This window comes from Sturnira hondurensis, unplaced genomic scaffold (assembly GCF_014824575.4).
Source record: "Sturnira hondurensis isolate 20B ecotype Veracruz unplaced genomic scaffold, ASM1482457v3 Scaffold0010428, whole genome shotgun sequence".
Taxonomy (NCBI): Eukaryota; Metazoa; Chordata; class Mammalia; order Chiroptera; family Phyllostomidae; genus Sturnira; species Sturnira hondurensis.
The window spans coordinates 24,767,661-24,911,839 of record NW_028083059.1 but is presented as its reverse complement, the minus strand read 5'-3'; the positions used below and the strand labels follow the sequence as shown (position 1 = coordinate 24,911,839).

At 36.2% G+C, this 144,179-nt stretch overlaps 1 long non-coding RNA gene and 1 pseudogene across 2 annotated transcripts; one reads left to right on the top strand and one right to left on the bottom strand.

Moving 5' to 3' along the window:
• Positions 1-64,800: 64,800 nt before the first annotated feature.
• LOC118995878 (uncharacterized) lies at positions 64,801-142,276 on the top strand. 2 transcript variants are annotated; one of them, XR_005068369.1, is made up of 7 exons: positions 64,801-64,959; positions 72,171-72,271; positions 73,472-73,603; positions 84,412-84,601; positions 100,707-100,744; positions 103,071-103,157; positions 142,089-142,276. It is a non-coding gene; the product is annotated as an uncharacterized LOC118995878 (long non-coding RNA). The 2 variants fall into 2 exon arrangements; XR_005068370.1 differs by lacking the exons at positions 72,171-72,271; positions 142,089-142,276 and adding an exon at positions 133,091-133,231.
• Positions 131,186-131,266, bottom strand: LOC118995887 (uncharacterized; annotated as a pseudogene).
• Positions 142,277-144,179: the final 1,903 nt, after the last annotated feature.

Below are 144,179 nucleotides of genomic sequence, written 5' to 3'. Positions count from 1 at the left end.
TCCCAAAGACAGGCTCCTCGGGGATGCCAAGGGGCAAGGACCACTTGCCACTCCGCAGTGCTGTAGATAGGCGTGTGTTTGACTCTCCTGGCATGGCTTGTTTTCACCTACTGGGCAATCTGCCCAATTGCCTTGGTCCGTTTGAGTCTCTTAACATTGAGTGCAAACAATGTAGAAAATATAAAACTGCCAAGAAAAAAATACCTTTATTAATGACTGGTTTTCCCCTTCCCCTATGTTTCTAAGTTGTGCTGCAAATCAAGTAGACAAATGTAGACATTTGAATGCCTGTGTGATTTTTTGCTGTTGTTTGGCATTTATCTCAGCAAATGAGGAGATGATGTCATATCACAAGAGAGGTGTGATGATAAGTGTGAGAACAAGTCACCCCTTAAAAAGGGAAGATTGATGTGCCATTCTAAAAAGGAACTATTAGATGTACTGTTTACTCACAAGAAGTATGAAAAGTGAACAAATGGAGCTGTCAGGCAAAATGCCGATGACACAAAATATCGAAATAAATAGCTGATAATGTGTGAAGCACCGAAAGACAGGTCGATACTCCTGTTGGCTTCATTGCTCATTTGTTTCTTTGTGGTTGTCCTCTTCTGAATGTGATCCTGTGGGTTTTGCTTTAATATTCTTCCAAATTGGGTCTTCGGAGTGACAAGGAGTCAGGGAGTTGGATAATTTTCCATTGGCTGGAAAGTAAAAGAGATAGGAAATTAACAAGAGTTAAAAGATAAATAAAATCACTTGTTATGGTTTATAATTATTTTAACTGGAAACTAATCAAGTCAGCTGTAATGATTATGGAAGTAACTGGTTAGCTACTCAGAAATTTGTTCTTTTTTCTATGCAAAAAAGATGAACACATTTCTTAGCCTTCTTTGCAGTTGATTTAGAGCCACGTGCTTAGTTCAGTCAAAGACAAGGTAGATAAAGTCTTTGAAAGTCAGCTCCAGGTTTAGTGCTGAAAATCTCCTCTGAGATCCTTCATTTACTTGCTGTGGATGTCTGGAAGACACCACAATGGCAGAACCATGGAATGGAAGGATCTTAGATTCCTGAGTCATCACTTAAAGAAGAGAGAGCCGTGAAAGCTACCAAAAGCATAAGGGCTTTCTATGAACAAGAACTGAAATTTCATTTTGTTAGCACCAAGATATGGGTGCTTGTTACTGCAGATAGCATTTCTAGCATAACATCCGTACTATTTAGTGTAGTAATCAAATAAGCTATTTATTTATTTATTTATTTATAAAGATATTTTATTTATTTATTTTCAGAGAGAGGGGAAGGGAAGGAGAGAGAGAAATATCAATGTGTGGTTGCCTCTCACATATCCCCCACTGGGAACTGGCCTGCAACCCAGGCATGTGCCCTGACTAGGAATCAAACCACGATCCTTGGCTTCACAGGCCCACGCTCAATCCACTGAGCTACACCAGCCAGGGCTCAAATAAGTTATTTAAAGCCATATTTTTTGATATATATATATATATATATATATATATATATAGTCTATTAGCTTTTAGATTCTTTTAGTGACTATGACTTTCATTAGGTCTTTCTATAACCAAATTGAAACAAATCATAAGTACACTACATTTTAAGAGGAAAGAAGATGGAGTTCATTTACAGAAAAGGGACTTTAACAGTCACTTAAGAGTTCTGATTTCTCTTTCTCCAAAATCATAGTTTCTTATCATTCAAATCATTTCTTTGTAAATATTTTTTATAGTTTCTATATTATTTTGGCTACTAAAATATAACAAAATTATACATGAATGATAGTTAAATTTTTTATCATGAAATCATGAAAGACTTCAATGGGCCCAAAATTATATCTAAGCACATCTTTCTGGGTTATCCTATTCAATGATTCCACAGATTCTCTGTGCCTTTTGTTGTATTAGAGCTATTTTACAATTCTTTCAGTTATAGACAGCTAATAGCAATGTACATGACTTTTGTCCATGATCTACAAATGAATTTTGCCCAGTGCAAACACAATTGATCTCCCTGTCTACATTCACCCTTCCCACAGGATTATCCAGTTTCCCATCTAATTATAAATTTATTTCCACATTACTACTTTTACATGTGTAGTTCTTTGATTAATTCTTTGAACAAGTTACAATGTCCTCCTGGTTCCCTCATTAACTGATAGATTAAATAAAATCTTCAGTGTGTTCATTTTATATTTGCATGGGAGTCGTGGCTATGCCATCTTTTAGAAACTACCCCGTAACAGTTTTGGAGGCCCCTCCAAGAAGCTCAGTGGATTCACCTGCGTAGTCTGGTAATTCCCATCACTGGAGACATGCACCTCACTAGCAGCTGAAGCCCAGACAGCCCTCGCTCCTTCCCAGAGGGGAATCCTAAGGGGCAATGGAACTATGACTTACTCTCTTTTCTCTGTAGTGTTTTTTTAGCTTTATAGTGATTTTGTATTATGCTTTTGCTTCTGGTTTGCACATGGCTAATGTGAGTGATACACTCCTGGTGGCAGCAGTCATTGGGAACTTGCTTTGCAGTCGGGATATTTGTGACCTCTGGAGGTGGCAGGTAGACATCTGTTCTCTAATGAGTAAGAGGCAGGAGAGAGTCTGGTTTGTTAGCCTTTTCGCTTGGTGACTTGTTTACTTTTTCAGCTCAAATTACTTATGAATTTTATGCCTACTGAGAAGCTGAGCTTTTTGATATTGGGACTGTTGAGATTTCTGTGTTTCTCTGTCTGTAGTTGACTTGTGGCTAAAATATTAAAGTTGATTGTTAATAAGCACTTTAGGAGTCAATGCCTCATGTGTTACTACAAAGTATCTCCCCAGAGGATATGTAATGCATTAGATTGTAATGTTCCATAAAGAAATTTTGTTTTGATTGAATCATTAACATATAAATTGAATTTTGCTAAAATTCTTAGAAGAATAATAAGTATCAAACTTGTAATATTTTGAATGTATGTGACTTAAAAATTCTTCATAAAAATTAACTTGAATATATTTTAAGGATTCAAGTTTATATAAAAAGATATATCTTTTGTAAATGAGACCAGATTAGTAATTTTGGTCTAATATATCAGCAATGTCTCTGATTTATCATTGTTAATTAATATAACTTTAATTTACATTTAGGTTTAATTCCATATAGTTTTCCTTTTCCTAAACTTACACAGGATTACTGATCAAATAAGCTAAAATTACTGTCACATAATGCTTAGGATTATAGAAAAACTGAATATGAATTCACCTAAATTATTTTTCCTGACAAATTTATTTTGACAGTCATTGTGTCTTATAAAATGTCAGCTTAAAAAAAATTTCCAAAATCTATAGGTAACTGTAACCTTGGATTGATATAAAATGGTGTGAATAATCATAGAAGGCTTAAAAAACTTCTGAATGATATAGGTACTGAATAATAAGCATATTTTAAGTTTCTGTACTTTATTCTCATTTGTATATGTTATCTAGAGGTTATGTCTTTGGTGCCTGTTAATAAATATGTTCATTTATGCCACTTAAAGAAAGTGCAAAAGATATTTATGTGGCAGCATAAAGCATATGCCAAAATGCTTATCCCTGAGAGTCTTCAATTCTCTGGTTGTTTATGAAACATTGCAATGCACAGGAGTGACTGCAGCAATACTGGGAGCATGGTACCAGAGAAATGCAACCTGCATCTGGCGTACTTCAGTTTTGTGGTAAAGTAGCCGTTCTCAGGCTTTTTATTTAAAATCTTCAGAATGCATCACACTCATACTCTTGCAACTCGCTGAGGATACCAAGGAGCTTTTGCTTGAGTTATAAATATCAATATTTACTATATTAGAGACAAGAATTAAAACAGAAATTTAAAAATATTCCTTGATTCTTTTAAGATGGCTGTGATGAATGCATTGAATGCAAATGTAAATAACATCTATTATTATGATGACATGTTATTACCTTACAAACTTCCTGTGAACTGTCCTAATGTAAAACGTTAGTTTGTTCCATCATATAAAAACATATAGAAAGAGGGTTGGCATTTGGAAAGTAATTTTTTGCCTTGGTTTATAAAACTTTTGTCTACAAAAAGCTATGAAATGTTAAAATTTTAGCAAAGCTCACTCAATCTTAATGAATGTTTCTTTAGTTTACTGATTGTCTTCACTTATAACATGTAAGCTTACTCATTACCTTCTGTATAATCTGTATGGATAGCAGAGATTCTGTATTTTGCTAGAATAATTTTTTGTGCTTTTGGCTGACTTAGTTTCTTTATTATGCAAAATGAAGAAAGACAGAATAACGGTTCCTTGTTTATGGGGTAGCTAAGTTTTCTATCATAATGCCACTTCCCATGTTTATTTTTAAATATTTTATTGCCACTTTACTGAAATAGATAACTACTTCTCAGGCACCCATGAGCTTGTCTTGATGATGTTCCAAATCTCCTCTTAAAATGTTTCAATTTTGGCCTTTCCAAATTCAAGTCCTAAATATAGAAATATAAAATAAAAATTGTAGCATATATTTTATTTCTAAACTATCCTTAAGATTTCCAAGAAGGCCCCTAAATAATCACAATTTTTTTTGCTTTTAAAAAGACATGCTAGAACTAATGAATTTTCTTTGATATGCGACTATTATAAGATTTGAATGGGAAAAGTTGTCAAATTAGACATGACAGTTTTCCGTAGGTTAAGTTTGTGAAGGAAAAATGTTATTAACGTAAAATGTTTCAGAAATTATATAATTTATCTGAAGTCCTTGGAGATTTGTCAGTGCTTTGCTTTCCATCATATTTTAACCTCTGGTGAAATATGGATTGAAATTCTTATGAAATAGTCTGTCAGGTTTTGTGTCTTTGTATCAGAGTCCTGGAGTGCTTAATGTGATGATGTTAATCAACAGCAGTATAGCATTCTCTGTCACAATTTTAGGTATTACTTAAAATGTTTTCTTTGCCACAACCTTACTGTCTGAGAAATTAGGTATTACTTAAAATGCTTTCTTTGCCACAACCGTATTGTCTAGAATCTGTTGAAAAAGACAGCCCTCCATGGATTTCTCATGCTCATGCAAGGCATACTGGGAATGTAAAAATTTCAAGGTCCTGACTGCTTTTTCTTTTTTTTCCATTTGTTTGTAATTCATTGAATAAGTAAAGTAAAGCTCAAATGAAAAAATAGTGTACAAACAGGTATAGCACATAATAATCTCGTTGTTACCACTGTCCACTCTGCTCTGTTCCAAAACAGTAATCTCTTACCTTCTTGTCTCCTGTGTGACCCACCTCCAGATTAGTAACTGTGGTTAATAGTTTTCTGAGGATTATTTCAGAATTTTTTATGCATATAGGGACAGATATGAATTTATGTTTATTTTCCCTTTTACCTGGGCCAGTTCTCAGGGCTCCTAAGAAATTCTGAGGAATGAGGTAGTGGTTCCCTCTGCGATGAAGATTAGCCTTGCTTTCTGATAGCTATCAAAGCAATGGATTTCCCCGAACTCAGGGTTCCTTAGGCTGCAACATTCACACCCACCTGGTCTCTGTCACCCCTGTGGGACTTTGCATCAAGAGAAAGTAATGCAACTTTGTATGTCCATGCTATTTGTTATGATGTAATCAAGTCCTTTGTCTCTGACCAAGGAGTCTCTTGTCTTCTGCCAGCATCCCTAAAACAGTAATAGGATTTCTCGGTAACTTGTAGGTAGGGTAAATCGCACCCACAGCAAAAGTCAGCAACTTCTAGGCCAGTGGTTCTCAATTAGAGATGCACATCAGACTTAGCCAAGAAGTTTTACACACACGTAGGCCTTACTCAAGACTTGATGAATTTCCTTACTTGATATTCTTGGTGTGTTCTTGGTATATTGCACATATTATCTCTCACAATTGTTTTATACTTTTCCTCAAAATTTATGCTCTTAAAACTTTTGTTTCATTTTAATAGATCAGATATAACATTCAGTGACATCTTTGAAAATAGACTTAATTAATACTTTTGTGACTTTTTTCTGAAATAGCTTTACTATTTTTCTTTTTCAAGTCACAGAAACAATTATATACTGCTGTCAATTGTGTTATTCATATCAAAACTTCATCAATATTTTTTCCATTCTAAGTATTTATTTATTTATTTATTTATTTATTATTATAACAAAGGACAAACCTGCATTGACCCTTAATAATCATCCAAAGTCAATAGGTTACCTTAGGGTTCACTCTTCATGTTGTATATTCTATAGGTTTGGTCAAATTTATAATGATATATATCCATCATTATAATAACTGCCCTAAAAATCCTCCACTCTCCTTCTATTCATCTCTCTCCTGGCAACCATAATTTTCTTACTATTTCAATTTTTGTCTTTTCAAGAATGTCATATACTTACTATCATACATTATGCAGCCTTTTCATATGGGCTTCTTCCACTTGGCAATATATATTGAAGTTTCCTCCATGTCTTTTCATGTCATGATAGCTCATTTCTTTTTAAGCACTGAATAATATCACACTGTCTGGATGTGCCACAATTTAATTATCTATTCACTTACTGAAAGACATCTTGGTTGATTCTAAGTTTTGGCGATTATGAATAAAGATGCTACAAGCATCAGTGTGCAGGTTGCTGTGTGGACATACATTTTCAACTCTTTTGAATAAATACTAAAGATGGTGATTGCTGGGTTATATGGCATATTTAGTTTTGTAAGAAACTGCCACACTATCTTCCAAAGAGGCTGTTTCATTTTGCATTCCCACCAGCAAGGCACTCCTGTGGTCCCACATCCCCTCCAGCACTCGGTGCTGTCAGTGTTCTGGATGTGGGCAGTTGCAGTACGTGTGTAGTTGCATCTCATTGTTTCAACTTGCATTTCCCTGATGACACAGGATGTGAAACAACTTCCTATGCTGATTTGTCATCTACATATTTTCCTTGGTAAAATGTTTGTTAAGGTCTTTGGCCCCTTTTTAAAATTGGGCTATCTGTTTTTTCTGTTGTTCAGTTTTAAGAATTCTTTGTTTATTTTGGGTAATAGTTCTTTATCAGGTATGTTTTTTGCAAATATTTTTCTCCCAGTATGTGACTTGTCTTTTAAATTCTCTTGATATTGGTCTTTCTCAAAGCGGCAAAAAAATTTTAAAAGTCTGATTAATTTTAATTTGAAAGAAGTCCAGCTAGTCAATTATTTCTTTTATGGATTGTGTCCTAATTGTTTTATTTAAAAGTCATCGATATGACTAAGGTCATTAAAATTTTCTCCTATGTTATAATCCAGGAGTTTTATGTTTTGTACTGTACATTTAATGTGTTATTCATTTTGAGTTAATTTTTGTGAAGGGTATAAGTTTTGTTTCTAGGTATATTTATTTATTTATTTTTTGCCTGGGGATGTCCAATTATTTTTATACATGTGCTGAAAAGAATATCTTTGCTTATTATATTCCCTTTGCTTATTTGTCAGAGATCAATTGATTATATTTATGAGGGTTTATTTCTGGGCTCTCTCTTCTGTTCCACTGATCTACTTGTGTGTTCTTTCACTGATACTACATTGCCTTTTTACTTTTTTCCATTTCAGTTTTATTATTTTTTCAGTTATAGTTGATGTGCAATGTTGTGTTAGTTTATGTACAACCCAGTGATTAGTCATTTAAATAATTTATGAAGTGGTCACCCTGATAAATCTAGTACCTACATGACACCATACATAAAGAGGTGGGCAAAAAATAAGTTTATAGCTGTGAGTATACAGAACAAAGTTTATTCTTGCAGTATTATTTATTAATTATTATATTATTTATTTGCATGATAACCATAAACTTACTTTGCCCCCCTGTAGTCATTAAAATATTATTGACTATATTCCCTATGCTGTACTTCACATCTGCATGACTATTCGGTAATACCAGTGTGTACTTCTTAGTCCCTTCAACTTTTTCACCCATTCCCTGACTCCTCCTCTCATCTGGCAGATGTCAAAATGTCCTCTGCATATTTTGTTTCTTAGATTTCACTTATAAGTGAAATATATAGTATTCACCTCTTTTGTCCAAGTTATTTCAGCACAGTATCCTGTGTGTTTGTTAATATTGTTGCAGAAGGCAAGATTTCACTGTCTTTATGGGTGAGTCAGGTTTCATTGTATATATGCACCAGTTATTCTTTATCCAATCATCTAGTGATGGACACTAAGGCTGCTTTTGTATATTAGCTATTGTAATAATGCTGCAGTAAACATATGGATGCATATGTCTTTTTGATTTGGAATTTTGAGTTTCTTTGGGTAAATGTCCAGAAGTAGAATTGCTGGTTCCACTTCTTTGTCTTTTGTTGTAGCTTTTGTTTTGAGGTCTAGTTTGTCTAATATGAGTATAGCCACCCCAGCTTTTTGTTTGTTTCCATTTTTATGAAACATCTTTTTACATCCCTTTATTTTTAGTGTGTTTATGTCTTTTGATCTGAAGTAAGCCTCTTACAGAGAGCGTATCTAAGGGTCTTGTTTTTCTATCTAGCTACCGCATGTCTTTTGATTGGAGCATATAGTCCATTTGCATTTAAAGTAATTGTTCATAAGTATGTATTTATTGCCATTTTATTCATATTTTTTATTATTCTTCTTCTTAAAGAAGACACATTAATGTTTCTTATAGTACTGGTTTGGTGGTAATAAACTCCATTAGCTTTTTCTTGTCTGGGAAACTGTTTTTCTGGGCTACAATTCTAAATAACAGCTTTGCTGTGCAGAGTACTTTTGGTTATAGGTCCTTGCTTTTCATCACTTTGAATATTTCATGTCAGTCTCTTCTGGCCTGCAATGTTTTTGTTGAGAAAATAGTTGACGGTCTTATGGGAGCTCACTTATAGGTAGCTACCTATTTTTCTCTTGCTGCTTTTAAGATTTTCTATTTGTCTTCAACCTTTTACATTTTAATTTTGATGTGTCTTCATGTTGGCCTCTTTGGTTTGACCTTGTTTGAGACTCTGTTCACTTTCTGGCTTGTATGTCTGTTTTCTTTGCCAGGTTAGAAAAGTATTTCATTATTCTTTTTCAAATAGGTTTTCAATTCCTTGTTCTTACTCTTCTCCTTATTGCACTTCTATGGTGCAAAAGTTGGTACACTTGGAGTTTTCTCATAGGCTCCTTAAACTATCTTCACTTTTTCAATTTTTTTCTTTTTGCTCTTCTGATTGGGTGTTTTCAACTTTCTTATATTTCAAATCACTGATTTGATCCTTTGCTTCATCTATTCTATTGTTGATTCCCTATAATGCATTCTTTATTTCAGTTATTGCATCCTTTATGTCTATTTTTTTATGTTTTCTATCTCCATTGTTATGTTTTTGTCTCTTTGTTGACATTCTCAGAAGTTTTCTTCCCCTAAATTCATTGAGCATTCTTCTAACCAGTTTTTTTTTTAACTCTGCAACTAGTAGGTTTCTTGTCTCCATTTTTAGCTTTTTTAAATGGGGTTTTGCTCTCTTTTTTTATTTGAAACCTGTTTCCCTGTCTTCTTATTTTGACTGACTCCCACTGTTTGTTTCTACATTTTAGGTAGAGCTGCTACATTCGCAGTCTTGGTGAAGCAGCCTTATGTAGTAGGTGACCTGTAAAGCCCAGTGGCAGAGCCTCACCAGTCACCAGAGTGAGACACTCCAGATGCACCCCCAGTGGGGTCTATGTGCACCCTACTATTATAGTTGAGCCTTGATTGCTGTTGGCACATCAGTGGGAGGAATTCACCCCAATTCCAACTGGCTGTGAGGATTGGGAGAGACCACAGTGAGGGAGCTGCTGTACCGGGCCTCACCTCACTGAGCAGGACTCACTTCAGTGGGGCTTGGGTGTCCTGTGATTCTGTCTCTCGAGTATTTCACTTGTGGAAGTGGTTGAGTGGTTGAGCTGGCATGGTCTGAAGCTGAAAACTGGGTGTGTTGGCTTTGGGACCTTCTGGGATGTGCAGGCCAACATCATCCACAGCCTGGGCCTGCTTGGGCCCACCCAGCATTAGCTAGAGAGCTATCTGCAGATGTTTACTTCTTGTGCTGGCCTTGGAGGTTCCCAGAAAAAGCCAAGATACAATCTGAGGCTGACAGCCACTAGTGCTGGGCCTGGAGTCACTTAGCAAGAGGTGTGGGGCACACTGAGACCAAAATGTGCTTGTTTGGGATTTGTGAACCTTGGGGAGATTTTAGGAAAGTTTGTAGCAGGAGCTGAGACAGGGCGTTTATATGGAAAGCCACTGGAAATGGTGTAGGTGGGCACTAAAGCTGGGAAGGTCAGGGTGTCAGGGAATCACTGGGGGTGGGGTAGTATTTGCCAGCTTGCTTGAGACTTAGATATAGTGCCTGCCTACTATCTCTGTTCAGGGAGGGCTCAGCCAAAGACCAATGGTCTCTGCCAGCATTTCTGTCTGGGAGAGAGCGGCCCCTCCAACTCTTGCCCCAAAGCCAGACATTTCAGTGCCTTTTGGAATGTCCTGGGCTCCTGCCCCACACTGGAGCTCACACTGGGAAGTGAGTGTGAGTAATTCCGTGCATGTGACCTTTGAGAGGAATGCCTGGAACTCCAAGAGCCTGTCATCTCTCCAGCCATATCCCCACTGGGTTTTACAGTCAGAGTTTACTGGGGCCTCTCTTCCCGACACAGCAACCCTGGCTGGGACTCCTCTTTCCCCCAGGCAGGGGGGACTCCACAGCTGAGTTATCCCGTCTGATTTTTAACTGCCATATGCCACATGCATGAAACCCACTCATTCTAAATCGCCACCTATCCTACCAGTCGCAGTGTGACTTCTTTATATCCTTAATTGTAAGACTTCTGTTCAGCTAGATTTCTGGTGGTTCTGAATGATGGTTGCTCTATAGTGCAGTTGTAATTTTGATGTGGTTATGGGAAGATATAAGTACCACATTTACCATCTTGACCAGAAGCCAGAAACCTCATCAATTTTTCACATTTGAAAATTATCAGTTATAAATTAACCACAGCCATTCATCCTCTGTCATCTTCAGATAGTATCTGTTTTACTCTGATGCTTGCCTGGGGGCTTTGCTATAAGGTACAGGGAAGGCTTTGTGTGTTCAACAAAGAAGGCAAGTTTCAAAGCAGCAAGGTGAAGGACTGTAGCCTCAAACTGTTGACATATAAAGGCTGACCTTACATGGCTTAGAGCAAGAGTCAGCAAATTATGGCTTGCTGACCCAAAATATATACTGCCTATTTTGGTAAATTTTTATTGAAACACAGTCATGCCCAGTTATTCATGTGTTGTCTTTGGATGTTTTTTTTTTTTTTTTTTTTTTTTTGCTGTGATGGTACAGTTTTTGCTATGATAGATCTGTCTTAAAGATCTTAAAACACTTACTGTCTAAGATTTTACAAAAAAAATTTTTCTCTCAGACTATACCAGTAGATGGGTCTGGATTTTCATGACTGCTTTTGTAGATGGCTTTATAAAACCAATATCCAGCAGATTAATAATGAAGTAAGTCTAAGTAAACTAACGAGAATACTTATTATTGTTAATATTTTTGGAATATTACTGTTTTTCTGTTTTCTGGTTATGTGAGGATGGCCTGTCATTTTTAAAGCATTTCATAACCAACAATTTAGTAAATGCTGCTTTTAGGTTTTTTGTAAACTAAGTGATGTATTTTAAAATGATAACTGATTCCCACTGACCTCCTAGGATTCCACAGCTCTTAGTGTCTTCACTTGTGATGGTAATATGATCATGTGTAGGTTCAATAGAAATCTGCCCTCTGTTTTATAAGATTATAATTGGATTAAGTCGGTTATGTAACTGACTTAATGGATTAAGTCAGTGGTTACACTGCCTTGCCTAAAATGTCATTTTTGAAAATAATATACATTTAATTAAGTATAACAAGTTACTTTTAAAGAACTAAAGTTGATTTTGTATGTGGACACAATTGCTACAAACCCACGTAGAAAAACTGATATACGAGGTTCGGGTCTTACAGGTGGTAAGATGTTCACTTTCTTGTAGGGTAGAAACCTTAGAAATTGTTGAACCCTTAGAATAGAGGAATTCGCTCAGATTTATAAGGCAATGAAGATGAAATATGAGTACATATATTCTAGGGCTTGGTTTCCTAGCCTCAGAGAAACAAATGAGATGTTTATAAAGTCCCAATCAGAAATTCCTCATCAAAACTCTGAGAAAGAAGTTAAGTTTAAGGCCTCAGTGGTTGTCCGAAACTGCACAGCTCTAGATTTGCAAACCAGCTCACAGAGGTTATTAACATTCTTGCTGCACCTGTGTAAATACATTGGGCCCAAAATAGTGGGATCAGCCTTATTTTGTGATAAAAAATAATTCTTTGAGATAATTGTGACCTTGACCTGTGGGATGGTTAGAGACCAAGTTAATTTTTTATTGCTGCTGTAAAAACTCACAAACTTAGTGGCTTAAAACAACATAAATTTATTACCCTAAAGTTCAAAGGTCGGAAGCCAGGAATGGGTCTCACCAGACTATGATGAAGATGTCATCAGGCCTGCATTTTCACGGGAGGCCCCACGGAGAATCTGTTTCCTTGGTTTTACGGATCTTCGAGGCTGTCGGCACTCCTCGGCCCACAGCAAGCCGTTGCATTGGTCCAACCTCTGCTACCATCATCACACGTCCTTCTCTGATTTTGATTCTTTTGCCTCTTTCTTTCCTTATAAGGACCTTTGTGATCATGTTAGGCCTACCTGGATTACCCAGGCTAATCTCCCAACTTCGAAATCCTCAATGCAATCACATAAACACAGTTTCTCTCAAGTAAGGTAACACATTGATTGGCTCTGGGGGTTAGCTTTGCACATTTGGGGGCTACTATTCTCTATACCACAGAGACTATAGGAGAAAGTGTGAATAACTTTGAAATGGTCCAAAAAGATTGCTGGCTATCTTCTTTGAAAACTACATATCTCCCAAACATTCCTTTGGGTCATCTGATTCTATGGGATTTCTTCAGTTTCCATTGTCTTTCAACTTTGAAACAACTCTGTAAAATGCAGATAACTGATGCCAGGCAGGAGAATCTTGAATATAGACATTTAAGTACATTTAAGTACATTGTCCTGTGAAAAACACAATTGATTCCCCCTCTCACTACCACATTACCCATGAAATAAGCTGGTTTTATAAATTTATTTTAGCATTGCTTACTGCTTATAAAGGTTTAGTTCTTGGAAATCTCCTTCAAAGTAATAGTATAACACATTGGTTTTCTCATTTATTAATGTTACAAACAATCTTTGATATATGTTTATTTTATAGTCTATGAAAGTCACCATTGCACCTGCCCTTTTTAACATTTATCCTTTAAAGACTTGTAATCATATGTAAAAATGGATAGCACAGTAAAGTTCCATCACTCAGCCCCAGGAAGCAGCAAGCTCAGGCCAGTTCTGCCCCTTTTATACCTTTTTTTTTCATCTCCCCCTCTCCTGTTATTCAGAAGTGAATTCCAGGGACCATATTTTACCCACAAATATATATTATGTCTCTTAACACTAAGAACTCATTTAACACTACCACAGTATTAACATCTTCCCCCAAATTAATAATTTCTTAATTTAATCAAATATTTAGTTGTCAAATTTCCAAATGACATTAATTGATCTTTTTCATTATATGTTTTAAAAACCAGAATACAAATGAGATCCACATATTAGATATTCTGATTTTTTAAGTCTCTCTATTTTGTAACAATTTTATTCATGTATAATTTTTTGCAATAAATTGTACCCACTTAAAGTGTACAATTTGAAGAGCTGTGCTTGAAGTTCTTTTAAATCTATATGTTTGCATACAGTTTAATTCTTATCATTTATTTGTTTAAAATAACCAGGTTGCTTGTGCCTAGAGTTTGCCAAACTGTGTATTTAGCTAAGGGTTCCTCTGTGATATATTTAAATGTTTTTGGTCATCTTGTAAACTGATATTTAGTGGTGAATTTCTTATTTCATTAGTTCTTTTGGGTTTACAAAATTATAAAATTCTAATTTATCATTCATTTTTTATTTTGTTTGGCTAAAATATTATATAGAGAGAAATGCCTCTTGATCTGTTATTTGATTGTTCAGTTGTATAGTTCATATAAGAGAGGAAGATAAGTGATAAAACAATTCATTTTCAAAATGATGAATTGTTTCCCTAGGTACGCATTCCCTCTGTCTTTCTCTGTGTGTGCACATTTTGGTATCATTAAAAACTCTTGAATAAAGACATTTCCTGTATTTTTATCCATTGTACTTATTAGTCTTAATTATGGTTAACTAACCATCTTTGGCCTGTGGGAGTCTTTTTAAGTCAGTTCCTAATCCTTTTGATAATCCCCTAGTAATATAAGTTTCCTTGCTTTAAGGCATAATAAGGTGTCCAGGCTCTTCTTGTACTATTTATGCCATGGTCTGTAATAACCAGTGGGGAATATTACCTGGAGACTATAATAGGGGTATTTATTGCTACCAGGTTGGTCATTGTTCCTAGGTCATTTCAGTGGACAGAGCTATTAAATATATATATTTGAAAGAGAAAATGCTTTAAGAATTCATGCTATTAATTCTAATTCAAACTTAGGACTATAGGATTATACTTAATCTATCATACCCTACCTACCTATTTCCTTTCTTCCACACAGAAAATCTTAATTCTTAGTAATAATGGAAATGCTACAAATGAAATATCGCTTATTTACCTTCTTTGATTTACCCCACATTACACAGAAAGCAATTTAAGAAGAGCAATGTTATACTATTAGCAGTATTACATTTAAAGAAAGTGGCTTTACATTTTTTTAAAGTAAGATCTTTTCAGCCTTAGAGTATATGTTACCAGATACATAAAAGTTGCTATAATTTAAAAGCTCTAGAAAACTTACTTGTGTAGTTACAGTATCAACAAGGTAATCATAGATAGGAACTTCAGTGGATTACAAAGAGAAGGTTGAAAGAGCTGTTAGATGGAAGGAATTGGGTGCTCTGGTAATTTGGGGGATCCTCTCTCTAAGCAACCAATAGCTGCCTAAATATGGATTTTCTTTTTCACTTCTCCGAGAAATAAACTTCTGTTTTGTTTAAGGCATCTCATTTTTTTTGGTGACATTTTATATACAGGAAACACTAACCCTATTTGATACATTAAACCCTATTTGATAATTAAAGAAAATGGGAATAGCTAAAGATAAAAATAGGAAGAATTGAATAAGATAGAAACAGAAGAACTATTACATGAATAACAATAAAAAACAAATTCCTGGTAAAGTTTAAGAAGGAAAAAGAGAGCCATCCAAACAGAAAATAACCAATGCCTAAATATGTCAGTTCATTAGCAGTTGCAAAGTGGTCAAATTTTAAATCCATTATTTATTCTGCAGACTGAAATTTAGAAAAACAATCATGTAAAACATTAGTCATAATTGTATGCTAATTAAATTAGAAACTGTGCTTATATCATTTAGTTTTATAAAATTTTGCATGACTGAAACTTATTCTACAGATACTAATCAGAAAAAAGAAACAGACATGCAATCACAGAAGTACTCCTGTGATTTATATTTCATCAGTACTTCTGATGAAATATAAAGCTCTTCATCTAGTTTTTATAGATGCATTCTTGTGAATTTCATAGGAAAAGAGCTTTGCTGTGTTATCTATATTGTATAGTGGTTTAGAACCAGAAAATTCTAAAACCACCCAATGTACTTTTAAAAAATTGTTATTCTATTACAGTTGTCCCAATTTTCCCCTTTGCTCTCCTCCACCCACCCCACCACCCACCCCAGTCAATCCTCACACCATTACCCATGTCCATGGGTCATTCATGTTGATTGGTCCATGTCCATGGGTCATTCATGTTGATTGGTCCCTTCCCCCTTTTTCCACTATTATCCCCTCCCCTCCAGCTGCTGTCAGTCTGTTCAATGTTTCTGGAGCTCCTACCTTTTGTGACAACATGGATGAAACTGGACAGTATTATGCTAAGTGAAATAAACTAGTCATTGTAAGACAAATACCAAATGATCTCACTTATAAGAGAAATTTAATGAATAAAATAAACTAATGAACAGGATAGAACCAATGTGTTTTTGAAATGTTATATTTTTACACTAAAATCTGAATAAAATTTCTAGCACAGAATGGCCAAATGAACATACATATATATTTAAAATTTCTAAATAAATACTAGCAAATCAAATTCAGTAGTATCAAAGAGTCAGTTCTTCACATCCAAGAAAACTCTATCTATACCAGTAATTTAAGGAGAGCTAAATAGAAAAACCTCTGCTTAGCAAAAAATTAATTGGTCAGAAAAAGCCCCATATGAATTGTATCAACAAAATCTATCTAGTAAAATAAAATAGTCATAATGAGTCAAAAGCAAATAATTAAAACATATAACAACAAAATGTTTTTATGCATTAGAAATTGAAATATGCTTCTTATTTCAAAGGAAAATATGTAAAGGTGCACACATAGACAAATTTCCCTATTACATATAATAGACAACTTTTTTAAATCAAAAAGAAAATAAAGAAAACAAGGATGCTCATCATTATCATTATTATTGATTTTAAAACCCTGGCCAACACAGTAAAATGTAAAACTAAAACCAAACATATTATCATTTATATATAATATGACTTTCCAAGATTAAAAATTATTGTGAATAAGTTTGTAATAAATATATGAAACCAATGACTTTTGTGTCTTGCAGTAACACTTGTTACAAAATATGCAGATTGTCACATCTGCATGAAAATAGATTGAAAACATTCTGTTTATAATAGCAAAGCATTACATGTCTACTGATAACTTCAATAAGATATATTAAAAAACCCACAGGATTTACCAGAAAATACAAACAAAAGATAAACAGCTTCATACTATAAAGAAATAAATAATATATATGTTTAATACTGTAGACATAAAAAGCCTATTGGGCTTTTTAAAAACATGCTAAAAGCCTTCAAACATTTATCTGGAAGAATAAATATCTAAAAATGTTTTTAAAAAACCTTAGAGGAATAAAGGAGTTAGTAGGGAGTGAACTTGTTAGATACAGAAATTGACTGGCATAGGGTATACACTATCATAAGAAGGTACTTACATGAGAGTTAACAGATCATTAAATGAGAATATATGGTAAAAAAACAATGCCTACATATATTAAAACATAGCATTAGTTGAAGATAACACTATAAAATAGATTGGAAAGAGAGAAACTTAAGGAAAAAGAGATAGAGAGAAGTTGGCTAAAGTTAGGGGAGAAGAAAATCACAGATCCTTTCCTCATACTATATTCAAAGTAAGTTAAGGTGGTTCAAATAATTAAATGTAAAATGAGCCAGGAAAGTTGGAGAAGACATGGAAAAAAGATCCACAGGTTTACTTATTAAAGATGCAATATTTGGGGACATTAAACTGTACAACCATATATCTGCAAAAGACTAACAAAGGGTTATAGACTTAATTATTAATTAGAAAAAACATTAAGAATACCTGGAGTGGTGGGAAGGAGATATAAGGGGAATAAATGGTAATGAGAAAAACTACAATAAAAATAAATTTAAAAAAAGAATGCATGGACAAACAAAAAAGCTAATGAATAGACATTTTTCAAAGAAAAATATGTCATTAACTAGTATACTTACATGTTTACCCAGTTAAGAAATATAAAATCAAATAATAGGTTGGGAAATTAAGAAAGCTGTTTTCTTTTACGAATTTATTTTTAGAGAGAGGGGAAGGGAAGGAGAAAGAAGGAAAAAACCATCAATGTGTGGTTGCCTCTTGTGTGCCCCTATTGGAGACCTGGCCTGCAACCCAGACATGTGTCCTGGCTGGAAATAGAAGTGGAGACCTTTTGGCTCACAGGCCAGGACTCAATTCACTGAGCCATATTAGCCAGGGCTGTTTCTTTTTAAATAATGCCCTTTATTGGCAATTTTTTGGTGAAACATTTATTCCTGTTGGTAGGTACATAAATTAGGTAGGTACATAAATTAGTATTTTTTCTGAACATAATTTAGCAGTACTTATTGAAACTGCAGGAATGTTTACATTTACTTTGACTCAGAAATTTTAATTCTATGCATCTAAATATTGATAAAGAAGAGCAAAAAAAAAAAAACCCAGAGCAAATACTAACATTGGGGAATAGTTACATAAAATAACATTATGTTACCATGGAATATTATCTCCAACCAGCTTTGTGTGCATCTCTCCCCAACTCTGCATTCAGTGACATCATCTTGACAGCTTGAAATTGGCTACATTGGGATTATTTACTCCATATGAATTAAAAAATGCTACATAGAAGGGCTTCCCTTGCCCGCTTAGAGGTCCCATTGTTAACTACCAGAACATTATGGATTACACCTGGACTAGGCCTTGGAAATTATAGCCTGATTTTCTTACTTTATTAATCAGCACATAAATGTGTCTAAGTTTGTACAGTGTATTAGTGCCATAGTTTTGCTCTCCAAATTCCTAATTAGAGATATGTCTTATTTTCTAATTTGTAATCTGTTTAAATTAGAAATCAAGGAAGAATGACTTGAAAGTCTCTCAAATATTCAAAATAATGTCGTAGATGTTTCTAGTTGCCTTTCATGTTGATTTTATATATTGAATACATATTATTTTTATTTAAATTATGCTCCATAATTTTAACTATTCTTTAGATTTCAAATTAAAATTGAGTGAAGATAAATTCCCACTTTCAAATAATACCTCTAAAAGGGTATTGAGTTTTAATGCATATTTTTAGTTACAATTTAAAGAAAACATACTTTTTAAAATCCTCAGCAATTTAGTATACTTCCAGTACATTTAACTTAGTGATATCAGAATTCTTTTTTACCCTTACTCTAATAAGTAGTGAAGTCTTTAAGCCCTAAGATGACATTAGTGATAACAGTAATACCAATAAATATTTAATTTTACTTAATAATATCTGGCCTATTTGGTAAATATGTATACAAAATGAAATGATAAGAATAAACTATGGATACAAATTAGCTATTTGAAAAGTATCCAATACTTGGTAAACTGAAAGATTTTTTCTAATTATTTATTTGAAAAAAGAAAATATATGTTAATTTGGAACTTATAGATTCAAATATTGGGTCCACTAAATGGAAAGATTTAGTGGACATACTAATACCAAGATTAAAATCCTGGTAAGTGCAGCTTCCCTCTTATTTCCAAGGCCCCTTTGCCTCTTTAACCTCTATATCCATCCTTCAAGCTTCAGTTTAGATTATATTTCCTCTGTTCCATTTCCATCTTACCCCTCTCAGAACACTTTTCCTATTTGATTGTAATTGACTCTTTTTTCATCAGCGATCCATTAGACTGGAACTATACCTTGTTTACTACTATACCTGTGTGTCTCCCACAGCCCTGGTAATAACTGTTGCTCTGTAGATAATCATTGGACAATTAGTCAGGACCTTTCAGCATTTCTGACAGAGAGTAGGCTTCTTAAGGATAAGTATTTCATCCCCAGTACCTAATACCTCATCTGAGGCACTCCATAAATATTCTGGAAGAATTAAGAAATGTAAGGGGAGATAACTGTGGCATCCCCCAGGGGGTGCTAAAGCCCCAAGTCTTGTTATGACTTCAGCCAGACTAAAATCACAAGTGCTGTTTTGGTTTAATTCAATGAATATTTATTAAGTGCTGTGGGTTTCCTTAGAATTGTGAAGGGAACCAAGATTCAGTTCTTGCATTGGGGCACTTGAAAGCTGTTGTGGCAACTACTTCAGCCAACAAATCACATCAAGATAGTCCACTGAAGGCAAAACACTGGACATCAAGATTTTAACAGTAATTTAAATGGTGCTGCAGTGCAGAAGGCTGTGCCAACCCCCACCACAGACCACTGTACATCACTTTCAACTGTGCTCTGAGAGTCCCACCTCCTTAGGAACTCCACTGAAGCTTGGGACAATTTTCCCCACCTCACCCTCCAAAATATCTAGGGTTGATGAAAAATTCAAAAGCTCGCTAAGAAGCAACTTTTTGTTCCTCGCTAGAAGCAGGTTTAGGATTGACTAGACCTAATTAGCATAGAAACTTCATACCTCTTGGTCCCTGAAGTCAAGTTATATTCCATTTGACGATCAGTAGATGTATTTGAATTAATGGTCACATGCATTTGGCCATACACCCAGAAATTTGCACACAACCAGAGTTGCCTACGGGGATAATGACCACTTCCTGGCCATGGCTTCTAATTGCAAATGGCTATAATACCATAATCTGAACAGAGGTTAGAAGACAGCTGGGTGAAATTTTCCATAGTGTAATTGAATTTTTGTTTTTTCTGGCAATAATTAAACAGTCCCAATTATGCCTAATTAGGGAGTATAGTTTTTGAGTTACCAAGGCTTGTTTATTATCAAAACAAAACAAAAACAAAGAAAACCTATTTATCATTGTGCTCACAATTAAGCTGGAATTTCTAATTCTTCTAGAAAAACTAGTTTGGAAATTTATTTTAACTGCTAAGAACTTTTCAACAGAGTTTTTGTATTTTTACCCCTAAATTGTGAATTAAATGGGCAGAGTAGTAATTCTGAACAGAAATTGCTTGGCTAACTCCCTGTGTCTCACTGAACATTTATATCTTAATATTAGCTTTTGGCAAAGGCATTTTCTGTGAGCAAGGTATAAGTTCTGTTTTCATAAGAACCCATACTAGAGAGTAGAAATGGCCATGGGAGGGTCCCAAATTTTATCTACTTCTTAGGTACTATTAGAGACTAAAACGTAACCTAGAGCATTGAGGTGATAAAGGATTAGGAAAAAGGGAAAAGTTAATGCAAAAACATTACCTTGTTTGAGGAACCAGATATTTGCCTTTCTTATCATGCAAAGAACTGACACAGTGTTTCTAAATAAATGCTGGTTCAACAAAGAATTTGTGCCTTGAATAGCGAGCGAGAGCTGTATTTTTGTGTTATGGTGGCTCACCACACATTTAAAATTGACATACATTCTAGCACTTTAAATTTATACCTTCATTTTGGACATTCATTTAGTAGGTCAAATCATCATTGTATTTCATCAGTATGGTGGATTTTAATTCATTTAACATTTTAATCTTTCATCAGTTTTTCATTTAAGAGGATTTCATGGCATGTACGGGATTTGTATAAATTTGTGTGCAGTAAATTTATTCTTTTAACAGTTTTATTCTTTCATCAGAAATTCATTTAAATGGATTCCACTATATATCACTTCCACTTCCAGTGCAGCTTTAGGTCAGGCTGTAATTGATGCAAAAGCAATGAGGTATTAAAAGAGATAGGAAATATCTGAAATTGGAAAGAGTTCAAGAAGTGGGCCATTGTAAGGGCATTACCCTCCTCAGATAAGGTGGGGAGGAGATAATAATATAGCGTTTTGATCTGAAGCCTTGCATGCTTTATAATTTCAATTCACAACAAAGTCAGAAAGATCTATTTTATCTATGCTCATGTCTTTAAAACAAAATTAACTGCTTCAGTGCCTAAAACAGCCCCCATATGGCCGTGTGAATGTGCACACTTGTCTCTACCATCCATTTCGAATTAACGGCACAGCTTCTTTCAGTGCGCATTCTATCTTCTCCCTCCCTTCCACTGACATTCATTAAATGACATCCAAGAGATAAACATTAATGTAATAAATACAGTAGCTATGGAAATAACCCGGGGAAGAGGTGCATTCTATCATGTTTCCATATAGAAGTAGATGAAAATCACCCGTAGTGCATTATAGTTGGCGACAGAAACTGCAGCATGAGAGATGCCCCTTGAAAAGAGCAGAGACGCTGGTGCTTGCTTTGTGCACACCAGAAAAGTAAAGGGTGACCTTGAGAAAGTCCTCTTTGCTCTCTCGGTCACTGCAAAGAAAGCGACTGCTTTTATGATCTATACTGTAAGAGGACATTAATGTCATTGACTGGTGAATGAAAGGTTTTAGAGAAATGATAGGTGAAAAATCATTATTTGTCTTTGGGAAGACAATGCCTCAGGAAGAGATATTCTCACCACACACATAAAATGGTAATTTTGTGAGATAATGGGTGTGTTACTAACCCTATTGAAATAATTTCACATTATATATATGTATCAAATCATCACATCATACAACTTAAATTACATGTTATATGTCAATTAAAGCTCCATAAAGTTAGGAGAAAAAAAGAGAAAGAAGGAAAGTAGAAAGAAAACAAAAGGAAAAAGGAGGGAGGGATTTTACTTGCGATGTTGTCATTGTATTTAACACACTCCTTTATGATATTGACAACCACTTCTATTCTTCCCCTGGTTTATGGGCACCATGGAGTGCCTGCCACGCCAAGGGTCTAATAATTTGTGATCAAACTGAATTGAATAGAATTGTACTGAATTGAAAGAAGAAATTTAAAAGTCCTGGAAAAGATGACCCCAGCCCATCATCCTTATCTTTACACCCTGTGTAAGGCCACAATATAATCTGGTGTTAGGAAAATGAAATCAACTTACTTATCATCCTGTTCCTAGAGCACCCCTCTTTACTGCATCTGGCTAGGGAGAGAATGTGGTTGGGAGATAAAAGACTGCACTCACACTAAATATTTAAATTAGCATTTATAACGCGATGATGCTTGGCCATGAAAGATTGCAGGAGGGTTGTAGGAGGATCATATCTTATTTCCACCCTAATGTCCTGGTCAGCTCTCTTGTGGCTCCTTTTATCAGAGTATTGAGGGCCTTGTTCAGTGCCATCTATAGATCTATGGCAGTTTTTATGAGTTAATAAGTGAGTTGGGATCAATCACTAGATTTCTCTGTAGGTTCAGTATAGAGCTTCATGGTTCCAGATCCCACAGGGCATCCTAAAATTGATTGAGCTATAGAAAGTCCAGTGTATTTCCATTCACATTTAAAATTGCTTTACTTTCTTACAGTGGCCTATGAGAGAAGGGGAGAGGGAAAGGAATATGAATTTTTTCCCCAGGGCTTCCAGCGCTTCAGAGGACTGCAGCTGTCAAATCGATCAACAGTTTTTCAGGTCCATTTGTGAGGATCCGGGCTTTCCAAAGGGATATATGTACCAGGCACTTTATAACATAATGTGAAAGTATCTTAAGTGGAATTTTACTTAGATCTGACTTACCAATCTAGCTGTCAAATGACAAGTGAGAAGGTGAATTACACCGTGTGGACAATTTTGTAACCTTTCCAATAATAATTTCCAAAATGCGTTTGCAGGCATGTATTGATGGAGACTGACATGTTGAAAGAAGAGCAACACTCCACACCATAGAATTGAGGATAAAAACCATCGTTCCACTTGTTCTTCTTCTATTGCTATTTTTGTAAGGTGCGAAAATGTGTTTTCAAACACAAAATATGAACCTGGACACACATTTACCTAACTGACCCTGCATATGTGTTTTCTTTAGCTTTGCCTGCTCTTCCTACCAGCAACCTGGCACCAGCAACCTCGCACCAGCAATTTCAGATCAGTGAGCTTGTCTAGATGATTTTCTAGTTACGACTCTTCTTTTCTATTGGTAAGATCTTGACTCCATACTTGAGTAATCTGGTTCAGGGAGAGATCAGAAAGCCTGCAAATCTGTAGTCATCAATCAATTTCACACGGACTGAGCCCCACCATATATTAGAGTATCGGAGCACTATGTGTGTCTTAATAATGGTACAAAAAGTTCCCTCTGCTATTTTTAATATTTATATTGTCATAGTATATTATTTTTTATTCTTTTACTTTAGTTTTATTAAATGTATTGAGGGGACATTGGTTAATAAGATTATATAGGTGTTAAGTGTACATTTCTATGATACATGATCTATAAGTTGAATTGTGTGTCCACCATCTAAAGTCAAATCATTTTCTGTCACCTTATATCTGTCCTCCTTATTACTATCTCCCACACCTTTTTCCTCTGGTGACCACCACACTGTTGTCTGTGTCTCTGAGTTTGTTTTATATTCCACATATGAAGTTCTGATCGCACAGAATCAAATGGCTCTTAGCTTTTTCTGACTCACTTATCTTGCTCTCAACTTACCTGTGTTGTTTTTCAAGTGAATTTCTTGTAGACAGCATATAGTTGGGTCTTTTTTATATTCACGTCACCGACTTTGTCTTCTAATTGGTATATTTAGATAATTTATATTGAAGGTTAGTTATTTACATGATAGATCTTAAATCTGACAGATTGTTTTCTGTTTATTCCTTCTGTTTCTCATACCCTGTTTCCCTTTTCTTGCCTTCCTGTGAGTTACTTGACTATTTTTAGGATACCATTTTTATTTACTTTTAATGTTTTTAGTACATTTCTTTATACGGTTTGCTTAGTGTAGTTCTTAGCTCTAGGTATTGTGCATATATAACTTATCACAGGATACTAGTCTTGATATTTCACTACTTGCAGTGAAGTGCATATCTTTTTTCCATGCTTTTATTTTGAACCTATTTGTGTCTTTGAACCCAGAGCGTGCCTGTTTTTTTATCAGAGTTCTTAATCCATCTATGTTTAATGTTAATTATTAATAAGGCAGAATTTACTTCTTACATTTTGATATCAGTTTTCTATGTCTTACATCATTTTTTGTTTTCCTATTCCTCCATTACTGCTTTTTGTTTTAAAGATACAGGGTCGGTGGAAGTAATGCCTGAGTGTGGTTGATAGGGTAATAATATGGGTGTAATAATTTATAGTTTTAATTTGAACATTTCACCTAAAAGTCATACGGTGTGCTTGAGTGTGACATTGTTATGTTACAGAATTACATGCTTATGATTTTGTAATAAAAGATTTTGTAATAAAATGGGCATTATCTATGCCAGACACTGTATTTTATAGTATAATTATTTAATTCTCTTGTTCTTTCTTTTACTATGTTATATTGAATTATTTTCTTTGTTGTTGCCCCTGAGATTACAATGAACTCTTCATTTATAACAACTTATTTTCTATTAACATCATATTAATTTCAATAGTATAAAAAACTTTTATATAGCTTTGTTTCCTCACCTTCATTTGGGCTATCATTGCAAATCAACTTACCTCTTTATACATTATAAACTCATTGACACAGTTTTATATTATTACTTTATGCAGTTGTCTTTTAAATCAGATAGAAGAAAATAAAAGTAGACATACTTTTATATTTACCTACATAGTTACCTTAACCAGTTCTCTTTTTTTTGCTATGTGGATTCAACACTGTCTAGTGTTCATTTCAGCCTGAGGGACTCCCTTTAGTATTTTTTCTAGGAGTAATGACAAATTATCTGAGTTTTTATGTATCTAGGAATGTTGTGACATTTTTCTCATTGTTTGACATAGAACAATGTCCCTTGATTGACAGTCTTTGTGTGCGTATGTGTGCAGTTTGAATTTGTCATCCCACTGCCTTCTGGCCTCAGTGGTTTCTGATAAGTCAGCTACCTGTTAATCTTAATGAGAATCTCTTGTACATGATGAGTTATTTCTCTCTTGTTAACTTTCAGGAATTTTTTTCTTCAACAATTTGTTTGTGATATACCTAGATGTGAAAGACTAACAATGCCAATACTTAACATTGACTTTATTAATCTTACTGTGTCAGTAAAGTCTGTTAACAAAATATCTCAGCTTTTCTCATAAGTTACCCAAAGGGTAACCTTACATCCCTTCAGCCTAAGTACATAATAGATCTGAATTGTCCCTCAGCAACTTCTGAATGGCATTTGAGCTGCCTACACTTGCTGCCCTGTGATGAAGGCCAATCTCTTTGATTATTCATCTACTGCCTGGGTTACTCTGCCCATAAGCTAAGGACTGCTTTTATCTCCCTTCTTTTATGGGTTTTAATGAAATATTCTCCAGCATGTTCTCTGCCATTCTTCTAAGGAGGATCAATTATCTTCATGTGAACAACACTGATGGTGCCATACACAACATTATGGAGGTAGGGCCAATGACTTTCTCCCCTTTGACCATCTTTTTTCAAGTTCTTCTTTACTTGGATGAAGACGACAACTTTAGGAGCTAAAGGAGCTATTGAGATGGCTGCGCTTCAGTAGGATATAATTACTTTGTGAAGACAGAAAAACGTATCGCAACAGTAAAAAGGTATGAATTGAGAAGAAGGGAAGGGCCATATCATTTTTGTCTTTTTGGACTGGATTCCTTTTTTCCCTTCTTACCAAAGGCAAAATTCAGTAAAGTCATAATTTGGTGACTTATCTTTCAAAGTAATTTCCAGATGAACTATGTGGTTTGGAAAGAGGCTGTGTAAGATAATAGCATAGGACTTTGAGTACAAGTAATTCTCACAAGTGGAAAAATAAGCTGATTTTGATGGTTTTCACAAAAGAAACTCTGTGTCCTGATCCCCAACTTTGGTTTACAGGAAATATACTTCCTTATCACTTTACTTAGGGAGACTGGATATGTTCAGATGACCAGTATCCCCTATATTTCAAGAAATAGCTGCTTCAAAAGAGAGCAAACAACTACCAGGCAACTGAATCAGAAATGCATCATGGTATCTCACTCCTAATTTTGACTTTTTTGGTGTTTTGTATAGTTTTGTTTTAAGTATAATAGCAGCTAATTTCAAATTTTTGAAAAAATACGTCATTATAAGGTGATAGAAAACAGTATCAAGCAGAGGCTACCACACTAACACAGAAGTGTAAACCCCAGTGGTTGTGTGTTTCTTTGTTAGATTCAGGATAGAATTACTGAGGGAGAAGCCTGAGATGGCTGGGCCCCAACAGCTCTTCCCAGTCCTGGAAGACTTTTATGTAGGTTTTTACAGTCTTACTACAGGAGGTCATCTAATATTACTACATGAATCTCCTGACCTTCCCGTGGCTAATGAAATGCTTTGGTGCCAAAACTATTATTTTTCAAACAGGACCTGATTCATAAGCTTCACATATAAACCCGGGGGATTTCAAATACTCTCGTAATGGGCTAGAATAGCTGCTCCTGATTACAACTGGTCATTGCAAAAACTGCAGGTCTGCCACTTATAAAGCTGGTGTTTGTCATGAGATTAAGGCAATATTTTAAAACATAGGCAAGATAGAGCACTTCTTACAATACATTCTAGTCCTTCATCAGGTTAGTATTATGGGTCATCACATTGATGACGATATGGTTAAACTGAAGAAGATATTCAAAAAGCAAAGAAAGGTTGAAAACAAATCTTATGTGTAAAGATCAAAGGAATAGGGCCTGTTTAGTTTAGGGATGAGAAACTGAAGGGAAGTTTTGAACACTACTTTAAATTTATTAAAAATGTCCATAAGGAACATGCCTAACAGTTATTCTTTCTGTCCATGGAGAACAGAAAAAGAAAACAAATTTAACTACTTATTTTTCATTATTATTATTATTATTATTATTTTGTTTGCTGATTAACTACTTAGTTGTATATTAGTGGAATTTATTTCCCATCACTTAAATCACTACCTGGCAGTAATTTCAACCATAAGGGTTGTGCATTAATATTTTCAGAGCCCAGGGGCACCATTTAGTACTCTTGAGCAATAGCTCTATATACAAAATAGTACAGGGTGATCTGAAGCTAGTTCACTGGTCATTTAGTTCTAGATTAAAAAAATGACTTTAAGAGATCATCTGGCCCAGGCTCTTGAAGGGAATAATACATCATACAAAACATAGGTTTTTATTCACTTCTTGCAGCTCTCCAGGGATGGACCTCCACATCCTTTTTCAGCAAGCAACACACACGTACACTAACAAACACATATATGCATTGCATACATTTACTGAACATATGAAAACAGTGTGTTAGATGCTGTTGGTGAGAGAATGAGTGGAGGGAGATGAGAGAAAGAAGACTCCAGTGGGCAAATAAATAAGTAGTGAATGCAGAGGAAATGATTTTTGAAACTTATGTCTAACTTCAGTTCTTTTCACATAACTCAAAATTATGTAAATGCTTTAAGAAACTTTAATTCATAGTTAGTTAAAAATTAAGTAACATGCTATTCTTACATATGTCCTCAAACTGGCCAAAGGGGCAGATTAAAGTTCAAATAACAAAAGTAACTAGTGTTATCAAGATTAGTAGTAGAGCTTTAAGAAAACGGATAGATTTTCTTTCTGAATGGAGTTGAACACCATATTTCATTTTATAAATCATTAGTATTTCTGTTTTTTCCAGTAACATAAATGTAACATTAATTCATGGTATAAGAAGGAAATGAATCCTGGTGAATTTTGATATGTCCAGTCATAAATCAATCTTTTAAATTAAAATACTATTTTGAGTCTTTTGCACCATAACTTGAAAATCACTGCTGTACACCATTATTATTTCTTCTCTTTATGAATGAATGTGGGTGGTACCTGTAATTCCAATTTTCTGGTTTGAGAGTTACACCTCCAGGCTGAGATGCCACCTCAATATATTAAAGGACTGGTTCCCAGCTTACTGTACTCAATTTCTTTCTGACAGCCATGAAATTTGTGTTTTATAATGAGAAGTAAATCATAGAAAAGTGTTGTCTATAAAAGACTTCAATAGGTATAAGAGCAGATATATAAGTGTTTATGTCAGTGGTGCTGTAAATTAAAAAAGGGCATTAGAATTAAGGGCATCATTAGAGATTAAGTTAATATAACCATTGATAATATAATGAGAATGGTTTGTGTGGCATCAATGTGACCTGGCAGCCAAGGAGAGTGGACTGGAATACACACGTGTGAGCAATGATGACTTCACTGTACTAGTCATTGGGGCCAGTAGATGCCATTGAGTGAGCATATGTACTGTGTGGCCGTCATATTTAAAATGACTGAGTAGAACAATGAATCTGCATCAAATTTTGCACTAAGCTTGACTATTTCTCCACAGAAACTATTTGGATTTTTTAGAAGGCTACAGCTATGGGCAACTGGTGATTGGCAGCTTCATCACGACAATGTGCCCACTCATGCATTATGTCTCATGTAGAGTTTTTTGGTAAAACATCAAATCACCCATGTGACTCAGCCCCTCTAAGCCCATATTTAGGGGCCCTGAGACTTCTGGCTTTACTGCAAACTAAAATCACCTTTGAAAGGGAAGAGATTTCAGACCATAGATGAGATTCAGGAAAATAGGATGGGGCAGCAGCTAGAGATTGGGAGAACTGTACGAGGCGCCAAGGTACCTGCTTTGAAAGGGGGTGAGGTGTCCTTGTCCTGTGTACAATGTTTCTTGTATCTTCTTTAATAAATGTCTATTTTTCATATTAAATGCCTGGATGCCTTCTGGACAGACCTCGTATGTCAAGTTCCCATCATGGTAGTCAAGCGGTTTGTCTAATGGGTGCAGGCATGACATATACATGACATAATACATGAGATAATTTTCAATATCCTTGTGTGAATTTCCACAAGGCAGGGAGAAAGAGAGAGGAAATATTTTCATTTCCTACTCACACAAAATTTAGCATAGCCATAGTGTGACATTAGTGTAAGTACCTTAGTCATATAAAATGAAAAGGGAGAATTTAGGCTTGTGGCATAAGAAGAGTCCTTTTTTTATTAAGGTGAAAATTTGCTTGTGTCCTAATGGATGGAGACAAGTTTTATTAAAGAGTTTAATTGTAGTATTGGTAATTTTGATACTCTACTGCTTCTTTTATTATTATCTTTTCATATTTTCTCTATTTAATATCTCAGAGGGTATTTAGGAAAAAAATAGACAAGTAAGATGTATTCCCAGTTAGTGTTCCTGTCTGCCTTCTTCCTTAGCCTCAGTGAACTCTTATTAGTTAATACTGATTTGGTATGTGAATGAGGTCAGTGTGGACCTGAACACTTATTTAATTCACCAGTCAGGCAAGTTGTAGCATTTATTTAAAAAACGTGTCATGACCAGGGATACATACGTCTAATGTTATGCCATATAATCCCAGAAAGCCAGAGAAAATATTGGTTCAAATACATATTCAGGGATTTACTGTGTAAAGAGTATTAAATATGCACACGAGAGTGTTACGTTCTCATTACACAAATGGACATTTTACTTATACAACACTAAGTATCTAGATATTTAAGAAATATCCAGGTGATCAGGTATTTCTGTATTTCATACAGATATTTGATAATATTTATTGATGTATTTGCTCAGGCAACAAGTATGTGGAGATATGTAATCCTTTTGAGTTGGGGTAGCAAGAGGGACATACATATTAGGAAATTGTATGCATTTTCTCTTTTCACTATATGTCTCATATTTCCAGTTATTCTTTCACCATAGTCAAATTTTAAGATTAATATTCTATCAGTCAAGATTAAGGCTAGGTGTATTTGGGGTGAATCATTTTCTATTTCATATCAGGTTTATATCTCCACATGGACAAATTTCAAGTCCATTGGCTTGGATGCTCTGTCTATAGATTTATTTGATTCTTAAATAACAGCTTGAGAAACTCTAATGTGGCTGATGAGGCTTACAATGATGATTCACAAGAAAACCTATTTGTTTCTCTATATTTGCTTATTTGCACATCATTTCTCCTGCTGGATTATTGAGCAGAAGGAATGATAAAACCACAGAGGAACAGTTTAAATGGGATAATGCAAACATTACAGAATAATTAACAATAATTTCACAAAGGTGGAAGGTAAGCTGCTCATTTTTATGAAATGGAACAAATGTGTTTGGAGTGATTAACAAAAAAGATAAATGAAAAAAAAGAAAAATGTTGTCACTAAATTCTACTTGGATAGCAAGTCATATGTGATATAAATGCAGATTCTTCCCCAAATTCACATACTTAACATTATTAAATGTTAAACTTCAGCTAGGTTCTGGCAAACAAGTGGCACAGAATGTGAAAACCATAGTGCTTAAATACCAGCCATCTCATTCTGTTAAAAGGCACTTAATGTGATCTGTACTGTTTTTGAATTATTTTATCCTACATAATCCATTATAACTCATTGCTTAACAATGGCATTTCAGTAAAGCTCAAACCATCTTCCATAACTAGTATATCAGACAAGTTACTTTAAATTTTGAAAGCTTCACATTATATTGTAAAATAAAGAAAATTCATTTGTTCATTCATTCATTCATTCTGCATATATTTATTTTCCATGTAAAGCCATTACCCTTGCTATTGTGAAAAATGCAAAGAAATTTGTATAAAATGCATCCAACAGAAGCTGGGCATGGACATGTCTATTAAAATAAGTTTGTTACTATCAGAGATATTTGTTTCTTTATCATGTAGGCTAAGTTTGGACCTACCTGCCTTAGTATCTGGAGAGCCACTACTGCAGTTCTCTGAAACAACTTCTGATATCACCCAACTACCCTTTCCTCATTGCTTTGTGGGCAAAGGGAAAAATTCCCCTTCCATCCTGTTTTTTCTTTTCCTTTTTGGCTCAATGAATAATCAAATTGACATGAACTATATTGACAAGAAAAAGTCAAATTTAATTTTGTGTGCATGGGAATCCCACATACATGAGAAAGTTGGAGACCATCTATACATGAGCGATTCAGTGACAAAAAGGGAAAATAAGGTATACATGACTGCCATTTTGATGTAAGGATGAGGTAAGGCAGCTTGAAGTTTCAGAAGGTCATCTGCTCTCATAAAAAGAGCAGATGTTCAGCCATATAGATTAAGGCAAAAAAGTGCCTCCATTAATCTCATATGATGAGCAAGGGAGCCAATTCAAATTCCTCCAGGTAGATAAAGGCAGGGGGCCAGTAGTTTCTTTTGAGCCTGCAACATCTTGAACAGGATCTCAGTTGTCTTTATCTGAGTATAATTAAGCATACCACAGAGAAACATGTTGGGATGACTTACTCTGAACCCTACGGTTTTCTCGCCTCTGTTTAGAGGTAGATGGAACCTGAGAACTTCTTTGAAATCACTGTCTCTAGACCTTGCTAACAGAGCACCCTGTATGGTTAGCTTTAATCCATATTTACCACACTCTTACCCATGGATCTGAAGAACACAAAGAGGATGCTCCGGAACTTGATAATGTGAGAGATGTTCATTCCTAGGAGGTTCAAGATTGTTCTGGAATCTTAAACCCTTGGTAAAAAAAAAATGTGGCAAATGGACTAGTAGCATGGGCATCACTTGAGAGCTCCTTAGAACAGCAAAATCTCAGGTGTACATTAGCACTAATAAATCAGAACCTTCATTCACACACACATTGGGGGTTCACAAGCACTATCATGAACTACTTAAAGAAAAGGAATTGGCAGAGTTCTCCTTTTATTTTTTTTGAATTCAGATTAATTAAGGCACAGTTGGTCAGAGTCAGGTTTAATGAAATCTTGTGTTCAATACCATGCAGACAATTTAGGATAGGGATTATGTTGCTCAACAGTGTTTCCCAAATGTCCAGCACAGTGCTGACATGCACTAAACAGACATACATTGAATGAGTTTATATGTCCTGCCTAGCATAGAGTGTAGAGTTCTTTCTATACATAGTATATGCTTGTGGACCAGAGATTTGCAGATAGAAATTTTGTATTTCAACCTTTATTTCCCAATGCCTAAGATTCTATTACAGTCAATCTGATAAATTATTATGTAAACACATCTCATTTTATCAATCTGTAATATGCATTAAGCTCTACAACTATTCCCTTTCCCAGGAAGTTTGAATAAAGAATGAAAACAGATTTTCCGATATGGATCTAAGATGATGGCAGAGTCAGTGGAAGCTACATTAACTTTCTCCTAGGACCGAACTGAAATTACAACTAAATTGTGAAAAAAATCATCCTGAATAGCTGACTGAAGAGTAGCTGGAGAGAAGCCTTATAACCAAGGATTTACAGAAGAAACCACATCACCACATTGAGACTGGCCCAACAGAGGGAGCCATAAGCTGTGGATTGCTGATAGCTACAAATAGGTTGCCCAGGGACAGACACAGGGAGCATTTGACATAGGTCTACACTAGAGTCATTGCAGATCTACCTAATGCCTAGGAACAAACACAAAGAGATTCAAAATGGGAAGACAAAGAAACAGGCCTCTAATGAAAAAAACAAGAAAATTCTCCAGAAGAAGAGCTAAATAAAAGGGAGGCGAATAATTCATCAGATATAAAGTTCAAAGTAATGATTGTAAGGATACTCAACAGCCTGAAACAAGACACAGAAACCATAAAAAATGACCAGTCAGAAATAAAGAATGCAATATTGGAAATAAACAACACTGGGAACAATAAACAGAAGGTTAGATAAAGCAGAGGAGTGAATCAGTGATTTGGAAGACAGGGTAGAAAAAACAAACCCAAACAGAGCAGTAAAAAGAAAAAAGAATTAAGAAAATGAGGATAGTGTAAGGGACCTAGAGGACAACAGGAAGCATAAGAACATCTGTATCATGAAAATACCAGAAGGAGAAGCAAGAGAGCAAGGATTAAAAACTTATTTGGAGAAATAACAACTGAATACTTCCCTAACCTGGAGAAGGAAAAAGACACACAAGTCCAGGAAGTACAGAGTCCCAAACAAGAAAGACATGAAGAAGTCTACACCAAGACACATCATAAAATGACAAAGCTCAAAGGTAAGGAGAAAAATTTAAAAGCCACAAGAGAAAAGCAGTTACTTACCTAAAAGGGAGCTCTCATAAGATTGTTATCTATTTCTCAACAGAAACTTTTCAGGCCAGAAGGAATTCACATAAAATATTTTAAGTGTTGAAAATCAGACACCTATAACCAAGGTTACTTTACCCACCTAGGCTGACATTTAAAATCAAAGGAGAAATAAACTTCCCAGGAAAAAAATGTAAAGGAGTTTGTTACTACCAATCAGTATCGCAAAAAATGTTAAAGGGCTTAGAGGAAGAAGACAGAGAAGGAAAAGAGGAAGAGGAAGAAGAAGAAGAAAGAGGAAAGTAGTTGAAAAATAAAGTGGCAATTAATATGCATCTATCAATAACCACTTAAATGTTCCAATCAAAAGACAGAGAGTAGCTGAATGGATAAGGAAACAAGGTCCACCCTGGCTGGTATGGCTCAATCAATTGAGTGCAGGCCTGTGAATCAAAGCTTTACCAGTTCATTTCCCAGTCAGGGCACATGCCTGGGCTGCAGGCCAGGTCCTCAGTGGACTGTGCAAGTGAGAGGTAACAACACATTAATGTTTCTCACCCTCTCTTTTCCCCTCCTTTTCTTTCTCTAAAAATAAAGAAATAAAAAAATATTTTTAAAGCTTTAAAAAAAGAAAAAATAAAACCAAAGTCCATATATACGCTCTCTTCAAGAGACTCAACTCAGAGCAAAGGTTACACACAGGCTAAAGTAAAGGGATGAAAAAAGATATTTCATGCAAATAGAAGGGAAAAAAAGCTGGGGTAGCAATACTTATATATGACAAAATAGCCTTTAAAGCCAACACTATAGTAAGAGAAATAAGGGACACTATGTAATGATAAAGGAAAAAATCTAACAAGAAGATATAACCTTGGTAAACATTTATGCACCCAATTTAGAAGCACTGAAATATGTAAATCAAATCTTGGTGGACATAAAAGGAGAGACTGACAGAAATACAGTCATAATATGGAGTTTTAACAACCTATTGACATCAATGGATAGATCTTACAGACAGAAAATCAACAAATAGTGGCCCTAAATGACACACTAGATCAAATGAATTTTATGTCTTCTGAGCATTTCACCCCAAAGCACAGAATACACATTTTTTTCCAAATACACATGGAACATTTTCTAGGATAGACCACATGTTAGGACACAAAACAAGTCTTGATAAACCTATCAAGACTGAAATAATGTTGAACATCTTCTCTGAGCACAATTGTATGAAACTACAAATCAATCACAAGAAGAAAATGGAAAAATATAAAAAGACATGGATGCTAGTGTTATTAAACAATAAATAAGTTAATGATGAGATCAAGGAAGAAATCAAACAATACTTTGAAACAAATGAAAATGAGAACAACAACTGAAAATCTGTGAGACACAGGAAAACCATCTCTAAGAGGAAAATACTTAGCATTACAAGCCTATTTCAAGAAAGAAGAAAAAGCTCAAAGGAATAATCTAACTTTACATTTAAAGGAACTTGAAAAAGAAGAATAAACAGAGCCCAAGTGAGTAGAAGGAAGGAAATAGTAAAGTTTAGAGTAGAAATAAATGAAATAGACTTCGAAAAAACAATATAAAATATCAATAAACTCAAGTGCTGCTTCTTTGAGAAGATAAACAAGGTTGACAAACCTTTAACTGGACTCATCAAGAAAAAAAAGAGAGAGGACAAAAACAAATAAAATTCAAAAAGAGAAGAGTCAATAACTGACACAAAAAATACAAAGGATTTTAAGGAAATACCACAAACAACTCCAAGCCAACAAATTGGACAACCTGGACAAAATGGATAATTTCCTAGAAACATACTATCATCCAAACTAAATTAGGATGAATCAGAGAATATACATAGGCAGGTTACAAGTACAGAAATTGAAGCAGTAATTTAAAAACCCCAACAAACAAAGGCCCTAGACCAGATGGCTTCAAAGTGAATTTTACCAAACATTCAAACAAAAACTAACACTTCTCCTTTTCAAACTATTTCAAAAAGTCCTAGAGGAAGAAGGACACCCAAGCTCATTTTATGAGGCCAGCATTATTGGGGCTCCAAAACCAGATAAAGATACTATAAAAATTATAGACCGATAATCTTGATGTACATAAATGGTAAAATCTTCAAGAAAATATTAGCATACTGAATACAGCAATACATCAAAAGATCATATATTATCAATAAATCAACAAATAATAAGTGCTGATGAGGATGTGATGAAAGGGGAATACTTTTTCTCTTTTGATAGGAATGCAGAGCAGTGCAGCCACTGTGGAAAGCAGTATAGAGACACCTCAAAAATTAAAAACTGAGGTGCCTTACCACCCAGATTCCACTTCTGGGAATTTATGTGAAGAGACCTGAAACACTAATTCAAAAGAACATAGGTACACCTATGCTCATTGCAGCATTATTTTCAATAACCAAGATTTGGATGCAGTCCAAGTGTCCATCAGTAGATAAGTGGAAAAAACAACTATGAGACATTTACACAATGGAATACTATTTGGCTGTAAGAAAGAAGAAAACTTTATCCTTTGCAAGCATGGATTGTCCTAGAGAAAACTATGCTAAGTGAAATAAGCCAGTCAGGGAAAGACAGATACCATATGATTTTACTCATATGAGGAATCTAATGAATAAACGAAACTAACAAGCAAAATGGAGACAGATTCATAGATGGAGAGCAGACAGACAGCTCTGGGGGTGGGAGGTATTGGAGGGTGAAGGGATCAAGCAAAAAAGAAAAAAGATTCATGGACTTAGACAAAAGGTAACAATGCAATGAAAATAAACTACTAAAAATACATATAAATGTTAAAAGTAAATCAATTTATAATGCAAAAACAAAGAGAAGAGTTTTTCCTTGTTCTCAGGGCATTTGGGCATTTATAGTCTAGTTCATATATATGCTATAAAAGAGAGATATTTAAAATACAACAGAAGGGTTGAAAGATAATTAAATGTTTCTGGAATACGCCAAGAATGACTTCACGGAAGCAGTGTTTGAATTGAGACTTGATGAATGGATGTAGGAAAGTTAAAGGGCATTTCAGGTGAAGAAACTCAGGTATAGGAAATATTATACATTAATTTATTATTGGTGTTTATGCAGAAAGGGTAAGAAAGGGCATATGGTACTGCACTGAAAGGCAATGGCTTGACCAAGAAAACCCTTGCATGGCTTACGAAGGTGTTTGTTGTATATCACCGAGCAGACAATGGAAGTCATTGAAAAATTTTAAACAGAAGGTGACATGGTCAGATGTACATTTTAGAAGATATGGAGAGTGAGGAGGAATAGTTACAACCAGAGTCCCAGAGACTATTTAGGAGGCTATGGCAATAATCTACTTTAGAAATGATAAATCTCAGACTGTGATAGTGACAATGGGAATGGAGAGGAGGGAGAGAGGAGAAATAGTCACGGGTTTACGACTGAGGAAGATTGTGGTGTTGCCTGTATTCATTCAGCTTAGGCAAAATGAGATTTAATTGCTCTTGGAAGAATTATTTTCACTACTGTAATAAATAATTATCCTTTTTGTACAAAAAGAACCAGTGGCCTTCTGCACATCAAAGCTCTAAAAACTTAGAAAAAATTTGATAGAGAATTTCAGAGTCAACACAAAATGAAGAGGCTCAGCCTGCTTTCAGTGAAAATCTAGATAGAGAAATGATCCTGAAATGTACTGTTAAGACTAGACAATAATATGAGAATTGGCTATGAGTTATGACTAATTTATTTCCTTTACAAGAAATGTAAATATGAATAAGACTTTCCTCACACATAGATGGATTTAATTATTGATTACCTGATCGGATTTAAGAAATGACTTAAAAATCCTTCCCTGCTCCTCTTCTTACTGGTGTCCAAATTCTCTTCATTGTAGAAGAGGTGTGCCTTTATGCTAAAAAAAATGCCCCTGTCAGGGCATTGAAGTAATCCCGGACTTCTGAGACACAATAAAGTGTCAGGAAAGGGGAAGTCAGATAGATCTCATTCAGAACTATAGAAATGTATGTAATTATAAGGAGCCCTTTCTCTGTATTTCCAATTAGAGAGTTTAATTAGAGGATAGCTAGTCAGATTATGGCTTAATGAGGTTTAATTCAGAGCTTCTCAAATGTTAATGTTTTTATAGAAGTTGGATGATCTTATTAAAATGCTGATTCTGATTCAGTACGTTTGAAATGGGTCCATTTTCAACAAGAGATATATCTAATAAGTTCCAGGTGATATAATGCTACAAACACTGGTTTAAGACAAAATACCAAAAAGGGAGGAGTAAAGTGACCGGAAGTGAACAAATGAATTACCCCTCAGGTCTCTGATGGAATAAGACCCTGAGTAGGCAGTTTAGGGTGGGAGCAGCAGTGGCGTGGATAGAGAGCTTCATTGGCCCTTTCTACCTTTCCGTAAAGGATGCTTCTGAATGTCATTCATCCACATGGCAAAGACACACTGCTTTCTTTGGGCGATGCTTTCTTTATTTCTATGAACACTGCTAACGGGGTTATATGGGGCACACTTGCCGTAGTGCCCTTCTAGAAGTCTTCGCTTTCCTGAGAACGAGGTCTAATGGCACGGATAACCCTGCTGTGCATGACTAGTTTGTAAACACAACACCTTAAGGTGATTTAAAGGGATCTGCAGCCAGATGCACAATTTCACAATGTGTGAGAACATAAAACTAAAGAGAAGCTATTTACAAAAGTAAGATAGAGAACTGGGGGTGATTCAATAGAATTTGTACCTCAAAAATACCTCATTCTATATTTTTATAGCACAATGCCACATATATAAGAAGGATAATCACATGTGCAGCCCCACGTTTTTCAAGGATACATTCATATTCCAAGACATATAATCAACACCCCAGAATGAATGCTTATGGGAGGGGATGGTGTGAAGCAGAGAGAAAAGCAATAAAACCAGAGAAGCCTTGCATGGGCTGGAACCTGAGACCTCACACAAAAAAGGCTCTCTGGGCTCAATGATGCCTTCAACAATGTGTGTGCATCAGGAAAGGGGCTTTAACGTGTCCTGGGGTGAGTTAGAAACCCAAGGCTGGGAATCTTCCAGAGCCTTCAAAAGAGTAGCCCACCGTCTAAAGCATAAACCTGAAGTAAATGCATGAAATATGGGTAACAGAACACTCCAAGGTACAATTTTAAAAAGTTACAATTGGCTCTTGCTATGTGTCTAATTGTCCCCGCTTGTATTAAAAAAAAACACAACAGTGGTGTACTTGTAATGAGAGATTAAAATTTTAATAAATGTTGACAATTTGCACAGCTACCATACTAACCATAAAAATTTCATCGGGCCTGAATTCTACCTATAAAAACTCTTATTTGTTGTTTAAGTATAAGTTACTTTATCTGAATCAGTTTATTTAGTTATTTTATATTTTAAGTCGATTAAAAATATGTGACCATTTTCACTTTAAAAATGAAGCCTGTGGCTCTGTTGTCGCTGTATAGCAAGTCTCTGAACTTGTTCCACAGGCCGACAAGCATAGTATAAAACCAAGGATTAAAGCTGTTTTTGTATCCTCAACTTTATCAGGGATGACACAGAGGTCTCCATCATTCATACAGCCTACAGAGTTCTTAATACATTAACAATTTTCTGGCTTATACATTATAAAAGATAGATATACATTTTTAAACCAATCGCCAAATCCAACCATAATGAAAAAGTTGTATTGAAAGTTTGATTGGTACAATTTCTGTTGAATGAATGGAATGGATGTACTCCAGGAAAGCTGGTGTCCAACAAACTTGATAATAAAATTCGCATTCAAAGGAATTAAAATGGGTATTTGGAGAAACATACCGCTTTGCAGGAAAGGTAATATTTTTGATGAGTAAGTCTTTTTAAAAAATTTGTCAGGATGAACAACTTAAGGTATTGGGTTTTGACAGAAAAAGTTGTTAACAGCAGCTTTAGTCATATATAAATATATATTTATATATATTTTGTTTGCAATGTTCCTGAAGTTATTTCACCATCGCTTATCATTTGTCCAGAATAACTGCTCTTAAGAGCTGAGTTCAAAGAGGGCTCACAGCTGGCTTTAGGCAAATTGTCAAGAAGGAAAATTTATTGTTCACTAATCTGCAATCCCTCCTCACCTTTTTCTGTCTCTTCACCCCCATTCTAGCCCTCAGTGTATATCTGGGGTAGGGGAAACACTTTTCTTTATTTCTTATACAGTCAAAGATTTGCTATAGGAAAAGAAAAGCTATTTCTAACAACATTCATATAATAAGCTAGTTAATGGAGAGCATCTCCTGAAACCAAATTAATACTTGACAAATCTACTACATTTTCTTCAGAGATAATTATACTCCTTGCATAACAATGAATTGTAATCCATGTTTTATATATTATTAGTAAATTAATATTGCTAGAAATCTCCTAAAAGCCTGGTTAAGGCAAGTTTTTAATACAAATAGAAAAAGTCTGTATGCAAGATGAAAATAAATCATCATTTGTAAAATAAAGAAAATGTGATAACAGAAAAATAAAATTTGGTAAAATGAATATCTTTCTTCTCTTTTTCTCTCTCTCTGTCTCATTACTTTCCTCCTTCTCTCCATTGTTTTTGAAATGCTTAAAGTATCAAAAATATGAGAAAGCCAGATTAAGACAAAAATAGTTGAAGACAAAGAAGTTGAATTTTTTTAGAAGTATTTTAGACTAGCAGAAGTTACTGTGTATCTTTTAAAAAAATATTTTATTTATTTGTTTTTAAAGAAAGGGGAAGGGAAGGAGAAAGAGTGGGAGAGAAACATCAATGTGTGTTTGCCTCTCATGTGTCCCCCACTGGGGACCTGGCCTGCAACCCAGGCATGTGCCCTGACTAGGAATCGAACCGGTGACCCTTTGCTTCACAGGCCCATGCTCAATCCACTGAGCTACACCAGCCAGGGCAGAAGTTGAATTTTTGATGAAAAGCTGTTGAGGGAATTGACCAGTAGTAGAACTGGTTTTAGGTGACTGGACTTTAGATGCCATCCTGGATTCTAAGAGCAAAGTCAGAGATCCTTTTGCCTTAGAATCACTTGCCACATTATTTGAACTGCAGATGCTTGAGCTCTGCCATAGGCCCATGAATGAGAATATCTGGAAGTCAGGCTTTTATCAGAGTTTCATACATGGCCCTCTGAGGTTGTAAGGTACATCGTAGTTTGAAAACCTTTATGTGAATATGAACGCCATAATCAACTGACCTTGTGTGCTTGGCAGTGTCTAAGGCTCTTGATCTTCTTTTTCTTGTATCATGATATGCAACAATGTCATTATTTTACAAAATACCAGACAATTTGGTCACCTGTTCTTACGTTTTTAAAAACTCTTCAAGAACTAGAAGGGTGCAACCTTTCTCACCAAAGGGTTCTTTATTTCATGAATTTGTCCCCACTTTTTTGTCATGGTCCTTAAATCAACTGTCAAGTATCAACTCCTAAAAAACTGACACAAAATATACTGACACAGAAATGTAAGTTTATTAACATATTGGATACTAGAGTGAAGGAGAACACTACCTTATTGAGTTTTAGTAGTGTCTCAAGGAGGCAAATGTCAGAAAAGGATATTTATAGGGTTTGGTTCAAAGTGCGGAACTGATTGGACCTGTGCAACATCTATTACATACCAGTACCAGTGGACTTAAGAGGGCAGGATCTTGAAGTGAATCTTTATAAATAAACTAAGGTTTGATGAGTGAGTTGTCTGCCCAGATGAGCAATTTATTATCCTGATAGGAGAGCAAAATATTTGCCCAGACAGGTTTGTTTGCAGGAATTTTTATAAAGCAAAGAGTAAAGTTATTTATTGGTTTGTAATCTTATCTGCTTAGTCAAGAATTTTCTGCAACAGACCTGGTTGGTATGGATCAGTGGACTGAGCACCAAAATGAGAACTAAAGGGTTGCTGGTTCCATTCCCAGTCAGGGCACATGCCTGGGTTGTGGGCCAGGACCCCCTCAGGGGGTATGCGAGAGGCAACCACACATTAATGTTTCTCTTCCTCTCTCCCTCCCTTCCCCTCTGTCTAAAAATAATAACTAAAATATTAAAAAAATAATTTCCTGCAAAATAGTTAAGTTATACTAATGTGGATAGCTTCGGTTTGCAATAACAATTGCTAGGCTCTGTAGACAGAGGTGGTCCTACTTCTGAAACCAAGGAAGGTCAAAGAAGCTTTTCCTGGGATCTTTCCATTCCAAATTCTTGAAGAGCTTAATTCAAAAATATTAACTAAATGTGCAGTAAAATATGGAAAGTGTCAGGTATGGATACTCTTACCGCCAGCCACACACTCTACCCATGACAGACGTTAATAATCAATCATAACATTCCTTCCCACTCATCCTGAACATAGCCTCATGATCTTTTTCAAAGTAGCATTTAAGACAATCATTTTCAGTTCTTCAGAATAGTCATTTATATTGCACCCCGAGGGACTGTGATAAGTGTTTGAAGCATATGAAGGTGAATAAGGCATGCATTGTGTTGGAGTTAAGAAATCAAAGGGGGTACCCTAGAAACATTGCTATGTGTTTGGTTTGTTCAAAGTGTGCATGAATGTGGGTGAAATAAGTCTGGACAGAAAGCTGGTGGCTGTCATGGGTAACCTTCAAGGTGAGAACCAAGTTTATGACACATATGATAGACAATGAGGAATGACTGAACCAGGAAGCTAGGAATGAAAGAATTGCAATAGTGGTTTATGAAGATTATTAGTCTGGAAGTACACAAGAGATCCTGTAAATGCAGAAAACATGTAAGAGGCTATTGCAGGGATTTTTCAAGAATATAATTTTAAAAATCATTAGACTAGTTATAAGTAGATGTAAAGGAAAGGATGGGTGGAAAAACTCATAACAGACATGGAACTGAAACAGTTTAACCAAAGTGGTTGATTGTAAGGAAGCAATTAGGGGAGAGGAAAGAAATGACTAAAAAATAAAAATTTTGTATTTTTAACAACAAATTTTTTAATGCTCACCCAAGGATATTTTTTATTGATTTCAGAGAGAGAGAGAGAGAGAGAGAGAGAGAGAGAGAGAAAGCAATGTGAAAGAATGGAACATTGACTGGTTATTTGCCTTATGGGCCCCCACCCAGGATCAAACTCATAACCTAGATATGTGCTCTGACTAGGGATTGAACCCACAACCTTTTGTTGTGTGGGATGACACTTCAACCAACTGAGAAACCTGGCCAGGGCTGAACAACTAAAAATTTTTTAAAGATTATTTATTTATTTATCTTTAGAGGGGAAGGGAAGAAGAGAAGGAGAGAAATATCAGTGTATGGTTGCCTCTCATGAGTCCCCTGCTGGGAACTGGCCTGCAACCCAGGCATGTGTTCTGACTGGGAATTGAACCGCGATCATGTGGTTCATAGGCCCGTGCTCAATTCAGTGAGCTACACTAGCCAGGACTTGAACAACTAAAATTTTAAACAACAAAAATTGTTGTCAAATGTTGAACAACAACAAAAAGAAAATACTTTAATCAAAATTCAGTACTCATGAAGAGAAAGAGGTTTGAGAGATTTAACCTTTATAGTAACTATCTCTCATTCCTATTTGCTTAATTTTTCTTCTTTTGGGAAATCATTTGTTCTGTTCTCCAGGTGACTTTTGTGGAATAGAAAACTCCAGTCCCTGTCCCTTTTGACCATAGGACTGCCACATATCCCCCACCAGACCAATTATTGGCACTCTATTAAGAATTGGATCCTTCAGATGAAACACTCTGGGAGTGAAAGCTGGTAGGAGCTGAGTCTCCAGAACAATGCATGCCTAAAGACACATTTTTAATGTGTTAATGCCATTGAGTTCCCCAAGATACTAGGTCTTATCCTTCTGGAGATCTGTGTTGTTGTTTTTTTTTTGATCTGTGAACTATTTGATGAGAACTAAAGCGAACATAATTTGCTGTCCCTATGCTAGGCAATACTAAGACCCAGCAAATATTGCTTAGCTGCTTGTTTCTGGATATACTTGTTCCTAAAGACAAGATTGTGAACCAGTTAAAATCAAGACAGCTTGCTCATCAAGATTCATTTCAAGGCCGTTGCCTCACTGTGTGCACTTAATCTAAAGTATTATATTATAAATTCTGCCCCAATAGTTCCCTGCCTTGCTGACTCAATTTACCATCACTATATCTGGGCCCTAGACCCTATAAATATTGACTTTCTTTAGCACAGTAGGTCTAACAAACTTAGCTTTGCTTAATCTACATGTTTTTTGGTGGTCTTTGTGGGAACCCTAAAATCAATATTATTAACAAACAAATCCTTTTTTATCTTTTGGATTAATTAGATAAAACTAAAATCTATTGTCTGCAACTAAAAATTGCTAATTACATCCCACATTAGCATACATGTTCAGTTGGTTTACTGCTTGCCACATGAAAGTAGAATGTCAGTGTCTGGAAGGCAAAATTTGTCATGTTGGTGGCTAATGTTAAATAATGTAAAACATAAAGAAATGGACTTACTCTTTGTTTCACCCCTGCTTTCTCAGTTACTCACATATTGCCTTAATAAAATCAAATTGCCAATATTTGTTATTTGATGATAACTGTATCTATTGTGCTGATTTTGTAAGGTTCAGGAACTTTTAGATAAAACACTGCAGTAGACATTGTTGGAGCGCCACCTACTTTCTCTTAGATTCTCTTTTCATGTCAGTAAAAGGCAGTCCAATTCCTAAATCACACCCCTAACATTTTTGTTGCAGGACTGCCTTTGGGAATGCTTTGCAGAAACAGCCTTTCCCTAGCGACTGATGAGCATGGCAGAATAATTGGTCAGGGTAATCCAAGTTTCTCAGGGGGTTAAATTTTGGTTTTTCGATGTAGGAACTGGCTTAATAACACATCCATTATTGGTTGCCTTTCTTCTGTCGCCTCTCCACTCCCCACCTGTATGGGGCAGTTACACATAAAAATGACATTCCTCAAACATGCATGATAACTGCCATGACTGAGTCAAACTTTGTGTCTGCAAGTCATAGAGACTGATTTTGTTTGAAATAGGTAAATGTGAGAGATTTCCCGGTGAGCTGTTGGTGACGCTCCAGATTGCTGGCAGAATTGCCTGCTGATCAGCACAGCTAAGTTTGCACGTAATCATCACCTCAGGGTCTACTTTTAGAGAAAATCCAACTAAAATATAGACTTCTTAGGAAAGCATGTTATCTTCATCCTTTCGTGGTAAAACAGTTCCCAGAATTGTACCAAGAATAACTTTTGGTGAAGATTCAGCTACATTGTGCCCTGCCTGGCAAGAATGACGTCTGATTTGTTTTTGTCTATTGAGAGTGCCTGGTACAGCCATGTCACAAATAAGTATACAATAAACATCTGCTGAAGGAATCACAATGGCCTAGGTATCCTGGTGGTAGGGCCTGATGATTCCAAGGACATGACAGTCACAGCAGCCTAGACTTGAACCACATTCAGGGATAAAAGAGGAATTCGTTTAGTGTTTCTGCCAATCCAAACCCCATATCCAAGACTGATGCTCAGGCAACATGTACCAGCATGGCTGGACCAGTTGTCCATGGCTCTCGTCCATTCCAGTCTGTGCTTTGTCTGTTCTGATTGGTACATGCCTATCTCTTATTTGCTAAAAATTTTCATATTATTCTTGTTCATAACCATTTTTATTGATTAATTACTTTATTTCCAATGTGCCTGAACCTTGCTGTGGGAATCTAAGGAGGATGCTCTCATATTTTTTCATGTTTCTTAATTCCTCAGTTTTTCAGCATTTTAAGGAGACAATCTTGGTAAAAGTCATGGCTTATTTCTACAGCGTATGAACCTGATCATGGATCCATTCAGGTGTTCATTTTTCTCCTCAGAAATTACATTTTTATCATCCCCTGATTGTATTGGCCTAGTGCCAGCCTACTCTGTGCCCTGTTACACCGCAATGAATATTAGTTTTGGTTGATACTGTAGAACATTACTTATGATAACCTGGGCAGTTTTAAGCCAGCACTGAAAACCAATCAATTAGAAGAGAACATTCTATTATTTAATATAGGTAAAGCACCATCACAGTGGCCAAGGGGATATACAAGAATTTCAATAACAACCTCTGCCTTCCAAATTGTAAGATTCCAGTCCGGGTCTGGTGCACAGTATTTCTATAGCCCCAAGCAAGTAGCCCTCGAGCCTCACCTACTCATATGTAAACCAAGGGCAGTGACTACTGTGCAAGTTGGATGTAAGTCTTGAAACACATCGGTGACCCTTAACATATACTAGGCACTCAGAAACGGCAACTGTGAGAATCCAAATCTAATTGCGAAGTTGGGATATAAAAACATGTGTAACAGTATAAAATAGCAGGTGCTGGGTAGCAAAAGGCAGTATAAATGTTTCACATGCACAGAATCTGTAGTCTTGTGAATTCAGGGGAGGCAGCCTTTCTGGGTTGGGAAATCTGAGAAGGCATTTTGGAGTAAGTGGAATTAAAATGGAGTCTCAAGAAAGGAGTAACCTTTGAACAACCTAATCGCTGTCTTAAGCTGAGGCAGTGCACAGTGTGCTAGGGTACCTGGGACAGGTGTCCTAGTCACACTGTATTAGGCTTCAGGGCTCCTGGGTTGGGGTCAAGAGCAAAAAGAACCTATGCCTTCTCTCCTTGACCATAAAGAGATCAGATTGAGGAGGTTTGAATGTGGTTGTAATTATAATACAATGAAGGTAAAAAATAAGATAGTAATGGACTAAATTTAACAGGCAGGACAGGAGCAGAGGCTGAGAACATTGACGATGAGGTCATGGCTTATTCAAAGATGAGATGAATATGTTCAACATCTAATTTTTGAGAATCAACATTTCTCTCTTTCTGCTCTTTCTCTGTGGCATGCGTATATGTAGAGTGGTCAAAAGGAATATTAAAAATCACTTGCTTTCTTATTTTAAAATTTATTTTAAAACAAGGAATGATATCATGCCTGTTATATAAGTGAAGAATTACTCTCCAAGTATTTTGCCCACTTCATGCTGGATTTTTTACTTTCTCCTGCCTTGATTATAGTTATTAGTAAAATAGTATTATAAGTTATTCCTTCATGAAATACAAAAAATTTATATTTTCTTGTTTTAAAATTGATGACATTTTTAAGCAAACATACAGAGCCTACTCAAGAAAAAAAATTTAGAAATGAAAGTAATGTAAAAAAACAAATATGCTCTAGAGTTATTCTTAAAATCATCATGTGCTATGTAGAGATGAAGGTGTTAACTCACGTTCTCAGGTCCATTTTTGTTACAGGCAAAGCCAATGCTTTCACTGAATTATAGGTATGAGAGCCATTATCTCCCAGGAGCACCTTGAAAAGGGGATGTCTAATCTCAATAATGTGACTTTTCACATTAAATAAATCCCCTATGTTCAGTAGTTCTTTGTTATTAAGGAGAAAATGTCTTATACCTCCCCACTTTCACCTCTTCTAATCTCAGAAGAGAAAAGACTCTCAAAGAAATTGGAATTTTTACTAACTAGACGTGGTATTCTTTATCACATAGTGTTTGTGTGTGTGTGTGTGTGTGTTATGCAGTAGATGAATGAACTCAAAAGAATTAGTTTGCTGGCCAGAAGTTTACCATAGAAACTATTTTCCCTCATATTGACTTCACTTTTCATTTCTTATACTGAAGTATATGCTTATTAAGAAAAGCCATTAGCCTTTATTAGGTTTATTGCCTTCTGTGATCAACACAGCTCTGAGGCACTAGTTGGACAACGTCTGAGAAATTTAACCAGGATTTTCACTTCTGCTTTTCAGATGAGCAATGCTATAGGAGCATCCTGCAGAGAATTTATTTTCTCTTTTTAAAATCTATTGTACAAACTTTTAATTGGTTCTACACTAATAATAATGTGTGGCTTGGCATTTGCAGAAAAATTTTTGGGCAAAATCTGTTAATTTTTGGCATCAGTCTTGCATCTTCTCCCTTATAATTGCCTGAGACCTGGTTAATGGGTTATAGGAAATGACCATTTAAGCAACAGGAAAGTAGAGAGATAATTCTTTCTTCCTGTAAATTTCCCTTTAGGTGACTTCTTTCTCTCTCCACCCAAACCAGTGTATCTATCCCTCCCCTCCCCCAAGCACATAACCTCTTCAATGAAACAAATAAATATTGAGTAAGAAAAAAGAAAGAAAAACTACATGTTCACATTAGTGCTTCCAAACAATGTATTGATTTATTGAGTGACCATAAGTTTTATTTCTATTTTACTTATTTATATCTTTACTATTATGGAGAGGCAGATAATTCACACACACATAGAAATAATGTAAAAAGTAAAATATTCTTAAATATCTAATCTGTGGGTTATTTTAGACACAAGTCTTGTATAAATGGCATCTACCTCATTTCACACTTTAATTTATACATGAAATTACTTAGTTTGAGAAATCCAGAGATGAAGTTCCTTAACGTCAGACTTTGAGAGCCAGAAGAGATCATCGGTGTCGCGTAGTCTAACTCCTAGGATCAGAGTGAAGGGCTGTAGCTGGAACTAAAGTTAAGACTGAAATCGATATTTCTGGCAAACTATAAAGTGATCATTCGCTCCCTTTAATCAGTATCAAAATAATGCCCGCATAAACACAGCCTTACAAAATGTAAGTGTCTCACTGAAGGGCCATAATCAATGGGCATGACCACTTTCGCTGGCATGCCAGTCTGGTGCTAACTCTCTTCATATCAGCTCTGCCTGGTAACTCTGAGTGAGGATTACTTCATGTTTCCTAACATGCTGTCCTTCTATTAAAAAGCTAAAAATTGGGCTTCTCTTAGTGACAGTGCCAGGTTCCAAAAGGGGTCAGCTATGACCTCAAATGCCTCTATGGCTTGGACACGTCAGTCTCTTTCTCCCTGGGTATTTTCTTCTTTCTTACCTAATTGATGTGAGCTGCACCTGGCACTATGTTATTACTTCATCCTATTTAAACCCACAGGCTATTTCAGCTTGTAAAGGTCATGTCTTATTTTAGCTGGTTTCAGCTAATTCATAGCCATCAGAAAATGAATTAGAGAGAGGTTTCACTGAAGACCGTATCTACACCATGACCAGACTTCCACTTGATTCAGTCAAATTGATGAAAAGTCAGTCCAGTCAGTTTGGATTTTTTGAATTAAACAACTGATTAATTTCTGTGATACTTTTCAAAAACTTAATATTGTATAAAGGTCTAACATAGAAGGACTGTCACCAGAATTTTGACTGCTAGGATGAGAAATACCCACTGGAAGAACTCCTCCTTGGGAACGACCCCTAGCAGTTTTACAGTCCCCTGCTGATAATTTGATTTAAATCACATTTCCTCAATCTGCTGGTGAATACCATATGCCATTTAGGCTAGGAAAAAGAGATGTGTTCTGGTCAGACATATTGTGTCTATTTCCTCCTCCAACCTCACACGTTTGTCACTGTAGTAGAAAAAGAATATTTTTACAGCTTTTAAACCTTGATGTTTGAAAGCTTTTCTTAATTAGGTTCAATAATTTTTAATAGAAGCCACATGGTCGACAGAAAACTGTAGTGACTAACTTAAGCATGACAGAAAGTAACACTTTTTTCCCAAATAATTAATAGCTGCTAAAATGTCCCATGCATTATGGAGGGGAGAGAGAGAAGACCATATTTAATCAGAGGATTCAGGAAGGAGCGTTGATGAGAGAGATTAATCAAACTAGAGCGTGGTCATATAAGGGACGAGATGGGATGATTCACTCACAAAAATGAGTAAGAGCAAAGGAAGCAGCGGTGGGGGTGGGTGACATGATGGAGAAAGTCACATATGCCGTGGTAGTCAAATGTCAAGCCTCATTAAAAAAGTTGTCCAAAACATCTCTAATGAGCTGGAAACAATGTGCGACTCACCTGGTTAGAGGCTTTTTTGCACAAATTCAAACTCAGGCCAGGTTGCTCAATGGGCCTTCAGAGAAATCACAAACACTGGAGTGAATCCTAGCCAAGGAGAGCTGTGTTAACAGACTTCCCTTAACCACATAACTTTGGCAATCGAGACGAAGATAAAGATACCTTACCTCTTTGAGGTAATATTGAATTTGGCTTCGACTATATATTGCCACTAATAATTGCTATAGAAGGTATTTGAATTAGAGAAACCAAAATAAAAAGAAAACAAATAATGCAACACAGGTTTTTGTTTATTTTTTAAGTGTCAGGATCGAATAAGGCTGGGGGCCAGTTATCAGTGAGCAGGGGAAGGATTTGATGGAAATCTGTGTTCTTCTGCCAAAGAAGTTAACTGCACTGAGCCACCTAAGCCATCTGTATATGTAGAATGACCTTGGCAGAAGTAGAACACATTATTTGTTTCCATAGAAAAAAGTTTGTGTGTGTGTGTGCGCAAATCAGGCGACATGGTCTAATGCAGAGGTGTCCTCACTTTCCCTGCCAAGAACTCTCGGGCATCTGATGAAATGCTGTGCACTTCGTTCAAGTTTTTCATGTAAGTTTCTTCTCCATGTGTGCTTTAAAATTAATGGATTAAAAAGGTCATTAGAACTCAACGCATTTTTTTTCTTTCTACAACTGAAAGTAGTAGAAATGATCTTCTGCAATTATTTTTTGATTATGTCACTTTCTTTAAATAACTTTAAAAGAACTCCCAGTCTTAATTTGCTTCAAAATAAAATGTTCTGACTCTCTTCCTTTGTCCATCCTGTACCTTACTGTTCTTATTTTGTTTTTCATACTGCTCTCCTCCCCTCTGCAGCCAGACATGAACGCTGCCATCCTTCTTCCCTTATTGTTTTCTTCTTCTAAGATTTGTTATTGTCTTCACCCACATCCCTCTCCATTAAACTGGGTCACTTATTTGGGTCCAAATGTTGTTTAATTTTTAGAACTTTATTGCAGTTGTCTTCTCTTACATTTGTGTGCTGTTTCTGATACTATTTTTAATTCATTTACATCTGTGTTTTTTCTTCTCCACCAATAGTTTATAAGTTCCTTAAGGACAGGAGCCCTATCCTATTTATTTATTTATTTATTTAGTCATCATCTCCAAGTCTAACCAGTCTGATCACTGGTTCCATTTATATACCTATAACTACCAGGCTCCTTTGCTTTCCAGTCAAGCTTGGGCAGACTGTACTATTTTATTCTTGGATTGTTCCTTTCCACTTTCCATTTCTTCCAGTTTATATCTCAAGTTGTAGCATGTTTTCCTTGAAATAATAACAAGAGTGATACCTCTGAGTGTATAGGAGGGGGATTCAGGTGTTTTTAGGTCATTCCTGGGAAATACTGCAGAGCATAACGTAAGCAGCAAACCCAAACTCTCTCATCTTCCATGTGCCCAATAATTATCTGACTCTGCTTATGTATGTACTAGATTCTTATCCACAAACTCATCATTAGCCAGTGTGTCTGTTAGATTGTTTATAGGGGTAAGGTTGCAGAAATATCACTTTTCTCATGATTAATTTATATGGTCTATTTCCTAGTGTGGTGCCATGTCCTCAGTCTCTCTTAATTACTTATTGATTTTAAATAAACCACCAAACACATTTTCTTTAACAAATATTTCCAAGGCAAGTGAGCAAACAAACAAAACCACATTGTAGATGATGGCATTTTCCACGTAAAGCCATGCAAAACCTCATTGAATCTCACTAGTCGTCGTTACTTTCAATCATACAAACCTTTCTTTAAATATGAAGAATCTAGGCCCAAACATATATTTGTGGGTGTGTGTAATATCCACTTCTTTTCCGCATGTCTCAAACTGACCCCGTACAACCCTTTGGTGGAAGCCTGCCCTCAAGGACAGGCAATTGCCCTGCTATCCCCTTCGCTCTCAGGGTGTGAGCCTGATTCTGAGATCACTGCACTAATTTAAAATATTTGGAAACAAGCAAAAGACAGACTTGAGGATATATTGACTAACTTTTCTATTCTGAGAGGCCACAAATTTTTCATTGTGTTGAAAAGGTCAAATTTAGCCCTGCAATATTTCTGTAAACAACTCACAATAGCAAAAATGACCAGTAATTGAGAGTTAAGATGGCATGAGGACAATGCTGCTCTGAAATTGTATTATAATTCCAACCAGAAGAAAAATTATAGTGCTGAAGGGCCCCTGTGGCACGTGAGTCAGCACTGGTGACAGAGTTCTGGGAGGTGTGCATTGGTGTGGAGGAAGTATGGGTGAAATAATGAAGATGACAAATTGATCTGGGCTATTATTTATATTTTTAATTTGAATTTTCTGTAAGGCTACCTCCCTCAGATTCAGGAGGAGCTTGTTAAAAATGCCCAAAGGCTGGCCAGGTCAGCCTCCTCTGGGGGCCACAGTTGGGAATCCACCTGCTTAACAAGCTATCCGAAGTGATTCTTATGTTCAGGAAAGTTTGAGGGCCTAGCTACACTGAGTAGTAAACAAAAATACTCACCCAGTGCTGTGTGCTACGCTGGATGCTGAAATATAAGGGTGAGTAAACTGGATCCACTTCAAGAATTCCCAGCAAATTACAACAAAAAAGTCAACACAGTTATGTACTCCTATAGAGTTTCTTCAAACAGGAATACTTGAGAAGGGAGTTTTTATGTAGGCTGCTTATAGCAACTTTAAATATAAATGCATAAAATTAAATTACTTTAAATAATTTATTTATAATGTTCTAGCTGTTGCAATCAGAAAGTTTTGAAAAGTTGCTTGCTTAAGCCAGTTTAGGATGTGCTGGAGATTGGTGCGTAAAGCTGTGTCTAGCATCTCCCTGACGTTTCTTCGAGGGTCCCCTGCCCTCCCAGCCCTTCTTCTGCTCTCCTGTCCAAACTGCTCTAATACAGTGCGTACAATGGAGAGTGCTGAGCTCGTAGTCAAGGGAAATGGGGTTACACTGTGACTCTGATACTAGATAGATTGTTATGGCTTTGATCAAGTTCCTTAAACTCTTTGAGTTTCCTTAACTGAAAAAAAAAAAAAGAAAATACAGGGTAGGGTTTTAGGAGTTCTGATATTCTGTCCAATCCTTTCTCTATGATTCACTTTGTTCTCTGTGAATTGCACATCAAGATGGGAACCGAGACCTTCATTCGGCAGGAAGAGAGATTGCATGACAGGGAGCCTTAAGGAGCTACTCGTGGACGTTGGAGCAGGGATGTGAGCGGGGCCCCTAGGATCTAGTGAGGAGCCAGAGCACTGGTTTGAGTGAGCCCAGCTCACACTCTGACTTGGTGTGTGAGATATTAACACATCCTTTAGCTTCTTTATGATTTATTTTATCATTTTGGAGGTGGAGACAGTAATGGTAAATGTTCCCGCAGTGTCATCGTTGACATTACCAAGGGAGATGAGCGGACATGTTTAAGGCCGATAGTTGGCATTCCAGAAATGTTTTTTTTTTTTTAAAATTCACTATCAAAGTGTGGTTTAATCAATGCCTCACCTTACCTTCCCACAGTTGGGCTATTTACTTTTCAAGCATGATGTTCCAGGATCTGATCTAAGAGCTTCAGTTTAATAGTGACTCTATTAATCAATTCTGTAACAAGCCAGTGAGGAACTGTTATTATCCTGTTAGACAGGTAAGTAATCTAAGGCATGGACAAGATGTTTTCCTGTCCCAAACCTTAAGAACAATATTTTATTAACAAAGTCTCTCCAGTCTCCCTCCCTCCCTTCCTTTTTCCCTTCTTTTATTTCTTTAAATTTTGCAAAAAGATTCTTTTTTCTTCACATGCAGTAGTTGTTACCCTGATATCATAAGTAACAATTATTTCATTTTCAATGCTAAACTGCATTCTGGGTTGGGGGGGTGGGGGAAGGCTGGCTCTCAGGGAAGCCTCTGTTGCCATTGGACATTAGGGCCCAGTTTTTCCACATTCCCCGTCCCCCACAGCCTCCCACAGTTTCTGAGCAAGACCAACCTCCAACCCCCACCTCCACCACCCCAGGACCCCTGGGTTGGATGCAGAAAGATTCTTTGTAAGAGCCAGCCTTTACTATATATGAGCTACTACATATGAGACACTACATCAGAGCTTTACACTGATATCCTAATTTTACCCTCTGTAAAAATAATAAATGAAGCCACTTTAAAATTGAGTCAGAGCTGCTGTCCCAGAGGAACTGCCTGCCTGTTTCACGTGTCAGACTTCTAGAATCTTAAAGCAGGGTAACCTAACCTTTGGCCTGGGCCTAAAGCAGCATTGTATCCCGAAGAAATAAAAGCAAGGATAATAAGAAAGCAAATAGTGGTAGTAGTGGACAGATTACTCCCAAAGTGAAAATTAAAAATATTTTTTAGAATTAGTGTCACTGTTAGTTTACCTGCACTAATAGAAATGCCTTCTTTCCGTTGATGCGACTGTTAGCCTTCTTTTTCTCGTTAATGACCCTGGCCTTTGTAAGGGGGATACTATTTGGGTTTCTATCTGAGTTAGTGCTTCCTTCCCAAATAGCTAATTTTTAAAAAATCTCAAATAAATGCTTGTTGCCTCACCCTTTGACCTTTTATTTTTTAGGTTAACACCTCCCAACCATTTAATGGCATAGGTACTACTTTTGTATTTAAAGTTGAGGAAACTAACACCTGGAGAATTTCAGGTGACAATTGCTCATTGTCAAATCTCTAGTAAGTTAGCAATGCTGGTTTGAAATCTATGTTTGAATTCTAAATCCATGTATTTAAAAATGGCTTTTCCTTTCCTTTTTCAGGAGTGGATCCTATATTGGACTTGAGTAAAAGTATAAATATAGGAGTAATATTTATGTGCCATTGTTTCTGTGGGAAGTGAGAGCCTAGCTTAAGAGAAAATTCTGTACATAAAGAATTAGTAGGAATGAATGGTTGTTAGTTCAGGGGTCCTAAAGGGGGAAGTGTTTTCAGGAACATATACAGAAGACTCTTGGACAAAATGAAAGGGGGTAGGATAAAGGGTGAGAGATGGGGACGGCTGTGGTAGGGGGGATTGCTAGGGGTAAGTGGAGTCAACTGTACTTGAAAAACAATAAAAAAGTTTAAATAAATAAATGTATTTTGTGCTGGCATGAGAGCCATTTGGAAGGTCAGTTGAAACATATTTGGGGGCCCAACCCACAGAATTTCAGTTTGGTGAAGTCGGTGATGGTGTTTGAAGATTTGCATTTTATATGTTTTCAAGTGATGCTGATGCTGCTGGTCAGTGACTTTCAAACCCAGGGCACATTGGTATCACTTGGATGGAATTTTAAACTTCTTGGATCTGGTTTATTTCCAATAGTCTTGGCTGGGTCCAAGCCTCGGCAGACTGGAGAAGTTCTCCAGGTGATCCTAATGCACAGTGAGGACTGCATACCCTGCTTTGCCTTCTCACTATTCAAGTCAACACTCTCCCTATCCAGTATTCACTATTAAGTTTGGTTGGGATGGGGACAGGAGATGGATAAAAGACAACTTAAGATTAAGATTCTTGGCCAGCTGCTAAAACAGCAGATAATATGCTGTTTATTGGCAGGAGATGCCAGGCAAGTAGGTGCCAAGGTCTTCTACTGCAAGTGTGCTATTCTATCTATTACACCTGAAAAGGCCCAAGAGTCCATAAAAATAGCTCAAATGATGCCCCTTCGACATGAAAATGAGGTAATTCAATGGCAAAATTTATTTTTATTTTGTTGCTCAGTACCAGTAATTTTAATTTTGGCTTCCAGAGGCTGTGTTGGTCTATTCGCTCTGACAGGACTAAGTCGACCAGCCTGTCTCTTCCTGGGACACTTCCCCGGGGTGATCCAGGTGCTCCTTGCTGCTGCAGCGGTCACTTCTCCCACAACCTGCCTTTTCACACATTTTAACAGGACAGCCCTAATCAGCCTTTTTTGGACAAATGCAGACTGCTTCCACCATCTGACTAAGGACTATCGCAAGCCCCTGTTATGGGAGGCTGCCCCAGAGTCACGAGTTCTGTTTGGGCTGTTACTACTATGCTGGTCTGTGTAGTGAGTGTGTGTGTGTTGGTGGGTGGGGGTGGGCACTGGGTAGTTTTTTCAACATTTTCTGTTGTTGCCATTTTCTTATTATTTTATAGAAGTAAGTGTTTCCAAAGGGCAGAGTAGAATTAAAAATTATATAAAATATTTTTAATTCTCACCATGGCACTCTTTTTATGATGTCCAACCCTATTGCTTGACTTCCATATATTTCAATTTTACTCCTATATGCTGGAATATTCTTTGTTCAACAAGGTAAATCTGCAGCCAACTTCATTGTAATTGTGGGAATGATTACTCACCTAAAATAAATAATCTTATTTTGTATTTGCAGCTGTGTGACCTGAATTCACTGTTCTGGTTCGAACAGCTTATTTGGTAGCACAGACAAACATACACCCTACAGGGAAGTGTTCAAGTTTGTAGGATTCATAAGTGTACAGTTCACAGTGGGGATTCAAGGGAAGCATTGGTTATTACCTATGGGAGTGTCGGAATAGTTTTAGTGATGGAGGAAACAATTGTGCTTGTTAAACTGCCAGGCATCAGTCACAAGCAAAGAAGAGAAGGGTATATGGGCATAGATCAGAACAGCACAATATATCACATGAGATCAAAGTTTTTCATGATGGTGTGAGTATTGTAGTCAAGAAAAAGGTGAGACAGGATGCCACAAGAGATAGGATAAGATGTGCTATACAGAAAGCAAATGACAGTTGTAAAGCTATTTGTAGCAGATGCTGTCAGAACCTCACCCATATCTCTTGTACCTAAACCAGTTCACTGCGCTGCAGTGCCAACTTCAAGATGTGCCTGGGAAATTTTTGGATTTGCAGAAGGTAATTCCGGCCACTCCTGGCTGGCCTGAAGTGCCAAGGGCTAAGGGAAGTGAGACCCCATATATATATGCACACACACACACACAAACATCTTCCTTCTGTGAGATAACTCAAGATATGAATATTGCATCATTTTCCTGAGTATTCCAGCAGGATTAAGCTCCAGCCACCTTGCCTTCTTGTCTCTGTATCAATTCCCTACTCCCTTACTGGTTGGTATTCCTTATACTCACTAATAAGCTATCAGGGTCTGCTTCTAGGGAAATTCATGCTTAAAGCAACATGATAGGGAGTTCTAGAAGGAGTTCAAAGCTTTTAGATGAAAGTAACTTTGAGAGATAACATTGACAGCAAGTGGATAGATGAAGTGAAGGCGGAAGAGAGCGAGACCAGTGAGAGAATTGATAGAGTCTTGGGAAAGGCTGTGAAGACTGGACTGGGGACTAGGGGCTGGAGAGTGGAGATGCATGCAGAGGCCCCAGAGAGGTGTGATGGCAGTACACAAGGAGCCATAGAATCGAGGCCCTAGGGAAGACTGAGAGGGAGTGGTCAGAGGAACAGCAGAAGACCAGGAGAAGGTGTTATCCATTCCAGGAGGGACACGGCCATCGACTATGACAACAGCTACAGAGAATGACATCGCAATGACTATTGGATTGGGAAACTTTGAATTATTAATATTAATAACCTTGCACACTTTCTGTAGAATGATGGGGACAGAATTCTGATTGTAGCAGGTTGAAGAATATATAAGGTGACCGAATGATTATAAACCAATCTTTGGAAGAACTTGGCTGTGAAAAGAAAAAGAGTGATGATTAATTGAAGTAGACTGAAGGTCAGCATGGGTGTTTTCAAAGGCAGGGATGGGCTGACTTGTTGTGTAGACTGATGTGAAGAAACAAGTAGAGATGAAAAGGCTGGAAATACATCAATTAGTAGTATAAGGTCATGGTTCTAGAAGAGATGCTGGGGAGGGGTTGAAATCATAATCATAGCCAGGAGTTTAACCATACATTGTCCCGATAAAGAGAAATTGTTTATATACCAGACAAAAGAAGGGGTGAAGGAAGTTAGGGAGCTGGGAAGAGGAATGTGGTATTTGAGATTGTTTCTATGTTTTGAAAGGCATTCCTGAAAACTCATATTCATAGAGGAAGTCAGAGCATTTGCTGCAGATGCAACCCTGGGTCTTCAGCTGTGTGCTCGAGAAACAGAAGGTAGTAAATATAACCAGGGACTGGGAGTGAGGAAAAAAGGGAACCAGTTTGGGAAAGGGAGCTGTAAAGTTTATGCTGCTAATGATTTTCAAACATTTTTGGAAGCAATAGAAAAAGGAATGCAAAGAAAGTGAGTTTATTCTAAAATGCATTTTTATTTTGTTTTGCAATTTCCCCTCGCCGCTCTCATCTAAATTGTGTGGGTATCTGTTTTGAAAATATGAAGATTGCATCATGTATGTGGATTACTACTCATCTTTCCAGCAGTAAACAAGTCAATGAATGCTCTAGGTTTCAGTAAAGCAGGTTATCATTTCTTTACACCGACTTACTAACTTCTCCAAACCTTAAAATGTGTACACTGATCATTTAACATCTGCCCCACTATGCAAAAGAAAAAAAAGAAAAGAAAAAGAAAACCAGAGCTCTCAACATTAATCCTAAAATTAGCCCTGCCCGACCTCTGTCTGCAAATTTAGCAGGCTTTAGTTTTTCAGATCTTCTTTTTGGTGTCTGGTTTCCTAAAGTTCAAGAGACAGCTGTCTGAGGTTGAGAACTAAGATGATGAACATGCAGATATCAAGGAAATGGTTTCCTACCAGCAACAGCTCCATTTATATTTAAGTATTTCCCCACTCTTGCCTGACTATACAGCTTCTTAAGTTGCAATTTGTGCCAAATTCAGACAGGTTTTCTTACTGATGGGGGTGGTTAGAATTGCCTTCTTTAGCCTGTTTCAAGCATGGCAAGATCTAATCAAAGTAATTTCCAGATATCAGTAGCTGGTCATTTCAACTGTGTACCCTGTAGGAAAATCAAAACAAAACAAAACAGAATGATGCATACAGAATTTATAAACGAAACCAATAGAAAATATTACCCTCTCTCCTGCTTTAGCATTCAAAGAAGACTCGTTCTTATTTCTGAACAATAACACTTTGTATTTTAGCCAATGTTTCCTTGTCAGTCTGAGGAAAGTAAAACATTCAGTCTTCTCTTGCAGCTGGGGATTCTAATAAGAATATGCTTCTCTGCATATCACAACAGGAAGCACCATTGACTACTTGACTGACTTCTTTCTCTTTGTATCTGCTTGGCTAAAGTTTGGGCTTGCTAAAATTGATTGAATCTTTATGGTCCAAGTGAAATAGAAGATGAAGCAATTAACCACTTAATTTAAACTATGTTAACAGTCAATCCAAGTAATTCTAACATTGGGCACTTTCACACCTTGAATTATTGATGAAGACACATCTATAAAGGAGAATATTGGTGATGAGTCAATACCAAACTGGGTCATTTAGGCCATAAAATGGACAGTTCAATTTCTGATATTTGTATTTTTAATCCCTCTGGATGGCTTGTATTAGTGTTGTCAAATGGTGAAACTAGCCATTTTCAATCTTTTCCAACTTTCAATACTATATCATTTAATTTTATGACATCTTCTTTCACTTCTATATTCTATACAGCATTTTTTTTCAAAATTCTCATCTGAGGACAGGCTCGTTGATTTTACAGAGAGAGGAAAGGAAGGAGAGGGAGAGAAACATCAATGTGGGAGAGAAATATCAATGTTCGAGAGAACATTTGCTGCTTCTCTCATGTGGCGTGACCTGGGACCAAACATCCAACCCAGGCGCGTGCCCTTACTGGAAATGGAACCAATGACCTTTCGGTTTATGGGAAGATGCACCAATCAACTGAGGCACACCAGCCAGGGTGCATTTTTGCATTTTAATAAGTGACTTTATACTTACCTAAGCATCATGTCACTTTGCTTGTAAATTTCTCTTTCTTGAGTTACCTAAAACTCTTCCAATTTGCCTTAAAGGCAGATTTGGAAATCATTGCATTAAAAAAAAAAAGAACTATAAAGAATCCTAGGGAGCATCTGGTCTTAACCCTTATTTGGAGAGGAGGAAACTAAGGCCAAGCGAGCTGAAGTGAACTACCTAAAGCCACACTGGTTACCATTAAAAAAACAGTTACAGCTGGCCCTGGCTGGAGTGGCTCAGTGGATTGAGCACCAGGCTATGATCTGAAGAGGCACTGGTTGGATTCCCAGTCAGGGCACGTGCTTGGGTTGCAGCCCACGTTCCCCAACTAGGGACATGGGAAAGACATCCAACTAAACTTTCTCTTGCACCTCTATGTTTCCCTCCCTCTCTTTCTCCATCCCTTCCACCCTCTGAAAATAAATAAAAATAAAATCTTAAAACAATAGTTACGATTGTACTTGCTACTTGTGTCTGTGTCCATTGCAATGTGCCTTTGAAGCTCCTGTCATTAAAAGTCAGCATCTCCTTCCTCACAGCTCGAGTCTGGGCTTGCGTTGTAACTTCCTCTGGCCGATAGAATGCAGAAGGAATAAGGGTGCCAGTTCTGCAGCAGTAGGTAACTGATACATAATTTATTTCATTTTCCTCTTCAAAAAACTCTCAAGAGTGTTCTAGAAAATCAGCAGTACTCAGATATTTTTTTACCTCTACTGCTTCCAGCTACTTAGTAAATTTTCAAACATTTTCTTTCTTTGCTTGTATATTCTGTGATATCTTTCACATCTTCCACCTCATGAAATTTTCTGTGTTCTTTCCTCTTCTGTTTTTGAGTTTTTAGGAACGTCTTCGGCTGAAGTGGATTTTTTTACTGTACTATTGGACATTACTTTGTGGCACAAAGTTTTAATTCATTTAACAACTTCTAGTACATCTTTTTTTTTTTTTTTGGCCAGCAGGCGATGCTGCCAGCAATGTCCATACCAGCAGGCAAATTGCAAGTAACTCTGGGATGAATACAAAAATATCTAAGAAAAAAGAGGTCTGCTTGCTATTTGATAAATTTCCATTTTTTTGTCACCTGAAGCCATGCATATTAGCATAAAATATTTGTGGCATGAATAGAATTTTATCTGCTATTTTCTATTTATTTTGGATATTTACTCATTCTTATCTGAGGGGAAGTATGATATAATAAAATGAGCACTGAATTTTATAATTGGAAACCAGAGTTCAAACTCTAGATCATCTACCCCTTAGTTATATCACTAAGTTGTATCACTTAGTTTGGGCAAATCACTTCTCTTAAACCCAATTTCTGTATTACTTAATTGTTGTTTTTGCTTTTTTGGGGGGGGCAATAAGATGCAGCATGTAGCACTTTGTAAGCTGCAAACTCCAACCTCTACTTCTCTTCTGAGACCTATATATTTTCAACTGCTTATTGGACATTCTCTGCTGGATGTCCCATGTACAAATCCATCTCAGCATGGACTGCCCAAGTTTTTATTTTCTCCTGACTTCCTTAATTTATTAAATGGTACTAACGTTTTGCCAGTTATCTAGGTTTCAAACATCCAAATAAGTTTTTGATGGCTTTCTCTCATTTGTTCCAAGAAGACATTCATTTATTTATTAATCTATGCATTCAGCCAAGGCCTATCAAATACCTGCTCTCTCTTCTGTTGCTACACATTGTCCGTTTTCAGCTGCAGTCCTGTGTTTCCAATCAGACTTTGCTCCATCTTGTGTCTGTTTCAAACTCTGCTCCTCCGGTGAAGGCATGCATCTTGGACCTCTCGGCCTAGGCCTTGACCAGATCTTATCACTTCTCTGTCAGCGTTCTCCCCCAGAGTCTCTTGTCTCTGGTAAGAACACTTATTCCTACTCAGTGCCTTTTAGAACCTACCCTATCTCCTTCCAATAACCATCTGTGCAGCTAAGCCATTTTGTCCCATCTCCATCTCCCTGGTGGAAGAAGAGCCTCAGACACTCTCAGTGACACTGTGCCAGTCACGTGCCAGTGACTGGCTACCTGGTGAGGTAGCCAGCATCCCTCCCACTTTGTAACTGAGGAAGCTGTGTTTATTACAATGAGGTGACACTCTCAGTGACACTGACAATCAGGTGACACTCTCAGTGTCACTGACAGTGACACTGAGAGTGTCACCTGATTGTAATAAACACAGCTTCCTCAGTTACAAAGTGGGAGGGATGCTGGCTACCTCACCAGGTCATTGTGGAATAAGATAGCACACGTGACTGGCACAGAGGAAGAGCTCACTACCCAAGAGTTCTTCCCAAAGACCTGGACATGATTGTGTAACACTAAACACAATACTCCTCACCTGACAGTTCAAAATAAAAGTGGCTTAGAATCTATTTAGGGAAATGAGAATGAAATGTTTAATACAATTGTGTATATAGATAAAATAGGAAATGCAGTGCAGGTGGATGAGCACAAAGTGAAAAAGCTGAGAAGTATGAAATAGGATTCCTCACAGAGGACAAGCAGGATGTGTCTTTGAAAGAAACAAATAGAATTTGTAAAAAGAGAGCAGGAGAATGTTTTAAGTGTGGAGAATTACATAGGAAATACCCGAGAACAAATGAAGTGTGACATTGTGCTGCTAGTCCGTTAAAATGAGAGGATGTGTTTTGGGTTAAAAATTGTCTTTAGAGAAGTGGTGTCCGTTACTGCAGACTTCTTTTGTATTGAATTTATTAGGGTGATGTTGATTAGTTACTGCAGACTTAAACCTCTTGTTCTAATCACAGAGAAATATATGTGAGACGGTGTTTCTTATATTATCTGAATTTTATTTTCAATAGAGGCTATGAATTTTGTTGTGTCATTCTTAAATAGTCAGGATAGGGACTTCATGAATTTGCAAATCTATGATGCAAATGGTGCCTCAACTTGCTTTCAGATACATTGTTTTAAATCTAAAATAGTATTTGTGGAGGGAAAATTTGGCTGCATTTAAGCAATCATCCTCCAAGGGAGGTTTCCTGTGTTTTATTTATGAACATTAGTTGTATTCCCCTTCAGTGTGAATTGGGCTAAAAAATCACAATGTGAAAGCCTTTGGGTTTGTATAATACAAGCTCTGCATGTTTTACAAACGAGGAGCAGAGATGGAGGTTAAACGTCTTTCATGAAGTCTTAGTCAGGACTGACATGAAACTTACACTTCTCCTTAGGTTTTTAGTCTAATGCTTTAAAAAATACATCCTAAAGGACCTAGAATAGCCACTAAAGACAAAGAGCAGAGCTGAAGTACATCCACTGTCAGACAGCAGGACTTGCTCTAAAGCTACAGTAATTAACAAAGTGTAATACTGGCAAAAAGGTAGGACAGTGAAGTACTACAGAGATCCCAGAAACACATTCACACTGAAATGGTGCCTTGATATGTGAGGATGCCACCACCCTTCAGTAGAGAATCGATGGTCTTCTCAGTAAAAAAAAAAAGAACCTGACTCCTACCTCACACCAAACACAGAAATTTATTTGAGATGAATTACAGATGTTGCATATGACAGCTAAATTAATCAAGTTTTTAGAATAAAACGTGGAGAATATATTCACCTGAAATAGGTAAATACTTCTTAATTTCTCTCTCTCCTTTCTCTGTATCTCTTCCTTTGATACTGGATGCTTAAAAATGGGAGAACAATATTATCTGGGTTGACTAGTTATAAATATAATGGTAATCATTTCTATGAATTAGTTCCAAAATAGTATGTATTTTCATGTTCCACTATTCTAATTAATGCTTCTTCAAAATTTATGACTCTTCATTTGTCCTTTGTTTATGACGTTTTAGGAATGGGCTTGAGACAATAAATGATTCTTTATTAGGCTAAGGCACTTTTTTACAATGAAAAAGACCACAAGGTTTATAATTATTTCAATTTAATGTAAGGTGACACCACCTGGGGCTAGTGTGGGGTCTGTACTAAAATTTCATGAGTCTGTTTCTCTTTCCTTTGTTTACTTTTGTCCGTTAGGCTCCATATATAAGTGAGATCATATGGTATTTGTCTTTCTCTGACTGGCTTATTTCTCTTAGGGTAATACTCGCCAGGTCCATCCATGATGTCACAAGGGTAACATTTCCTTCTTTTTTATACCCAAGTAGTATTCGATTGTGTAAATGTAGCACAGCTTTTTTAAAAATCCACTCATCTACTTGTAGGCACTTGGGCTGCTTTCATATCTTGGCTATTGTAAACAATGCAACAGTGAACATAGGGGTGCATATATTCTTTAGAAGTAGTGGTTCAGGTTTCTTCAGCTATATTTCCAAAAATGGGTATATAACTAAAGAACAACTATAGATGCCCTTTCCAGGGTTAATAGAAATAAATATTATTTAAAGGGGAAAAAAGTCCAGGACAAGCTGAAGAAAAAAATATACTTCCAAGACCTAAGTTTAACTTTCCAGCAATGCCACTCCTAGGCATGTACTCAAAAGAATAAAAAGCAGGGATGCAAATAGATTATGTGTACACCCGTGTTCAGGGCAGCATTAGCCACAATAGCCACAAAGTAGAAGAGACCCAAGTGTCCCTCAACATATGAAGAGATAAACAAAATGTTGTATACACATATAATATACAAATATTATTCAGCCTTAAACAGAGGGAAATCTCAACCCATTCTACAACATAGGTAAAGGACATTATGCTAAGTTAGGTAAGCCAGTCACCAAAGGACAAATACATGATTTCATTTACACAAGGTACATGGAATAGTGAAATTCTAAGAGACAGAAAGCACAATGGTCATTGTCAGGTGGTGGGGGTGGGAGGAATAGGGAGTTAGCAGTCAATGGCTACAGAGTTTCAGTTTGCAAGATGAAAAATTTCTGGGGATGGATGGTGGTGATGGTTGTGCAACAGTGTGAAAATACTTGGTGCCACAAACTGTGTACTTAAAAATGGTTAAATGGTGAACTTTATGTTATACATATTTTACTACCATAAAATGTGCTTAGCTTAGTATCTTGCCATGTAAGAGATCCAACATTCTTCTTAATTAATGGAAAACAGTGATAAGAGAGAGCTTAGACCTACCACCTTTGAAAGGAAGGTTGATAATTTTTTAGAGTGTGCTTCCTACTTTCAATTTAGTTAGCTAGACCTAGAATTGTTTTCTGCATTTTTTTCCTCTAGATTTTAGGAATATTATCACCACCTTTGAAATTTGTTTCCGTAGATCATGGTAAGTCTTATTCTCTCATTTTATTAGTCAGGATCCCTCAGTAATATAATCAACTGTTCAATAAAGACCTGTCTCATTTGATAATGGTCCCTGAATCCCCCAGATTACGGCAGGGATTTTACTTTGTAATCATCTCCCGTGAGAAACTGCCCAAACAGCTGTGAAGGCAAGAGCGAGCTGCAAGGGACAGTGATGTTTTTAACAGCAGCGAGGAGCTGAAGCTGACCAAAATGAATCTTTTCTGCTTTTCACGGGTAAGTCTCTTCACATGCACCATTTATAGTCTCATTTTTATCTTATTGTGTCAACTAAAAGGATGAAAATTAGGATGTTCCCTAAACTTCCTATGAAGTAATATTAATATATTTACAGTCTAATAAGAAAGAAGGGCCACATCAGAAAGAGGAGAAAGGATGTTTTCATTAAAGTACATAAGCCAACACTATTCAAAGGCAAGTGATTTACAAAAATATAGAGAGACATATATATTCATATTTATCTACAACAATTACTTGTTTAACATTTTAATGCTGAATTTGTATAATATGTAAATATTATTTTTAAGCAAGCATTGTTTTCTCTTTAGTATAATAGTATGAGAAATATTTTTGCAAAAAATGTTGCATTTGGGTTGTTTGCTTTGCTTTGAGACATCCTAGAAATCAAAATTTGTTCTGTGTTATTTGAATAATGAATTTCATGCAGTGTTGACCTGGTGAAACTCCTTCGGAGGCAGCTTTCTGAGTCACACAGCACTGCAAACGCAAGGCACAATAGGTTAATCCAATCCTGCAGATGTGCTCATTCAAGGGTATGAGTGAGCACCTCTCAAGTCTTTTGATGTTATTACTTTTTTCACTTGTTATCTGTTTACTCTTTTTTATTTATGAAAGAAGAATTTGTATTGTTATTCTATTGTAGTTGTCCCAATTTTTCCCCCTTTGCTCTCTTCCACCCACCCCACCCCCTGCCCCCACGGTCCATCCCCACACTGATGTCCATGTCCATGGGTCGTCCATACATGTTCTTTGTCTAGGCCCTTCCCCTTCTTTCCACCACTATCCCCCTCTCTCCTCCCCTCTGGTCATTTTCAGACTGTTCTATGCCTCCTGAAGTAGATCAGTGGAAGTTAGCAGGTAGTCATAGATATGGGAATACTTTATAATTCTAACCCGCTTTTGTGAGCATCTGCCAAAGTTAAAAATGAATGTCAAAAATAATTTTATTCATTTCTATCTATGTTTATAGCAGGGCATTATGTCTATTCATTGGTTTTTCAAGATGTCATGGTGATCCCTGTCATTTGGGGAAATAAAATGGTTTAAGTTGACGTTTATTTTCTTTTCAAGTTGCAAATAAGATGAACATAAGTGCTAGAGATGGAGCTGACACAGGTTGTAATACCTAGGCAGGATGCATTTTGAGCCCAGACAAGGGACTTAATCTTCAAGCATCTTGAAAAACAAAATGCGATTGTGGTCATGGCAGGCAGAATCATCGAGTTTGGGTTGCCTATATGGTCCCAGTTTACAAAACAACTGCTGGTCCTCCACTTTGCTTTGGGCCATATAAATCTGACTGGAGAAATCCCATTTTAGGTGATTTAAGTGGTATTGTGCATTTTTTTCCAGTTGATCTAAAAGAGCTATATGTGGTTTTATATGAATATACTTCCCATGGAAATAAGCAGTGTAGCAGCACAGCTGACTGCATTCCAAATCCGCTCTGAGCAGTGCTATAATCAATGTGCTAATGTCTCTGTACCGCAGCATGGCTTGGCCTAGTGGGGCATGTGCTTGTAATCCTGCCACTGAAGACTTACAGCCACATAATGAGCAGGATTGTCTTTCTCTGTGATATAGAGAAAGGAACAAAAAATCAAAAAGAATTGCTGCAAAGCCATGCCTCATAGACTCAAATTGATTGTAACTCTCTTCTTTCTTTTAAAGTTACTCTTAAAAAGTTACTTTAAACATATTGGATTGGACTGAACCATCAAGAGCACTGAATTATTTTATTTGAGCATTCCAAAGTTTACATGTTTAGCTAAGTTAATTGCTTTAATAAGAAAATATCTACAAAGTACTTGGAAAAAATTATGGCCATCTTAAGTGTTATTTATTTCTACTGCGGAGTAAATAAATAAAGTTATTTAGTGTATGGGCTCTAAACCAGGTTGTTATAACACCCCACTGTGCTGTTGTGAACAGTGAAAGGGGTGGGGTTACCTTTTCTTGGCTGGGAATTATTCATATTTCAAAGCATGTTTTATCTTTGCCTGTATAAATATAAAAATATGAAACACTGCATTTTCTAAAAGAAATTAAAAGCCACTGATTTAGTGGAAAGAAAGATTTCAGAATTATAAAGTGAAGGTATATATAAATATATTGAACTTTAAATCTCTAGGATGGTGATTTTATTTATTTATTTATTTATTTATTAATATTTTATTGATTATGCTATTACAGTTGTCCCATTCCCCCTTCACTCCCCTCCACCCTGCTCACCCCTCCCACCCACATCCCCCCACTTTAGTTCATGTCCATGTGTCATAAGTTCCTTAGCTTCCACATCTCCCACACTACTCTTGCCCTCCCCCTGTCTATTTTCTCCCCACCATCTATGCTACTTATTCTCTGTACCTTCTCTCCCCTTCTTCTCCTCCCACTCCCCTGTTGCTAACCCTCCATGTGATCTCCATTTCTGTGGCTCCGTCCCTGATCTAGCTGTCTGCTTAGTTTGCTTTTGTTTTAGGTGTGACTGTTAATAACTGGGAGTTCGCTCTTCTTTCACTGTTCATATTTTTTATCTTCTTTTTCTTTGATAAGTCTCTTTAATATTTCATATAGTAAGGGCTTGGTGATAATGAACTCCTTGAACTTGACCTTATCTGAGAAGCACTTTATCTGCCCTTCCATTCTAAATGAAAGCTTTGCTGGATAGAGCAATCTTGGATGTAGGTCTTTGCCTTTCATGACTTGGAATACTTTTTCCAGCCCTTTCTTGCCTGTAAGGTCCGTTTTAAGAAATCCGCTGACAGTCTGATGGGAACTCCTTTGTAGGTGACCGTCCCCTTATCTCTTGCTGCTTCTAGAATTCTCTCCTTCATTTTCATCTTGGCTAATGTAATTATGATGTACCTTGGTGTGTTCCTCCTTGGGTCCACCTTCTTTGAGACTCTCTGAACTTCCTGGATTTCCTGGAAGTCTATTTTTTTGCCAGACTGGAGAAGTTCTCCTTTATTATTTGTTCAAGTAAGTTTTCCACTTGTTGCTTTTCCTCTTCCCTTTCTGGTACCCCTATAATTTGGAGGTTGGAACCTTTAAAGATGTCCTGGAGGATCTTAAGCCTCTCCTCATTTTTTTGAATTCTTGTTTCTTCATTCTTTTGTGTTTGGTTGTTTCTTTTTTCCTTCTGGTCCACTCCATTGATCTGAGTCCCAGTTTCCTTTCCATCATTATTGGTTCCCTGTGCATTTTCCTTTATTTCATTTAGTGTAGCCTTCAGTTTTTCATCTAATTTGCAACAAAAATCAACCAGTTCTGTAAGCATCCTGATCACCAGTGTTTTGAATTGTGCATCTGATAGGTTGCACATTGGTTGCACATTTTTGATAGGTTGCTTAAAAGCATTTCATAAAGATTACCACTAAGACATATATATTCATATGTCTTAGTGGTTGTAGATAAATATGAATATATATGTGCATCTAATAGGTTGCACATAGGTTGCACATTTTTGATAGGTTGCTTAAAAGCATTTCATAAAGATTACCACTAAGGAAAGCCAGTTGAAAGAGTTAAACATTCCTTATTTAAGTGTAGGGGGAAATTGTAACTCTTTTGTTTTTTAAGAGAAATATAAGACAAACTTAATGAACTACCCATTCTGAACCAAGAGTACTATAAATAATCCATTAAAGGTGACTGCTATTGTTTTGGATCTATAAAGTCAAAATGGAATCTCTCCAAAGGGGACAGGAATATCCTTTTATGTATGCCATTGGACTCCAGAATTTTCCTTAGAGTTTTACATTGTGACAAGGCTCTTACAAAGCTCATCCATTAGAAGCAAGATGATTTTCTTGTTGAGCTCATCATATAGTTATGAGTTTAAGGTTACCAACGAATTACCTCTGCACTATTTCTTCAGTAGTTTGAAATGCTGCCTCTATTTTTATTTGAACTCTCTATCCTATGCCACTGCTTTGTCTCTATCCCTTTCCGTATACCTATTCTTTGCACACTTATTAAAATGCTTATAATGCCAAGTATACATCTTCCTTTGAAGAATATCCATCCTTGTCCTTCAAAATTTGAACTTTTTGATTCTTTGCACTTCTATGTAAATTTAGGATCATCTCGTCAAGTTATATAAAAATCTTTGATGCAATCTTTGATAAGGAGAGAGCTGATTAGGCCCTGGCTGGGTAGTTGAGTTGTTTAGAGTATGGACTCAATACACCAAGGTTGTGAGTTTGATCCCCCTTCAAGGCACATACAAAAATCAACCAATAAATGAATAAATAATTGGAGCAATAAATTGATATTTTCCCCCACTCCTAGTCTCTTCCTTTCTCTCTTTCTAAAATAAATCAATTTAAAAAAGATAGATTTGATTTTTACATCTTCTTTATAGAAAATTGGCTTCATTATGGGGTTGAGATCCACAAATGTGCATAATTTTTATTTATTCTGATTTTTATGGTCTTTAATGATGTTTTATAATGTTCTATATAAAATTCTTCCACATATTTTGATGAATTTATTGGTAGGGGTCTAAGAATTTTAGTTGCTGTTGTGATTATTTTCTTAATTTGTTTGTCTAATTTATGGATACATTATTAATTTGGAATATTGATATTATAAGAACTTTTGCTGGATTTTAAAAATTTTGGTAGTTAATTTTTAAGATTTTATTTGCAGATAATCTGTAAGGTTTTCTTTTCTTTAGCAACCTCTCAACTTCTCTCTCTTTTCTATAAAATTGACGAGAAGGCTACAGTGGCAGGCATCCTAGTCTCGTGTCTAATGTTCATGCAATTACTTCTTGAGTTTTCAGGAGCTTTTGATAACTAAACCTGATAAGGTTAAGGAAGTCCTGTCTTTTTACAATGTATTAAGATCATGAATGAATAATAAATTTTTCAAATGCCTTAGAATATTTATTAAAACAATAAACTTCCTTTTAAATATTTTAATATGTATTTAAATATTGAAGCATTTATATATTCCTATATTAAATACTGACTGGCCACTATATATATATATATATATCTGAGGATATTTTTATTGCTTTTAGAAGAGAGGAAAGAAGAGAGAGGGAGAGAAAAAGAGAGAGAAACGTCATTGTGAGAGAGAAACATGGACTGGTTGCCTCCCTCTTGCATGCACCCCGACCAGGGATCATACCTGAAAGCTCAGTATATGCCCTGATCAGGATTCAAACCCACAACCTTTTGGTATGTGGGAAGACACTCTAATTAAGTGAGCCACATAGCAAGGGCTGGCTATGTTATATTTTTATATACACTATTAAATTTTATTTTGTTATCATTATTTAGGGTTTAAAACAAACTATGTTATAACTAAATTGGTTTATAGTTTTCTTTTTTTAATTTTATTTATTTATCTTTAGAGGGGAAGGGAAGGAGAGAAGAAGAGAAGTATCAATGTATGGTTGCCTCTCGTGAGTCCCCTGCTGGGAACTGGCCTGTAACCCAGGCATGTGCCCTGACTGGGAATCGAACCGTGATCGTGTGGTTCACAGGCCTGTGCTCAATCCACTGAGCTATACCAGCCAGGGCGGTTTATAGTTTTCTTCAATTGAAAAAAGAATTCTGTCATTTTAGTTTTTTAGAATTCCTATTAATCCTGTGTTCTAGAATCTCAATATACCCTCCCCACTTCTACCTGAATGTTTCATGTGTTTTCTATTTATCTTTCTATTCTATACTCTTGATGAGAACTCCCCAGCACTTTCTAATTCTTTTGAGAAGTCTAGAGTTCATCCCAGTTTTTNTGGCCTGCACCCCAGGCATGTGCCCTGACTGGGAATCGAACCGTGATCGTGTGGTTCGCAGGCCCGTGCTCAATCCACTGAGCTATACCAGCCAGGGCGGTTTATAGTTTTCTTCAATTGAAAAAAGAATTCTGTCATTTTAATTTTTTAGAATTCCTATTAATCCTGTGTTCTAGAATCTCAATATACCCTCCCCACTTCTACCTGAATGTTTCATGTGTTTTCTATTTATCTTTCTATTCTATACTCTTGATGAGAACTCCCCAGCACTTTCTAATTCTTTTGAGAAGTCTAGAGTTCATCCCAGTTTTTGATTATCTACCACAAATTTCTATAATTATTCATTTTCAAGAGTTTAAATTTTTGTTGTTATTTAATCATTCTTGTTTTATTTTTGCTTATTTTGTTTTCATCATACATTATATATATATATATTTTTAGTATGACTTCATTTATGGTTTATTATGTATTTTCCCCTCTATAAATTCAACATTCCATGATAATTATAAAGTATAACATTATCATTTTCTTTGGCTTTATTTATTTATTTATTTAACTTTTGTTCAAGTACAGTTTTCTTTCTTGTATTCCCAGCCCTGCACCCCCCCAGTGCTCCCCACCCCCCTCCCATCTCCGCCCCCCGTCTTAGTTATTGTCCATGTGTCTTTCATACTTATTCATGTGAGTCCACCCCCTTTTACTCTGTGCTTCTCTCCCCTCTACCCTCTGGACCCTGTCAGCACGTTCTGTATTTCACTGTCTTTGGTTACATTTTGCTTGCTTGTTTGTTTTGTTGTTTACATTCCTGTTAAAGGTGATATCATATGGTATTTGTCTTTCACTGCCTGGCTTATTTCGCTCAGCATAATGCTTTCCAGCTTCATCCATGACATCATACATTATTTTTAATTGGAATTAGTTTTTCATTTAGGTCTGTGAAGGTAATAAATATGCTTTTTAAAATTACTTCATCCATTTTATGATTTTAATTTTATCTAGAATAAAATGGTTTCATTTTCAGACTGTCCATGCTGATGGCTCTCCTTCTCATCATTTGATCCTTTCCTATATCTTGGCTACTGTTGAGTGCTAACTATTTTTCTCTTTCCTCTCCCATTTCCTGCTTCCTATATCTCTGACTTTCTCCCTTTTTCTCTTTCTCCTCTCTCTTGCCCTCTCTCTTCCTCTCCTTTCTGGTCTCTTCCCTTTCTCCACCCAGTTGTGAGGCAAGATCTCAAGTCTGTCTGTGGCTCCAATGTAGAATCAAGGCTTGCATTTCTGGTCCAGAGACCTCATCCCAAGATTGGTGTATGAATCATCCAATCACTGAACTGGCTGAGTTTGTTTCAGATCCCACTTTGCTGCTGCATTATTGAATTTTGCTTTTCTGGCCCAACAACTGTTGGAAGATGTCTTGTTTTGTTTTGTTTTGTTTTTTCAGCTTCCTTTTTATAGTGAGTGCTGCTGTAGCCCCTGGATGGAATTTGCTTTATGTGGAGGACATATGTCTAATGCATGTTATCTCACAAGGCCCAAAATCTGGTCAGTGCTACCTGTTTGAGAATGGGTGTTTAGTAGGTACAAATCATTACCTCTACTCATCAGTTTATGTTTTGTTGGGTTTTGAATGCCCTATATATTTATGTATTTTAGAACACACATATTTAGGTCTTATTTAGGTCTTTTAATTTTTCTAATAATTTGCCATGTGTTTGGAGCAGGGGTTACTTAAGAATTTCAAATTGTGGAGCATATTGGTCGAGAGTTCCAAAGGCTGATAGTACAAAAGAATTCAACCTTTATTTTGCTTGTATCTTAAAATACATTTTTAAAGATGAGACCATTTCAATGCAACACAGCAGTTTTTTCCTCATTGTTTCAAGCAAGAACACTTTTTTATAATCCAAGAGATGTTTATATTGATGACACCATTATCGGTATCAACAGTTACCATGCCTAGAAATTTTTGATATATTTAGTGCATACCTATCTCCCTTCAAACTGTTCTAGATGATGCATAACTAGAGCAATTCTGTCTCAAAAAGAAAAAAATATATAGCAAGTCAATTCAGTTAATACATCTGCTTCCCAAATACAAAGATTATGATATAGTTCACAATGGTTTTAAATGCAAACTCATACTTTTAAAAAATTCATTACTCCATAACAAAACAAATAAATAATATTATTTTTTAATATGAAAAAACATGAACCTTAATATTAATACCTTTATTGTACTTGTGAAATACCTTTGCTGTCTGAAAGCACATACTGTGCACATTTGGTCCTGACAATTGCTCTGTATGGTAAGAACTGCTGCCTTACAGCTGAGGAAGCTATAAAACAACAGATTGTGCTTCTCATTTAAGGACACAGTGCTAATTAAAGACATGCATATATCTAAGGTCTGACACCCAACGCAGTTTATTGGTACACAAATTAACCTTTATTTAGTATCTTGAACTTGATGTCTTCAACATGCTTCTTGAGAAATTACCTCATTTTGTGCATGGCTCTCCAACACTTACAATGTTGTTTGAATTTCTGGCTCTGTAAGAAGTGGTGAGAATGTCTTTTTTTACTTTCTTGTTTACTCTTCAAAACTGGCACACTGTAAACTCTTAATCTGTATGCCTAGGGTAATTCAAATGGGGTACCATAGAGAGGTGGGTTTGGTTAGATGACTTTTCAAGGAAAATTATTATTTTGTTATTTTTTGACTCACAAATCTCTTTATTGCAGGGTGGCTCTATGACCAGTTTATACGAGCCAGTCCCAGAGCAGCGTGCTAACCAAGAAAGCACCTCTCATAAAACTGGTTCTCTCATTTCATCTTTTGGGGAGAGTAAAAAAGCATACAACAGTCTTTTCATGGTGAGTGAGATGCTGAACTGAGTGGATTACATATTGTTATAAATTTAGAATCACTTAGTTAGTGATAGCTGTTAACACAGCGAAAATAGAGTGTTCCCACCCTGGCTGGTGTGGCTCAGTGGATTAAGTGCAGGCCTACAAACTAAAGGGCTGCTGGTTTTATTGCCAGGCAGGGCACAAGCCTGGGTTACAGTCCAGGTCTTCATTTGGGGGTATGTGAGAGGCAAGCAATCCTTGTTTCTCTCACGCATCAATGTTTCTCTCCCTCTTTTTCTTCCTCCCTTCCCCTCTCTCTAAAAATAAATAAATAAAATCTTTAAAAATTCATTGTTCTCAGGAAGTTCTTCATTTACTTTTAGTTTCTGATTTTCTCTTTGTTGTCTCTTTCATGATTTTGGCTTATTAATATGAACTACCATTTATAGTGTATGTATTTAGTGATTACATAAAGTAACTCAATCCTCAAAGCAACTTTATGACAAAGAAATAATTATAATATTTTCTTGAGAAAATTTCAAGAGAGAAAAGTAAAATGACATTCTAAAGGCTATAAAGAATTAAGTGTTAAAGCTGGCAATTAAATGTATATGTATGAGTAGTTTATCAGTAGTTTAGTGGTAAACCCGGTCTTTAGGGTGGGCCCAACTTGGGATTTGTAGCATTTGCCAATTGCTGTGGTGTAAATGCTCCTACTATGGTCAATTTAAAGTTACCAATGATTTAATAACTGGCTTTACAACACCTGAATGTTTAATTATTCACTACCTCTAGTGCTGACCACAGCACACCACTGGCTATCTTAAATTCTGTGCTAACCACATACTCAGCTGCTTATTCAATTTATGGACACACACCATCAACTTGCAAAACGTGAGTACTGCTAGAATGCAAGTGCAAATAGATTTTGTGAATCATCTTTATGATCCTAGAGGCATACAGTCCTCTGTGCTCTGCAAAATTGGACCTACCCCTGTTTAACAGTGCTGGCTGTTCTCTTAGTTAATTGTGTTATATTTAAATTAACTCCGTGCTAATAACTTATTTTGCTTCTACTGTGAAAAGGACAATACAAAACATCCTGTCATCTGCAAATAATGAACTTCCCTATATTTATAGATTTAGATGTCATTTCCTACCCTTGTAATCACACCTCCTCAATAACAAAAAATTAATATGAACTATCATTTACTCAGTGCTTCTTTATTATAAGGTACTATACTAGGTGATGCTATATATGGAATTATCTGTGTTGATCCTTACAAGAACTTTAAAGAGGTTTTAAAATGTTGAGAAAGGTTAAATAGTTTTCTGGTTTAAAAAAACAAATAAGATGACCCAGGATTAAAACCCACATATTCTTTTCCTCTAGAGAAAGGGTTACAGTAATGTACCTTCGAGTTTTACACATACCTCTGACACTTACCTATTTTATTCTTTGGGGACATTAAACACTTCTTTATACATAGCTTACAGAATGTTTCCATTTCTCAGAAACTTCGATAAACTAAAAAGCAATGTAATGTTAGAAGCCAGTTCAATCGGAAGTCTCAGGAAATAAAACTAGTGAGAAAAGTTTTTAGTACAGTGGAAACTCTTTCCTCAACCCAGTACCCTTTTCAATACCAGTAAGATGTGGATGTAAACAGAAATACTTAAGAGGAAGCAACAGTCCATTGTCCACACTAATGTGAGAGAGGGCACCATTTACACGGCAGCTGTCAATACGCACTGGAAATGTTTGTGAGCGTTGTTAGTCTATAATTAAAAAGAAAAATTGGATAAGCTGAGGAGCCTGAAGATATTTCGTTAAATGTGTGAGTTTAATAATTATACGTGAAACATAAACAAGTTCATGGCCAATCAATTTGCTAGGATTTTAATAAAACTTCATTTACCTGGCAAGAGTAGATAAGAATAATAAAAACATGATTTAAATTGCTACAACTCTCTCTCCATATAGGTAAAAAGATAGTTTTATATACATATATATATTCCCTCTACATATCTCATGTACATAGATGTCTCAGTATTTAATTTAAAAATATATGTATACATACAAACATAAATGCATATTTATATATCTACTTTAACCATAGATTTCACTATTTAAAATTTGAATTATATCAATCCTTTTAAATTATCATTGATACTTATTTTATTCTTAATGAAAATAAAAATGATTCTATAGTTTGATTTTTAAAAAGTCTATCTTTTAATAATAAAATTTAGCAATTTAGGACTTTCCTGACTTCTTCTCTAAGCTTCTGAAGGATGTTTTTCCCCCCCAGGTGTTCTCATTCTTTTTTTCCTAATTAAAAAAAAAACATTTTGGACCAGATTTTGCAGTATCCAAAAAAGTTTATACTTTTTAGATTCCTATTGTAGAAATACTACAAAGACACCCCTAGAGTTAATGAAATTATGCTTTAAGGTCTTATTCCTCCACCCAAAGGTATCTGTTACCTGCCCCTAGAGGGGAGGTGCTCCCGAACTCAAACTCTTTGGAACCAATACGGCAGCCTATCTGATAGTTACATGGGAGATTATAGTGTATACTGAAAATAATGTTATTTGCCACATGAACTGAAAAGAAACATTAAAAGGAGAAAAGAATCCTAGGCTTCTTGGCTTCCCTTACAGATATTTTATTCATGCATATTTATTAGGAATTTTACTGTATGAAAAACACTATTATAAGTAAGGAGGGGAGTTACATAGATGAGCACAAGGTGATCACATATAGACCAACTGCACAATTAAGGGTTGAAGAGATACTGAAAGAAAAGTTTACTGTAGAATTTTATTTTATTTTATTTTTTAAAATATATTTTATTGATTATGCCACTACAGTTGTCCCATTCCCCTCTTCACTCCCCTCCACCTTGCACACCCCTCACCTACCATTCCCCCCTTTTCATTCATGTCCATGTGTCACAAGTTCTTTAGATTCTGTATTTCCCATAGTATTCTTGCCCTACCCCCTGTCTATTTTCTACCTACTGTCTATGCTACTTATTCTCTGTACCTTCTCCCCCCTTCTCCTCCTCTCACTCCCCTGTTGCTAACCCTCCATGTGATCTCCATTCCTATGTTTCCGATACTGAGCTAGCTGTCCTCTTAGTTTGCTTTTGTTTTAGGGGTGGTTGTTAATAACTGTGAGTTTGCTGTCCTTTCACTGTTCATATTTTTTATCTTCTTTATCTTAGATAGGTCCCTTTAACATTTCATATAATAAGGGCTTGGTGATGTTGAACTCCTTGAATTCGACCTTATCTGAAAAGCATTTTATCTGCCATTCCATTCTAAATGAAAGCTTTGCTGGATAGAGTCATCTAAGATGTAGGTCTTTGGATTTCATGCCTTGGAATACTTCTTTCCAGCCCCTTCTTGCCTGTAAGGTCTCTTTTAAGAAATCAGCTGACAGTCTGATGGGAACTCCCCCATAGTTGACTGTCCCCTTATCTCTTGCTGCTTCTAGGATTCTCTCCTTCATTTTAATCTTGGCTAATGTAATTATGATGTGCCTTTGTGTGTTCCTCCTTGGGTCCAACTTCTTTGGGACTCTCTGAGCTTCCTGGATTTCCTGGAAGTCTATTTTCCTTGCCAGACTAGGGAAATTCTCCCTTATTATTTGTCCAAATAAGTTTTCCATTCATGGCTGTTCCTCTTCCCCTTCTGGTATCCCTGTAATTTGGATGTTGGGGCGTTTAAAGATGTCCTGGAGGTTCCTAAGCCTTTCCTCATTTTTTTGAATTCTTGTTTCTTCATTCTTTTGTGTTTGGTTGTTTCTTTCTTCCTTCTGGTCCACTCCCTTGATTTGAGTTCCAGTTTCCTTTCCATCACTATTGGTTTCCTGTGCATTTCCCTTCATTTCAATCAGTTTAGCTTCCATATGTTCCTCTAATTTGTGGCTAAAATGAACCAATTCTGTGAGCATCCTGATCACCAGTATTTTGAACTGTGCATCTGAACGGTTGGCTATTTCTTGATCACTTAGAATTATAGACTCTGGGGTTTTGAGCTGTTCTTGAGTCATAATGTTTGGTCTGTTCTCACCTGTTATGTATGAGGGGCATAGCCTTAGGTGTTCGCCAGGGCCGGGTGACCCAGTCGCTGGGTTGTGACGCTGTACGTAGGGGCGGGGTGAGAGAGGGAAAAAAATGGTGCTTTGCTCCGCTCTCTCTCAGATTTCTGTCCCCTCTGTGGCTTCCCACAAGCAAATTGGGCCCCTCTGGTGCTGGTTCTCAGGTGTGTGGGCCCATGTACTCTCCAGGACCCTGTGGGTCTCTCCAGTGAACTTTCTGTGAGCCTGGGAGCCTCTCCCAGCCCCTCGACCCAGAGAAAGTCTTTCCAGTTGGTGCTTTCAGGCTCTAATTCCTGTTGCTGAGGCCCTAGCCTGAATGGTCTGTCTCACTGTTTGCTCCTTTGCTTGGTTTATCTGCACGTGAATGTGTGACCGAAGTCAGCCAGCTGCCCTGCGCCCTCACTTGGTCCACCCGTCGCCACCCGATGCCTGGGATCTGTCAACTGCCACCGCCTATGTTCCTGGGTTGGTAAGAAATGATTTTTCCTGCCCCATTCCACTGCACCACTGACTCCACCCCTCTTACCTGTCTGGCTGAGTGGTTTGTTGTTGTTGGACTTCTGTACAGTTCAATTTTCACTATTTTGGCTGCATTTTCGTTTCTAAAACTTCGCTGTCTTTAAATTTAGTTGTGGGATGGGGTACAGTGTTTCCACCTATGCCTCCATCTTGGCCAGAAGTCTACTGTAGAATTTTAAATAAGAAACATCAGAAATACCCAGCTTGCATTTTAATTGCGGTTTCAGAAAAGCTTGGTAATAGGGAACTGGCTCAAAGAGAAATCAATTTAAAATATGAAGCCATTACATTTTGTTAAGAGGAGTAATGAGTGATTCACTTTAGTATACAGCAAAGCCAGAGAATTGTGGAGGGCTACTGCCAAACAAGCAAACAAGCAAACAAACAAAAACAGTGGGCAAAAGTTTTATAGAGTGAATAATCACACAAGTAAATAAATACACTGAAAGAAAATGTTCTAATATACTGGCCTAACTGAGGATTGATTACTTTGCCCCTTATTACATTAGTGAAATGTAGCCTGTTACTCCTTGATTCTGTCTCTATTTCAGGACCTCTTTATAATGTCCAAAGCTAATAAAAGGTCTTGATTTTGAACTAGAGTGAGAACATAAAATGTTTGTACTTCTGCCAGTTTTGAGTTAACTGGATCATTCCTGAATTATCTGGTTTGCCATTTATGTTGATTGAAGCAAGAAAATAATTGTCAATCTTGCACTTCATTTTGTATATCATAAATTAAATTGGTAAGAACTCTGAACCTTTTCAAAGATAAGCTTAAATGTGAGTAAGAGCAATGTCCCTATTACTTATGTGTTGTACATATTATTCATAATGTTGCGCAGATATTCATTTGATAAACATTTGTAGACTAAATCAGTGGATCAGTGAACGTTCATTAATCAAGGTAAAGAAAGTCTCAGCAATGGAGAATGTCTGATGCAGCGTCTAAAAGCATGAGCTGTGGAGTTGAACTTTAGGTGTGAATTTTCACTCTAGCCTGCCATTTTCTAGCTGTGGGACCTGGGAAAATTCCCTAGAACTCAGTGCCCTCCTCTGCAGAAAGGGGAGTACAGTCCTCTGTGCAGGTTCAGCCATTCCATTGCAGAGAAGAGAATCTGCTCTTGCTACCTTAGGCAGGAAAGAGTCAGTACAGGAGTCAGAGGACCAAGAGAAGGGCTGATGCATCACACTCAAGCTGGGGTTTCAACCTGCAGCCTGAGTTGGCCCGTATTTTTATGGCCACGAGGTAAGAACAACCTTTATACTTAAAAATGTTTTTTAAAACAAACACACAAAAAAAGATATTATAGCACAGAAACTGTATGTGGCCGGCCCACAGAGCCTAAAATATTCCCATCTGGCTTTCCACAGAAAATGTTTGCTGAGCCCTGCCTTAATCAAAATGCAGATGGCAATAAGGGTAAAATGTATGCCATATTTCAGAAGACTTAGTATTAAAAAAGAATATAGAACGGATTATTAAAATTTTTATATTGATTACTTGTTTAAATGGGAATATTTGGGAACAGTAAGTTAAATGGAATTTCGGTCCTCTCTTCAACACGGCTGCTAGATTGTGGCCTTCAAATGTCACGTGAATGCCTCTGTTCAGCCAGACCTAAATTATGTCTGCTACCCAGGCCTCAGGGGACCGGAGCATGTGTTTTTAGCCTTTTGGCCTGATAGGGGAAGGCAGATATTAAGTGTTAATCTGCTATGTCTGCCGCCCTTCCCTCCCAGAGCCTGTTCATCCTTATTATAGTGACATCACTACTCTAAATGAATAAATAGGTAAATAAATAGGTAAATAAATAAGAGTGGCCCTTCTCATCTCTGGATCTTCTCTATAGCAATTAGAGAGGATGGTTGGCTTTCTGAAGGTGGTTTCTCTTTGTGTCTATAAAAATAATTTGTATTAAACCTACCTACCTCAAGCATACAAAGTGCTGGCATTTAAAGTGAATTAGCTGTAACAACTCTTCTGCAATATTTAGGTCTTATAAAGTGGTGATAAATTAAAACTTGATTACTTTTTCAGTTACGATGGAGAAGAATGACCAAAAAAGGCACAAGAATAATATTATGTAAGAAAATAAATCACACAAAAAAGGGTGCTATAGAGACACTTTGCTGTAACCTCTGACAGTCATTCTCAATGGTGATTGGACTTCAGAATCCACTGAAGATACAGATTTTAAGACCCCAGTGTGGACCTACTACTACATTAGTAAGAAGGAACAAAGGTATCCCTGTTCAGTAGAAATATGATGCAATTCATCAATGTAATTTATTTATTTTAAAGATTTTAAAAATTTATTTTATAGGTTTTACTATTTATTCATTCTTACAAGAAGGGGAATGGAGGGAGATAGAGAAGGAGAGAAACATTGATTGTTTTCCTTCTCTTTTGCACACGCTCTGACTGGGACAGGGCCTGACACCCAGGCATGTGCCCTGACTGGGAATTTAACAAGCAGCCTTTTGCTTTGTGGACTGATGCCCAACTGAGTTACACCAGTCAGGGCCACAGATGTAATTTAAAATTTTCTAGTAGTCACAAAGAACTTTTTCAAAAAGAGAAACAGATGAGATTATTTTAAACAATATTTTGGATTTAAGCCAATTCACCTAAAATATTATTGTAACAAGTAATACAATTAATGAGATATTATATATATATAAATATATTTTATTGATTATGCTATTACACTAGTCCCATTTCCTCCTTTTATTCTCCTCTGCCCTGCACAAAAGCACCCACCCACATACCCCACCTTAGTTCATGTCCATGGGTCGTACGTATACATTCTTTGGCTTCTCCATTTCCTATATTATTCTCAGCCTCCCCTTATCTATTTTCTACCTGTCATTTATGCTTCTTATTCCCCTTGTCTCCCTTTCTCCCCTTACACCTCCCCCATTGATAACCCTCCCTATGATCTCCATTTCTGTGATTCTGTTCCTGTTCTAGTTGTTTGCTTAGTTTGTTTTTGTTTTTTGTTCTTCTTTTTAGGTTCAGTTGATAGTTGTGAATTTGTTGTCATTTTACTGTTTATATTTTTTATTATCTTCTCTTTCTTAGATAAGTCCCCTTAACATTTCATATAATAAGGGCTTTGTGATGATGAACTCCTTGAACTTGACCTTATCTGGAAAGCAATTTATGCCTTTCCATTCTAAATGATACCTTTGCTGGATAGAGTAATCTTGAATGTAAGTCCTTGCCTTTCATGACTTCAAATACTTTTCCTAGCTGCTTCTTGCCTGCAAGGTTTCATTTGAGAAATCAGCTGATAGTCTTATGGGAACTCCTTTGTAAGTAACTGTCTCCTTTTCTCTTGTTGCTTTTAAGATTCTCTCCTTATCTTTAATCTTGGGTAATGTAATTATGACATGTCTTGGTGTGTGCTTCCTTGGGTCTAACTTCTTTGGGACTCTCTGAGCTTGCTGGACTTCCTGGAAGTCCATCTTCTTTGTCAGATTAAGAAGGTTCTCCTTCATTATTTTTTCAAATAAGTTGTTAATATCTTGCTCTTCCTTTTCTTCTTGTGACATCCCTATGATTTGGATGTTGGCATGTTTAAGGTTGTCCTGGGGGTTCCTAAGCCTCTCATTTTTTTGAATTCTTGTTTCTTCATTCTATTCTTGTTGAATGTTTATTTCTTTCTTCTGGTCCACTCCATTGATTTGAGTCCCAGTTTCCTTCCCATCACTGTTGGTTCCCTGTACATTTTCCCTTATTTCACTTTGTATATAGCCTTCACTTCTTTTTCTATTTTGTGATCATACTCAACCACTTCTATGAGCAACCTGTTTACCAGTATTTTGAATTGTGCATCTGATAGATTGGCTATCTTTTTGTCACTTAGTTGTATTTTTTCTGGAGCTTTGGTGTGTTCTTTCATTTGGGCCATTTTTTTTTTGTCTCAGCATACCTGTTATGTAGTAAGGTGCAGAGCCTTAGATGTTCACAAGGGCAGGGCAACGCACATTGCTGTGCAGTGACACTGTACATGGGGGGAGGGTCGTGAGAGGTAACAATGGTGCTTGCTCCACTTTCTGCTGGCTTTCAGTAACTTCCCCTTCTTCCCACAAGCAAATTGGACCCTTCTGGTGCTGCTTTCTGGGTGGGTGGTTTTCTGTAGGTTCTAGGACACTGTGGGTCTCTCCAATGAACTCTCCTGTGAGGCTGGGAGTTTCTCCATCACCTCAACCTTCACAGGTTTTTTCAGTTAGAGGCTTTGAGGCTTTATTTCCCTGCACTGGAACCATGAGTTGTACAGTCTGTCTTGCTCCCCAGTTGCTTCTCCTGGTTTATCTGCATGCCAATGTGGGACTGCCCTCTCTGCCAGCTGCCACCTTGCCTTGGGTCCTCTCCTCTTGGTCTGGATGCCTGTCTCCACCCCTCCTACTGGTCTGGATGAATGTTTCTTCTTTAACTCCTTGGTTGTCGGACTTCCATACAGTTCTATTTTCTGTCAGTTTTGGCTGGTTTTTTGTCTTTAAATTTGTTGTCCTTCTTTTGGTTGTACGAGGAGACACAGTGTGTCTACCTATGCCTCTATCTTGGCTGGAAGCCTCTATTTTATATGTTTTTAAAACTAAGACTTTGAAATCTGCTGTGTGTTTCATATATCATGATTCACATGCTAAAGCTTCAATGATTAAAGTGAGATCCAGTGCTTGTGAAGCAATAAAAATTGTGGGATTTTTTTACTCAACTTAGAATTTTAAATTTAATTACAATTTAGTCTGTCACTCACACCAGCCATATACCAATTGCTGAGTAGCCACCTGAGTCTAGTGATGGATTCTATATTAGGCAGTTTAGGATAAGAGGCTTAAAATTGCTGGTGGGCTTGAGGCATCAAAGTAACCAGATTACCTCATATTCCACTTAAAGAGGTATAGATATTAAAGTATAAAAATACTTGATAGACTTTTAGATATATGCTTTTAGAAAGGAACAAGACCATAGGGAACAGGTGTGTTAACCAATGAAGACGCTGAGATTAGTGACTTGTCTGAGAAGATAGGTGGAGTCAGACTGGAGATTTGGCTTCCCAAATACTTTTTTTTCCTCTCTGCCACAAGCCTGTGTATGTTTGTGTGTGTGTGGTATGCATGTGTGTGTATGCAAGAGTTAGAGTAGAATAGGGGTGAGGGGGTATCTTTTGGGGAGATGAGAAGTAGAGAAGAGGGAGAAATAAAGGTTTTTTCTTTACAATAGATATGGTAAAAAATAATCAGATGGTATAGGGGACATTGTAGAAAGCACTTGATATGGGCAATGCAGTTAATAGACTTAAGTTTAATTCTTGCTCCCCAGGTAGCTGAGAACTGTGTGCCCTTGAGAATGTTATTGAACTTCTCTGACCCTGAGTTTCCTGAGCAATAGAATATAGATTAAAATGTCTGTCTCTTGGTTTGTAGTGAGGATCAAATGTGATCACACGCATTAAGCACCTGGTATAAGACATGTTAATGTTTATTTTCCTTCCTTCTGCAACCTATCACACTAGAGCAGAGTGAACCTTTAATTTAATATCCTTGATTAAATGACTTTAAGTCAAACTCTCACTGGAGCTTGGATGTCATTTTAAAATCACTGCTCAAAATAATTTGTAATCAACACTCCTTACCTAAAAGCATCGATTTTTTTCCTGGGCTGGACAAGAAGAAGCAACAGGATTTATTGTTGATATGCATTAGAAAACCCATGATTTTAATCTCCACAAATTGCCTCAAATCATGAACACCCAGGCTGAGTGCAAGTTTTGACAATTCAGCCCTACATTTTCCACCATGTGCAGGTAGCAGTAAACAAGAAAATTTATCAAAGGGGCTCTTGTTTGTCTAATTTGTATTTCAAGGTGCTTCTTGGGTTCATTTTAACTAAAATATTTTTAAAACACTAGTTTAATTATTTTATATACTTACTCATCAACATTCTGCAGTGATTAAAAGCACTGGAGAAATCAATTAAATCATTTCTAGCTACCAGATGTTAATGAGAGAGTAACATAGCAGATTCAAACATAGCTTTAAATATAGACAATATGATGTGTGTGTAATAGTTGGTTTGAGATCAGCACTAATGAGGCTGAGGTCAGGGGTTTAGTCCCTTTATGGCCAGTTATTTTTGCTGTGTTGCACAGCCACCAGCAGCATCCATGACCCCAGCCCCCCGTCTTGGTTATAGGTACCATTGGTCATTAAGGAACCTGGGTTGGAGAATAAGAATGCACCAGCACAAAGCCAGTACCCACAAGGGAAGAACAACCTTCCTGACCAGCAGTTCACTTGTATGAAGACTTTTCTTCACTATAAACAGACTTCAGGTCACCAGTGAGATTCTCAACTTTCAATTGAGGATAATCCATGGAACAGTGGTAAGAATATTAAGAAAATTCAGTTTTTGCCCTGGTTTTGTTCCTAAACAGTACTGAGTAAGTTATTACACTGGTGTGTATCTCAGTTTCCACTTCTATAAGATAATAAAGTTAGACTAAATGGTTTCTACAACTTCCTGCTGCTCGCAAATGGTTCCATTAATATATTTTAAATTATTTGAAATGGGGTGTGTTGTCTAATATAAAGTACTACAATTACTCCTTTTCAAACTAGAGGAGAGAGTCTTATCAGATGGCCGCTAATGAACCCTGCTGTATGAGGGTTCTCCAGAGAAACAGAACTAGTGGGCTTTGGATATATATGAAAAGAAACGAGAGGAATTTGCTAATGTGGTTATGGAGACTGGGAAGTCTGAAGTTGGCAGAGCAAGCCAGCAGGTTGCAAGCCCAGGGAAGAGGTGATGTTGTAACTAGAGTCCACAGGTAGTCTGGAGGTAGAGTTCCTCTCCCTAGGGAGATACAGTCTTTTTAAGACCTTCGACTAATTAGATGAGACCATCCACTGTGTGGATGATAATCTGCTTTACTCAAAGTCTGCTAATTTAAATGTTAATCTTATTTGAAAACTTCCTTCACAGTGACTTCTGGATGGGTGTTTGACCAAATAGATGGGTACTGTGGCCTAACTAAGTTGACACATAAAATTAATTATCACATTGGCCTTCTGCTAACTATGCCCTTGTATTGAATATGACCCCCACTTTTGTGTGTGACTTAATTGCTATAGAATTTGGCAAAAGTGATAGAAAGTGACTTCTGCCATTAGGATTCAAAAGACTGTGACTTCTGTCTTGCTAATAGAATCTCTCCATTGCCTTTCTGGCTTGAACATTATGATGAAACAAGAGCCCATTTAGAGAGCCCATGTGGCAAAAAACTGAGACCAGCTTTCAGACAATAGACAACAAGAAACTGAGGCCTTCATTTCAACAGTCCTCAATAAACTAAATTCCACTAACAATCACTGCTTGAACTTGGAAGAGGATCCTCTCCCCAGTAGTACTGTTGCATAAGGCCTCAGACTCTTTAACCAGTAACTTGATTGCAATCCTGTGAAAGACCCATTTAAGTCATGTCCATGTTCTTGACCCTTGTAACTGTGAGATAGTAAATGTGTAGTTTTAAGACATTACATTTTGGAATAATTTATTGCACAGAAATATATATCAGTATAGAAACTAATATTAATCTGACAAATTGTTAATGGCAAATAACCAAATCCATACTAGCTAATTTAAGCAGAATGGAATATACTACACATTGAAGAGAGGTCAGGATTGTTGGGAGGTTGAAGACAGATACTGTAGCTGAGCTTGCAGGAATTACTCTGAGAAAACACACTTCAAACTTTGCCACCCAGGAGAGCCATCCCCTATGTTGTTAGGTTTTGCGTCAGTGTCTTCAGTTGGTGCATGTGATGGATAGTACCTAAACCACACATCTTATTTATTCTAGTAACAAGGGAAGTGCATCTCTCTGTCTCTCTCTCTCTCTTCCCACCATCTCCTCCTCTCTCCTCCCCTCTCTCCCTTCTTCCCTCCCTCCATCTCTCCCTCCTTCTTTCTTCCCTGCCTTTTGGTTTTCTTCTCTCTTTTCCTTCTTACCTTCTTTACCTCCTTGCTATCTCATCTTGATCCCTCCACTAAACCAGTAATTTCAATATTTTTTTATCTCATGGCACATATAAACTAATTACTAAAATTCTGTGGCACACTTAAAAATATATTACATTTTTTGCCAATATAACAACAAGTAGGTATAATTTTGGTTCATTCATATTGGACAGCTATTGTAAGGCTGCTGTCATTTTGTATTTGACAATATAAGGGAAAAGACGTTAGTGCCTCTGACTAAATAGTCAGGTGCTACGTACTTTAAAAATTCTTGTGACACAATAGTGTGCCTCTTGTCGCACTCTGGTTGAAAATCGCTGTTCTAAATGTTCCTTTTAGGATTAGCAAATGACAGACGTTGACTACAGCAAGATATATGTATACCCAGAATGTCCAGAGAGTAACATAAGCAACTATAAAATTAAATAGAGTATTATAAATATCAAGTCCAAATTCTATAAGAATTTTCAGAAGAAATTAAAAAACAATATAGTATAGTTGTCAAAAACACAACATTTTTGGAGATTGTGTCAAACAAACACTATAAAAATACCAACTTTGAAATTTATCAGCTATGTGATTTTGGAAAAGTTCCATACATTCTTTTTTTTTCATTTTTTGAAATTGTTTTTCAAGTACAGTTTTCTGTCTTTTACTTCCATTCCAGCCCACCCCACCCTCCCGTGCTCCCAACCTCCCTCCCATTTCCACCCCTGTTAGTTTTTGTCCATGTGTCCTTTATACTTGTTTCTGTGAATCCTTCCCCCTTTCCCCTGAAATTCCGCCCCCCTCTCCCCTCTGGTCACTGTCAGCCTGTTCTCTATTTCAGTGTCTTTGGTTATATTTTGCTTGCTTGTTTGTTTTGCTGTCTACATTCCTGTTAAAGGTGAGATCATGTGGTATTTGTCTTTCACCACCTGGCTTATTTCCCTTAGCATAATGCTTTTCAGTTCCATCCATGCTGTCACAAAGGGTAGGAGCTCCTTTCTTTCGGCTGCATAGGAATTCTTCAACCTGTATTTTTTCTCTTATAAAATGAGGAAACTGTTTATTACTCTTTATTTATCATTTGAGAAAAAAAGTGGCAATGCAATTACCATTATTAGTACAGTGGCTAGCACAAAGTAGGTGATCAATAATAGGTGTTATCTCTAAGAATGTAACTGTGGTTTGCGGTTTAACAGTGGAAATTCCACAGAGAAGATAAGATATTTAATCTGGGCTTGGAAAAGAGGAACTAGAGTTAAAAGATGGGTAAGATATTATGTCATTGTACACTGTCCTAGCATCTTTCACAAAAAGCCTTAGAAAGCACTTAGAGGCAAGTGTCTTATAAATGGATACATTGAAATGTGGAATGTCATCTTAGAATAGGTGAATAGGTGACTCCCAGGTTGGTGTTCTAACTGCTCATCTGCATTTCTTACTTGCTTCCCAACTATTAAAATTGGGATTTTTTTTTTTGGTTCTGTCTCTGTATTAGCATCAGCATAGACACTAAAGGGAGGAAAAGAGATCGACAATGGCACCCCATCCGCTAGGTCTTCATGAAACTGTGGACTAGAGGAGTCAGTATCAAACAGGGCAGGTAATCCTTTTCTTGATTTATAGATTGTAAAATGGCTCATAACAAGCTGACATATAAAACATAGATTACTTCATCAAAAGACTGTACTTTTCTTTCATTTTCATTTTTATTTTTTACCCATTATAGCTCTGATCACTTACAGCTATTCTTCTGCCACCAATTCATCTGTGGACATCTTCTAGTGGCTTTAATCAGTTTCCTCCTATAAATATAGACTTATGAAATCAATAGATTGAGGTTAATTATGCCCCATTGTCTTTTTTATTTTCCTAAACTTATGGTACAATTACTAATTGAAGCTAATGAAAGCCATGGTTATCTCCTTAATCATGTTTTAAAGAAAAAGCTGTAGAGCAAAAAAAGTCTATTTCCACTTAAATTTTCTCTTAAAAGCTTTTGTCATCTCTGCTGACTTTGGATTGAAATATTATGGATAAGGAAATGTGGACTGTCTCTACAGGAGCAGATTTTGAGGTATGTGTTCAGCAACCGTCACTCTATAAATGTAGAGACTGAAGCTACAGTAGAGACTAAAGCTCTGAGAGGGTGCTTGGATCCTGCCCAGTTTGGTAGCAGACTTGGTAAAGCAAGCCCGTTTCTGGAGTGCCAGTTCAGTGATTTTCCATTGTACGGGCTGAATCTGATACTTTTACCTATCTTATTTCCTATGATACATCTTGCAAGTTTATGTGGCTCATATTCCATTTGTGGCTATGAGGGTTAAATCAGATAATGATATGAAAAGCAGAAACATGAAATTGAATAAACATCAGTTGTCCTTCCCCTTTCTACAACCTTGTGTGAATGTAATTTCATAAACCACAACACACTTAAGGATACTCAAGAGAGATCTCTATTTTAAGAAATTTGGAAGGAAATATTTTTGTAAAAGAAGAATCTTTTATAATATAAGTAGCCATCCCTAGGTAACCTTTTTGTCATCCTGGGTATTTATAGAGCTGTGAGTGGAGTTTGCTATTTTAGGATTGATAGAAAACCCACTTAGCACACTAGTAGGCAAAAGACAAATTTGCATGCACTTTACCAGCTCCGTCCCTAGTGGATTAGATATGGTAGCTGTGCATTCTTCAGGCACTATAAACTTTGTGATCTGCTCTGAGATGATGAGCTGTGTGGGGATGCCACACACCACTTGCTTCTCTTGGGGGAACCAGAGTTTATTAGCTGTATAGGGTTGTTACTCTTTGAAAGGAGCTGCACGGGCTGGCCAGGAAGTCTACTTTTCCCATCAGGATGAGCTGATATTTCTTCTTCATCTTTGCTGCATTTTCTTGGGGGAATGAAATCTGTTTTCCCTGAGAATCATATTATTACTGTAATATACTGGGGGCCTCCAATGTGCAGACTGTCATCATCTAAATTCAGTGATTCTTGAAGAACCCATTTTAATTAAGTGAGCTTTCATAAATTACTGGGCATGCTTTGGTGATGATGATGGCATCCACTAAATGATTAATGACTCTAAAACACATCAATGTGCTGATATATACTTGTCTCCAAATAATGCTAAATTATTAGTAGTAGTACTTTGATGAGGGAGGGCTTTTTGAGCTGTTTGTTTAGTAGTGGCATATAGCATTACATTTTCTCCACATTTTAATAGTCACTCTCCGTTCTGGCCAGCAGTGCTCATTTGCGAGACCTGTGATCAAGATGACAGGTGGTTTCTGCATCTGTGCAGTCAAGTATAGAAGAAGTACTATGTACTACTGAAGACCTCAGGTGTAAAATCCCAGTGTTACCACTTACTAGTTATGTGACCTTAGGCAAGAATCTTGATTGACTATTCTGTGTCTCAGTTCGCTTTTCTGTAAGTTGAGGATTATTGTAATTATCAACCTTACAGGGTGGTTGTCAGGATTAAATCATTTACTCTATGTAAAGAATCTAAAACTGTGTTTGATAATACATGGGTGTCCTGCCATTATTGCTGAGCAAGTGTGTTAAATAAAAAAAATTAGAAAAGCAATAAGATTTACAGTCTTGATATTAGCAACTTGCTTTAATGTACTGGGCTGAGGCTAACTATAGTTATTAATATTCCTCTCTGCTGTGTGATCTATTTAATAATGCCAGAGACTTCTTAATAGGCTTCGTCTTCACACAGTCAGGTCTAGTGCAAGGTAGAAGAGCTGATGGGTGTTAGAACTCTTTTGCAAGGGTGATAGTTTGTCATCCAGTGACATAAACCTTCTTGTTTTGAGCGTCAAGCTGATAGTGGGGTGCATATTTTCTCATTTCTCTGGTGGCTTTAGGTTCACTGAAAACTGAGTGTACTTTATCAGCTTTGAAGCATGGTGATCATTGTCATTGCCAAATGTCTATTACAATTTTTTAAAGAAAGGGGACATATTAACTTTCATGTCTTTTTCAGACATCTGGGGAAATTTATTAAAGCACAGGAGTCTGAAGAATGTCAAAAACAGATTTAGTTTGGATGTGGCATTCTTAAAATCAGTGTATTTGAATATTAGTAAAACCATTTGAGTCATGTAAAGGAATAATCTTCATTCTTACAAGTAAACAGAATGCATTATCAGAATTTTATGTACTATTAATACAAAATATAATGAAAAATAACATCTATAATTATCTTCAATGTATTTGGAATCATATAAGGATTTTATAAAGCTTATTTAATCTTCAAAGTTAAGAAAATAATGGAAACCAATAAGATCCTCAGATGAACAATCTTATAGTGGATACCTGAGAAGACCATTTATTCTTTGCATTTCTTCATTGCATCTAAAACAATGTCTTAGTAGTACTCAATAAATGTTTGTTGAATGAACTGTGAATATATGAAAGAATGAATTACATAATTCTGGAAGAATATATTAGAATGAATAAAATGACTAGCATTTAATCAAAGTAAGTCACTATATGCATAACTCTAGACAAATCAAATTTACTATTTGGTACCTCAGTTTATTCATTTGCAACTCAAAGATCAGATCTCATCACCTCAATGGTCTTAAAAGTTTCCCATAGGATTAACACCACCATTTACTGCCCATCAATTTTTCTCTGGTGCAGAAATGCCTTTCACATTTCTATTAGTGAGGCAATGATTATGCCTGACATAGTCACTTCTTTTCTTTCTTTTGCCTCTGGGATTTGAAAGTAAGATTTAAATATCAATAACACACTGGGGTGGTGAACACACAAGACAATAGGCAGATAATGTATTATAGATACACCTAAAATCTATATAGTTTTATTAACAATGCCACCCCAATAAATTCAATAAAAATTTTAAATAAATAAATAAACACCAACAATACAGCAAACAGGTACATATTAGACTCTACCCCAAAGGACAGTCAACTGCATGAGAATAGTAATATGCTGTTTGGTATCCAACGTTTCTCTAGTCATTTACTGATGGGCAATAACTGGATCAAAAAGCTATGGTACATTTACACAATGGAATTCTATGCTGCAGAAAGGAAGAAGGAGCTCCTACCCTTTGCCACATCATGGATGGAACTGGAAAGCATTATGCTGAGTGAAATAAGCCAGGGGGTGAAAGACAAATACCATATGATATCACTGTTAACAGGAATCTAAACAACAAAATACAAAAAAATCAAGCAAAATATGACCAATGACACTCAAATATGGAACAGGCTGACAGGGTCCAGAGGGGAGAGGGGAGAGAATCATAGGGGAAAAGGGGATGCACTCACATGAACAAGTATAAAGGACAAATGAACAATAACTAAGGTGGGGGGTGAAAAATGGGAGGGAGGTGGGGAATACTGAGGGGGGGGCAGGGCTGGGAATATAAGACAGAAAACTGTACCTGAACAAGAATTAAATAAAATTAAAAATTAAAAAAAAACAAAGTTTCTCCCTTCTTTAAATACCATTTCTTTCTTTATTTCTAATTGTTTTTTCAATTTGAGCTTGTTTCACAATTATGTGAAAATGCTTTCCTTCTTGAGTCTATTATTTACTTGAAGAGTAACATAGGTTGGACATACTCTTCAGTTTCTACCAGCCCATTTGTAAGTTGCTTACATTTCATTTTTTATTTTCCTAATAATTCCCCGGGGTTAAAACTAAATGAAGCCACACACTCCCAAGTGAATGAAATGTAAAACTAATGATTAGTGTTTGATTTAAGGGGTAATAAAATGAAGGCTAACATGTACAAGTTTTGCCTGGTATTTTGACAAGTGTCAAATTAATGGACAAGGCAGAATTATTTCATTGACTTTTTCTAATGGGGTCTTCATTATGGAGTTTAGAGTCACACACACACACACACACACACACACACACACAGATGTGGTTCCAAAATAAAGCTACTCATAGTCCTCCTCTGACCTGTCCATCAGTGAATGAAGAACCCAGGGTCCGAACACTGAAGGACCTGAAAGTCTGCTTATGGGAGCAGAAGTCAGAACTTAAAACAGGTGCTTTGATTTTGGTATAAGTAGTACTAAGCATTGCTCAAACAGTTCAATAGTAATCCACAACTTGTCAACACTCGGGAACAGACCTTAAGTAAATATTGAGCTGTTTTGGTAATCCTTTTCCTTCGTATAATCACACTTCAGACAAGCATTTAATGTGCTTGACTCCTCCTACCCTCTTGGAGGAAGCAGGTTGCCTACGGAGAACTCCCTTAACTCTTTTGTTTTAACAGGGATTAAAAAGAAGTTTTAGGTCAAAATAGTTTCAACATATTTATTAAAAGGATACCCTTCAATAAAAGATTCCCAAACCTAAGCTAATTTATTAGAAGCAAACATTGGATGAGCTGGATTCCAGTAAAACAGAACAAAGTAGAGATTCCCTAGAGAATGTTATGAGAAGTACGTTTATGGTTGTGAATGCGCGAAACACAGATTTTATTCTTGTATCATAGCTGATCCATTTTGCATTATTTTCTTTAAAAAGTGTTTTATTGTTGACACTGTTACAGGTTTCCCCCTTTTGCCCCCTTTTCCTTTCTCCACTAAGTTTCCACCCCCTTCCCCCGGCCTTAACCACATGAATTATTCTTCATAAGAACAACCATAAATCTACTTTTGCCCACCCCTCTATGTGCTAGAAATAACCAATCTTTATCTATGGTCATATGAAATTCCTTCAGTTTTTGTCTAGATGTCTCCCAACCTTAGCCCAGAAGCTAATTGTGTCCCTCTCACCACAATCAGCAACCACAAATATTTAAACAAGGTCTAACACCTGACTGTATTAATTGAGCCAAGGCTTCACCTAGGTCAATAAGAGCACTGTTTTTGAGTACTATGCCTTCTGTCCCAATTCAAATACTTGAGGCTCAATTGCACACAAGTGTGAGTCATCTGGAATTAATCTTGGTAGCAGAAATAGTGACTCACTGAAATAATAAGTTGATATAAAAGTACAGTTGACTCAGGAACAATATGGGGTTTGGGGATGCTGACTCTCTAGACAGTCAAAAACCCACATACAACTTTGGCTCCTCCAAAATTTAACCATAGTTGTCCCTTGATATGGCAGAGTGTTGGTCCCAGGACCCCTGCAGATACCAAAATTTGAGGATACTCATGTCCCATATATAAAATGCATAAAACCAATGCGTATAGTCAGTCATCCACATGTACAAATCCCCAACCAAGAATCAAAATCCTGTTTCTTTTTAAAATTTTTATTAAATTGATTGGAGGGACATTGATAAAATTATATAGGTTCAGCCACACAATTCTATAATACATCATCTGTATATTGTATTGTGTGTTCACCACAGAAAGCCAAGTCTACCTCCATCACTCCATTTATCCTCTCTTTACCCTCTTCTCACTCCCCCACCTCCCTTTCCCTCTGGTAATCAACATACTGTGGTTATGTCTATGAGTTGTTTTCTATTTTTTTCCTTGCTTAATTTCTTTATCTTTTTACCCAGCTCCCCAGTCCCCCACTCCTCTAACAGCTGTCAGTTGTATCTATGAGTCTTTTTCTATTTTGTTTGTTTATTTTGTTCACTGAATTTCAATGTCCCACAGTTTTTGGATTGTTGTATCATCATTTTCATTTGTTTCAAAGCATCTATTGATTTCCTCCTGGATCTCATTGTTGACCCATTCATTGTTTAATAACGTATTTAGCTTCCATGTCTTTGCATGCTTTCCAATGTTCTTGTGATTGATTTCTACTTTCACAGCATTGAGGTCAGAGAAGATGCTTGATATGATTTCAATCTTAAATTTATTGAGACTTGTTTTGTGTCCTAAGTGTGGTCTATCCTAGAAAACATTCTATGTGCACTTTCAAGGTATGTATATTCTGATGCTTTGGTGTGAAATGCTCTGAAAGTATCAATTACATTCATTTGATCTAGTGTATTGTTTAAGGTTTCTGTCTCCTTGTTGATTTTTCTTTTGGGAAGATCTATCCATTGAAGTCAATGGGGTGTTAAAATCCCCAACTATGGCTGTATTCCTGTCAATCTCTCCCTATTTGTTCATCAAGATTTGCTTTATATATTTAGGTGCTCCTATTTGGTGTATTGATATTTACTAGGGTTATATCCTCTTGTTGGATTGCTATCTCTAACATTATGCATGGTCCTTTGTTTCTTACTATAGCTTCTGCTTTAAAGTCTATTTTGTCAGATATAAGTATTTCTACTTCAGCTTTAAAAAAATTTCATTTTCATGAAATATCTTTTACAAACCTTTTAGTTTTGCTAGTGTCTTTTATTCTATGGTGGTTTTCTTGTAGACACCATATGTATAGGTCTTGTTTTTTTATCCATTCAGCTAGCCTATGTCTTTGATTGAAGCATTTAATCTACATTTAAAGTGATATTTGCTAGGTATGTACAATATTTATTGCATTTCATTCTTTATAACTATGTTCTTCCTTCACCCTCCTCCTCCTCCTTCCTTTCTTCTTCTTCTCCCTTTCTTCTTCTTCTTCTTCTACCTTTTCTTCTTCTTCTTCTTCTTCTTCTTCTTCTTCTTCTTCTTCTTCTTCTTCCTCTTCCTCTTCCTCTTCCTCTTCCTCTTCCTCTTCCTCTCCTTTTCCTCCTCCTAGAAAACCCTTTAATATTTCTTGTAATACTGGCGGTATTGAACTGCTGGTAATGAACTGCTTTAGCTTTTTTCTTTTCTGGGAAGCTCTTTATTCATCCTTTAATTTTAAATGATAGCCTTGCTTGGTAAAGTAGTCTTGGTAGAAAGTCTTTACTTTTCATCACTTTGAATATTTCATGACAATACCTCCAGACCTGAAATGTCTGTTGAAAGATCAGATAACATTTTTATGGGAGATCTCTTATAGACAACTATGTGCCTCTAGCTGCTCTTAAAATTCTCTCTTTGTTTTTAAGCTTTCCTATTTTAATTATGTTGTATCTTGGTTTGGTCATCTTTGAGTTCATCTTGTTTAGGATTCTCTGCACTTCCTGGACTTGTGTATCTTTCCCTTTTACCATGTCAGGAAACTTTTCAGTCACTTTCTTTTCAAATAGGTTCTTGATTCCTTGCTCTCTGTTCTTCTTTTGGTACTCCTATGATGTGGATTTTGTTACACTTTATGTTGTTCCAAAGATCTCTTAAACTATCCTCATTTTTTATGTTTTTTAATAAAATTTTGCTGATCTGACTTGTTTTGTTTCTTGTCTTCCAATTCACTGATTTAATCCTTTACTTCATCCAGTCTAATATGTATTCCCTCAAGTATATTCTTCATTTCAGATATTGTATTCTTCAAATCTGACTGGTTCTTTTTTATGGTTTCCATGTGTTTTTTTTGTTTGTTTATATTTTTTGCTTGTTGTGTCTTTGTTGAAGTTATCACTAAATTCCCTGAACATCATTACAACATTTTTTTTTTGAACTCTATATCTGGTAAGTTCCTTACTTCTGTTTCATTGAGCTCTTCTTTTGGAGATTTCTCTTGTTCCTTCATTTGGGACATTTTTCTTTGTCTCCCCATTTTGGCTGCCTCTTTGTGTTTGCCTCTTTGTATTAGGTACATCTACTGTGACTCCTAGTCTTGGTGGAGTGGCTTTATGTTTTTTGTGTTCCGTGGGACCCAGTGGCACAGTTGCCTTCATCACCTGATTATGGTGCTCCAGAAATTTCCTGTGTGATTTATGTGGGTCCTCCTCTGGTAATTCAGTCTTCTCAGCTTGTTCATATGTGGGGTCAACCTTCAGGCTGGCTGACTGTGAGGGTCAACCCCAACCACAGCATGTGAGCTGCTGTGCAGGTGTTGACCACATAAAGCAGAATTTGCCTCAGCATGATCTGAAATACTGTTTTAATGGTTTTGTTGACTGCATACATGGGAAAATTACAGACATGGAGGGCTGAGTATATCTATTGAAAAAATTATATCTGCTATAAGTGGGCCTACCCAGCTTCAAGGGTCAACTCTACTGTGATTTGAATGATTAAAATGACAAAAGTTATTTGATGTTTTCCATCTTTCCTATTGCAGATCCACCTTTTGTACTCATTATTTCTAGACTAGACACTTCTTTTTTCTATATTAAAAAGAGGTAGAATTTATTTTGTGAATGCAAAATTCTCAATTTAGATATTATGTCCACCTATACAATAAATTAATTGACTCAGGACAATGGATTCTGGTTATTGAGACTTACTTGGCCCAGACTTCATACATTATGTTCACATGGATCTTGCTCCTTCCTAGTTAAATTACAAATATATATGATAGCAAAATATTACTATAATAATGAATGGTAATCTTCTTTCCACATGACTTTCAGGAAGCTGGTGAGGCTGCTGATTTTTGGTGAAAGGAGCACAATTAGGTCCTGGGGTAATGTCTGGAGACATCTAGACCAAGACAAAAAGAATTTCACAAGACCATCTAGAGGTTTCATAAAACCATAGATTATTTTTAGGGCATATGATGACAAAGCATAGAGAGCTGAAGGAGTGGTCTGTCTGACCTTTTACTCCTCAAAGCTCTGTTGATGTCCCAACTAATTCCAGGGCCTCATTCCCAATCTGTACCTCTGCCCACACTGGTCTTCAACTAGACATTGTCCTCTAGGTAGTCCACCAGCATTTTAATTTGGAAAAGCTTGTTTCTCAAGTTTCATGACTGATTGTTTCAGCATATGGGCTTTACTGTGATGCTATACTCAGCTTGAAACAGGTAATTCAAATTGTCCTTGAGAGCTAAATCTTGATGGAAAGAAAACAAATCAAAACAAAGCAGAACAGTATAGAGGTTAGAGAAATGACCCCTTAGTTGCTATGTAGGAGAAAGATTATTCTAGATTTGACAGTGCTCAGACTAACCCTATCATTCATTAGAATAATAAAACCAACTTTCCTTTTCTAATTTTTATTCATCACTTTTTAGCCTTTACAGTGTGTTTTCCTCCAAATATGGAACATTGGCTTCAATATTACTTAATGCAAAATGTGGAATATTGGCCTCAATATTATTTAATGAAAGAATTCCTACCATATTAAATAAACTTCTCCAGAATATGGTCTGTCACCTATCATGTGGTAGATGTTCAAAGAGCACTTTGAACATCAAAAACAAAAAAAATGGTTTTTAAATGAAGGAGGGAGTGAATAATAACTAGAGAATCTGAAGTGTCCTTGAAGGTGCCTGGGAGCAGTTTACAGTCTTTTAAGGATGAACAATGTGGCAACAAATTCTTTTCCAAAAAGTGTAATGGCTTATACAGTGATCAGTGCTCTGAAGAAAAAGACCAGATGAATCAACACTTAGGATATCATGATAGGCTATTTTCCATCTTTCTCAAAGAAAGGCAGTATATAATGTAATTAACCTATTTTGGTATGTCTCTCTCCCCTTTGTCTTGGTGAGCTGATGGGGCATCAAAAGTTCAGGTTATGAGGACTTAGTCATAGATTTTTATTTAGGAGACTGGAAAGGGTTTAGAATAAAGCACAAACCCTAGTTAATGAAAGAAGCATTCTACATTTCTCAATGTTACAGAAATAAAAGGAGAAAAAATTAAAGCTTGAAGCGTGATCTATGATACATTACTACACTACAAGGAGGAAATTCCAGTCACTTTACTAGGAGTGGGCAAAATGAACTACATTTGGATTACGTTTGATGATGAATGATAACTGAATTCCTTTTCTGATTGTTTGCGGTAGTATTATTTTATTTTATAGGAAGTTTCTAATTTTGAGAATGTGAAACCAGAAAGAAAGTAAGTCAAATTCACCTTGAAAATTTTATGTTCTCTTAGTTCTATGATGTTGAATGGAATCTTTTAGTGTTTTTTCTGTCAAAGTGCTTTTTAAAAAATGTCACGTGCAAATCTGTGTATGTTTTACTCTGCAACCATATATTTGTTTATGCTGATGCATAGGAGATGTATGGTGTGATATTCCTGTAGACAAGGCTATGAAAATTAAATTTTCAGAAAAAGAAACATGTTTACACCAGGCTCAAATTAAAGTGGGAGCCTACTCAAAAACGTTTCTATCAGTGATCTATTAATCTTCTGAAGAGTTCTTTTAATCCAAGTAAAAATGTGTTTGCAAAGAGATTGGGTTATTTAGGTCAGGCTCTGCTCTACATTCAGCTGATCAAGTCCCTAGAGGATGTGGTACACACTTGTTGCAGTAATGGGATTTGGGCAGCAGTTGGTTTATTGGGAAATTTCCAGGCTGGTTGCTGATGATACAGAAAAATGGGTACCTTGCATTCCAGAATGGTCTGAGACTAAATTGTTAATACGTGAAATTTTCTCTGGACACTGTTCCAGCCACCCTCCTCCACAGCCCTGCTCTCCCTGCCCCCACTCCCTCAATTCCTGCATGCTTGCTTATTCTTTCCTTCCTTCCCTGCCCAAAGCTTTCTCCCAGTAATCATATAAAATGCATCCATAGTAAGTAGGTAACTGCAGGATTAACAGTTTGGAGCACCTGCCAGGAAAGGGTAGTTGTATTTTAGCCACAGTTAACTACTAAACTACAACAGTGTCATCTTAAACATAAGCTGGAGTTTTAAAAAACGTGTTTTTCCCCTCAGGGTTCTTCACAGTCTTAAAAATCAACCCAGTTATGTAGCTGTTTATTCAATCCACAAATAAGGAACTCCCTCATACCAAATCTAAAACTTAAACAAAAAGCACAGCTATTGGCATATGATTGATTTATGCTTCTACAAATTGGAGGATACCAACAGGTGGAAGGGCAGATGAGAATGAATGAAATGAAAAGTACCTGATGCTGACTCAATTAGGATTTTTGGAACATAAACCAAACCCATTAAACTGCTCCTCAGATTCCAACCAGTTAGAATAAAATTGAAGACTCTCTTGAGTTCTTTGATGTTTGTTTGTTTGTTTTTTTGCCCACCACTCTCTTGAAGGGAATAACATCTCATGTTGTTATGCACATGCCTCACTTTACAATATTATAAATAGCTTTTTTGGAACACTTGCTATTTGGTAAGAAAGGTCCTAAGCATTTTGCATTAGAAATAAAATAAATAAAGTGGTTAAGAAAAGAAGAAAAATTACACATGTAGTGTTTTGCTTATAACCCTGAGCTTAGAAAAACAAAAAAGTGACCTTAGGTTTAACTTAATGACTACTACAACTAGAACCGGTTGACACACTCAAGGTATAACAAAGTTAGTTATGTGTACAGGATACATGCGTTTTCACCCAACACTTAAGTTGATTAACATGGTTGAGTCAGTGTAGTCTTATCTCCTGTTTCTGTTTTAGACATTTTATTATGGAAAATTTACATTTTACACAGAGGAAGAGATAATGATCATATCACATCCCCAAGCTTGAACAAGTATAGATTTATAGTCAATCTTAGTTCATCTCTACCCATTCACCTCCCCTTTCCCCCAGCCCTCACTAGGTTGTTTTAAAAATAGATTCCAGACATATAGTTTCATGTTTCAATACACCTTTAAAAAACAAGAACTGCTTTAAAAAAGTAACCACAATACCACAACTGTACTAGCACAAAATGAGAAAAATGACTTAATATCACCAAATACAATGTTAAAATTTCTCTAGTAACATCAGATAATTTTTATAGTTAATTTGAATCACAAGCCAAAAACAATTTATGCAATGCATTTGATTTTTGCCTCTTAACTCATGTTTCTTTTTCTATTTATTTGAAACTCCGCTGGCTGTTCTGAGAAATTTCCCATATTTAAAATTTTTTCTGATTGCATCCTTATATTTTTTTTAAAACATGCTCTTTTATCCTCCATTTTTCTTGTAAAATTTTAGTCAGACCTTGAGGCCTGATAAGATTCAAGTTTATATACGTATATTTATATAAAAATACATATTTTTAAAGTAGATCATCAGTGAGTATATACTTCCTGTTGCATTACAAGGAAATTTCTATATCTGCTTGTCTCTACTTTTGTAACTGAAATTGCTTAGTGGGTTCAGATGGTATCAGGTTGATCCATTCAGCACAAAGTTACAAATCAGCCTTTCAATCAAAAGCTTTAACAGCAATTGATGATTATTGCCCAGATCATTGGTTTGATTGCATAATGGTTATATTACATTCAATCATGCTTTCTGTAATTATTAAACATAGTTATTTAAAAAAGAATTTGTATCTATTTGATTATCTGGACTTACATTCACGTATAAATCGCCCACTTTTGGGGGGGGGGGCGGTTAATGAATGTTAGTTTCTCCATATTGAATGGAAATTTTTAGGCCAAGATTATGCTGTATTAACTGTACTTTGCCATTTACAGTCAGAAAAATACAGGACTATGTGTAGACCTTACTTAGAAATAGCATTTATTTCATATGTCTAAATGATCCTATTTTTGTTAGATTAAAATACTATTATTTATTAAATATGGACTTAAATATCTATTTCTTTTATTTTTCTAGGTCAATCTGGAGATCTATGTCTGAAAACAAAGGATTTGGTTAGTAATTCGTGATTACTCATGCAGATGATATGGTCTGTTTCCATGAAAGTTATTTCCTATGCTACTGACATAAGCAACAATAAGTGATCAACGAAAAACAAATGGAATTTTCTTTACATTTTATAGAAGAAATTTTTAAAATGCAAATGTGATTCCATTTTAACTTTAAATTGCTAACACAAATCATTGACTGATCATTTACCTCACTAAGAGGTCATCTTGACCTCTTAGATGTCATTTCAGATTTATGAATCTAGGAGTAAATAAAAAAGAATTGAAAAAGTAGTTGATTACAAAAGACTTCTGGACGGCATTTCAAACACGTGTTGGTTTCAGTTGTACAGCTTAGTGGTTAGACAATCACATAATTTACATAGTGTTCTCTTCAATATTTTCAACCGGCACCATATGTATTTATCACAATGTTTTTACTATATTTTCTATGCCTTACTTACTTCCCCATGACTATTTTGTAACTACCAAAGTTAACTTCTTAGTTCTTTCACCTCTTTCACCCAGTGCCCCAAACCCCACCCCTCTGGCAATCAGCAGTTCTTTCCCTGTATGTAGGAGCTGTTTCAACTTTGTTCACTTGTTTTGTTCTTTAGATTCCATGTAAGTCAAATACCATATAAGTCACATGCTATTTGTCTTTCTCTAACTGACTTATTTCACTGAGCCTAGTACTCTTTAGGTCCATCCATGCTGTCACAAATGGTAAGATATTATTATTTCCTTTAATGGTTGCGTAATGTTACATTGCATATAGATGCCACACCTTTTTTTTTATCCACTCACCCTTTGATATACAGTTGGTTTGCTTCCATATGTTGGCTATTGTAAATAATGCTGCAGTGAACATAGGCGTACCTATATTGTTTTGGATTAGTGTTTTTGACTTCTTTGAATAAACCCCCAGAAGTGAACACTGGGTTATAAGGCAGTTCCACTTTTAACTTTTGAGGAAACTCCATACTGCTATCCACAGTGGCTGCACCAGTCTGCATTCTTACCAACAGTGTATGAGTGTTCCCCTTTCTCCACATCCTTGGCAACACTAGCCATTTGTGGTTTTATTGATGATAGACATTCTGACAAGTATGAAGTGATATCTCATTGTGCTTTTAATTTGCATTTCTCTGATGATTAGTGACATTGAGCATTTTTCCATATGTCTACTAACCAGCTGTATGTTCTCTTTAGACAAGTCTAATCCATTTTGAGTTCATTCTTGAATAAGGTATAAGAAGGTAATCTACTTTCATTTTTTTTGTGTGTATATCTGTCCAACTTTTCCAGCACAGTTTAATGAATAGACTGCCTTTATCCCATTGTATGTTCTTGCCTCCTTTGTCAATATAAATTGGCCATATAGGTGTGGGTTTATTTCTTGGCTCTTTGTTGTGTCCCATTGATCTATATGACTGTTTTCATGCTAGTACCATGCCGTTTTGATTACATGCCTTGCATTATAGTTTAAGTGTCTGCAATTACATTATCCATAGTAATAATAAAGGCAACTGGTTTAATAGAGTGACACTAATTATAAAACATTCACAGTGGCAAAACATCTGGATTATTCAGTCAATAATTCATTTTTTATTCAGTTTGTCAAGCTTGGGGATATCTTTTCTTCTTTCTTTCTCCCCTGCAGAGCCTAGGAGTTGGATGCTCAAACCACTTTTTCCCTTTTTCAAAATCATGTACCTGAATTGGTCTGAAAAGCTTATTTAGAACATTGATTAACCATCAATGATTGTATCTTCCAAGAGTATCTCCATTCTCATAGCACGCTATTCAGTTTACGCACAGAAGACTACAGAAGTTTTTAACCTAACATGATTTTTGATGATCAGTGCCTTTTCTCTAGTCAAATATGAGTGTTTGTTTCCATTTGATGCTTTGCTTGTGTTTGCAATACTTAAAACCAATTCTTCATTTATGTGCAGTTCAGTTCTTCACACATGCCGGGACTTCTTTAGGCGTTGGGAGGACATGACTTAGCAAACGTTGGTTTTTTCATTTAAGGATCTTGAATCCACCACAGTTCAATGTTTCTCAGCACAATCATTTTTTAAAAAACAACCAGGTGTTTCAGTAGCAGCATTCTACCATGTATGCTTGGGTGCTTACATAGTTCATGGAAACAATGGGAGCCCACAGGACACTTGGGGGTGTCCATCACTGACCAGAACTTCCTAGAAAGGACCATAGAACTTTTGTTTCATATCACCAAGTTACAACAATGTGCAGAATTTATTTTAATTTTAAATTTCTTATACTCACTGTGAATTCTGCTAACCAATCCTCTGCTTTACTTTAGAAAAGAAAACAGTCAACAACACAATTTGGCAGGAATCCTGTAAGCCTGAGAATGATTCCCACATCAGAAGACTCTGTCAGCTAAAAGGTAAATTGCTAAATTGCTAAATTTAGTTCTGCTGAGTTTGCATTTTCCCAGAGTAGTTTAAAGGGCAGGTAGAAAAATTTACATCTTTTTTCATTAAAATAAGCAGGGCATTGTGGTCTACTTAAAAAGAAGGACAAATAAATAGAATATATATATATTGTTAATAGAATGTAAACATGTATGTGTAGATACACAGAAACACACAGAAAAAAATGAAATCTAATTAAGTTGCCTGTTGAAGCAAAGAATCGAGTGCAAATAATATTTGAAAGTCTTTAATGTCTAAAATAATTTAAAATGTATTAAAAATCAGCACATCAAATAAACCTCTAAAAATAGTATGAATATATTAACAGTTGTTATGTTTAGATTTTCTTTAAACATTTAAGAGAAATAACTTTGATGACTAATACAAAATTACACCACTTTATAATTTAAAAATTCCCCAAAGCAAGTTAGCAGCCAGGTATAAATTATTCATTAATAATAAATCACTTCAAAGTTAAAATTACTTAACTTTGGGAAGGTAATGAGTGAAAAAAGTCTTAAGGGTTCACAGAGATGAACGGAATAAAAAGTTGATTTAATTGGCATTGTCTTTACAGTGTTGCTTGAACAAGGTATATTTGATTATACTAGTTAGTGATTATTTAAGAGTTTCTCATTTTTAAATAAAAAATATTTTTATTATCTTGGGACAAAGGGAATAAGTATAGCATATATTTATATGTGTTCACATTTTTCCTTTTTAAAAAAGAGCTTAGCTTTACAAAATATGAAAATAATCATTTTCCCTTGAAACATTTCTATTTTATTAAACATTTGGTATAACATTTTGGTGAATAATTGTAACTCAAATTTTTAAATATTTAAAATTTTCTATTATAAAAATATATAGGTGAAACACTGGGGACTATTTAATGATAGTATTTTCTTTTGATTACAATACAGAAAATGCTTTAATAATGTCATGTTTTGATTTGACTCTATCTTTATCTCACGGATGCCAGCTATCTTCACTCACACTCTCTGTAGGTTAGCCAAACACCCATCTATCCATTCCTTTAATAAACATGTTATTTTTAGATTATTGTATGTTGATGTATGGATAAAGAAGGTATAAATTATTATAGCTATTTTTAGTTATAAGATTGGCCATAAATCTCTTCAAGTGCTCTAATTCCTAAAACTACTCTTCTGTGATCTTTTAAAAAAAATGTGTGAGTAATAGCAGGTAATTCTATTATAGCTCCTCTGATAAAGCAGCAAAAAATCTTGGTCATTAAATGAGGTTCTTAGGATTTGTGGTGTCAGTTTTGTCAGAGAAGGAAGAAAGCCTCTACAGAAATTTTCTCAGCTGTGATATTTCTCAGATTCCTGAGTGACTGTGTTTGGTGTGTGTGTGTGTGTGTGTGTGTGTGTCTAAGAAGTTTTGCTGGCATTTCAGCAGTAGTAGCTGAGTCACAGGACATTTCCCAGGGATTAATGCTGTGCTAGGCAGAGTTGATGGCCTGAGACCAAGGCTGTTGATGCCATTGTAAATTGAAGGAAGAAATTCAGTGGGGGAGGGAAGGCCACAAGACTCGATTTTTATGGGGGTAGTGGCTTCATTTAGAAGGCTCAGAGTATTTCTAAGCAATTAGTGCCCTCCATATTAACCCATAATATTTCTTTCTCATTTTAAGCACTACTTTTTAACTGTTAATTGCACAATTACTTCAGAGTGGTTTACCGTCAGTCTGTGAAGTTCAGTGAGATGAAGATCTGAGGGTGCATTACTGCTGTCATCCACAGCCCATGATTTTCTTGAACACTAATAGTGAAATTGTAAAGACAGCTTCAGAAGAAAATATATAGGGAAAATAAATGGTGGGGATGACGTTAGCTCCTAGCGAATCTGTTGCAAACTCCAAGACCAGAAAGAAGAGCCTTTGTTTTCATTTTAGTTTCAAAATGGTATTTCTACATGACACATATTAACAGCACTGCTGTCCTAAAAAATATTGGAGCCTGATGAAAGGAACCACGGGCTACATTGAGCAAAGGATTTGTGCCTGGTATTTTAATTTATGAACAAATCCACATAGCTTGATAACATGACTGTGTTTTATCAGTTAAGACAAAATTTATCAGAATGAGTTGAGTGTCAGGAGAATAACATTTTTAGTTTATCTAGACCAGTTCCTTCTCCTAAAAACAATTTTATCTAAAAGTGTGTCTGTGCTATTAACAGAGACTACATCTGTAAAGCAAATGTAAGATAAATTGTGTGCTCAGGACTTTATAACTGAAAAGTTGGCAATATTTAGGTACCAAGGAAAATTAACCTGTCATTCATATAATTGTATTGTCAGCATCATAAGCAGGAAAACTATTTATAATATTTATTTTAGTAAATTAAAATCAATTTTAAAATCTTTACATTTACCTTTGCCTTAATTTTGTAGAAAATAACAACCTAAAACACAATCTTTTAAATCTATAAATGGAATTTACCTAAAATTAAGTTATGATTTAAGTAAAGATAGTTTTAAAAACAGGGTTTTTACAGTTTTATGCCAGAAACTGCAAAGAATGAAAATAAAGCAAAAATTTAGAAAGGAAATAGAATATGTTTGGAAATTTAGAGATTTTTTTGAACAATGTTACTACAGTAGACTTTTCCATAAAACAGAAAATGTGCAAAAAAATCATGTTAGTAAAGGAAATAGGGTCTGAATAAGGCCAGGAAACATGTTAGTAATGAAAGGAGTGTTAATTCCATTCACACTGCTACAAAATTGTTTTAAAAATAAGTCATCTTTACCAATGGTTTTCATAAGATTTATTATAGTAAACCAAAGGAGAAATGTTAACCTTCAAGGTTAACATTTGAATTAACATTGGTTTGAAACCTTTCCTGAATTCTAGTCAATATTATTATTTGGCCAACTTCTTCAGAGTAAGCAAATAAATATTTTGCTTAATTTTCCAGACATTATTAATTCTTTTTCTCGTTTTATCAAACGAGGGTTTGATACCCTCGTTTTCAAGAGGGCAAATGTATAAAGTGACAAGTTAATTTACATTCTGTTTAATTTTTAGGAACCACAATTTTAATTTAAAAATTGTTTCCCAAGAGCATGTGATTTGAGTCTGGTTAGAATGGACGACATGAGGAAAGGCAGAGAGAAGTCCCAGTGCATACCTCAATGCCGCTTACCATATGGGAATGAACTCGCTGAGCAAAGGCTGCCTGCTAAGAAGGCCTCTTTTATTTCCAGGAAAGGTTTTGTTAGTTGAACGAGAATGCTCAGAGTTCTAGTTTTTCATACAAATGAATCTTGGGATGAATTCACTTCAGTAGGGGAGCTCTTACTGGGAATACAGTTACCTGAGCATGGTCAGAAGTATCTCTGTTAAAATAACCTAGAAGCTGATGAGAAATATTGTTTTTGTTTTGTTTCGTTTACTTAGCCTCATTTTTCGTGCCTCTGCTTTTGAGGAGCAGTTGGAATGTTTCTGTTGTATGGTGTAGTTTTTATGCACATTGTTATTGTAGTTTATATGTGCTCTTACACTCTTGCTGCAAGCAAACCGCCCCCCAACTAATGACATCGAGCAACATTATACCAGTGTCATGGGGGTTGGAGGTCAGGAATCCAGTCAGGGCCGTGTTTCCGGATGTCTGAGGCTTCATCTAGGAGGACTTGAATGTACTCAGGATGACTTACATGTCTGGTGGCTGGAATCACCTGGAGGCTTCTTCACTTACACGTCTGGTATCTGTTCTGGAATAACTGAAGGCTATGCTCAGGTGGGATGGTCACCTGGAAACCCAGTATGTGGCTTCCCCACTTCACCTAAGCTTCTCCCAGGCCATGGGCTAGATTTTAAGATGGAAGGTGGTGAGAGGAAACCTCACACATCACACAGGGAAGTGTCTGAAGAGGAACATCCCCAAATGAAAAAGCAGAGCAGACAGTTTCTTCTGACCTAGACTTGGAAGTCACAAATTCTACTGTGGCAAGCGAGTCAGGAAGGTCAGATCAGTTCAATAAGAGAACTGAACTCCATTTCTTGCTAGAGAAGTGCCGAGGTCACACTGCAGAGTATGTGCTATGAAACATTTTTGAAAAATACAGCTGCAAATTGTCTAGTTCTACTATTGCAACTTTGCTGCTACTTAGGACCAAATCGCCTCTGTCTCTATAAATGTGTTCTTGTAAGGTACTATTTGGGAGATTCCAAATAAATAAAAATGTATAAGACCACAAAGCAAATGGATAATCTTCATAAAATGCCATTTTCCTTGTGGCTCTTCCTTAGTCCTAAACCCTTACTGTTTCCTATAGAAGATGTCACAACCTGATAGCTCTATAATGAAATTATTCTGAGAAAAAGCTTACTTAGGCCATTTGCATTTTAAAAACCAGGAAATTCTGCAATAAATTTCATATATTGACACTCTTTTGGAAAACAAGAAGGACTTGGACAATCCTGGACTCAGAGTCTGCGGAGATTTCAGCTGAGAGAACTGAGCTCCCTGGCCGGCCATTCACAGTGCTGGCCCCGCAGTTCAGCTCACCGCGGACCTCCCACTGTCTCGGACAAAGTCCACTTCATTTAGTTATGTTACATGGTTGACTTCTGCTTTTGTAACATTGGTTTAGTGGGTTATGTCCAAATTGCTCCACCTGGCACTGAAAGCCCATAAAAATTTGGCCTTACTTACTCTTCTAGCCCTACCTCCTCCTGTGTTATGTTCAGAACTACTTATTGCAGGCCCATCTCAATCTCTACACTTAATTAAACATATTCTACTCATTCCACACTGAAGGCCAGTGTTCGCAGCATTGTCACTACATTTTAATGTTTCTTTTTCTTCCATCTTTCCAAACTATATCCATTTTTCAAACTTCCATTGACTGGGCCCTGCCTTCCTTCACAAGTGCCCTGGGTCACAGTGACCTCTCCCTGCGATAACCTCTGAGTCACTCAGTTCACTGCCTTGCATTGTTCTGCACGTGATGTGCGTACACCTCAGCTGCTTCCAGATTCCAAAGCACAAGTGCTCGCTTTACTGTTCTTTTCCAGTACCCAGAAGAATAGAGACATTGCTCTCTAAAACTCATGTTAAAGGGAGCAGAGAAAGGAAGAGGTAGAAGGAAATAAAGGAGTGGAGGAAAGAAATTTCCTTTTCAAAATACAGAAACTAATAATAATAATAATAATAATAAAGCTGCAAAATTCTGCTTCACAATCCTGGCTCTGTGATGAAAGTTATTGCTTCAAAGAACCAGACCACAAAACCAGCTCATTTTAAAATTTAAGTGTTTTCTAGAATCTTGTAACATGGTTACTCTGGTTTTAAATATTAAGTAATTCATGCCCTAGCTGGTATAGCTCAGTGGATTGAGCATGGGCTGCAAAACAAAAAGTCGCAGTTCAATTCCCAGTCAGGGCACATGTCTGGGTTGCGGGCCAGGCCCCCAGCAGGGGACAATCCAGAGGCAGCCACACATTGATGCTTCTCTCCCTCTCTTTCTCCTTCTCTTCCCCTCTCTCTAAAAATAAATAAATAAATAAATCCTTAAATAAATAAATAAATATTAAGTAACTCATATCTTTTACCATTTGCTATGATGGGGATCTGGAGAAAAACTTGCACCTACTTTTTACTGAGCATGAAGGGCAGACCTTACCTATGCCTTCCTCCCTGACAGAGTGTGGGAATAAGGAGTAGTGGGAAATTAAAAGACTAACTGCAAGTAACAAGGTGTGAGAGTGAGAGAAAAAGTCCCTGGCCTGTTGTGGCCAGGTGGTTGCTGGGGGTCTCAGCACCCTCATCTGTAAATGGTGTGGCTTGGATTAAGGAATCCATGAAGGCCCACTGTTTTTTAGCACCCACTATTGTGGATTTACACAAACTGGTCCCCTTTTACAGGGCTTGAAAGGGAACTGCTCCTACCTTTTGAAAAGTTTCTGTTAGCTGCAAGTAAACAGATAGATGCCCCGTGGCAGAGCTTTTCCTCACGCAGGCACAGAACCACTGCAACAGAATTCAGGTCGAGATGGCATAATAATGAAGCTCGGAATGCCAGGGTTGGAGAGATTCATGTAACAGAAACAGGTGAGGGGATAGCTCCATGGAATCAAAGCATTCAGGAGGGGAAAGAGGCTTTCGTGTCTACACTGCTCTTTTGTCACCACCAGGGAAACTGAGTCCCGGCGAGGTTTCAGGTCTTGAGACAGCTGTTCAGGGGCATTCTTCACTTTTGTTTTGTTAAATTTCTAGTTTACAGTTATCTGCTTTGAATACGAATAATATTTTTTAAAAAATATATGTTTATGATCAAGTCAATATAGTACCTTAATAAACTGAAGAAAAACATGAGTATTATTGAATAAATTATACTCACACTTCTTAAATCTTAGAATTTCTTTTCACCCATATATAACATGAATCTGTTTTACATGAAGATGATTTTCGTTTGAGTAGTAACATGCATACTCTTCAAGGAGAAAAACTATGAGACATACCCTATCAGGTCATGTGAATTATCAACACTTACCAGGTGTTTTGTGAAAATTGTCCTGTTATCAAGCTGTATAATATGCTAAGTAAGTATACAAGGCTTACATAGCCTTGTAGCTACTTTGTATTTACTTATTGTAGGTTGTTTTGTAATTGATATGCATATGTCCTCGGGAATTAGTAAATGAAAAAATAAAATGATGACTTGAGTTAATAAACCATTTTGATTATGCAAAACATCATGTACTACAGACTTTTGATAAGTAACTCTGAGCCTGTTATAATTAATAAACTGGGATTTTCTCTGACAAGGCCTATGCTAAGTGCTCTAGAATTATCTGGAAACCGTCAGCATGGGCTATGTGTCTTTTTTGTTTTTTTATGTTTGGTATAAAAATATACAGTGTTATTTCTGACATATCCCTTTAAAAATTGCATTAATTAGCCCAGAAGTTCAAGCAATTATGAATATCTGAAACTTAGGCCTCCCTAATAATAATAACAACAACATATTAATAGCCAAATAGTTGCTATTCACCTTGTAACAAAATACAGAGTATGTGTCAATAGGGCCAACTCAGGCATTATACTGATTTTTGATATTTTTCTGACACTGATGGCCTTCTCTTTGATTATTCTGATATTTTATCAGAAAACTTAGAACTGACTTTCCTGGTGCTGTAGATTGATCAACAGCAGGTAGCACACGAGTTGGGAGGGGCGGATATGGTGGGCAAAGTGAGCTCCAACTCCTCTGTCCAGCCTGATTTCTTAGGCTGCTAATTAAACAGTGGGCCGTAACTTTTGACGAACCACAGTTTCTGCCGGCTGTTCTGAAGCGCCTGCAGAGGCGGATCTTCGCTCCTCGGCCACTGCATGCGGCCCCACGTGGCCTGCTGGCCTGCTGGCCGGGGGCGTCTCTTGCAGCGCTGCTTGAGAGCTCTGGAAACAGATAGCTCTGTTTGAATCTGTTTGGTCATCTTCTCAATCTCTCTCTGCCTCAGTTTTCATCATCTGAAAAATCAGTCTGTAAAGAACCTGTATCTCGTGGGTGTTGTAAGAATTAAGGGAGGTCCTTCATTAAAGCACTTAGCCTCGTGGCTGGCATTGAGAAGATGCTTTAAAAAATTCAATTGTTCTCACTGAGGCTGCTCCCTTGTCTCCCTTCCGTCCTTCCTTCTCTTACTCTGTGCAAGGGCTTTGTGACACTTTCACAAGCATAGCTGGCAGATTACGTCTGAAAGATGCAGTCTCATTCTCCTAAATTTAGTTGAGGCCTCAGGTATGGTATCTAGGTGAAACTGTCTGAGAGCCAAGCAAAAATTCAGCTGGTTTATAATAAGACCTCCCCAGACACACATTGTATCAAGAGAAATCAATTCTTCTTGAGGTTTTTAGTAAAAAAAAAAAAAATAGAACCATCTCTTAGAAGCAAGATAAACATGTAGAAAGTTCATAGACAAAAAGAGTTAAAGATCCATCTTCACTCTAAGACCCATCTTTCTGGACATTTTGCTTGGCCAAGATACATATCTTTTTTGAATGGTAGCCGTGCGGTTGTGCTATGCAGTTTGCCACCAGATGAGGTGAAGAAGCTCAGACTCACTGACAGACAGGCTGCAGCTCTCTAATCTAGAAATCTGTACTCAGGAGTAGAGAGAAGGTGGTCTTCCCTATCTTTAATCTCTCTTTATTGAGAGTAGGCATTCGACTGGACTTAATTACTTAAGAAACATTTTCTGTATGACAATACTTGGATGTAACAGTGTTAAGGATTAGGAATTATTGCTCAGACTATTAGTTTATTAACTCATTGTGACTGAGGAAAAGTAGAAGCAGTTAGCCCTTTGAGAGATGGGGCGAAGAGTGAGTCATTTCTCAGAGAGCAGCTCTGATGTGACTGGGGAAGCTGGTCTGTTGAGGGCATGAGACTGGACCTTGGCACAGACGGGGCCTCTGGTCAGGCGAGCAGATGCCTTAGAGCAATGCTTCTGCAGGCCTGGCCCTGGGCTGTCTGCGTGACTAGCACTTGGAATGTTTGTTAAAAGTGCAGACTTCTAAGCCACACTCTGTCCAACTCAATGTCTGGAGCCCAGAAACTGGCGTTTTGTAAAAGTTTCCAGGACATGCTTAGTATATGAACCAGGAGACATGAGACTTTCTGGGATCAGACAACTGGTGGACACTTGTCTGCAGATGTGGCGCCCCCTATATTTTTATTTTACAACCCTGAAATGTCTCAGGCCTGGTCTGGAAAGACAATAGCTTCCTGAAAATATGGATGTTATTTTTGTTTCATATTATGAGAATGATATTCATTCATTTTTGAACTTTAAAAAAATACGAAAGTAGAAATGATTAAAATAATGAATAATATCATTACAGAGTAAATATTTTCATATGGCTGACCATTTTACTGAATATTATTAATGTGGAATAAAGTTCACAAGATATAAAACATACTAATAATTATCATATGCCCATACCTACAAAATATATTTTGAACAATAAAAACATTCGAGTTACCCTGACTGGTGTGGCTCAGTTGGTTGGGCATCATCCTGCAAAGTGAAAAGTTGCCGGTTCGATTCCAAGTCAGGGCACATGCCTGGGTTGTGGGTTCAGTACCCAGTTGGGGGGCATACAAGAGGCAAATGATCAATGTTTCTCTCTGCCATGGATGTTTCTCTCCCTCTCTTTCTTCTTTCCTTCTCCTCTCTCTCAAAAGAAAATTTTAAAAATCTTAAAAAAATCATTCAGAATAAAAAATATGATTATTAACTCAATTCCTAATCAGGAAATACTCAACCAGGTGAGTTTCCTTAATGTTCTCAAAATGGGAGGAAATATTTTAGGCATAGAAGAAGATACAGGGAACCAAGCACCAGGGGCAGTGGAAGATGTTTATGGAGAACTTTCTCAAATACCAACTTGGCTTCATGCATATTTCTGACTGCTTAGTTTAGGATGGACTTGCTGGGAAACCAGGCTTGCAGGAGAAGTGTTGATGAGGAGAGTTTGAAGCAAAGCAGGCTGCTGTGATTGTTGTACCAACCATAAAGAACATCTTGGGGTAACTTGACTCCCAGCATTTATTTTCGTATCCTTGTTCTTGTTTGTTCTTTTCTGGCAGCACTCAAGCTGATGGCTCAAACCTTTTGTACCATATTGAAAAGAGTATAAAATATGCAGTAATACAGACTTTGGGCTAATATATTTTCAAAAGTGGTTCATGCCTCATTTCTCACGTAAATTCTTAGGTTGCATTCAGCCTTCAGAGCGTCATTCATATTCATGATAGAAAAGAGGGATAACATTTATTACTTTCAGTGCTGGTGATATGAAGCACTGTCAAACACACCCACCCAGAACCGCACCAAAACATTTTCTTCCTGAGCCTCTTCCTTCCTATGGAAAAAACTGTTGCTGAGTGATATTTTTTTAAAAAATGTATATGTATATACATATATGTGCACATATAGTAGATACACATAGATATATACATCCAAAATCACCTTAGATACCCTTCTGTGGAAGATATTAAAGTACTAAGAATTAGGTCATTCCACATCCATTTCAACCTATTTCTTTCTTGATGTTTTTTTTCTGTAGGGACTATAGGATAAGTATTTGAATTCTCAGTCTCCCCTGTCATTCAGGTGGTCATGGGATCCAATTCTGACCAATCAAAAAGGTTTAGAGAGGCTTTCTTTTTTGAAAAGAAAAACAAACACCAAAGAAACCACAAGGAATCCTGAGGAGATGTCCTTTGTCCTTTGTTTTTCTTTGTTCTTGTCCTTGTCCTTTGTTTTTCCTGCCTGGAGCTGGGACAAGATACCTGCAGACAGGCATCTCTCTTCCACCTGTAAGGGCAGTGAGCACACGTTGACAGTGGACCTGGCAATCCCTCAGAGCCTGATGAACCAGCGACATCCCTGAAAGACTGCCCCAGTGCCAGACGGCTGATACCTAGAATTCTTGTTGTGTGAAAACAAGAATGAGCCGCAGACCTGTTTAAGCCACTATAGTTGGGTTTTCTGTTCCTTAAAGATGAATGTAGTTCTAACAGATACACTTTCTTTTTACAACTGTCCCTTTTGTTGATGCTGAATACAACAAATGGCTCACAGAATTCATCGCGCAATGTAGATTAGTCTCCCATAGTTTTTATGCAGAGGAATCGGCATCTAGAACTGAGATTCAGTCATTTGACTTCATACTGAAAATTGGACTAACACCAAGTAAACTATGGGCTGTATATAGACTTAAAACCATACCATGTTCACAAATGTGTGTAGACTGGATCTAAGTGTGGCAGCTTTTTGGTGAGCTTAACTGAGGTCATGACACTAGTGACTGGGGAAGAACTTCAAGATTATTCCGTGATTCATTAACAAGCAGGAAAAACAGGTCCCTTGCAGGGTTTCATCAGACACATTTTGAGTGATTCTAAATAATCCATAAGGAAGGGAGGTAGGGGAAGAAGCCAAAATGACCAATTGTTTAAATAGTACCCATAAGTGTCAACCCAAAAATAGTCTTTATGTATGGTGTGATGATATAAAGAGGAACTAACAGCACTGTACATTGTTCTTATTTTCCAGTACTTTCCTACCCATCATGTACCATTAGCTACTCTATTACAATAATTATCTACTGCTGCATTACTCTCAAATTTAAAGCTTAAAACAAAAAACACTCATTATCTCAGTTTCTGTGAGTTAGGAGATTGGAAGTGGTGTGGCTGGTGATCCTGTCTCAGGGTCTCTCCTAAGGTTGCATTCAAAGTGTCATCTCAAGGCTACCTGTGGCCGAAGGATCTGTTTCCAAACTCCCTCTCATGGCTGGAGGTAGGAGGCCTCAGCAGCTTGCCCAGAGGTGTTGGCAGTTTCAGTCCCTCACCACTTTGGCATTTCCTGGGGTAATTTGAGTGTCATTATGACATGGCATTTGGCTTCCCCCAGAGGGAGTGATCCCAGCCAGAATAAGGAGCAAACCATAGTGCCTTTTAAGATCTATTCGCAGAAGTCATACACCATTACGTCTACCTTATTCTGTTTGTTAGAAGCAAGTTGATAAATCCAGTTCATATAAAGGAGAAGAGCATTATGGATCCCCTTTTAAAGAGAGCAGGGTAAAACAATTTATGGATGCATTTTAAAATCCCCAGAGCTACCTAATAATATTTTGAGGCTATAGATGAAGGAGTTTTCCTGCAACAGCAAGATTATAATTCATTTTACAAATAGAAAGAATATAGAGATCTATTTGTTAGCTAGAAGGAGAATGTAATCTTTTTCTTTCTTCCTTCCTTTCTTTCTTTCTTTTTCTTTTTTTTTTACAAAAGACTAAAACATGTCTTTAGTTGGTGTTTTAAGGAGGAAATGACATAGAAAAAATACAGCCTTAAAAGGAACCTCGAATGTCGGTATGAAATCTGCATCTCTGGCTCTGGTTGAAACAAATTTAAAATCAGACTAGATTTTCTGGTTTCAATGTGCGAAGTATTTCTTTCTTTCTCTCTCTCTTCCCTTTTCACACAAGCAAAAGAGATTAAGCAACCTTCCATTTTAACTTTTAGTTTACTTACAGAAAGGGAAGTATCTGATTCTAACAAATAAATTATATAAATGAATTATATTCTTTAGCCATATTAGAACTCCATACACAAGTGGATATTTTTCCCTCTGATAACCTTAAGTTATCGATAGGAATTATTTTGGCATTATTATTATTCTCATTTTTAAAGGAATTATAGAATTTAAAAAATGTTCAGCACACACTATGGCAATTCATACTGTGCCGACACCAAGTACTAATTGGCATCTTTAAAATGTAAGACAAACCTGAAAAGGTCTTTTAAAAACGCACATGCTCTGCCCAGTTGCAAAGTGAAATCCAGTTTCTCAGTACTGGCTTCGGTCACTTCAGCTCCTCTGTCGCTTTCTACTTCTTGCTTCTTGGTCTTTAGCTAGAACTTGTGGGACTTCTGCTGGGCTTTGGACTTCATAGTAACCAAACTTGTGTTACCTTTATTTGAGCCATCTCCTGACTTCAGACCTATTGTTTCATATGTTCTGTGCCTGCATTGTCTCAGGTATAAACTGATGAATAAAACTTCTTATGGTTGTTATAAATAGTAAATGAAACGATAAATCCCAGAAGAGGTTCAATGAACATTCATGTTTTATCTCTAAACTCCTCTTAATCCCATTGTAGGCCTTCCCCACAGAAGAATATTTGAAATATCTTTTATTTTGCAGTTCTAAACTTGATCAAATACCCTTTGCTGCTGTCCTGAAGGACCCTAGTAGAAACTGTGTTTGATACCAGGTACATGGATTTTTCAAAAGAAGAAGTTGACAGTTAGAAACTTACATCAACAGTTACCAAATGTAGTAAAAAATATCCTGTGCTAAGACTCCAGATATTCCCCATCTTCAAGGGCATATTGGTCTGAGTGTTAATGTATGTTTGTCAGAATTTTAAAAATCAATGCCTAATAATGAAGGATACTGAGGGAATAAGGAATAGATTGCTTCTTAAACCATTTCCAGACCCTAACTCTTTTTCCACCAATCTTCTTCATAGTGTTGGGACTGAAGATGGGGGGATGGAGAATGAGTCCACAATATATAATGTATAAATATACAGCATGTATACATAAATGTATACATATGCCACCTTTGTATACAAAGGTGAAACCACTGAGGAGAATTAATCCATGGACATTATAAATGTGAGCATTATTATAATTGAGAAAATAGATCTTTTCCCAATTATTATGGTAGTTTGTGGCCCTCCATTCATGGCCCTCTCTTCCCAAAGATAATTAACATGTTAACATCTAAGTTTCTATAACAGTCTTCTTAACAGTAATTTTTTTGTTTGTTCATCTGTTTGTCTGTTTGTATTGCTTGAGAAATAAGAGCTATACCGCGTAGGAAGAGGAGATGGAAAGATTTAAATGTTACTTCTCTTTCCTAATTTACTGCACTCTGACCTGGATGTTTCCCATGCCACCTCTCGTTTTAATAACTAGTTAAACATCAAAGAGCTGTGGGAAAAAAACAACTGAATCTCAATGAATGCCAAAGGCACTTCTAGTTGAAAATAAAGCCACGTGTTTGGGAGCACTAGCAAATAACTTAATAAGAAACAGGATCAAGAGAAATAAATCAAGAGAGCTAGGGCTACCACTGACTCTGCTTTTAAGCTACTAAATTGATATTCCTATACCTCAGTCTCCTCAAGTTTCAAGTAAGATATTGGAAAAGATGATTGCAAAGAGTTCTTCAGATTCTAATAATTGGTGATCAATAGTAGTTCATTCCTACTTTTTCTTGGATACTTTTCTGAGGTTCAAGAGTTTTATGTAAAGTGATAAAAGGAGACAGTTAAATGTCTTAAACTTATTTAAAAATAACAAATTCCTATTCTCCAACTCCTCATTTTATAGGAGTGCAGAGGAGTGAAGAGATTTGCTCAAGGCCACACGACCAGCCAAAAAGCAGAGAATCACAGCAGAGCAGCACTTATCAGTAAGACCAGGGTTGGTTTTTTAAACCAGGTTTTCCTGATGTTTTTTGTGTATTTCTCTTGTATATTAAATTATAGTGCCTAGATACAGGGGCTGTATTTTTTCTATGTCATTTCCTATACCCCTAGCTCCTTGTATTGCTGGGAATCCAATAGTATTTAATAAAAGCTAATTAATTTTTTGTGGCTTTAAAGTTTCTATTGTCTATATCTTTGGTCAGCCGATGGGGCACACTTTCGGCTGACCAAAGATATAGACAATAGAAACTTTAACATAAATGTTAAACCATCAACATAAATGTTAGGGATGGTTCTAGAAACTTCTTCACAATTTCAGAGCAGAAGATCTTACACAAGAAGTAAGAAAGATGTTGCTTCTGTGGCCTTTCGCCTTAAACCAGCACAGCCTCATTTGCATCTCTGATTTGTGTAATCCTGGCAGCTTCCAGCTGGTTTGGCAGTTGGTGGGGCAGTGTCTCTGCCTTAAAAGTCTGGCCCCAATCTATCAGGATCAGTGAGCAAAGACCATTCTTGACTCTATACAGAAGTGCAAAGAGATGGCTATGAAGATGCAACTTTTTTTGTGCCATGGAAAATAGATCCTGTGTAGCACATTATTACAAGACCAGAATTATATACATATTTCAAAATCTGCTTGAGAAGAAGGAGAAAGAGCTAGAAGCTTGGATTAGGACTTGAGTGGGTGATTCGTATTTATATAGTGGGATAAGACTGGTTCATAAAGAGCTTTGTTAGAAATGTTAGATTGCACTGCATAGCTGTTCAGATGTCTCTAATGCCCCAGGCGGGTGCATTTTCCTTCCTCACCTTACCTGATGCAATCTTCCTGCCCTGTGAATAACAGTTTATTGGTACCTCTTACATGACACACATTTACTTTTCTCCCCAGATGTATTTTTGACAGACTGCCCAACTCACATATATCTATTGAGCATATTAGAGACCAGGTCTGAGATGTGCAAAACACCTCTGACACCCCAAAGAACTCACTTTCTAGTGGAGGTGACAGGCACAGAGACAGGTGACTATTTCTTCTTAATCACTTGTATAAAACAACGAGTATCACAAGACAGATAAAATGTTCTTATTCTTCTTTTTATCTCCCACAAATTAGGTTCTCAGTAAATGAGGATTGAATAAATAAATAAATATTTTATAAACCTTCTAGGAGGAATATCCTTATTCCATTTCATTAATTAATTCATTCGATTACCTACTCATTCAATGACTGTTTTTACTGTGCTCAGCCCTATTTCAAGTACAGGTCCAGCCTTAGTTTACTTTCAATTTCTATCACTGAAAAAAAAAACATTAAAATTTGTAATTATATATAAAAATATCTAACATCAACATGGCAGTGTTCCACCAATTATTTCTAAAACTTGCATTTAATTTTGTAAATGAATTACTTTCAAATAGTTCTTTTATTTTGTTATAGTTCCAAGAAAACAGTAGAAGAAACATTTGACATAAAATTTGTTTGTTTTCTGGTGTTTACATTGATTGATTCTGGTTTATAATCCTTTTGGGTGTATTGCTGTCCATTGAGTCACTAAATGTTAGCTGATCACTGTGATCTCCTAAATTATTTTTTCAGAGTACATTTTAGGTCATAAATATAGAGTGTTCACTTTTCCATACACGAGAATGGATATGCAGCTTTGGGGTTTCAGTAATTTCACCTTTGAACGTGAATTATTTTTGTTTTAACCATGAAAATAATTTTCTCCATTTTATCCAGTCCCTAGGGAATTTTCTACTCCAGGGGCTAGGAACAAATTCACAGTACATTTACTGAGCACTTCTGTTCTGCTTGGCAGAAATAGATTTGATTATAACAACCTGTATTCTAAATACATTTTTTAAATTATAGAATTTCTCTGTAATATATCTTCATTGGAGAAAAATTGGAAAATACAGAGAAAATGTAGATAAATCTAAGAAAACTTACAGTGGTATTTACATATTTTATAAACTTATATTCTGATTTTCACTTAATTATGTATTTTGACCATAAAATATATTTCTAAAGCCCCAGGAATTGATAAATATTCAGTTACTAAGTGATGAGTCACAAAACTAAAAAGCTCAGAGAAAATTGTTAATGTAAAATACATGAAACTATCTAAAGTTTCACTTAATGTCCTTTACAACTCTCTCTTAAAATAAACTAAGATATTCATTTTTTTAATCTATATTTTCTCTGGTGAGAAAATGAAATGAAATAGACATCAGGTGATCAAGCTTTTTGAATTGAATACTTGTTAAAAGGTCACCAGAGAGGAAAATTTTCTAAATCAGAAATTGGGAACAAAAAAGGGGAAATTATTTTACTAAGCTCTATCACGTTATTTTCCAGCTTCCTTTTCATTAGTAGGATAAAGAGAACACAATTTGGACAGTTAGGTGATCATCTGAATTTCGTTAGTTTTCATAAGCCTAAGTTTTTCCTACGAAAAGGAAAGGATAAAATTGAAAGAGATTTAAATTTCCTTATAGCAGAATATATATGAAAAAGGATATATATGTATATATATTATAAATATTTTTAAATTTACATGTAAATAAGATATATTAAAAATATATATATCAGGGGATGTATATATAGCATAAAGACATATGTGTGCACATATGTGTGTACATAGGGTATATATGTATATACACACATGTGTATATATACATACATATGTGTGTATATATATCCTGTGAATCTGAGCATGTCTACCTGATGTTTACACTCTCTATTAAGAACTATATTTAACTTACAAGTCAAAACCCTGAATTTTGTTGGTCCCAATTTGGCTGCTAATACAAGATAACTGATAATTATGCTGGCTTCTAAAAGTCTTGTGAAAAAGAATACTGGACTGGATGAATAGTCAGATACTTGATCCCCATCCTAGCTCTGTTATTAATGGATTTTCTTTTCTCGAATAAGTCACTTCGCTCCTCTGGGTTTTCTCATTTTTTAAATAGGCTACTAGACTAGATGTCCAATAAGTTTCATTCTAGCTCATAAAATATGATTGTAAGACTAATCCAGTTCAATAATTCATTGATGCTATTTTCCAAAAATTGTTCTATCATTCTAATCATTAAGCAAAGTGTCAGAACATGAGGTGCATTTAATCCAACATTTCTAACAATATTTTGACATTATTTAAGGAATGTGAACAAAATAAACTAAAAGATATGTATATTTATATTGTATATAAAATATGCAGTAAATATGTATGCTACATATAAATATTTAAATAATATTTATATACAATTATCATTTTATGGAGAAAATAATAAATAAACAAAGTAACAATTAAAGCTCCTCTAATTTCTTAATTCCTAATTCTACTTTTTGGCATCATTATGTTTCAAAGATTAGATAGATTTTTACCAAATCGTCTCCTCCTCCATTATTCAGATGTTCATTTCATATCGTAATTTCGAGTAATTCCTGTGGAGTACCCAATAGCAACAGTGGTATCGGTACTAAGGATACTTTATGGTACCTATTTGGTCTTTCCTTTCTTCATTTTAGAGCCTATTGGAAAAGAAGAACATTAACCAATAATAACACAGAAATATGAATCTGAAATTACGGTAAAAGCCAAAAAGGTAAAGAATCAAAAACTAATTTGAACTTGGGAGTCAGGAAAGCTCTCTTTGGGAAAAATGGACATTTATGATAAATCTCCAGGACTGGGTAGGGATTAAATTACTGGACAGGTCAGGAGAATGAGAGTTAAGTATTCCAGGGAGAAAGAGCAGCATACATAAAACCACCGAGAAAGACAAGAGTTCTGGAGATTTGGAATCTAAAGTTCTTCACCATGTATGCCTGAGGGGAGCCTTATAGCCTAGTTAAGTATTTTGGATTTTATTTTAAAAACACTGGAAAATTTGCAATAACTTAAGCAAGACAGTAAATCACCATATTTGCATCTTTTAAAGAAAACTCTGACAATATACTGTGGGCCAACTGAAGACAGGCAAAAGTGAAAAGAAAACCAATTAAAGAGTTGGTGATATTTTCAATAAGAGAAAATTAAGGTGGTAACAATGGAAACAGAGAAAAAACCCACAGAAACAGATTTAAAATACATTTTGGAGAATAGACCAAACTAAGTAATGGAATAAATGTAAGTGCCCAAAGGAGAGGTAAGGGGCAAAAGTGGTAATCTGATTCATGGGATGTATAGCAGGGTGGATGAAAATGGCATTCACCGAGTTGAAGAAAACTAGATGAGAATTATCTTTGAGGGTCTAGAGTTCAGACTTGATTATACTTCTAAATCATTTAAAGTACACAGTTGGATATGTGAGTATGAAGCTCAGAAGAGAGCCCTGGATAAATAAATTTGCAATCATCATCCTATAAGTGGTTTTAAAATGTATGTGTGTGTGTAGATGAGAAGAGAATTATGGTGATATTAGATGCAGGCACAGAACTAGTTCTATAGAAATTTAAGCATTCAATTTTGAGAGAAAAAGAGGTGTTAGCATATAGGAGTTAGAGAAAGAAGAGTAAAAAAAGTAGAAGGAAAACCAGGAATCATGGCATCACAGAAGTCAAGAAAAGGAAGTGTTTCCTGAAGTTCACCATAGTCAATATTGCTGACTGTCAAGTAGTAATGGAGTTTGAAAATGGTTATCAGACCACAAAAGCAATTTAAAGGAATAGTAGAGACAATAGTTGATTGATAAGTACATGAGGTAGGTTGAAAGGATGTGAAATGAAAGGATTAAATTAAAGAAAGCACAGTTAACTTTTTAGAGAAACATGCCTAGGAAAGGGAGTGGAAGGGTGGTAAATAAAATGGTGAATTAAAGATGGATGAGATCAGAGCACGTTTAAACATTATTGGGCAAAGTTTTTGAAAAAGATGATCAAAATTCAATACAGAGGGAAGATGAATAATAATATAAAAAGCAAGTTGTGCACTCCCCTGATTTGAATAAAATACATACTCCTCATCAAGACAGGAGGGAGGAAGGGGCAAGCAATAGAACACTTATAGAGGATTGACTGTGGGAATGGCGGGGGGATCGGGTAGGGGTGAGCAAGGGGAGAAAAAATGGGACAACTGTAACTGAACAACAATAAAAAAAATGTGTATTCTTCAGCCTGCTCTACAAAAGCCTGCTTTAAAAGTCTCTGAGTAGGTCTGTGGCCTTATATCATCATACTGTTTTCTTCTTTGTCTTCCTTGCCCATACACTAAGAGTTCTCCCAGGTATTCCAGCTTTAGAACTTTTGTACAAGCTATATCCTCTTCCAGGAATTCTCTTCCTTCTGCTTTTTGCCTGCCTCACTCTTTTCTGTCATTCACGTCTCAGTAGGAATGTGCTTCCTGACCATCCACTGAATCCAAAGCCGTCATCAAACTTCTACATGTCTGGTGCCTTATGATTTAGCCTTCAGTTTCAGTATGTGCAATATAATGCCTGATCACCCTAAAAATTGGGTAAAATCAGCACAATATACCCACCCAATTACCTTGTTAATTCTTAGAGTAACACATGTCACATTTTCTTATTTATATACTTGTTTATATGTTTATGATATGTTAATTCCTTAAAGAATGTAGACCCTGTGAAAGCAAGGATCTCATCTTATTTACCAATGTCATATTCCTGGAATGTTGAGATATCAATTGCATATAGTACACACTAAATAAAAGTTTGTAGACTGACCAATTAATTAAAAGGCAGTTTAATGTCTAACATCTAGACATTAAAAGGCACATTATTATAAATTTTAATCAAATTCAGAACAAATAATCAGGTAACAAACATGGAATTGTGAATAAAATTATTATTATGAAATAGTCTAGAGGACTTTAATGATAATAATACTATATCTCTTATAATAATATTTAACTCTAACTTTCATTCCTCAGCTATGTACTACCTGTTAGCAAAAGATGTCTTTCCAGAAATACTTTGCTATTGGAAAGTAGCCAATCTAGTACACAAAGTTGACTGTGGATAAAAACCCATTTGGTCATAAAACATATGTATGAAATTAAGAGTGTATGTACATTCAGCAAACATTTATTAAGCCACACATTTCCTAGTCAAGAGTTTCAACTGCAGTGCTGCAAGAATTTTAAAAACATGCAACACCTGACTGTTCAGTCAGGGGCACTGACCTCTTTTCCTCTAGATTGCCAAATAAAAAAATGACAACAGCCAACACAACAATAGCCAACACAACATAGCCATCAAGTGTGAATGAATCAGCATTATACCTATATTTTTGTTAGATCAGCAAAAAATGTAATATATTTTTAGTGTGCTACAGAATTTTAGTAATTAGTTTATGTGTGCCAAGAGAAAGAAGATTGAAAATCACTCCCTTAGGCGTATGGGATTAAAAAATTCATAAAATGTATTAGATTAATCTCTATTAACTCAAAGATGAGACAGAAATAAAGGCACAGAAATGAACAATACTGTGCTTTTAAAAACACTTAGAGAGTTTAAACAAATAATAAGGGGTCAGTTTGTTTTAACACCTGTGGGACATTAGTTCTCACTCATCCAAATTTATACAGCATAGAAATATTTCATTCCTCCTAGGGGAAAATCATTAATGTGAAGGTCAGATACCTGGAATATAACCCCTTTCCTCAAATTAAGTGAGAGCCTTTTTCACAAGAAAGGAAGAGAAAGAAGGCTATATTTGGTGCCAGTGTTTCAATGAAGCAATTAAGCTTTGGCTGTAACAGGAGGAGGTTGCCATTAGAAAAGAGGCATAACAAAGAAAAAATACTGTGCTCAATGATTGTGCAGTGTCAGCTTATTATTTCCACAAGGCACTAGAGGTTAGAAAATGGCTCTCCCTGCGTTGCAGGGGGTGAGTAAAACCAAGTAACTCAAAAAGCACCAAAAAGGAATACAGGAGAGAATAATACAAAAATAAACAGCTATACAAATCATGTTGAACTAAGCATGACCTTTGAAAAAGGAAGAAACATAATGTGTATCTTATCACATTATTTTATGATAAGATACTCAGGATATCACAGTCCTCTGTGAAAGATTAAAATAATCTCAATACTTTCTCACTTATTTAAGCAAACAGGTAGAGCATGCTCTGACCAAACATCACATTTTCTACTTATGTTCTACAATGTTAAGGAGACATAGAACATCAAGTTTATACAGGTTGTGCAAAGTCATTTCTCCCCTTTTGAAAATGAATTTAATTTATTTTTGAAAAATTTATTGAATTTATTGGGGTCACTTTGGTTAATAAAATTGTATAGGTTTCAGGTGTACAATTCAATAATACATCATCAATATATTATATTGTGTGTTCATCACCCAAACTCAGGTCTCCTTTCATCACCATTGATCTTCCCTCTTACCCTCTTCTCCCTCCCCCACCACCATCATTTCCCTCTGGTAATCATCATACAGTTGTCTGTGTCTATGAGTTTTTTCACTTAATCTCTTACCTTTTTAACCAGCACGTTGAAGTCCCCCCAGTCCCTCAACAGCTGTCAGTCTGTTCACTGTATCTATGAGTCTTTTTCTCTTTGTTTATTTTGTTCACTAGACTTCACATATAAGTCCAATCATATGGTATTTGTTTATCTCTGACTAGCTTATTTCATTTAGCATAATACTCCCCAGGTCTATCTATGTTGTCACAAAAGGTAAGATTTCCTTCTTTTTATGGTTAAGTAGTATTCCATAGTGTAAATTTACCACTATTTTTTTAAGCACTTATGTTCTTACGGGCCCCAGGGCTGCTCCCAAATTTTGGCTATTGTAAATAATGTTGTTGTGAACATAGGGGTGCATATATGCTTTTAAATCAGTGTTTTAGGTTTCTTCAGGTATATTCCCAGAAGTACAATCTCTGGGTGATAAGAGAGTTCTATTATCAATAGTTTAAGACAACTTCATACTGTTCTTCTACATTGGATACATCAATCTGCATTCCTACCAACAGTGCATGAAGGTTCCCCTTTCTCCACATCCTCTCCAATACTTACTTTTTGTTGATTTATTAGTGAAAGCCATTCTGACAGGTGTGAGATAATATCTCATTGTGGTTTTAATTTATATCTATGATGATTAGTGACATTGACCATTTTTTCATATGTCTATTTTTCATCTGTATGACCTCTTTGGAGAAGTGTCTATTTTGGTCCTTTCGTTTTTTAACTGGATATTTGTATTTTTTTGGTGTTGAGTTTTATAAGTTCTTTATCATTGTTATTAACCTCTTATCATATACAACATTAGAGAATATGTTCTTCCATTTGTGGGTTGCATTTCCATTTAGTCGATAATTTTATTTGCTAAAGTGCAAAACGTTTTAGTTTAATGTAGTCCTATTTGTTTATTTTTTCTTTTGTTTCCCTTGCCTGTCTATAAGACAGGCTATAAGAAATGTCTCAGACTATTAGGAATGTCTGAGACTTTACTGCCTGTGATTTCTTCTAGCATTTTTATGGTTTAGAGTTTTACATTAAAGTCTCTTAGTCATTTTGACTTTATTCTTGTCTATGGTATAAGAAAGTGGTCTAATTTTATTTTTCTTGCATGTATCCATCCAGTGTTTCCAACATCGTTTATTGAATAGACCACATTTATCCTACTGTATGCTCTTGACTCTTTTGTCAAAAAGTAATTGACCATAAAAGCATGAATTTGTTTCTGGGCTCTCTATTCTATTCCACTGCCCTGTATGTCAGTTTTACTGCCAGAACCATGCAATTTTGATTCGTATGGCCTTGTAGTATAGTTTGATACCTGGTAGCATGATTCCTTCAACTTTGTTATACTTTCTCAAAATTGCTATGGCTATTTTGGATCTTTTGTGGTTCCATATAAAGTTTTGAAGTATTTGTAGTAATTCTGTGAAATATGCCATTGGTTACTTGATAAGTATTCTCTTGAATCTGTGGATTGCTATGGGTAGTATGACATTTCAATGATGTTAGGTCTTCCTTACCATAAACATGGTATGTAACTTCCACTTAATTTTGTCATCTTCAATTTCTTTCTTCAGTATCTTATACTTTTCTAAGTAAAGGTCTTTTGTATCTTTACTTATAAGGTATTGTAAATTAATACAGGTCTTTTGTAAATTAATTATAAGGTATTATTTTTAACATACTTATATGTGGTATTATTTTCTTAATTTCTATTTCTAATAGTTCATTATTGGCATATGAAAATGCAACTGATTTCTGGATGTTAATTTTATATCCTGTCACTTTACTGAATTCATTTATCAGGTAGAGTACTTCTTTGGTATAATTTTTAGGTTTCTCTATACACAGGATCATGTCATCTGCAATAATAAGAGTTTTACTTCTTCCTTTCCAATTTTGATGCCTTTTATTATTTTCTTCTCTAACTGCTGTGGCTAAAACTTCTAGTATTGTGTTGAATAAGAGTGGTGAAAATGGACATGCCTGTCTTGTTCCTGATCTTTTTTAATTTTTTTAAAAAATTTCTTGTTCAAGTACAGTTTTCTGTCTTATATTCCCAGCCTCCCCACCTCAGTGCTCCCCACCTCCCTCCCATTTCCACCCCCCACCTTAATTATTGTCCATGTGTCCTTTATACTTGTTCCTGATCTTAAAGAAAACACTTTTAGTTTTGGCACATTGAGTACTATGTTTGCAGTGGGGTTTTGTCATAAAAGGCCTTTTTATGTCTAGGTATTTTCCAGCTAATTACACTTTGCTGTGAATTTTTATCTTAAATGGGTTCTTGAGGTATCCTGTAATACTATGAATTTCCCCTGCAGGACTGCTTTTGCTGTGTTCCATACAATTTGGTTTGTTGTGTTCTCATTTCTATTTGTTTCAAAGTATCTCCCTTCATCTCTTTTCTAACCCATTTATTGTTTAGTAACAAGTTATTGAGCTTCTATGTGTTTGAGTATTTTTCATTTTTTTTTCATGTGATCAATTTCTAGTTTCATACTATTATGGTCAGAGAATATGCTTGATATGATTTCAATCTTCCCAAATTTATTGAGGCATGTTTTGTGTTCTAACATTTGGACTATCCTATAAAATGTTCCAGGTGTATTTGAAAAATGTATATTGTGCTGCTTTGTGATGAAATTATCTGAAGATATAAAACCCATCTGATCTAGTTTGTCATTTAAAGCTGCTGTTTCGGTGTTAATTTTCTGTCTGTAAAATCTGTACATTGATATCAGTAGGCATTAAAATCACCTAGCATGAGTACATTATTGTTGATCTCTTCCTTTCTATGCATCAAGATTTGCTTTATAAATTTAGGTGCTCCTATGTTGTGCGCATGTATGTTTACAAAGATTATATCTTCTTATTAGATTGCTCTTTTTTATCCTTATGTATGCCCTTCTTTTTCTTTTATAATAGCCTTTGTTTTAAAGTCTATTTTGTCTAATATAAATATTGTTACCCTGGCTTTTAAAAATTTTATTTGCATGAAATACTTTTTCCATACCTTTACTCTTAGTCTGGGTATATAGTTCATTCTAAGGTTGATCTCTTGTAGGCAGCGCATATATAGGTCTTGTTTTGTTATCCATTCAGCTACCCTTTGTCTTTTGTATTGAAGCAGGAGTCCAAAGAGTGGATTTATTTCATTCCCTTGGGTTGATCCTATAAGGAGGAGAGTGCTCCACAACAGACAGATGGCATCTGTGGCATGAGAGAGGGAGTCAGCAGAGGGGTCCTAATGGCTGTTTACGGTTCTCTCCCCAGATCCACAAACCCCAATCTCCTTTTACACAGCCCGTTCCACTGTCCTTCCACCAGAGCCCAGCATGAATGGCTGCTGACAAAATTTTGTGTACTGGCTGTTTATGGCAGTGCCTGTGTCTCTAGCTGACTTCTGTCCCTCTGTTCAGACAGAATTCCTGCTGCTTTTCATAACCATATATTATGTGGACCCTTCTTCCAGGATCAGGGGTTTTGAACTGGTTAGCCTGGCTGGGGGTTAAGATCCATCCAAGCTTCTGAGATATCCCTCCAGAATCACAGCTGCCACCTGTGGGAGCATGCCCAGCTGTTTTTGCATCTCTGTCCTTCCTACATGTCTCCGTGTGGCTTCTTCTGTAATTTTTGGTTATGAGACTTCTGGTTCAGCTAGTCTTCAGTTGGTTATTCAGGTTGATTGCTCTATATTTTAGTTGTAATTCCAGTTTGGTCCTAGAAGTATGTGAATGTAATAACATCCACCTAATCTACCTCCATTTTAACTCTCCCTCAAAATCTTCCTTTTTAAAAATGTGTATGTGTGTCTGACAGAGAGAGAAAGAGAGAGTTTATTTCTGTTGTTTCATTCATTCATCCATTCATTGGTTGATTTTTGTATGAGCTCTGACTCCAAATCAGCCCTGCAACCTTGGTGTGGTGGGGTGGCACTGTAACCAATTGATCTATCTGGCTAGGGACCCTCAAAATTTTTTCTTAAAGACCAAGAATAAACCTAAAAATAATTATTGGAAATGTTTGTATCCTTGAGATTTTTTTTTTATTTCAAACATTTTTGGGGCTATGATCTCTCTCAAACAATTGGAAAGCACTGTTATAAATATGTCTCATTCAAATAAAATGAGGAAACATATCATTTGCCTCTGAAAATTACCATATCCATTTAGATGTCATTTATCAGCTGTTCAGTGAAAAGAATGAGGCAGAAACAGGGGCAGAAGTAAATCTGAGTCAAGAGGCTTCTAAAAGAAAAAGAAGTATTTCTTTAGGTGTTACTTCACATGGAGTAAATACAACAAAATGCAACTATTTTAACAATTAGTATAAAACTTAATACATCAGGTATAAATATTCAAAATATTTTAAAATCCTCAAGAGTAAGATATATTTAAAAATAATATGTAATCAATGTTCAGAAATCAATGGCATTTTTTTGTACCCGAACAATAAACTATTAGAAAGAGAAACTGAGAAAAAACTTATTTACCATAAGAACAACAACAAAAAAAATGAAGTACCTAGGAATAAATTTAACCAAGTTGGTAAAAATATAATTTTACTTGGAAAACTATAGAACACTGAAGAAAGAATTTGAGGAAGATACAGATAAATGGCAGTATATACCATGTTCATGAATTAGAAGAATTAACATAATTAAAACATACATACTACCCAAAGCAATCTATAGATCCAATGCAATTCCTATTAAAATACTAATGGCATATTTCACAGATCTAGAAAAAATATTTCAAAAATTTATATTCAATCAAAAAAGACCATAAATAGCCTCAGTAATCTGAGATAGAAGAACAAAATTAGAGGGATCACAATACCTGATATCAAACTGTACTACAAGGCCACTGTAATCAAAATAGTCCAATGCTGGCATAAGAACAGACACAGAGCTCAATGGTACAGAATAGAGAGCCCAGAAGTAAACCCATGTCTCTATGGTCAATAAATATTTGACAAAGGGAGCATGAGCATACAATAGAGTAAAAATAGCCTCTTCAATAAATGGTGTTGGAAGAACTGAACTGGTACATGCAAAAAATGAAACTAGACCACCAATTGAGACCATACACCAGAATAAATTCAAAATGAATAAAAGACTTAGTAAGTCATAATAATACCATAAAAGTCCTAGTGGAAAACATAAGCAATAACATTTCATATATCTCACACAGCAATATTTTTGCTGATATATCTTCTAGGGCAAGGTAAATAAAAGAAAAAAATTAACAAATGGACTACATCAAATTAAAAAATTTCTGTACAGCTAAAGAAACCATCATCAAAATGAAAAGGGAACTGATTTAATGGGATAACATATTTGCCAATGACACATGAGAGAACATGTATAAAGAACTCACACAACTCAACACCAGGAAAACAAACAATCCAATTAAAAAATGGGCAAAAGATCTGAACATACACTTCTCCAAGAAGGACATATAGAAGGCCCATAGACATATGAAAACATGCCCAACATCACTAGCCGTCAGAGAAATGCAGATTAGAATGACAAGAGATATCACCTCACAGCTGTCAGAATGGCCATCATTAATAATCAACAAACATCAAGTGTTGGCATGGATGTGGAGGAAAGGGAATCACAGTGCACTATTGGTAGGAATGCAGACTGGTGCAATCATTGTGGAAAACAGTACAGGGTTTCCTCAAAAAAATTAAAAATAAAACTGCCTTTTGACCCAGCAATTCCATTGCTGGGAATATACCCTAAGAATCCTGAAACACCAGTTCAAAAGATCTTATGCATCCCTATGTTCTTAGCAGCACCATACACAATAGCCAAGTGTTGGAAAAAGCCTAAGCACTCGTCACTATATGAATGGATTTAAAAACACTATATGTGTACATTTACATAGTGGAATACTATGCAGCAGAAAGAAAGAAGAAGCTCCTACCATTTGGGACAGCATGGATGGAACTGGATAATATTATGATAAGTGAAATAAGCCAACAGTGAGAGATAAATAACATATGGCCTCACTTATAAGAGGAATTTAATGAACAAAAGAAACTAATCAGCAAATCAGAACCAGAGACATGGAAACATGGAAGACTGACAGCTGCAAGAGGAAAGGGGACAGAGGGGAATGATGGAAAGAAGGGAAAGGGATTACTTAAAGAACATGCATAAATGAACATAGATGACAGTGTGGAGATTTACTGTGGGGGTGGGCTGGGCGGAGGAGGGCAAAGGGGGAAACTGGGACAACTGTAATAAAATAAAAAAGAATTTTAAAAAGTAAACAATAGTAAAAGAAGTGTAAGTACAAATTTGCCAACATTAAACTAGTGAGAAATATTTCTAAATCTTCCAATGGAACTTTGAGTCATTAGTGCAGTGCTAATTCTTTTATCAGTATTTTTGCCATAATATGCCTTAATAAACAGTGACATTTATATACTAGAACATAGTAAGCTGTGGCTGCATTTTGTTTCTCTCACTGTGTATCTTCTGAAGAGCATGAGGCTGCTTTACAGAAGTATATTGAAACTGATGGCAGCAGATACTACACTTGATCTTAGCCACAAGGCAGAGAAGCAGTCCAAAAGTATGTCTAAAAACAAAATACCTCATTCTTATCACTATTTCACATTGAGCTGAAGCAAATCATTTATGGATGGCTTGGGACTTAACCCATTTTGCTGCATTTTAGGGGAAAAAAAAGGTAAAAAACATCCTACTTTAGTATGCCTGGCCAGTGGGAATGTGCTGTGCTTTCAAGTTATTGTTTAAATTGTCTGAGGGTACAGGTTTGGGAAACACATTATTTATTTCCCCATACTTATGATCTCTTTACATTTTATATTTAATCATTTGTGGAGAGCTTTTTGTCTTTACTTTGAGCTGTGTGTGTTCTAGGCCATAAAATCAAGTGATGACCCAATGGAACTGATGGGCACACTAAAGAGATTCCAAAAAGTGGTTCGGACCAAAAAAGCCAGGGGCTCGAGGCTGGATGAGATGAAACCTCCTTTAATAAATCTCTGTAAGAATTCAATGAGCTGCTAAAAATACTTTTGGGAAGAATTGGTACAGCATATATTAATAAAGGCCATTTTTATAAAGCCCTAAAGCCATCATTAAACATTTGGTTTATTTTTAATTGCCAAGTTAAATGTGAAAGATATCTCCTCCCTGTTCCTGAATGTTGCCTTATACCTATGTCCCACGCCATTTCTCTCTCCCTTCAGGACCAGGCAAAGGGGTAGTGTGAGAGAAAGCTATGGGTGATGGTCAGCAAAGCAATAAGGGTCAGACCCATTCCTTGACCATAGAAAACAATCATTTTAGTTTTGATATGAGTGCAGCGAGTTGAAATGTCATGACATGCAACTTTGATATCTATTTATTAAAAATGCCCTATTAGTCATAATCTTTTGTTTACACCAGTTAAACATTTGAACACAAAAGAGTTGACCACATGGTACAATTTTCTGAGTAATATGTATTTCTATTTTGTGTAACTGGTTTACATATAACTAGAATTTTCATCTGACCTTTCACCATGTGTAAATATGGGTCCCACTGATCAACTTTACAGTATTAAATAAATATCTTTTCCTTTGTTTTCTCAGTCTTGTTCTCCCTTTTGCAAAATATTTAACTATGAGATATACTACATACATAAATCTTTTGCAGATTGATATTAAAATGCAAAATTTTAGAATACCAATAGGATTTCAGCCCATATATACTGAGATTTCATTCTTTAAAGTAAAGCAACGATTTCACTTGCTTCTTTATGTTGCTCTCTTACACACAGGACCTCCCAAAAGTAGCATAGCATGCATATCATGCTTAGAAGATGTGGGGGATTTTTGCAATTGTTTTTTCTCAAGAATCATTCAGTATACTATTTGCAGGTGGCTGTCAGTCATTCCAGTCAAACTCACTTAAATCATTAAATATGATTTAATGGATTTTTAAGTATTTTAAACATTACTGAGCCACACCAGCCAGGACTTTTTTTACTGATTGATTGATTTTTTTAAAGAACTTACACGTATGACCCATGGACATGAACTAAGGGGAGTGAAATGCTGGTGGGAATGGGGCTGTAGGGAGGAGGGGAATGAAGAAGAGAAAAAAATGGGACAACTATAATGGCATAATCAATAAAATATATTTTTAAAAATTTTTAAATTCAAAAAATTAGGTAAATAAATCTCTCTTTACAAAACAAATCATTTAATATACAAAACATTCTTTCAAAAATGTTATTATAAAGTATTTTGTTGAGTTAAATGACTTTCTGTTTTATCCTCTGGTCTTCATTCATTTCTGTTAAATGAAGCATAATGTTCATAATTCCTACACGTATAAATTATTACACTTACTTGTCAACTTACTTTTCTTTATCACTCAGAAGCTGAAGATACAACCATGGTTTTCTATATGAAATTATCCAAATCTCAAGGAAAGAAAGTTAATAATGTTGTACAAGGAAGAAAGAAAAAATAGAGTTCAGATTGGATTCTCTGTCTTCATCATTGGTTGGATCCAACACTTCAACAGGATGCAGCTTGGCAGAAATGTTACCTCACAGTGAAGGTGAAGTTCAGATGTACAACAATTGGAAGTCTTTTCCAGAAAAAACACCCTGGACATGCGCTGATTCAGAAATTGCCCAAGTAGGACCCCTGGACAACTGGTTTTGCCGTAATCACCACCCACGTCTCGAGTCTTCTCGTACAGATATGCATCTCCTATTTTTGTGGGTAAGTCTGTAGACGCCACAAAGGTATCGTCTTATCTGGATGTTTGTGCTGACAGGAAAACAACAGATAACAGACGTGCTAATCAGTCAAATTTATCAGTGTCAGGAAAGTTACCAGAGCTAGACTTATCTTTCCAAGTAGCAGTGCAGCTCCTGTGACTTTTGCTATCATGCTACTATAATATATATATAGTTCTGTTTCCTTTTTTTAATGTTTTGATTCTTTTTATTGTATTATTTTCCCATTACAGTGTATCCCCCTTATACCTTCTCTCATCCACACTCACAACCTCCTTCCTCCTCACAATCATCACACTGTGACAGTGTCCATGGGTTCCCTTTATTGTTTTACTCTATCCCTCCACTCCTATAACGCCCACTCCCTCTCCCACCCCCACCCCCTAGTAGGTAGCTTGCTTTCTTATCTGTGTGTCTGTCTATTTGCTTGTTACTTCAGTTTGTTCATTAGATTCCACATAAGTGATATTATATGGTACTTGTCTTTTTTTGACTGGCTTATTCGACTTAGGATAAAGTTCTCCAGGTCTATCCATGCTGCAAAGGGTAAAATCCCTTTTTACACCAGAATAGTATTCCCTTGTGCAAATGTATCATAGCTGTTTTATCCGCTCAGCTACTAAGATGGACACTTGGGCTGCTTCCAATTCTTGGCTATTGTAAATAAAGCTGCAATACACATAAGGATGCATATATTCTTTTGAATTAGTGTTACAGGGTTCTTCAAATGACTCCCCAGAAGTGGAATCTCTAGGATATAAGGAAGTTCTATTTTCAATGTTTCGAGGTAGCTCCATACTGCTTTCCACAGAGGCTGCACCAGTCTGCACCGGTCTGCATTCCTACTAACAGTGCACAAGGGTTCTGTTTTCTCTGCATCTCGATCTCACCAGCACTCGTTTGTTGATTTATTGATGGCAGCCATCTGAAAGATACAAGGTGATATCTCATTGTGGTTTTAACTTGTATTTCTCTGATGATTAGTAATGTTGAGCATCTTTTTGTATGTCTATTGGCCATCTGTATGTCGTCTTTGGAGAAGTGTGTATTAAGGTCCTTTGCCCATTTTTTACATTGGATTGATTGTTACTTGAGTGTTGAGATTTTAAAAGTTCTTTATAAATCTTGGACAACCCGCTTGTCACATGTATCAGTGAATATATTCTCCTATTCAGTGGGTTGTCTATTTATTTTGTTGATGGTTTTCTTTGTTGTGAAAAATCTTTTTAGTTGGATGTAGTCCCATTTATTTATTTATTTTGTTTCCCTTGCCTGAGGAGATATACATGAAAAAATATTGCAATGAGAAATGTCCAAGATTTTACTGGTTATGTTTTCTTCTAAGATTTTATGGTTTCAAGTCTAACATTTAAGTCTTTAATCCATTTTAAGTTTATTCTTGTGCATGGTGTAAAAGGTGGTCTAGTTACATAGTTTTTTTCATGTATCTGTCTGATTTTCCCAATACCTTTTTAAAAAATGAACTATCTTTAGCTCATGTATCTGCTTGTTTTGTCTGACAAATATTAATAAACTATAAAGTCATGGATGTATTTCTGGATTCTCTATTCTGTTTCACTGAACTATTTGTATGTTTTTATGCCAGTACCACACTGTTTTCATTACTGTGGCCTTATAGTATAGTTTGATACTATGTAGATGACCTCCTACTTTGTTTTTCCATCTCAAGATCTCAGTTGCTATTCAGGTCTTTTGCATTTCCATAAAATTTTGGGGATATTTGTTCTAGTTCTATGAAATACATTATTGGTATTTTGATAAGAATTGCATTGAATCTATAGATTGTTTTGGGTAATATGGACATTTTAATGACCTTAATTCTTTCTATCCATGTACAAGGTATATGCTTCCACTTATTTGTATCTTCTTCAATGTGTTTCTTCAGTATCTTATAATTTCCAAGCACAGGTCTTTTACATTCTTGGTGAAATTTGTTCCTAGGTATTTTATTCTTTTTGAAACTATACTGAATGGGATTGTTTTCTGAATTTCACTTTCTGACAGTTCATTATTGCTTTATAAAAACACAACTGATACCTGGATGTTAATTTTGTGACCTTCTATTTTACTGAATTCATTTATCAATTATGGTAACTTCTTGGTAGAATCTTTAGGGTTCTCTATATACACTATCAAGTCATCTGAAAATAGTGACAGATTTAGTTCTTCCTTTCTAATTTAGATGCCTTTTATTTCTCCTTCTTGTCTGCTTAATCTAGGCAGAACTTTCAGTACCACATTGAACAAGAGCAGTGAAATTGGGAATCCCTATCTTGTTTCTGATAATAAAAGGGACATTTATAGTTTTTGCCCATTAAGCATCATGCTGGCTGCAGGTATGTCATATATGGTCTTTATTATGTTGAGGTTTGTTCCCTCTATTCCCACTTTGTTGAGAGTTTTTATCATAAATGGGTGCCAAATTTAATCAAATGCTTTTCCTGTGTCTATTGCTATGCTCTTGTGGTTTATATCCTTCATTTTGTTTATGTGGTGCACTATGCTTATCGATTTGCAAATATTGTAAGCACCTTGCATTCCAGAGATAAATCCCACTTGACCATGGTATAAGATTTTTTTGATGTATTGCTCTATTCATTTTGTTAGGGATAATATTTTATTAGGGATTTTAGCGTCTCAGTTCACCAGAGATATGGACTTATAATTTTCTTTCTTTGTAGTATTTATATCTGGTTTTGGAATTAGGATAATGCTGGCCTCATAAAATGAACTGGAGAGTCTTCCCTCCTCTTGAATTTTTGGGAATAGCTTGAGAAGAGCTGTTAGTTCTTTGAATGGTGAAATTTACCTATGAAGTTATCCAGTCCAAGGCTTTTGTTTGTCAAGAGTCTTTTGACTGCTTCAATTTCACTAATTTTAATCTACCTATTCAAATTCTCTGATTTGTCCTGATTTAGTTTTTGAAGATAGTATGTTTCTAGGAATTTGTCCATTTTGTCCAGGTTTTCCAATTTGTTGGCATGGAGTTATTTGTAACATTTTTTTTACAATCCTTTGTATTTCTTTGATGTCAGTTGTTACTTTCCTCTTTCATTTATGATTTCATAAATGAAATTTATTTCATTTCATAAATGAAATATTCATAAATAAATTTATTTCATAAATTTATTCGGGCCCTCTATCTTTTTTTTCTTCATGAATCTCATTAAAAGTTTGTCAATCTTGGTTATCTTTTCAAAGAACTCGCTCTTGGATTTATTGATCTATTGTGTTATTTCTTTTTAGACTCTATTTATTTCTGTTCTGATCTGTATTATTTCCCCTTTCCTATTCACTTTTGGCTTTGCTTCTTGTTCTTTTTCAAGTTGTGTAAAGTTAGATTATTCCTTCGTGCCTTTTCTTGAAATAAGCCTGTTATGCTATGAATTTCCCTCTGAGGATAGTTTTCCCAGTGTCCCACAGATTTGGGGTTGTTGTGTTTTCATTTTCACTTGTTTTAAGGTATCATTTGTTTCTTCCTTGATCTCATTGTTAACCCATTCATTGTTTAATAATATGTTATTTAGCCTCCATGTCCTTGTGTATTTTTCACTTTTATGCTTATGATTGAGCCCCAGTTTGATGGCATATGGTCAGAGAAGATGATTGATATGATTTCAATCTTCTGAAATTTACTGAGGCTTGTTTTGTGTCCTCACATGTAGTCTATCCTAGAAAATGTTCTCTGCTTTAGGGTGGAATGCGCTGAAGATATTAAGTTCGTTTGATCTTGTGTGTCATTTAATACTGCAATCTCCTTGTTGATTTTCTGTCTGTGTGATCTATCCATTGGTGTTAAAATCCCCTACATATTTAGGTGTTTCTATTTTTGGTCCATAAATGTTTACTAGGGTGGTGTCTTCTTGTTGGATTGTTTCCTTATTATGTAGTGTCTCTCTCAGTCTCTCACCATGGCCTTGCTTTTAAAGTCTATTTTGGCAGAAATAATTATTGGTGCCCAGTTTCTTTTCCTTTTTAATTTTCATGAAATATATTTTTCATGCTTTTACTTTTAGTCTTTGTGCATCTTTTATTTTGTGGTGTTTTTTTTTGTTGACACCATGTGTACAGGTCTTGTTTCCTTAGCCACTAAGCTACCCTATGTCTTTGATTGGAGCATTTAAGCCATTTACATTTAAAGTGATTATTGATAGATATGAATTTATTGTAATTCTTTCCTGAACTAGTGATCTGATTGTTTCTTTTTCTTCTTCTTCTTAAAGCCAGCCCTTTAATATTTGTTGTAATGCTAGTTTTGTGGTAATAAACTCATTTAGCTTTTTTCCTCTGGGAAGCTCTTTTTTTTTTCTATTTCAATTTTAAACGATAGCTTGGCTGGGTAAAGTAGCCTTGATTGTAGGTTCTTGCTTTTTATCACTTAAAATATTTTGTGCCAATTCCTTCTGGCCTCCAATGCTTCTGTCAAAAAATCAGATTACACTCTTATGGGAGCTCCCTTGTGGGTAACAAACTGCCTTTCTCTTGCTGCTATTAAGATTCTCTCCTGTGTTTAAGCTTCACCATTTTAATTATGCTGTATCTTGGTGTGGGTCTCTTTGTGTCTATCTTGTTTAGGACTCTGTGTTTCCTGAACTTGTGTATCTTTTTCCTTCACCGGGTTAAGAAAGTTTTTGGTCATTACTTTGTCATATGGTTTCCAATTTCTTATTCTCTCTTTTTCTGCTCTGCTATTCCTGTGATGTGGATGTTATTAAACTTCCTATTGTCCCAAGGTCTCTTAAACTATCCATATTTTATTTATTTATTTACTGCTCTGATTGGGTGTTTTTATTTTTATTTTCTCTTCTAAGTGGCTGATTTGATCCTACGCTTCAGCTAACCTACAATATATTCCTTCCAGTACATTACTTATTTCAGATATTGCAAACTTTATTTCTGAATATCTTTTTTAACAGTTTCTGTGTCTTTTTTTATGCTTCTGAGCATCCTTATAATCATTACTTTGAGCTCTGTATATAATGAATTGCTTGACTCCATTTTGTTTAGCTTTTCTTCTGGAGAATTCTCTTGTTTTCTCATTTGAAGCCTGTTTCTTTTTCTTTCCATTTTGGCTGCCTTTTTGTGTTTGTTTCTATGGGCTGGATAGAGCTGCAAAGAATCTGTTACAGACCTGTATCAGATGCTGTCTATGACTGGCCCTGGGCAACCTGTTTGGAGCTTTTCGTGATCCACGGTTTGTGGTTCCCTCTGCTTGACCTGCAGGCATGCAGAGAAAAGCAAGCTATGCACCAAGTTGGATTTTGCCTGCATTGGCCCAGCAGAGGGTCATCTAAAACCTCAAAGCACCCAAAGATCCACCGCTGCCTGCAGATTGTCTGTTATGCTTAGTCACTGAGAGAGCTGTGGGTTGTTCTCCTCAGCAGGGTTTAAGCTCCGAAGTGTCGTACAAGAGGTAATTCTGCAGGTGGTGCTATTATTTCCCTTCAGGCTGATGCTGCTTGGAGGGGAGTGTTCTGCCAGAGAAAGATGATTTCTCTCGTATGGAGAATGCCAGTACAGGGATACTGGTGGCTGACCCTTCAGTCTTCTTCCCAGAGCCAGCAATTCCAGACCCTCCCCGTGTGGCTCCGGTCTGCTCTGCTTTACCTACACTGGAGCCCAGGGTCTTTGGCCTTTTAAGGGTGTGGCTGCATCTCTAGTTATCTCTCCCTGGTGGAAAGAGACTATTGCTCTATTGCTTTTCAGAGCCAGATGTTATGTGGGTGCCTTTCCTGGTTCTGCTGTCCAGGCAGGGGAGGCTGGAATGGGGTTTAGACTGCACACTTCTCAGGGGGAATACCCCCTGGCCACTGAAATATCCCTGTGGAACTTCAGCTGCTGCCCTACCTACCAGTCTTGATGTGGTTCCTTCTGTATGTTCTTGATTTTAAGGCTTTACTCCAGCTAGTCTTCAGTTGGTTGTTCAGGATAATTTTTCTATAATTTAGTTGTATTTCCAGTTAGGGTCCTGAGGAAAGGTTAGTGAAGCTTCCACCTACTCTGCTGTCATCTTGGGTAGATCTCTTGCACATATTTCTTTGTGTTCAAAGAAGCTACTGCAAAATATTTTCTGAGGAATTTTTCAATTGAAGGAATACTTGGGGTGTCAATTCAGATTTAAAAAATGTTCATTGAATTATCTAAATAATTGCTGTTATCATAATGTTTTACTAACAAATGATAGTTAAGTTAAATGAGTACTTTCTTTTGGCTGCACTTTACTTGTATTATTTCTTTTCAATCTCTCAACAACACTGTAAAGTATGGAGTATTGTTCTAATATTAATTACTCTCATTTAACAATTAAGAAAAACAAGGCACAAAAATGTTAATAATAGGTACAATGTCACAGTGTTTGCATAAAGAAAAGCCAAGATCAAGGACCTAAGTGGTCTTATGCAGATACCCTGCTCTTAGCTAACACATTATGGTGCTTCCCATATACTAGGCTAGGCCCTATGGCCATAATGGTGCAATAGAGAGGATGAACTCTGCAGTTAGACAAACTGGGTTTGGACCCAATCTGCGTTACTTGTGCAGCTTGAGAAAACTATTGAAATTCTTAATCTTAATTTTCTCGATTTAAAAATGGAAACGGTAATATTAAACTCAGGGTCATTGAGAAAGTAAAATTTAATGACACAACTATTCTAGGACTTGAATGTCTAATTTTTTAGCTTGATTTTCAGTTACTTAAGGAATATATTATACCTTTACTTCTCTATAGTTATAGTCATTCGTGTTTGTAGTTAATAAATGGAACTTTATGTATCCACTAACCCTACTCCATATCGTTTTGCTTTCAGAATCAGCATCTCACTAGATAAGGAATATATTTCATGGTTCATTAGAGATCCCTGAACAGACTTATTCTCTATTGCAGGGTTTTGGGGGTTTTTTGCCTTTTAAGATTTGTGCATTAAGTTAGGGCTGTGTACACCAGAGCTAAAGTAATCTGTGTTCAAAGTGCCACATTATATATTACAGGCATCTAGTAGCAGCCTTGGAAGTAATGAAATTGTTCAGCATTAATTATTTTTAGGAATGTCTCTTCCACTCCCTTAATCTTCATCTTCTCTTCTGGGGTGCTGTACTTTTTGGCTTTTTGGAGCAATTTAGTAGAGAACTGCTGGTAATACAATTAGGAGCTATTTTCTGAAGATTCTCTGATAGCTCCAGAACCAAGATCAACTTTGGAAGTAGAAAAGCTGGTGTATTAGACTCTGAACACAAATGTTTAGCCCTGGCTAGTGTGACTCCGTGGATTGGAGCATTGTCCTGTAACTGAAAGGCTGAGGGTTCAATCTCTGGTTGGGTGCATACAGAAGGCAACTAATCAATGTTTCTGTTTCTATCCCTCCCTTATTCTCTCTCTCTCTAAAATTAAAAAAAAAATGTCCTCAGGTCAGAATAAAAAACAAACCAATTTCTAGAACTTAGTATGAGAATAAAGTCTGGACCTCTTAACTGAGCATTTCTGGGTTGCAACAGTCTGGCTTCAGTCTAATATTTAAGTTTTATTTAGTAGTTCATCTCCATAAATTTCCTGTGCTGGACTGCCAAACTGAATGATTTGCTGTTTCTAATAACTGTGTTGTGCTTTCTTGTCTCCTTATTATCGTGGTCATATATCGGCCTCTTCCTGGTATGTTATTCTCTCCTTTCAAATGAATACCCCGTCCCTTGAGACTCAGATCAGATACTTTGTCCCCTAGAAGGCCTTCCTGGGTCATGCCAGATAGAGGTAATATATCCTTCCTTTGAACTTCTAGATCATGGAAAGACATTATTCGCTATATGTTCATCACAAAAACTTTGGCATCTACTTTGTGACATGCACTGTATTAGACACTGGGGATACAGAGTGAAAGGGTCTGGACACTGCCCCTCTCTTCATGGAGCTTAGCTTACTTCACCTTGCAGTGGAATGAGTCGGGCAGTCGTTTATCTGCTATATGTGATTNCTTTGTCCCCTAGAAGGCCTTCCTGGGTCATGCCAGATAGAGGTAATATATCCTTCCTTTGAACTTCTAGATCATGGAAAGACATTATTCGCTATATGTTCATCACAAAACTTTGGCATCTACTTTGTGACATGCACTGTATTAGACACTGGGGATACAGAGTGAAAGGGTCTGGCCACTGCCCCTCTCTTCATGGAGCTTAGCTTACTTCACCTTGCAGTGGAATGAGTTGGGCAGTCGTTTATCTGCTATATGTGATTTATCTTTGCACCCTCTGTTGTCCCTAGAATGTTGTGGGCTTTTACTAAATATTCAACCAATATTTGCTGGAAAAAAAATAATTGAGTTTTGGAAATCAATGGATTTTGTTTTCATAGGTCTAGATAAAATATTTCTTCTCATTCTGGTACCTGTTCTTATAGTAATCCAATTATACATAAGCTCAGTTAAAATGTTTACATGAGTATTTGTGGATGTCTGTTTAGATTTAGGAAGGTGTGCAGTGGCGATGCTTTTCATTTTTTATTTAGGTAGTTTTGTCTATTTTAATATATTACTCAGTAATTGAGTTTTATGTGCAGAAGGTCAAACATGTCTGCAGAATGCTCAAAATTTCAGATGATAATTTTCAGTATTTGTGACAGGAAAACCTCAGTGGAGTTGAAAAGAGGGTTGAAGAACATGCGAGAGTGAAATTGGTTTGGTAAATGTAATGAGACCACTTACACTCAGGGATTTGAGACATTGAGTGAAAACAGTTGGGTAAGTGCAAATTATTATTTTTATATTCTACACATACATTCTATAATAATAACAAGTGAACATACCCAGTTTCATTTCAGCATAGCTGGTATTTTTTTCTATCGTAATTGCAGGGTTATTATTTGGGTTATTTAGAAGGCAGATAGTGTTGAGGGAAAAGATGTGCTTCTAAATGAGTGTTGCTTACTATCAATGACAGGTCACCAGAGGTGACTTTTTAGCAATTTTAAATTGTAAAAGTATGACCATATTTTTTTAAATGTACCAACATATGCAGATATGTTGGAGCTGGCCCTAAACCCCACATTTCAGGGGAAATAAAACCAGTCCACAAACACACTAGTTTCTCCTTGACTTTGGGAATTTCAGCAATAATAGATTCCAAAGTCTTTGAACCCATGATCAAATCCGAGTTCTGACATTGACTTGTACTCCAGGAAGTTCTCTTTCTCCCAGATGTGACTGCTGAGCCCACTCTAGGTTCACACTCTCAAGGCTGGTTGCAGTGGAGATGCGTTTAATGACAGCCATGACATGCAAGCACGATCAGCCTGAGCAACCTCTCTGCCCTCTGAAGCCACCAATTCCAGTTCTGCCTATTGCTTTCAGATCCTGCCCAACCTTTATCCTCCAAATGACTCTGCATCCTGAAAACACCCTATGTGCAAAAAAGGTTATCAGTGTCTACCACAGAGGGCTGTTGGGAAAATTAAATAAAATGATATCAGGAATCACTTGATAGCAGGTAGTATTTATACCAAAATCAAAGAATCCAGAGGCTTGTGCTAGGCTTAAAAAGAAGCAACATTTTATTCAGTTGAGAAACAAACTGAATCCAGACAGAGAAATGTATTATTTGTGAAGGGCTCTTAACAGAAGTCAACAGGAGAAGAACAAGACACACACAGGTATTTAACACACGTTTAGTTGTTTGTAAGGTCTATGGGATCTGTGGAATGGGGATAGACATGCGATTGTGGAAATATAAATTGAAAGGTAAAAGGTCAGATTTATGAGAGTGTACACTCCACAAGAGAAATACAAAAGCAAAAACTACTGAAGGATGTGGGTCTTTTCTAATATCTAAATGAGTGGTGTTGAGAGGGTATTTCAGATGCCTCTTAAGAAAGGTAATGGTGGAGGTAACCAAAAATAATATTTGAAGCCAAGTGTTTAGAATCAATTTACAAGAAGAGTGATAGAAAGGTACTTAGGAAGCTCTGCCTGCTGAGAGATTGAAGCATCTTAACAAGAAGAGGAAAGTGAACCATAGACTTGGCTGGGAATAAGGGCAAGAATGAATTGAGTTCATGTTTTGCTAAAATGATGAGGCCTTCTTTTAATATAATATCATAACATAATACTACGATAAACATATTTTTCAAAATCAAAAAGTTTTTCAGAATTGTCAGGAGGAAAACAAATTATTTTTATAATGTTAAGAAATGGAAGTAATCTTGGCATGCAAAAGGGGAGTAAATATTCATTGAGAAGAACAAGATATGTGCTAACGTCAACAAAGAAATAAAGGAACAAAGATTTTACAATTAATCTTTCTATTCAAATAGTGAATAGAGGCTTCTAGTTATTGACACGGGAAAATTCTCTTTAGACACATATCCTCAATTCTAAGTGATATAAGAATTTTAACACTGCCCCTTGCAAAAACTTCTGATCTATTGGAGAGAGGTGACAACACCAGGATAAGTTATTTGTGCCTGTCCTCTACTTTTTATTTCTATTCTCCACCTTGGCAATCTCTCCCAGACTCTCTGACCCTAGTCTGCTTCCTTCAATCAACATGACACATCGTTACCAGATTAATCTACCAGATGAATTTACTTGACTAGTCTACCTGATTAATGCTGCCTGATTAATGATTCTGAAGGTCAAACCTATAATACTACCGGTCCCTTCACAAATCTTTAAATGTCTTCCTAGCACTACAGCATCAGTTGCAAACTCATTAACCT